This window comes from Impatiens glandulifera, chromosome 1 (assembly GCF_907164915.1).
Source record: "Impatiens glandulifera chromosome 1, dImpGla2.1, whole genome shotgun sequence".
Taxonomy (NCBI): Eukaryota; Viridiplantae; Streptophyta; class Magnoliopsida; order Ericales; family Balsaminaceae; genus Impatiens; species Impatiens glandulifera.
Window position 1 is genome coordinate 490,706 of NC_061862.1, and position 109,501 is coordinate 600,206.

General features: G+C 32.6%; 13 protein-coding genes, 3 non-coding genes and 1 pseudogene across 22 annotated transcripts; 13 read left to right on the plus strand and 4 right to left on the minus strand.

Moving 5' to 3' along the window:
* Positions 1 to 23,986: 23,986 nt before the first annotated feature.
* On the minus strand, positions 23,987 to 24,555 carry LOC124921926 (stress-induced protein KIN2-like). The gene is made up of 3 exons (XM_047462635.1): positions 24,499 to 24,555; positions 24,343 to 24,411; positions 23,987 to 24,250 (listed from the first exon to the last, which is right to left on the minus strand). The coding sequence occupies exons 1-3, from the start codon at positions 24,553 to 24,555 to the stop codon at positions 24,182 to 24,184; spliced, it is 195 nt and encodes a 64-aa protein (XP_047318591.1). The 3' UTR covers positions 23,987 to 24,181.
* Positions 24,556 to 24,946: 391 nt separating this feature from the next.
* On the minus strand, positions 24,947 to 26,601 carry LOC124921925 (proline dehydrogenase 2, mitochondrial-like). The gene is made up of 2 exons (XM_047462634.1): positions 26,066 to 26,601; positions 24,947 to 25,944 (listed from the first exon to the last, which is right to left on the minus strand). Exons 1-2 carry the CDS (start codon positions 26,576 to 26,578, stop codon positions 24,979 to 24,981), a joined length of 1,479 nt encoding a protein of 492 aa, XP_047318590.1. The 5' UTR covers positions 26,579 to 26,601; the 3' UTR covers positions 24,947 to 24,978.
* A 14,433-nt stretch (positions 26,602 to 41,034) lies between these two features.
* On the plus strand, positions 41,035 to 43,674 carry LOC124920954 (probable 2,3-bisphosphoglycerate-independent phosphoglycerate mutase). The gene is made up of 6 exons (XM_047461545.1): positions 41,035 to 41,269; positions 41,607 to 41,952; positions 42,065 to 42,210; positions 42,298 to 42,574; positions 42,645 to 42,917; positions 43,006 to 43,674. Exons 2-6 carry the CDS (start codon positions 41,647 to 41,649, stop codon positions 43,477 to 43,479), a joined length of 1,476 nt encoding a protein of 491 aa, XP_047317501.1. The 5' UTR covers positions 41,035 to 41,269; positions 41,607 to 41,646; the 3' UTR covers positions 43,480 to 43,674.
* Positions 43,675 to 44,655: 981 nt separating this feature from the next.
* LOC124921524 (tryptophan synthase beta chain 2) lies at positions 44,656 to 47,095 on the plus strand. The gene is made up of 6 exons (XM_047462195.1): positions 44,656 to 44,985; positions 45,098 to 45,458; positions 45,519 to 45,735; positions 45,843 to 46,380; positions 46,481 to 46,579; positions 46,656 to 47,095. Exons 1-6 carry the CDS (start codon positions 44,937 to 44,939, stop codon positions 46,907 to 46,909), a joined length of 1,518 nt encoding a protein of 505 aa, XP_047318151.1. The 5' UTR covers positions 44,656 to 44,936; the 3' UTR covers positions 46,910 to 47,095.
* A 6,363-nt stretch (positions 47,096 to 53,458) lies between these two features.
* LOC124921608 (protein trichome birefringence-like 19) lies at positions 53,459 to 54,572 on the plus strand. Its single transcript, XM_047462281.1, has one exon. The coding sequence runs from the start codon at positions 53,459 to 53,461 to the stop codon at positions 54,545 to 54,547; it is 1,089 nt and encodes a 362-aa protein (XP_047318237.1). The 3' UTR covers positions 54,548 to 54,572.
* Positions 54,573 to 55,882: 1,310 nt separating this feature from the next.
* Positions 55,883 to 56,651, plus strand: LOC124920935 (protein trichome birefringence-like 20). The gene has a single exon (XM_047461523.1). The coding sequence runs from the start codon at positions 55,902 to 55,904 to the stop codon at positions 56,649 to 56,651; it is 750 nt and encodes a 249-aa protein (XP_047317479.1). The 5' UTR covers positions 55,883 to 55,901.
* Positions 56,652 to 56,665: 14 nt separating this feature from the next.
* LOC124920944 (protein trichome birefringence-like 19) lies at positions 56,666 to 57,647 on the plus strand (the record flags this gene model as incomplete). The annotated part of the gene is made up of 1 exon (XM_047461534.1): positions 56,666 to 57,647. A coding segment is annotated over one exon (786 nt), but the record flags the coding sequence as incomplete, so codon positions are not given.
* A 1,191-nt stretch (positions 57,648 to 58,838) lies between these two features.
* Positions 58,839 to 61,512, minus strand: LOC124919664. Its single transcript, XM_047459970.1, has 6 exons — positions 61,168 to 61,512; positions 60,453 to 60,575; positions 59,861 to 60,040; positions 59,696 to 59,777; positions 59,343 to 59,407; positions 58,839 to 59,250 (listed from the first exon to the last, which is right to left on the minus strand). Exons 1-6 carry the CDS (start codon positions 61,450 to 61,452, stop codon positions 58,945 to 58,947), a joined length of 1,041 nt encoding a protein of 346 aa, XP_047315926.1. The 5' UTR covers positions 61,453 to 61,512; the 3' UTR covers positions 58,839 to 58,944.
* A 2,602-nt stretch (positions 61,513 to 64,114) lies between these two features.
* On the minus strand, positions 64,115 to 70,567 carry LOC124920949 (probable histone acetyltransferase HAC-like 1). Its single transcript, XM_047461541.1, has 11 exons — positions 70,394 to 70,567; positions 66,957 to 67,225; positions 66,651 to 66,861; positions 66,277 to 66,576; positions 65,864 to 66,196; positions 65,616 to 65,750; positions 65,326 to 65,529; positions 65,112 to 65,254; positions 64,754 to 65,045; positions 64,525 to 64,664; positions 64,115 to 64,421 (listed from the first exon to the last, which is right to left on the minus strand). The coding sequence occupies exons 1-11, from the start codon at positions 70,565 to 70,567 to the stop codon at positions 64,115 to 64,117; spliced, it is 2,508 nt and encodes an 835-aa protein (XP_047317497.1).
* A 2,306-nt stretch (positions 70,568 to 72,873) lies between these two features.
* LOC124920957 lies at positions 72,874 to 75,497 on the plus strand (annotated as a pseudogene).
* Positions 75,498 to 75,923: 426 nt separating this feature from the next.
* On the plus strand, positions 75,924 to 78,370 carry LOC124921040 (transmembrane protein 33 homolog). The gene is made up of 9 exons (XM_047461641.1): positions 75,924 to 76,231; positions 76,789 to 76,852; positions 76,935 to 77,029; positions 77,113 to 77,238; positions 77,320 to 77,440; positions 77,540 to 77,624; positions 77,719 to 77,832; positions 77,928 to 77,967; positions 78,039 to 78,370. The coding sequence occupies exons 1-9, from the start codon at positions 76,055 to 76,057 to the stop codon at positions 78,189 to 78,191; spliced, it is 975 nt and encodes a 324-aa protein (XP_047317597.1). The 5' UTR covers positions 75,924 to 76,054; the 3' UTR covers positions 78,192 to 78,370.
* Positions 78,371 to 79,801: 1,431 nt separating this feature from the next.
* On the plus strand, positions 79,802 to 82,348 carry LOC124920962 (the record flags this gene model as incomplete). Its single annotated transcript, XM_047461553.1, has 9 exons — positions 79,802 to 79,929; positions 80,020 to 80,095; positions 80,183 to 80,266; positions 80,353 to 80,495; positions 80,615 to 80,861; positions 80,952 to 81,015; positions 81,101 to 81,470; positions 81,681 to 81,869; positions 81,949 to 82,348. Coding segments are annotated over 9 exons (1,422 nt in total), but the record flags the coding sequence as incomplete, so codon positions are not given.
* An 11,460-nt stretch (positions 82,349 to 93,808) lies between these two features.
* On the plus strand, positions 93,809 to 102,003 carry LOC124920686 (histone acetyltransferase HAC12-like). Of its 7 annotated transcripts, none has more exons than XM_047461234.1 (17): positions 93,809 to 93,959; positions 94,429 to 94,487; positions 94,776 to 94,988; positions 95,075 to 95,168; positions 95,385 to 95,598; positions 95,679 to 95,888; positions 96,174 to 98,056; positions 98,609 to 98,908; positions 98,972 to 99,265; positions 99,341 to 99,469; positions 99,647 to 99,847; positions 99,930 to 100,072; positions 100,155 to 100,458; positions 100,541 to 100,680; positions 100,757 to 101,228; positions 101,311 to 101,549; positions 101,638 to 102,003. In XM_047461234.1, the coding sequence occupies exons 3-17, from the start codon at positions 94,795 to 94,797 to the stop codon at positions 101,708 to 101,710; spliced, it is 4,890 nt and encodes a 1,629-aa protein (XP_047317190.1). In that variant the 5' UTR covers positions 93,809 to 93,959; positions 94,429 to 94,487; positions 94,776 to 94,794; the 3' UTR covers positions 101,711 to 102,003. The 7 variants fall into 7 exon arrangements, with proteins under 7 accessions (XP_047317190.1, XP_047317195.1, XP_047317194.1 ...); XM_047461239.1 differs by lacking the exon at positions 94,429 to 94,487 and having other exon boundaries at positions 96,174 to 97,700; positions 97,791 to 98,056; XM_047461238.1 differs by lacking the exon at positions 94,429 to 94,487 and having other exon boundaries at positions 101,616 to 102,003.
* A 943-nt stretch (positions 102,004 to 102,946) lies between these two features.
* Positions 102,947 to 104,054, plus strand: LOC124920977 (transmembrane ascorbate ferrireductase 2-like). Its single transcript, XM_047461569.1, has 4 exons — positions 102,947 to 102,973; positions 103,101 to 103,266; positions 103,378 to 103,426; positions 103,509 to 104,054. Exons 2-4 carry the CDS (start codon positions 103,123 to 103,125, stop codon positions 104,006 to 104,008), a joined length of 693 nt encoding a protein of 230 aa, XP_047317525.1. The 5' UTR covers positions 102,947 to 102,973; positions 103,101 to 103,122; the 3' UTR covers positions 104,009 to 104,054.
* A 3,803-nt stretch (positions 104,055 to 107,857) lies between these two features.
* Positions 107,858 to 107,981, plus strand: LOC124922845. Its single transcript, XR_007097897.1, has one exon. It is a non-coding gene; the product is annotated as a small nucleolar RNA SNORD14 (small nucleolar RNA).
* A 77-nt stretch (positions 107,982 to 108,058) lies between these two features.
* LOC124922839 lies at positions 108,059 to 108,181 on the plus strand. The gene has a single exon (XR_007097891.1). It is a non-coding gene; the product is annotated as a small nucleolar RNA SNORD14 (small nucleolar RNA).
* Positions 108,182 to 108,234: 53 nt separating this feature from the next.
* Positions 108,235 to 108,358, plus strand: LOC124922840. The gene has a single exon (XR_007097892.1). It is a non-coding gene; the product is annotated as a small nucleolar RNA SNORD14 (small nucleolar RNA).
* The last annotated feature ends 1,143 nt before the right edge of the window (positions 108,359 to 109,501 follow it).

The window sequence follows — 109,501 nt, forward strand, 5'->3', positions numbered from 1 at the left end:
TCGGAAATGAAATTTTCAAAAAAGGCAAAACCGAAGGTTCTTCGAATAACCTTCGTAATTAAAAACCCAAGGGATTTCAAAACCGAAGGTTTTTACAAAAACCTTGGCAATTAACCCACATCCAACACTTAGAATTTTTTTGGGTTTTTTGGGAAGGTAAAAACCGAAAGTTCTTTGTAGAACTTTCGGTAATAATGAATAAACCCGAAGGTTTTACACCCCACTCGGAATCTATTTTTAATCCCGAAGAATTTGTTCCTCTCGGGAGTGTTTAGGAGAGGTTTACAAAACCTTCGGGAAAAATCGTCGGTAAAGGTCCTTTTTTTACTAGTGGATATTAATTTTATATAGGAAATATTTAGTTTAATATTTTAATTAGGATATATTTTATTATTATTATATATATAAATATTTAATTGATTATATATATTAATTTATTTACTAATATATTTAAATTTATTTATATTTTAGGAATAATTAAAATCCGGGTCAACTAGTGATTTAACCGGTTAGAGCGGTTAAATCGAAGTTCGCTCAAAAAACCGGGTTGATGACCGAAACGGTTTTCAAAACCACGGTTATATCATATCTCTACCGCCATTACATAGATCTGCCCCTAGTTCTATAGACTTTTAGTTTTGAATTTTGTCTTGGTTTATGTGGTTCGGACGGTGTTTTAATTGAAAAATTATCATAACAGTTGTTGTCGATTTTTCAAAATCTTTAATAATTTCAATTCAATTAGTTAAGTAGTTTAATCGTTAAAAAATTAAATATATATATATATATATATATATATATATATATATATATATATTACAATAAACTAATTGATCAATATTGTTATAAATAAAATTTTAATAAATTAAGAAATTACAATGAGTTAAAAAATATCAAATATCAAATATAAAAAATATGTGTCTTATCACTCATTTGATCACTACAATATTCTTTGTGAAATTCATGCCATTTGTGCCAAGATACACACCCTTGTTAAAATAATATATATATGGTTGGATAGTTAAACTTTATGTTGATTATTATTAACAAACCCAACTCGGTATCGATTGGTTTTTTTTTATTGATTCAGTTCAATTTTTTGATTTTGTTTACACTTTTACATCGAAGAACATTCACGAGTTTTTTAATTGAAATTTTACCCAAAATTTAATATTTTTTCTACTTTTATTTCATCTATTTTATTTCATCTATTTGATCACTCATTTTATTTATTTAAATACTAAAATAATTTTTATTTAATATTTTCACTCTTATCTTTCTATTTATAATTTTAAAATAATTCTTAATTGATAAACATATTTTTTAAAATTTATGTTTGAACTTAATTAAAATAAATAATTAATTTTGATACGTTATTGTATCAATTCAATTTCAAAATAATTAAAATTTGGAATATTAAAAAAATAAAAATATACAGATAAATAAATAGGCTAAATTAGATATGTTTATTATTTAATCCTTGTTGGGTTAGTTTTTAGAATTTTAAAAACAATGTTGACCGAGGTGGGTGACGACCACCATAAATGGATCTCTGCAAACCAGTGCAGCTCGGCCCATGTGGAGGCCGAGCTAAGACCCAACCTGTGTTGAAACTAGACCCCCAAGGCCGAGGCATGAGTATATAAGTAAATATATATATATATATATATTTAATTAAATAAGAAATAAATTAGTTAGCGATTCATACTAATCAAAACTAGTCTTATCGACAAATTAAAAAAACTTTAAGTTATATCTCGATTTTGTTCCACGTCTCGTTTCTGAAATTTGATAGGGAGGGAGGCATAGAGACATAAATCATCGTTTTTAGAGATGTCGATTATATAGGCGTACATGATTTTTTTTTATGTGAGAACGATGAGTTATGCTTCTCTTTCGAAGTTAAATCATGTTATATAAATTTTTTTGTTGACCACAACTTTTTTATAAATAATTTGTATTGATTTTTAAAAAATCATTAATGATGGAAAAATTTATCAGTATCCTAATCATGAATATAGACTATAATTATAACACAGCGGAAGCGTACCTGAAGATGAACCCATTGTAGATCCGGATTGATCCGTTCTTGAAAGGAACGGTTAGGTCTTCCAAAACTAAGTATTATCCGTTCTCCTCTGATATTGACGGGGGAAATCAAAGGACAAGAAAACGGAGGAGAGTTGAGAGAGAGAAGGCGTGAGAGTTCTTCTTTGAATCTCCCTCTCCTATTTCTTAAATAATACTTGTCTCAGGGACCTAACCCTAGTTGAAGCTCATATATTGTTAAAGCCCACAATATAAGAAGGTCCACCATATTATTAATACTTATTTTTGTCACGTCACCAAACAAACAAATACTAAACGGGTATCTACAATTATTCATTTCATAATCATTAAGCCCATGACTTTAATCTAATAATATGTTCTACATATATATTTAAATCCAAAATCCAACAATCTCCCACTGAATTTAATATGTATCCGAATGAACATATTATTCTTCAAGAGCTCAATTTATCAGTCAATAAAAAATAAAGGGCTTATAACAATCTGGTCCATCAATCATAACAACATAGGACTAAAAAAGCATTCGTCATATTTATGGCTAAACTAACAATAATCATTGATACTACTGCAATCAAACGACATAGATCAATTATGAAACATGTAGAGAGAAAATCACATTAATGTGACCTGAATATGTCAATTTTCTCTAGTCCAAACTTGATGAGATCGTTATCTTTGAATATAATGTACAAAAGTGTCAAAAAAAAACTTTATTTCTGATCAGAAAAGTGCTTTAGAAAACATCACGCAATTGACAAAAAAAAATAATTGTAGCATACTCTCCCACTATAATGAAGCTTCCTTAAATTGTAACAGACCCATACGTGCAGTATGCCCGTAAAATAACATAGGTGTTACACCTTTAGTTAGGGGTCTGCTAACATAGATTTTGTTCCTAAATGCTCAATGCAAATCTGACCACTTTATACCATTTCTTTCACACGTAGGAACTTAATGTCAATATGATTTGACTTCGACGAGCTCCTATTTTTATTGGAATACAAAACAGCTAAACTATTGTCACAAAAAATCTTAATAGGTCTTTCGACCCCCGGAATAATACGCAGCCTTGTGACAAAATTCTTTAACCAAATTCCCTAATGTGATGCTTCAAAACATGCCACAAATTCAGCCTCCATAGTAGAGCTGGTAACAAGTGTCTGTTTGGCACTACGCTAAAAAATGGCTCCTCCAGCCAATGTATAAACGCAGCCAGATGTAGATCTCCTACTGTCTAGGCAACCCGCAAAATCGGAGTCAGAATACCCAACGATCTCCAAATGGTCTGACCTCCTATATGTGAGCATATAATCCTTTGTTTTCTTTAGGTATCTCATCACCTTTTTAGCTGCTTTCTAGTGATCCATTCCAGGATTATTTAGATATCTGCCTAACACACCAACTATGAACGCAATATCCGGACGCGTACATACTTGTGCATACATAAGACTTCCAACTGCAAAAGCATATGGTTGTCTAAACTTGATTTTGGACATTTATTTAAACTGAATTTGTCTCCTTTGGCAACTGGGGTATTTCCTAGTTGCATGCCAAATCGTTCAAGCACTTTATCGATATAGCTCTTTTGCGATAACCCAAGAATATACTGAGATCTTTCACAGTATATTTGGACCCCTAATATAAAAGATGCTTCACCAAGATCTTTCATTTTAAAGTTATTCGAAAGAAATTTCTTAATTTCGTGCAAAAAGCTCATATCGTTTGTGGCAAGCAGAATGTCATCCACATACAAAACCAAAAAAATAAATTTACTCCCACTAAACTTTTGATAAACACAATCATCAACTACATTCATTTCAAAACCGTATGAAAGAATTATTTGATGTAATTTGTGATACCACTAGCGAGACGCTTGTTTTAGTCCATAGATAGATTTTCTTAATTTACAAACCATTTGTTTCAGGTAATCGACCTCAAAACTTTCAGGTTGTACCATATAGATTGTCTCATCAATGTCATCATTCTGAAACGTTGTCTTTACATCCATCTGATGAAGCTCCAAATCAAAATGTGTCACTAGAGCCATGATTGTCCTAAAAGAGTCTTTTGAAGAAACCATAGAGAAAGTCTCTTTATAGTCAATTCCCCTTTTCTGAGTATATCCTTTAGCTACAAGACGTGCTTTATACCTCTCCACATTACCATTAGCATCCCGTTTGGTTTTAAAAATTCATTTACAACCTACGGGTTTTGCACCTTCTAGCAATAGAACAAGTTCCCAAATCTTATTGTCTTGCATTGATTTATACTCATCATGCATTGCTTCGATCCATTTATCCGAATTAGGACCCTTCATGGCATAACAAAAGTTGATAGGATCATCCTCAGTCATGCCACCATTGTCCTCATTTTCTTGAAGAAATGTCACATAATCATTCAGAATGGCATTTCTCCGTTCTCTAGTGGATCTACGTAATAACGTTGGCTCTTGAACAATATGTTCTTGAGTTTCTTGAGTTTGTTCTTCAGCTACAACTTGGTGTTCCCGTTCAATTTGAATGGGTTCCTCAATTGTATCTTGAAACTGTATGGGAGTCGGAATGACTAATCCTTCTTGAGGTGTCAGGTCAATCACTTTGGTGATTTCTTGATCCTCTAAAGAAAAGTCTAAAACTGTATTTCTCCTCCCAAACTCAACATTTTCAAAGAACGTGACAGTACCTGTCTAAAAAATGTTTCTTGATGTGGGATCATAAAACTTATACCCCTTTGACCGTTTCGAGTAACCAATAAAGTGACTACTCACCGTACGAGATGCTAGCTTTGGTTCATTTGGCATATAACGCCTTGCCTCAGCTGGACATCCCCACACCCTAAAATGACGTAAGTTGGGTTTACGCCCAATCCAGAGTTCATAAGGTGTTTTGATTGTCGCCTTAGTCGGTACTTGATTAAGAATGTAGACTGCAGTTTTCAATGCTTCCCCCCAAAAAGATTTTGGCAAAGTAGTTTGACATATCATACTTCGAACCATATCTTTTAATGTGCGATTACGTCTCTCTGCAACACCATTAATGCTAGGAGAACCCGACATGGTGTATTGAGAGACTATTCCACACTCTATAAGGAAGTCAGCAAAAGGGCCTAGACGTTGTTCACCCGATCCATCATTTCTACCGTAATATTCACCTCCACGGTCAGATTTGATGATCTTAATGCGTTTGTTGAGTTGATTTTCAACTTCAACCTTAAATGCTTTGAACATGTCCACTGCCTCAGATTTTTCCCTTATGAGGTAAAGATAGTCATATCGAGAATAATCATTTGTGAATGATACAAAGTATTGTTGACCATTCCACGAAGGTGTGGAAAATTGCCCACAAATGTCTGTATGTATCAACTCTAAGACTTATGTAGCTCGATAAGCACATGTCCTCTTTAATTTGGTCTGTTTACCTTTAATGCAGTTAACACAAACCTCAATATCCGAAAAAACTATGAAATCAAGAATTCCATCCTTAATGAGTTTTTCAACTCGATTTTTCGAAATATGACATAAACGTTTGTGTCATAATAAACTTGAATTATTGAATTTTCGCTTAGTACCTCTCGTTTGCACATTTAGGGTTTCATGATATGAAGTTAAAGTGTCAAGCATGTATAAATTGTCATTCAACATAAAAGTACCAAAACCAACCAAATTTGAATTCAAAGACAATGTAACTTCATTGTTTCCACACGAACAATAATAACCGAATTTGTCCAAATAAGAAATAGAAACCAAATTTCGTCTAAATGACGGTATAATAAAAGTGTCTTTTAATTCAAGAAAATGCCCAGTACTTAGCAACAATTTAAAATTGTCAACTGCTTCCACTTCGACCGATTCCCCATTTCCAAAGTAAATGCGTCTTTCAGCATCAATTGGGCTCCGGTGGCTTAGGCAACCCTGTATTGAAACACTGATGTTAGTAGTTGAACTAGAGTCTAACCACCGAGTGTTTCGAGGCACTAAAGCTAGATTAACTTCAGAACAAACCAAAGTAAGAACAGTACCTTTCTTCACACACCAATTGTGATAGCTGGCACAATCCTTCTTTTCATGTCCAGTCTTCTTTCAAAAGAAGCAAGATTTCTTCATAGGACGAGCCTGAGGAGCTGGGACTGGAGCCTTAGAAGTCTCAATCTTCACGGCCTTAAACTTTCTTTTACTGTCGCCGACATATTTCGATGTTCCAATCATATGTACCTCCTTAGTCCTTTTGTGCTTCATTCTTTCTTCCTCTTCAACACAGTGAGAAATGAGTTCATTAAGAGTCTATTTCTCCTTTTGACAGTTATAACTAACTTTGAACTGATCGTATTGAGCAGGAAGTGAGAGTAGGACCAATAGGACTAACATGTCCTCTAAAAGGTCTAACTTGAGTGCTCTCAGTTTTGAAGCGACATTGGACATATTAAGGATGTACTCCCTTATATTCCCCTTCCAGAGATACCTCGTTGTAATGAGTGACTTAATAAAAGTATTCATTTCCGCCTTATCGCTTTTAGTAAAGCGTTTTTCTATCTCGATGAGAAATTCTTCAGCCTTAGTGATATCATCAGATATTGTACCCCGGAATATTTATGGAATGCTTTTCTTTATGATCATCAGACTTAAACGATTAGACCTTTCTCACTTCTCAAACATCTACCTTTGATCAGCAGTGCTTACGTTGGTCTATCCTTAATGCTAAGTCTAGATCCATACAGCCCAAATGAATCAAAATGGATTCTTTCCAATTCTTAAAGTTGTCCCCCGATAAAATGGGGACTGGATAGTTAGCAGATATCAAAGAACCAGATCCTGAAGTTAACAAAAAAATATAAACACTCACATTATTACAAATATTTAAATAATAAACAAATTATGGTTAACCCTATCGCAAGATACCAAACACAGCATTAAAACCAAATCTTTGGATAATAATTTTAATTGTAAGCGGTACTCTTGTTGCAAAACCAAATCTTTGGATAATAAATTCTGTAAAACTAATAAATTTATTTTTAAATAAAAGTATAATCCACATGAAAACTTTATAACTGTCACAGATTTATTACCACGAGTATGTTTATATTTCTGCCAAGTATTGATCAACCTTTGGGTTAATCAATAAACGCATGAAATAAAAAATATATATATAATCATCCTTAAGAATTTAAATAAAACAATTACGAAATAGAGGTCACTTTGGTGACATCTGAAATCTGAAGATGAAGTTATTTTATTTAAATGGAATAAATATTAGATTATTAATATTATTATCTAATTTAATAAAACAGATTCTAATAATTCATTTCTTAGCCGTTAATATTATTTAATATAATATAAATTCTTTATTAATGATGATAAAAATAAATATTATATTATTAATTCCTTATTTATTTAATGATAATAAAAAAAATATTATATTATCAATTCCTTATTTATTTAATAATAAAAAAAAATATTATATTATCAATTTCTTATTTATTTTTAATGATAATAGAGAATATCATTTCCTTTTTTATCTTATAGTTTATTAGTAATGATAATAAAAATAAAATAATATATTTTATTTATTATTAATTAATAAATAAATAAATAAATAAATAAATAAACCAATCCAGTCTCATACCAACTACTGATGGAAAAATTTATCAGTATCCTAATCATGAATATAGACTATAATTATAACTCAGCGGAAGTGTACCTGAAGATGATCTCATTGTAGATCCGGATTGATCTATTCTTGAAAGGAATGTCTTGGTCTTCAAAGACTAAGTATTATCCGTTCTCCTCTAATATTGACGGGAGAAATCATAAGACAAGAAAACGGAGGAGAATTGAGAGAGAAGGCGTGAGAGTTCTTTTTTGAATCTCCCTCTCCTGTTTCTTAAATAATATTTGTCTCAGAGACCTAACCCTAGTTGAAGCCCATATATTGTTAAAGCCCACAATATAAGAAGGCCCACCATATTATTAATACTTGTTTTTGTTACGTCACCAAACAAACAAATATTAAACGAGTATCTACAATTATTCATTTCATAATCATTAAGCCCATGACTTTAATCTAATAATATATTCTACAAATATATTTAAATTCAAAATCCAACAATTAAGGCTAATACATTTTTTAACTAGAAAATGAAGATGGTTGAACGCCGCAAGTAAAGAGAGAATTGTATATTTTCCATATATATAATTGTAATTTGTTTTGATACATTGAATGTATTGAAAGTAGTATGATATTGAAATATTTTGAAGAATTAATTGGAGAATCGAGTATCTCTAGATAGTTTGTATCAAAATATTATTTATGAAGAGTAAAATTGGAGTATAAAAGTTTTAAAATCTCCCTTTCCTGTTTCTTAAATAATATTTGTCTCAGGGACCTAACCCTAGTTGAAGCCCATATATTGTTAAAGCCCACAATATAAGAAGGCTCACCATATTATTAATACTTGTTTTTGTCACGTCACCAAACAAACAAATACTAAACGGGTATCTACAATTATTCATTTCATAATCATTAAGCCCATGATTTTAATCTAATAATATATTCTACATATATATTTAAATCCAAAATTCAACAATTAAGGCTAATACATTTTTTAACTAGAAAATGAAGATGGTTGAACGCCGCAAGTAAAGAGAGAATTGTATATTTTCCATATATATAATTGTAATTTGTTTTGATTTGATACATTGAATGTATTGAAAGTAGTATGATATTGAAATATTTTGAAGAATTAATTGGAGAATCGAGTATCTCTAGATAGTTTGTATCAAAAATATTATTTATGAAGAGTAAAATTGGAGTATAAAAGTTTTAAAATATGTTATTATCTATATATTAAGTAAAATTTATTAGAATAGTTTGAGATTAAAGTTAAATTCTCACTCAAACAAGTTAACGTGGAATGTGGACTATGAGTCCATGACTAAATAATCGTATTAAGTTTCATAGCTTATGACTATGAAGAATGATAACTTATTTTAGTGAAAAGACTCAGATTTAAAAAAAAAGTACTCTCTTGATCATGATAACCCTTTCTTATGTTCTTTTATGATAATGTCTATTATTATTAACTAGGAAAACTTTTGTGCGATACAAACGGATAAGGATAAAATTAAAATAAATTAAAAAAATTATAATAATATTTATTCAATGTTTAAAATTATTAAAATAAAAAATATAACGCTCTCATTTCACATTTTATTCACTTCGATAAAACAACTTATTTTCTCACATATTTTTTTCGAATGAATCTCTCATTTCGTGACTTTACACTTTCACTTTGTCAATCAAATATTTGATTCATATTTTTTAATAATTAGCATCGTGACCTCACACTTTGGTCAATTAAATATTTGATTCATATTTCTTTAATCACTTTCAAATGATACCGGTCTATTATCCCTCGACAAACCACATCTCAATCACATTTGGTTAAAGATTGTACTTGTTTTGTTAGGTTACAAGTTCGAAACCTACAAATAACATTTTTAAATTTATTTTTAACCGTTTTAAGTTTATGGGCGGGTCAACCCAAAATCCGACCCAAGTATCCATTTACTCTCACATAAATATCCAAATTAACCACAACTCTCGACCCGGTAATCCGGACATTTTAAAAAATAAGCATCATTATATATATATATATATATATATATATATAGATTAGTTAGTTAAAAATTTGAACTTTTATTGTTAAAATGTCTCGCGTTCATCAAATTTGGTGTTGAATCTTAAATATAAAGTGTTGTTAGCTTAGTTGGTTAAGGGTTGTACTTATTTTGTTAGGTTGCAAGTTTGAAATCTACAAATAATATTTTTAAACTTATTTTTAACCGTTTTAAGTTTATGGGCGGGTCAACTCACAATCCGACCCAAATATTCATTTACTCTCACATAAATATCCAAATTAACCACAACTATCGACCCGGCAATCCGGACACTTTAAAAATTAAGCATCATTATATATATAGAGATTAGTTAGTTAAAATTTTGAATTTTTATTGTTAAAATGTCTCGCGTTCATCAAATTTGGTGTTGAATTTTAAATATAAAGTGTTGTTAGCCTAGTTTGTTAAAAAGCTGTACTTGTTTTGTTAGGTTACAAGTTCGAAACCTACAAATAACATTTTTAAATTTATTTTTAACCGTTTTAAGTTTATGGGCGGGTCAACCCACAATCCGACCCAAGTATCCATTTACTTTCACATAAATATCCAAATTAACCACAACTCTCGACCCGGCAATCCGGACAATTTAAAAATTAAGCATCATTATATATATATATATATATATATATATTAGTTAGTTAAAAATTTGAACTTTTATTGTTAAAATGTCTCGCGTTCATCAAATTTGGTGTTGAATCTTAAATTTAAAGTGTTGTTAGTTTAGTTGGTTAAAGAGTTGTACTTGTTTTGTTAGGTTGAAAGTTCGAAACCTACAAATAACATTTTTAAATTTATTTTTAATCGTTTTAAGTTTATGGGTGGGTCAACCCATAATCCGACCCAAGTATCCGTTTACTCTCACATAAATATCCAAATTAACCACAGTTCTCGACCCGGCAATCCGGATACTTTAAAAATTAAGCATCATTATATATATATATTAGTTAGTTAAAAATTTGAACTTTTATTGTTAAAATGTCTCGTGTTCATCAAATTTGGTGTTGAATTTTAAATATAAAGTGTTAGCCTAGTTGGTTAAAGGGTTGTACTTGTTTTGTTAGGTTGCAAGTTCGAAACCTACAAATAACATTTTTAAATTTATTTTTAACCGTTTTAAGTTTATGGGCGGGTCAACCCACAATCCGACCCAAGTATCCATTTACTTTCACATAAATATCCAAATTAACCACAGTTCTCGACCTGGCAATTCGGACACTTTAAAAATTAAGCATCATTATATATATAGATTAGTTAGTTAAAAATTTGAACTTTTATTGTTAAAATGTCTCGCATTAATCAAATTTGGTGTTGAATCTTAAATATAAAGTGTTGTTATCCTAGTTGGTTAAAGGGTTGTACTTGTTTTTGTTAGGTTGCAAGTTTGAAACCTACAAATAACATTTTTAAATTTATTTTTAACCGTTTTAAGTTTATGGGCGGGTCAACCCACGATCCGACTCAAATATTCATTTACTCTTACATAAATATCCAAATTAACCACAACTCTCGACCCGACAATTCGAACACTTTAAAAATTAAGCATTATTATATATATATATATATATGGGATAAAGGGCAAATTTAGAACTCTGTTAGAAAGATTTTATTAAATTTAGAACTCTCCTAATTTGTTATCGTTTAAAGAACTCTAGTTACACTGTTTTCTTACGGTGTTAATTATTTACAACTATTAAATTATATTTATCATATCGTTTCATTTATTATTTAATATATTCTTTTAACATGACATTTGACTCATCTCCATCTACACCAACCCGTCACCTTCTCAATTCTATTCATTGTTCGGCTACAACTACAGTTTCCCCTCTACCATCTTTTATACTCTCTCCTCCTCCATCGACATCACAACCGTCACCTACCCTTCCCCATCTCTAAACCATCCAAACCCACAACCCTAAATTTAATCATCGCTAAATCAAAAAAGGCAACGACTCCGTCCAAATACTGGTCGTCTAATCTCCGGCGATACTTAGCTAGATACTTACGTCGTGGACGCATTCAAACGCAAAAATCATGGCGTTGATGTTTCTGGTGCACACCACGATCCTGTCGACTCTTCCATCCGTCATTTCAGCAATCACCTAATGCAATGCAACAAATTCAGTAAAGATCAACAATATGCAGAAGCAAAAATCAATTATACCTCTTGCACATATTTTCCACATTCTTTTGAGTTCACTAATTCTATTACTCCAAAATTCTTTACTATAACAATTAGATTTAACTTTCTTTACCATTGGTCCTCATCGGATATATAACTAACATTATTTATTCATTATCTACCTCAAATCTACTAAAGTATATGTCCACACCAATAACTCTTGAAGCTCCGACGATCCTTGCTACTTCCGTCACCTAAAGCATAATAAAATGAAGATGATAATCTAACAGGGATAGGTTGAGACTTTAGATTGGATTTTTTGGTGAGTTTGGATAGAGTTGTGTTTTTGTTCTTGCTGAGTAGTATGTTTGTGCTTTTGGTGTTGGAGATCGAAAAGTTATGTGATGGGTAAAATGAATTACATTATATTGGTTTCCATTTTGCTCTGTTGATCTTATATATTAATCTTATTGGTTTTCAAAGTTAGTCCATTATTATTATTATCAATTCATTGTCTTCTTCCTTATCCTCGTATATTCCACCAGTTCATGACGCCCATAAGGGAGTTGAAGGTGGCAATGATAATTGTGGGAAACGGACATGATGTGATTACGGGAGGAGAGAGAATCGGAGATGGAGAAAGTAAATTAGTAGCCGATGGTGGAGTGGATTGAGGGGTCGGGTGGGATTGATGAAGATATTAACGATGCGTAAAATTAAATAATATATTAAAAATAAAATAATATCACAAATAGTTTAACGGAGTTGGATATAAAATAACATCGTTAGTGAGTAGTATTAAATATAAGAAAATAGTGTAACTAGAGTTCTTTAAATGATATAAAATTAGGAGGGTTCTAAATTTGACAAAATCTTTCAACAATGATCCTAAATTTGTCATTTATCCCATATATATATATATATATATAGATCGGTTCTAAATGTATCTAGTGACACGAATTTTTGTGTTCTTTCAACTTATAGTTTATCTTTTTCAAATTAATCTAATTTTGATATATTTTTCATAATTCTCAAACTATATGTTTATAATATTTAAATTTAAGATTAACATGTTTTTTATTAGTCATATACATAATATTACCTTATTAGTTATTTATTTAATTAATAAATTTAGAATATGTCTTTTTATTTTAATATATTGCAAACAATAATAATATTTTTATTTTAAATTGAGATCAATATACAAAATAATTGTTGTTGATTTTGAGTTACTAACATATTCTAATTAAATATTTAAGGGTATATTCAAGTTATCACTCACAAATTAATTATTTATATATTTTTGCTTAATTTGTGATTCATATTAAAAAAACATAATTTAATCACAAGCATAACGTGTAGAGTTGAAATAGTTTTGTAATTTTTTATTTTAAAAGAATGTAAACTAATCTGTACAAAATTTCAAGATGTCCCATCACATTAGGACAATTTTGTGTATTGACTTTTTAATCATTTTATTATATTGTATTTAACCTTAAAATGCATATTAATTATTTTAATAATATTTATTTTATAATTTTAGGTTATAAACAAAGCATGATGGTAGCGTTAACTAGATTTTTCAATTTTAATTTAATTTATTATATAAACGATAACATATTTGATGTCTAATCATAACATAAAAATGTTAAATAATAAAATTGACATTATGAGAAAAACTATAGGCGGATAAATAATATGCTTTTATTTATATATATGGAACGATAAAAAATGAAATTGGAGGAGGTAATCGCATAAATAATTTTATTTTTATTTTTTTAGGCAATCAATCATAGTCACATTCCCTTTTCCAAATTATCTAATATATATTCAAATAGACGGAAATACGGTAGAGTAACAGAGTAACAGACAGTAGAACAACATTTCAAAGGCAACGTAGTTGGGAAGATCATGAATCTATCTGAGGGAAAAGCATACTAAAAATATAATAATAAATTTTAAAAAAATAATAATAATAAACAAAAAATTCCATAACATAATTATTTTCTTGAAACCTAATTTATTATATTTTAATTTTATTTATTTATCTCGCACATGTAACATTTTGGTCTTATTTTCGTTATATTTTCGTTATCTAATTATTAAATATATATATTAAAAAAAAACAGAAGAAAGAAATAGATGGTAGCAAGTATTTATATATAACTTAATATTGTTTTATAAGAAGAAAAAAATATATTAATATATTAAAAAAAACTTTAACATTATTAATATTATATTTAATATATATATATATATATATATATATATATATATATATATATATATTAATGAAATTAACATATACCGACAATATTAAGAAAATATGAAGAAAATAAACATATCTATATATATAAGGATCATAATAACATAGAACACTTTGTTTTTTCTTGTATGAGATGTGATGTTACATTGTTTGGAAACAGAAGTTATTCACACATATTTTCAAAACATTATTTTTAACCATCTATATTTGAGTTCAAATTCATACACAAACAAAATTTATTTTAGTTTTTATTAGAAATGTTTCCTTGAATTTTTCGAACCCACACTTCAAATTAAAAAGAGGTTGTAGATATCCAAATCTTGTTGGCACTCGGCTAGAAGATGGATTGTTTCTTTGATTAGTTTATATAAATTTCACTTACCCATAATTTCGAATATGAATTTGAATAAAAATAAATATATATAACTTTACTTGAAAATACTTTTTTTTTTTTTTTTGAAATTATATATATAATTAGATAATATTCTAAAACATTTATTAATATATTTATTAACGTTTTCAGTTCAAATTTAATTATAAATTCAATTTTATGTGTTTTAATAGTTTAATGTTTATATATGATATAGAAAAACTGCAGTTAAAAAGTTAAACCTCCTCAAGATAAAACTACACAATATCGGATTTTAAATATTGATCAAGTGGTCTGTGGTTCATATGATATGAGTTTGCCCATTTTAGATAATAAGACAATTGTATTGCTGACTTTTACAAATCCAAATACTTAATTTTAAAAAATGACATCTCACTTGGAAATATGTTTTACTAGATAACTATCGGATTATTATTAATTTTTAAAAATAAATAAGGTTGGTCTAAATTAACAAAAAAAAATAATAAAATTTAAGATAACAATAATTAAAATATAAAACAAGATGTTCAGTAACGAACAACATAAAAATCTAGTTCTGTTAAAGAGTACTTTATAAATTTTAAAGAATATCTAAGAGTTTGTTCATCGTTTTTATCATTCTTTCAAAGAAATTGTCAAGAACACATTAATCATACCTGATCTTAAACAGCATATTTATATATATTTATATAAAAAAAAGTTTTGTCCACTCAATGAATTGTGGGGATTTTAGAAAGAGAATTTTATTTTATTATATTTTGTTTAGATATTTAATGGTAATTGCTTGATTATGTTTTTTTAGTGAATAAAAACATAATAGTTATTTCCTGGTGTTCGTTTATATTGTTATTTGAGTACTCTTTTTATAATTAATAGTATTTTTTAATCTTTAAATTTTGTTTACTTTTTTATATTCAAATAATATTTTATATTTAATAAAATATTTTTAAATTAGTTGTCTAGTGGCTAGCTTAATGTAACAAATATTTATATTAGTTGTCTAGTGACTAGCTTAATATATGTAACAATATTTCTATATATTTTTTATGTCAATCCAAATTTTAATTTTCATTCTTTTTAGTCCAAGATAACTTTAATTTCTATACTCGTTTGTGTTTCTAGTCAAATGATCCACCAAGTCTTAAAGGATGTAGACTAAATGATTCAAAGTTGAAACCAACAGATCTCATTTCAATCCAAAATTTTCAATAATCAAAGATAACTCAATCACAACCCACTCAATAATATCAATATGTTTTTTCAAATATAAACATAGATAGATGGTGACATATATATATATATATATATATATATATATATGGATGGCAAATTGTTATAATTTTCCTATGGGTGAGATAGTGGTGGTTCCATGACATTTAAGTTGATCAACAACTACCATATTTTAAACATTAAATATTTATTTATGTAATTAATTTACCGAATCATATTCTAAGAATATGCTTTTGCTATTATATATTATGGTGGGAAAGAGCTTTTTACTGTTCAGAAATATATAGAAACAATTTCATCAGCCAATTGAATTACTAATTGTTATTTGAATTCATTCATATATATTATTGTAATTTGAAAGGTGGATTGCATGTGCTAGGGCCTATGGATGTAATCAACCAGTTGATTTTGTCTTTTTTATTTATTTATTTATTTATTTATTTATTTATTTAACCATATAAATAATAAATAAAAGAAAATGGTGAAATAAATATTATATATATATATATTATATATATACTTTGGGTTTTGACGAGAATATAAATATAATGTTTATGATAATATAAATAAGTGTAAATAATGATTTGAAACAAATAAAGAAATAACTAAGTAGTAATAATAATAATAATAATAATAAACGATGCATATGATTGAGTAAATTAAGATGTTATTTTATTATTTGAGTGGAAGTGCAACCGTTAGTAGTGAAGTTTTTACTATTTTATATAATAATAATAATAAAAGTAGTCACAGGTAGTTGTTGATGTTGTGGGAGGGAGAGAGAGAGGGACCACTTTTTCACGCTTTCTGATCGCCGCGTCACAGCTGCGCTACCAGACAATATAAAGTGGTTTGTTGGAAAAACGAGAATGCTGTTTATTTATATATAGAGAGAGAGTATTTAATAGTAATATATTATAAAATAATAGAAAAAAAATACTAATAATGGTCACATACTAAAATTGACAAAGTAAAAAAAGCAAAATTGTTTGAATCTAGTATTGGGATTCAAATTTGAAATATGGAAAATTGTGAAACTTATTAAACAAAAACATATTTAGTTTTGAAAATTTAATAATAAAAAAATGCTCAAATTATTTGATTTAACATGTATGCATATATATTAGTTTATTTGAAACCTTAAAAGTTTATATGGATATCAGCAATAAACAAAAAAAAAAAAAAAAAAAAGGTTATTTGACCTTCTTTCTTTATATAATAAATGTTTAACTATATACATTTTTTATTTAAATATAGATTCTCATTTATTTATATTAATAATATTGTAAATAAAAGAAGAGAATAGTAGTAGTAATTAATTAGAACAAAATTGTGATGATCAATCTATTTATATGGACAGATCTGGAGAAAGGAAAGAAAAAAAAATGAAGGTGAAATCTCTCATATCTTGTTACAACATTACTGGTGATACCGCCGCGCCGCGTTAGTTAATGGATGGATGGATCTAATTAATTAATTAATTAAATAATAATAATAAGTTTGGGCGCCGGAGTGGCGAGGAAGGTGGGGTTGTTGTCTCCGGCCATGATGACGAGAAATTTGGGAGTGACCGGCGATGTGGTGGTGTTGATGCCACCGAATGGGTTAGAAGAATTAGGATCATCTGCTGCGGCGGCGGAGGAGGAGGAGGCGGTCCGTGGTCGTTTTCTGTAGGAGCATGCGAGAACTATTAATGCCACGGAGATTAGAGCTAGTGCCAAACCCAACGTCACAAATACGTATGGAACCGGAGAATTCCATCTCCATATCTTTTCTCCTACTAATTTTGCTGCTGCTGCTGCTGCTGCTGCAGGTGCTATGGCGCCGCCTTCTGCTGCTGATGGGGTTTGTCTCATCTCTATCTCTCTTCCTTCCTTCTTTCCTTTTTTCTCTCTCTCTCTCTCAAATAGATCTTTAGATGCGGAGAAACGACGCCGATGGACCCTGTTATTTATACTCCACAAATTATTAATATATAAAAAAATGGATGCTTCTAAGAAACTGCTAATTTATTATTATTATTATTGGACAACTAAGATTGTTTTTTTTATTATTATATGGCATTCATTATATGCTCTCATTTTAAGCATATTCCGAGTCTCCTTCAAAAACTTACTTAATTCATTTCCTATATTATTTTTACCTTTTCATTCAACTTTTTATTAAAATATTTTAAAATTTTCATTTAAATAATCTACTTTTTCATTACAAATTTTTATTTTAAAATTCAAATTTTAATCAAACAACCCAAAATTAAATGAACAGCTCATAGCTAGTTCTTGTAAATTAACCTGTTATATATATATACATATATATATAATATAACTTGTAAAATTTCATTCAAAACAAATTTAAGTTAAAGAACAGAAGGCTAGATATATATGAATTTATATGTATATTTAATTAATTGTCTAATAATAAGAAAATAAAAAAGTAAAAGTAAAGGGCCTAATCCTCGCGGCCCAATAAATTAATTAACCTAGCACCAACATAACATAATAATATTAATTTTATCTTCTGGCGGCTGCAGCTACTAACCCACCCAATATAATGAATAAATAAATAATCTCTAAGACCTCACCCTTCTTCATCCAAAACGATACCGTATTAATCTACCCTACCCTACCCCTGTCTGAATGATATCTCTGTAGCCGGCCACTAGCTAAAATTTAGTTTGTTGCATTGCATTGCTTGATACATTTATATATATGTTTTGGAATCAAACAGCTCCTAATAAATAATAATATACACATTAATTAATTAATTAATTAATTGACTCATTTGACAATACAGCTGTACTACTCAACATTCTTACCTAGTTTAGTTTAATTCAGTGTTTAAAGTTAAACGTTTTGTTGGAACTCTACTTTTCTCCTTACGGTTTTTTTTTTATCACTTTTAAATAATTTTATTTATTTATTTTATTCTTTTTAATTATTTTATTTATTCTATCTTATATATCTAATTTCTTTTTAATTATTTTATTCATTCTCTCATCTATATAATATATTATTATATATTTATATAAAATTATTATTATAATAAAACACATTTATTTTTTATTTATAATATATATCTTAATATGAATAAGGATAGAAAGAAAGTCACATGTTAAAAAAATGAATTGAAAATTGAAATTGGGTTTAGGAAAATGTAAAAAGTGAAAAAAATTATAATAATAAATTATTATTTTTATTAAATAAATTATTTAAATATTTAAAAAATAATAATTAGAAATAAAAATGGAAATAGTGATGGAGAATTTTAAAATATTATTATATATATCTATATATATTTTATATCATATTTATATTAAAATATATTATTTTTTAATTTAAATTATTTATCAATATTTAAAATTATATATTAACAAAATTTTATAAAAATTAATATATTAATATAATTTATTTTCAAATATATTATTTTTTTAATTTAAATAATTAATTAATATTTAAAATTAAATTAATAAATATATATAACATTACATATAAATATATAATATTAATTATTAAATAATATTATAAATATAAAAAATAAATAAATTAAACATATAAGATGAATTAAATTATTAAGTTAATAAATTGATTGGAGTGAAATTATAGAATTTTCAAAAATATTGGGCTGTTAACTTTATATTATAGGTTGGATTTGGGAATTTGATTGTAGAGCTTGTTCCCTTTTTGAAATATCTCTCAAAAAAATTCATTAACTTTTTAACATTTGAATGATCTATTTTCTAACTATGGAAGGAAGGAAGGAACAGTTGTTGTTGTGTTTGTAAAAAGGAAATGACAATGCGTCAGCCAAGCACTACCGACCAAATTAATGGTGGCGTCAAATACATATTCATTATCTCACGTTTCTCAAAACTCACTAGCATTAGCATTTGTTTACGTCTCTTTATTTACTTAAATATTACCATTTCACAACTTCTTTTCTTTTTCTCTTTTTAATTTATTCTCTTTCACCAAAAGTTAATTTGAAAGAACTTATAAAAAATTAAAATTAAAAATTTAACTATTCAAACATTTCTTTAGATGGGCATTTAGTGACATTGTTTTTAAGTAATTTATTAATCTGTTAAATTATTTAGATTTAAAAAATTACTTAAACAAAACAACCTTTTAACTAAGAAAATAAACAAAAATGTATGATGGAGTAAACAAAACAAAAACAAACTCTTGAGAGGAGAGATGACATGATGTATGTCACCCAGCCAAGAGCATTTAAATATCTCAACTAACCCCTCTATATATATAATGTGCGCACATTGGGAAGTTTATTATTATTTTATACTAAGACCAATTTGATCATAATAGTTGTTTGATTGTAACATTTATTCCGTGTGAGTATTACGGTAAAATGTGATAATAGTTTTATTTTATTTTTAATCGTTTTAAGTGGTTTTAAGTTTATGGGCGTGTGAATCCACAATTCGATTCAAATATTCATTTAATCTCACATATATATCCAAATTAACCACAACTCTCGACCCGGCAATCTGAACAATTTAAAAATTAAGCTTCATTATATATATAAATTAGTTAGTTAAAATGTTGAACTTATATTGTTAAAATGTCCCGCGTTTATCAAATTTGGTGTTGAATTTAAAATATAAAGTGTTATTAGCTTAGTTGATTAAAGAGTTGTACTTGTTTTGTTAGGTTGTAAGCTCGAACCATACTTATAGATTTTTTAATTTTAATTTTAACCGTTTTAAGTTTATGGACGGGTCAATCCACAATTCGACCAAAGTATCAATTTACTCTCACATATATATCCAAATTAACCACAGCTCTCGACCCGACAATCCGGACACTTTAAAAGTTAAGCATCAATATATATATATATATTAGTTAGTTAAAAAGTTGAATTTATATTGTTAAAATGTCCCGGGTTCATCAAATTTGATAATTTGATGTTGAATTTAAAATATAAAGTGTTATTTGCCTAGTTGGTTAAAATGTTATACTTGTTTTGTTAGGTTGCAAGTTCGAACCATACTTATAGTTTTTTAAATTTTATTTTTAACCGTTTTAAGTTTATGGACGGGTCAACTCAAAATCTGACATAAATATACAAATTAACCACTCTCGATCCGACAATCCAAACACTTTAAAATTTAAGCATCATTTTATATATATATATATATATATATATATATATATATATATATATATATATATATATTTAAAAATAATATAGATTAGATCTATTGTTTGTAATGGAAGACAACCACCCACTAGAAATTCCATAAAAAATATCATTAATAAAGAAAACACAAATCACTAAGTAAAAAAATATTAATTGCAACATGAATAAATTACAATTATGTTAAGGGAATATTTAATTTTACTAAATTATGTTTTAATATATATTTACCATTTTCAAATATATATATATATATATATATATATATATATATATATATATTTAACAAAATCCATGTATATTAAAACTAAAAAAAATTAATCACAAAACATGACCATGAAAAACTAAAAATAAAAATGATAAACAAAAAACAATGTATTTATATTCTCGAGAATACGGTAAAAATAAAAATGAAATTTATCATCACGGGTTGACACATCATCTTCTCGTTGAGTATATGTGATTTGCCACATCATTTCCAAAATATATATATATATAATCATGCTTAATTTTGAAAGTGTTCGGATTGTCAGGTCGATAGTTGTGATTAATTTGGATATATATGTAAGAGTAATGGATATTTTGGTCGGATTCTGGGTTGATCTGCCCATAAACTTAAAACGGTTAAAAATAAAATTAAAAATACTATAAATATGTTTCGAACTCCAACCTAACAAAACAAGTATAACTCTTTAACCAACTAGGCTAATAACACATTATATTTTAAATTCAACAACAAATTTGATGAACGCGAGACATTTTTAACTAACTAATCTATATATATATATATATATATATATATATATATATATATATATATATATAATATTGATGCTTAATTTTGAAAGTATCTGAATTGTCGGGTTAAGAGTTGTGGTTAATTTGAATATATATGTAAGAGTAATGGATATTTGGGTTGGATTTTGAGTTGACCCGCCCATAAACTTAAAACGGTTAAAAATAAAATTAAAAATGGTATAGGTATGTTTCGAACTCACAACCTAACAAAACAAATACAACTCTGTAACCAACTAGGCTAATAATACATTATATTTTAAATTCAACAACAAATTTGATAAACACAGGACATTTTTAACTAACTACTATATATAATGATGCTTAATTTTGAAAATATCTGAATTGCCGAGTCGAGAGTTATGGTTAATTTGGATATATATGTAAGAGTAAATGAATATTTGGGTCGGATTCTGGGTTGACCCGCTCATAAACTTAAAATGGTTAAAAATAAAATTAAAAATGTTATAGGTATGTTTCGAACTCGTAACCTAACAAAAACAAGTACAACTCTTTAATCAACTAGGCTAATAACACATTATATTTTAAATTAACACCAAATTTGATGAACGCGGGACATTTTTAACTAACTAATCTATATATATATATATAATGATGCTTAATTTTGAAAAATGTCTGGATTGTCGGGTGAGAGTTATGATTAATTTGGATATATATGTAAAAGTAAATGGATATTTGGGTTGGATTCTGGGTTGACCTGTCCATAAACTTAAAACAGTTAAAAATAAAATTAAAACTCACAACCTAACAAAAACAAGTACAACTCTTTAACCAACTAAACTAATAACACATTATATTTTAAATTTAACACCAAATTTAATGAACACGGAACATTTTTAACTAATTAATATATATTTTTATCCACGTAAAATTATCCCTTGTAATATAATAGGGTAGTACCATACCCCATGTTTGCCAATGTTTGCCGGAATAACCGTTACGGACGGTGAAACCCAATAACTGTAAAGGTGGAAGCAGCGCTGCAACAACAAGAGCTGGAAAAATGTTGGACGGAGAGCGGTTCTTGGACATCAAATCTTTGGAAGAAACTCTCCAGAATTTGAGCCAAGACATCGAACGATTGGATCTAACTTCGGATGACCAGGATGATCGAGCAGATTCCTTGATGCTTTACAAGGATTTGGTAACTGCGATTACGGATGCTGTAACTTCAATGGCGGAAGAGAGTTTTGGTCTATTTGAGGTCATTGGACCTAAACTAGAACAGATACTTACTCAGATTTTATCATCCCAAGAGAGAATAATAATAGCACCTCCGAATCAGAAGACAAGGATAAAGCTTCCCGAATTTAATGCAGAGAATGACGACGCTCGTGACTGGATTTCGATATGCAACTCGTTCTTCAAGTTGCATCCCATGTTGTCGGAACGAGAAATGGTGTCTTATGCATCTTTCCACATGGTAGGGCATGCCTTTGTGTGGTTTGTGGGCTATAATAAGGATGATCATCTGGTTAGGTGGGATGATTTTGCTGCAGCTCTTATAAATAGATTTTCTGATATCAAGTATGCCGATTCAAATGCCCTTGTGAGTGAATATAGCAGCAGCAGCAGCAGCAGCAGGGGATTGAGACAGGAGGGAACTGTATTAGAGTATCAGAATAAGTTCATGCGTCTTATGATTGCAATGAATGATAAATATCCTGGTCTACCACAGAGCTATAATGTCAGCACTTTCATTGGCGGACTAAAAGAAGAGATCAAGATGAATGTGCAATTGCTTCAACCAGACACAATTTGGGATGCTTTTCATCAGGCCAGGAACTGTGAGGTGGCCTTCCTTAAACAAACACACTAGTTCTGGGTAACCACTCTTGAGTTTTAATTACCTGTGTTTTTTTGTTCTCTCTTTAGCAGAATCAAAGACTAGAGATGAGTAGTATTAGTAGTCTTCTCCTCTTGTTCATCATCATCGACAACAGGATATGTTGGTTGGCACACTCTTTCTTATATACTCCTAGCTAATCAATCCTTATCAATTGTTTTGAAAGAAACCCAAATGAGAGGTGAAAAAAATAGATTTCATCTAATCCTAAATAATATATATAATAGAATGTTGTAGGGGATCCTCCATAGTATATATCTATTTCTATTTGGACATATATGTCTAAAGGCAATAGAACTTTCAAATGGATAATAACCTAATAAGTTAAACATCATATATATATATATATATATATAGTTCATAGTTTAGTTAAACACGAACCTTGTGAAGAAAAAGAAAACCAACCACAAAACACCACTTAAATGAGAAGACTGCAATATCTGCTGCTGCTGCTGCTACTGCATGGTCTTATACATTAATTAATTAATTAATTAATTCTGATAGAGAATAATACATGAACTGATCGTGTTATTTATAATAATTAACTAGAAAGAGATCTCTTATTGAATACCATCCAGCCAAGCCAAGCCAAACCAAGCCAGCTTTCATTTAATTAGTTAGTTAATTAATTGATCTATTTATTTGTTGATAGAATCCTTCACTGCATCACATGCACCTTGAGCTTTGGCCTGGGCTTGCTGACCAGCCTATATAACATTAGCCAGTTAATTGAAATCATAAACATAACATTATTTTTTGTCAATTAAGATCAATAATGAATGAAAACATAGATAGATACCTCTTGCAGGCTTTCCTTTGCAGATTGGGCGCTGTCCTTGGCTTTTTCTAACATTTGGCTAGACTTTTCCTACATAATATATAATCATATATTAACAAACGGATGGCTGTTGCATGTATAGTATAGTATATGATGAATGACGATTATTATTATTACCTGAGCCTGGCCTTTTGCCTGGCCAGCTTGGAAGCTTGCTTTCTCAGAATTGTCCATGGTTGCAGATTGATTGGTTGATTAATTGATGATGTTGGTCAGTACTTGGCTAGTATAAATTATGTTGCGTCTAGTTATGCTGTCCAACTATATATTATGCTTTCATGGATTGATTAGCTGATTTACAATAGGAATACCATGTTGGGTTTCAAAGATGGATTGGATGGATGGATGGATGGAGCATATGTTCAATTCAAAGTTTGTTAGAGCTTTTTATGCCAAACCTTTAATAATAAAGCATATATATAGGCCTGATCATTATTTCTATATATTTTACTATTCAAACTGAAAATGTATTATCAGTTCACATAATAGAACAAACAACCATATATATATATACAACATCATACTTGTATATAAATTATTAACCATTTTCTTAATAGTTATATATAAAGATTAAAGATATTTATATATAATTGGGGATCAGAAGAAGAGAGAAGAAGTAAGTCTTCTCTTCAATTCCTTCCTGATTAGGTGACGGTCAAAGGATGAGGTGGAGAGGAGGCCTCTGTTCTCTTCGGCTCGGCGGAGAAGATACGGCATGATCAGATCCACCGGCCCAAATGGCATGTATTTAGACACCTGGAATCCTGCATTCCTCAGACTAAACGAAAGTCCATCCGCCATCCCATACAGCTGAGCAAATTGAACCCTTTTGTCTTCTCTCTCAATTCCCAATTCCGTTGCTTTCCTCGCTGCTCTCATCCCCGATTCAAGATTATGGCTCGCGATAACCACTGCGCCACCGCCGCCGCCTCCGGCTATCTTCTCGAGCATGAAAGAAGTGCAGTCGTTGAAGCACGCGTGAGTCTGGTCGATCGAGTTGTGAATCGGGGACTCGGCTCCAAGGCGAGAAGTCAGTTGCCCTTCACTCGACATGTAGGCCCCTCTAACCAGCTTAAACCCCATGGGTACCCCCATCTTCTCCGCGGCGGCTTGAGCAAGAACCAGCCTCTCTCTCGAGTCCTTGAGGTACGTTTGGATGGTATTGAAGAGGAGGATGGGAAACCGACCACCCTTTTCGTTGCTGGAAGAAGCAGCAGCAGCAGCAGCGCAACTGTAAGTCATGTAATCGATTGCCGGTTGGACGATTGTATCCTCGGCATCAACTATCAAAGGGACGTTGGCTTGGCGGCATGATAGGTAGAGTTTTTGGAGTCTTTGATGGGCTAATTCTAGATTTTGCTCCTCTTCTAGAGTCAAGGGGTGTGGGGCTATTTGGGTGTGGTATAAAGGGCTGGAGTCTGCAAAGATTGGGAGGGTATCGCGTTTCCATGGGAGTAGGTGTACATGAGATGGATCCCTGTGCTGCCATCTCAGGTGATCGCTCACTCTCTTCAGCAAGTCCATTGGGCATATTGCCGTGATCTTCACAACTACGAAGCTTACCTGATGGATATGGATGGAATAGATAGATAGAAAAGATTAGTGTTTATATAATTAATAATAATAATAAAAGGCTGCTGCTGTATTCTAAATAATAAAGCAAGGAACAGAGAGAGATAAGAACCGAAGATGGTGGAAGAGACTTGGCCGATTCGACCGTTTGCAAGAAACCCTGCAAATTCCGATCACACCATGGATTGTCTGTGGCGTGTTCTAGCCCGTAGACGAGCATACCTGTGATTCCGGTATCCTCCCAAAGCCTTGCTGCCGTGTTGCCGGCTTCTTGGGGGGTCTCCCCTGCGCAAAAGTGTTGGAAAACTGTGTGCTTGACAGCAGCCAAGGTGGCCTGCCGTAAAAGAGGGATTTCCAATAGGCTGGAGTTCATAACCCATGTGCCGACATCGACCATGGGGCCGATGGAAGAGGCGTGGAGGCTAAGGAAGGAACGGAGAAGCTTAGGCGTGGATACGGTTGAGAAAAGCGCGCGAACGTCATGGAGATGGATAAATTGTGGTTTTGGGTCGTCGAGATTGAGGAGGAGGTGGGGAGAAACGGCGGCTGAGGAGGAGGATGAGGAGGAGTTAAGGAAACGAGAGGAGAGGCTTTGAAGAATTGTGGAGGGAAGACGCTTTGCCATTGCAAAGCAAACAAGAAAGAAGTTAACACTTGTTTGCTTGTAAGAAGACTCTACACTTCTCGAATCCAATATATTTATTATTTACAGAGAAGATATCTATCACTATCAGGGTTAATGTAAGAAAAAGAAAAGTGTTCTTCTTATAAGGAAAATATAGGTCTGGCAATTTTCACAATTCTATCCTAAAAAGGTAAATGGAGGGGGAAGACGAACAGTTTCCCAAACTAACCTTGTTTGGTGTTCACTTTCCCAAACTAACATAGTTTGTTCATTTATTCCCAAACTAACCTAGTTTACTATTCAAACTCATTTTATATATTTTTTTTTATTTTTTTTATATTTCAAATTTATTATATATATATATATAATTATTATTTATATAAACTAAATTATTTATATTTTGATATATATTTTAAATTATTAATTTTATAAATTTAATTATTTATATTTTAATATAAATATTTAATGATTCATTAACTTAACACATATTTTTAGGAAAAAAACACAATAAAAATTGATAAAATTTTTATTGTGAAATTATATTATAATGAAAAGTTGTCAAAATTATTTTAATAAAAGACAACCCAATAAATATAAATAATAATTTTAATGAAAAATTGTCAAAATTATTTTAATAAAAGACAACCCAATAAATATAAATAATAATTTGAATAATAAAAAAAATAAATTTATAAAGATGAAAATTATACGGTCACATATATATATGTAAATATATATATATAATAAATTTGAAATGTAAATATATATATTAAAATATAAATAATTAAATTTATAAAAAAATAATTTAAATTATATATCAAAATATAAATAATCAAATTTATAAAAATAATAATTTAAAATATATATCAAAATATAAATAATTTAGTTTATATAAATAATAATTTAAATATATATATATCTATATATATATATATATAATAAATTTGAAATGTTAAAAAAAATAAAAATAAAAAATAAAAAATAAAAAAAACTGAGTTTGAATAGTAAACTAGGTTAGTTTGGGAATAAATGAACAAACTAGGTTAGTTTGGGAAAGTGAACGCCAAACAAGGTTAGTTTGGGAAACTGTTCGGGGGAAGACAGCTAAGTGAATCTTTTATATAAATCCACCTGACCTAGTGATGCGTCATCACCTCCCTCATGGGATAAAACATTAAAAATGAAAAGTGTTCTTGCAATTTTCACAATTCTATCCTAAAAAGGTCTTGGTCAATAAATAAATGGAGAGGAGGACAGCTTAAGTGGATCTTTTACATAAATCCACCTGCGTCATCACCAACTCACGCCGATCGCCAATAATAAAATATATATATATATATATATATATATATATTTCAAAACATCATATTATAGAATAAATTTAGTTTTTTTATTAGACTATACGGAGGGGAAATAGCATGTTAAAAGTTCATGTTTTTTATTTTACAAGGTCATTTTCTTTTTGCAACTGAAAAATAAATTGTAATAAATGAACAAAATATAGGTCTTTGATTTAGTTATAATTTTTTTCTATCATTTATCTATTTTAAAATATTATATTATGGAATAAATTTATGAGAAATGATAAAGGACAACACAAAAAAATCTCAAATTTGACGCGATCATAGACACATTTGTAGGAGAAAAAACCACAAATTTAATGCATATCTTTTTTCTTTATTTTCTTCTTTCTACATTTTTTACGCTTTCCTCAATTTCTATCTCTGATTATTTATGTGTGTTTACAATATAAGTTTTAACATCTAATTTTTTTCTCTTCTTTTTTTCTATATTTTTTTTTTGGTAAATTTCATTTACTCAAAATTTTAACTATTCCTTCATAAAAAAATTGTGTATTTTAAAATGAGTTTTATTTTTTTATTTTTTTATAATGTTTTATATTTTAGTTAAAATAAAATAAAATAAAATAAAATTTTAATTTAATTTTTTTCTTAATTGTTTTTTTATGTTCGGGCGTCAATGAACTACATGTTAAGACGTCAATAAACTGCCTTCTTAGTGCTCATGAATTTCATATTCAATCTATTTTTAGTTACAAAATAATAAATAAATATTTAGTTTTTTTTAAATCATTTTTTTCTCATGTACATGTAATTACATCTTCAGTTAAAAGAATACTTAATTTTTTTTCAATTAAGTTAAAGAAAATTAGTTTTTTTTCAAAAAAATCATTTCATGTTCTTTTAACATTTTAGTTTAATTTTTAAAAATATAAAATAAAAGAATAACCTATCTAAGTATGTTCTTTTAACTTTTCCGTTATTTAATTTTTTTACACAAGTTTATGTTCTTTTTTAAAAGAACATGGTCATGTTCTTTTCGCAAACGAAGAAATAAATTATCTCGTCGAAAGAAGAAATTTACTGAACTAGTCATTGGATAAAGGAACGAATAGAAGATATTTTCGCCGATTTTCGCCGAAGAGAGTTGAGAGAAAGATATGAAATGAAGTCGTTTCTCGCCGAAAGAGTTGAGAAAGGGAGATGAAATGTCTGATTTGAAAGAAATTTTTTTTTCTTGTATCTCTCCTACACATGTGAACGAATTCAGTTTCGTACATTGTTTTCGTTATAATTTGGTTTACCTATCATAACTTTAAATTTATTGTCAACCTATCATCATTTTAACCTGTTTTCATATTATGAGATAAAAAAATTAATTTGTTTTCATATCTATCCATAATTTATACACTGTTTTTCATTATTCTGAAAATCGTTTCAGTCATCAACCCGATTTTTGGAGCGAACTTTGGTTCGACCGGTCTAACCGGTTAAACCACTAGTTGGACCGAATTTTAATTAATTTTAAAATATAAATAAATTTATATATATTAGTACGTAAATTGTATATATATAATCACTCATATATATATATATATATAAATAATCAAATAAATATTAAATATTAATTAAATTAAATATTCTATCTATTAAATTAATATTACATAAAATATTCATACTTTAAAATATCAAAAATCATAAAAATATTCTAATATGCAGTTGATATGTAAAAACTTCGTAAGCTTTCATGTTTCTCTCACCGAACAACTTCGCAAATCTGATTTTCTCTCTTTCCTCGCAGATCTGATTTTCCCTCTGTAATGGATTCATTTTCAGTGAGAAGTGATAAAACATTCGTTTGCAGTTCAGAAGAGTTGGAGCAGAGCGAAAAAGAAGAGAAAATATAATAATAATAACGATGGACATTTGGAACCGGAAATTTTTTTGTTTTTTTTGTTTTCAGGTTGATCCCGTCCGGTTAACCGGATTTTGACCGGTTCGAAAAGTTACATTTCAGGTCAGATTCGTTGAACCGTGATCGAATAGATGTTTTTTTTCTGAATATATTCATCTCTTAATTTATTTTTTCAAAATATTACATTCCTTTTATAAACTATTTAAATAACCATTAATTATATATTTCTCTTTTTACACTCAATAATTATTTTATTTTATAATTCAATATATATATATATATAATTAAAATTAATAATACTAAATAATTAAAATAAATTTTAAATATTAAGATAAAGTAAATTATATAAATATTTAAATAAAACATAAATATTAAAATAAATTAATTTTTTATCTCTTTCCATGTTTCCATATACTTTTATTTTTCCTAAATATATTCATCTTCTAATTTAATTTTAAAATACCACAATTTACTTTTTAAACTTATTGATTAATCAATTAATTATATATTTCACACTCAATAATTATTTCATTTTATAAATATAATATAAATAATTAAAATTAATAATACTAAATTAATTAATTAAAAAAAATATAAATATTAAAATCAAACATAAATATTAAAATTACACACATATTTTATTTTTACTTTATTTTATAAATATAATTCAAATTAAATATTTTAAATTAAATAATTCAAATAAATATTATAAACTAAAATATATTATATAAATGTTATAAATAACAAATTAAATAAAATATATTATATTAAAATAATAAATATTAATAGTGATGGATGTTGTCAATTTCAATTTAAATACACAAATTTTAACAATTTTATTACTTTGTTTTTATGACTCTTTCAAAAATTAGAATAATATAGTTTCCCAATTATTTGTAAGTGATAACGTTCACTTGGTTATTGAGTTAAAATAATATTTTCAAATTGTACATAGTATTGATAAATTGTGGTAGGATTAAATATATATTATTTTAAATTTTTGTATTGAATTTTATTTTAATTTTTAATATTTATTTGAATTATTTAATTTAGTAGGTTTATTTTTATTGTATTTATATAATATATTTTAAATATTTAATTAATTATATATATTTATAAAACGAAATAATTAATAAGTTAAAAGATATAATGAATTTATGATATTTGGGAAAAGTAAGTGAGACTTTTGCTATTATTTATTTTGAAAGGCTAGCAACACTACTTTTCAAGTGCCGTAAGCTTCACTTCAACCTGACAAGGACGGTTACAAAACCCAACACGTCAATTCACATAATATTTAAAATTATTTTAATTAAGTATTATTAATTTTAATTATATATATTCATAATATTTAAAAATATATTAATTAAATATTATTAATTTTAATCAGATATATTTATATTTATTAAATAAAAAAATTAATTAATTTAGAAAAATAAATATATAATTAATTAATTAATTAATAAATTTAAAATGGAATATTTATTATTTAAAAAAAGTGAAATAAATATTGAAAAAAATAATAAACGTTGAGTAGACATGAAAGAAATTCCTAACTTACCCTTGAGTTTTTAAGTCTACAAATTAACATCCACTCTAGAGTTAATATAGAGTTAAGAGTCTTCAGGTCATACATTCTTAAAACTTAAAAGGAGAAAACAAATAATGATTGGTGATGATAAATAATTTTAATAAAAAAACTTAAAAATATTAATATATATAAATAAAATAAAAAACAATAATTTAAATTAGAGGAAATTAAAGCATGTATTTTGGTTAATGAAAAAAAACCCCATAAGAACACGCCATAAGACTATCTTTATTTTAAAATAATTTTGTTATTAAAAATTAAGTTATTTATTTGAGAATATATATATAATTTTAAAATAAATAAAAATAATTTAAATGATATAAGTTTATGAATTTTAGAAAATAATTATTTAAATTTAAAATTTATAATTTACTTAAAATAATAATCCAAATAATATTGTATGGGATTTGGTAGTCTAATTAATAGTGGGGGAATGTATTTCATAAGCAATATTGCAATTGGTCAATATCGTCTAACTAACCCTAAATGATTGTTTAGTTTGTTTATATTAAAATACAACTTATTTCATTTTTTTAAAAAATATTTTATTATTATATATTAGTATCAATTAATTCTTTTTATAAAATAATTATTCTCTTTAAAATTACCATAAATTAATATTTTTAAACAAATTAGAATTTATTTTAAAAAAAATAAACAGAAAACAACCTCTAACTTTTTTTTTATTCATAACATCACTTAACTCATATACTAAAATAAATTTATATGTATATTTAAAAAAAATTATATTATATATTAATACCTTTCAAATGAGATAGTTCATTTGAGGGTCAGAGAGTCGTTTTTTTTTTAAGGGAATACGGTTAAACCATTTTATTAAAGTCCTAAAAGTGGGAGGGTTAGAAATCAAAGATAGACAAATCCTAAAAAACTGATTAGTAACATTCATATATATATTCTAAGAAAACAGATATTACAAACATAAAATATTATATTCAAACCTAACTATCTCAACCTAGCATTTTCCCATGCCATCCGTTTTCATTGAGAGAGTCGCTTCTTGCGAAAGCTGCAAATGAGTCAAACTATTTGTGAATCGCTTGCGTGCCGCTCAGTGAAAGCTCGACTTGAGTTTCTAAGTTTAAGTCAATCTCGAGCTTATATAATACTTGCTCGATAGTTTGTCGAGTTTTTTCGAGTCTGATAATAAAAAATATATTTAATTATGCTAATATAAAATTTAGAATTTAAAATAAATATATTTTTTCACAAATATTTGGAAATTTAATTTTAATTCAAGTTTTTCAATTCGAGCCGAGTTTGTAGGTAAATAGTCGAGTCGAACTCGAACTCAAATTTATAAACTCGTTCAAAATCGAGTTCGAGTCGAGTTCGAGCTCAAGTTGACTTAAGCTCGGGTTGACTCGTTTGCAGCCCTACTTAGGACCACTATCCGTCACCCACCCTAAAATGCCCCTTTCTCCCCCATCCCATACAGACACACGACTTCTGGTTGTTTGAACAAGGAAACTGTGAGCTAAATACTACAAGTTGTGTCAGTTTAAAGACAATTATAATCTTGCAGCTGGGCTGGTACCAATCAAAGGCTCAAGTGATGAGACATCAAAGAATGGTTCCCCTTTCCCCCTTCACGGCTATATACCTTAATAAAAACCAAAACCTTGTGGTTGCATGTGAATCGTGGACCGGTAAGAGCCTATCTGCGGAAGATCTGAAAGATTGGGAGATGGAGGTTCTACACTTGGAAGGGTCGATTTAATTAAGATATCTCTTTCGTGCATACATACAACGAATGTTTTACGACCACATCATCTCTTTCCAAAGATGGAACTGTTAAGAAATATGTTAGTTTGTTTATTAGTTTAATATTGTATATGGAGAAGTATAACTCCTTGTTCTTATCTAGAAGTAGTTAGTTGTTCTTATCTTATCTAATAGTTAATGGTAGTTAATTGTTATTATTCTATTAGTAGTTTGTAGAAGTTAATAGTTAATTTATGGAAGTTATTTTACTTTTCAAATGTAAGATGATGACTATATATAGCCCTTTATTCCTTCAATAAATTCATCAAGTTCTCTCTTACAAAATTTATTTTCTATAATTCTTTAACTTAACTTGTCAATTTGTATCAGAGCAATGTCTTCTACGTCACAACGAAGAAGAAAGGTGAAATAATTCATGGCAACCGAAAATAATTTTGTTCAAGCTTACGAACATTGGTGTATGTTAATGAAGAACTTCCTTCGATCCAAAGAGTAGTGGGGGTTAATATAAGAAGGAATTCCGACAATTGCTAAAGGATTTGAACCAACAAATGCAGAACAAAAAGCCATTAATGAGGCAAAGCTAAAAGGTTTAAAGGTAAAAAAATTATCTCTTTCAAGCTATTGATAGAACGGTATTAAAAACCATTCTAAATAAGGATACATCAAAATATATTTGGGAATCTTTAAAACAGAAATATAAAAGATCTGTTAGAGTGGATCTGTTAGAGTGCAAAGAGCACAAAGACAAGCTCTTCGCAAAGAGTTTGAAATGTTAAACATGAAGATAGAAGAATCTGTGAGTGATTATTTTGCTAGAACTCTTGTTATTGCAAATAAAATGAGAGTCACTATGAAAAAATGGAAGATGTTGTAGTTATTGAGAAAATTTTGAGATCTATGACATCTAGATTTGATTATGTTGTATGTTCAGTTGAGGAATTAAATGATGTTAATACTCTATCAATTGATATGTTGCAAAATAGTTTGTTGGTTCATGAGCAGAGGATGAATGTACATGTTTTTGAACAAGAACATGCTCTAAAAGCTACATATGTTGATCAAAGAAAATGAAGAGGTCGAGAAAATGGTGGTAATAGAGGAAGAGGTAGAGGTCGAGGGAGGCAATCATTTGATAAATCTACTATTGAGTGTTACAATTGTCACAAACTTGGATACTTTTCTTATGAGTGTCCAACCAAAGAAAGTAAGATTTAAACACAATTTGTTGAAACTAATGAAGTTGTTCTATTAATGACCTATGAAGAAAACAATGTGAGTAATAAAGAAGAATAATGGTATATTGACTCTTGCTGTAGCATTCACATAGGTGGGAAGAAGGAAATGTTTGTAGACTCAATAAAAACAAACTAACATATTTCTTAACGGTAACCGTTTCAGCGGTTGTTGTTCGATGCCGAACTTGGTCAACTATATTTGGATCCGGATCGTGGGTCTGCCAGACACTATCAAAGATCGGAAATGTTTGTAGCGACTTCATTGAAATTGACAAACAGAGTGAAGCAAAATCCAACCTCCAATGGAAAAAAATCAGAATTTACGGCCTAGGTTCTATTGTTCTGTCAAGGATTCCCTTTGAGGACGGAGGTCTGATCTACAACATACTGATGTGGTCGGAGACTGGTTCATCGGTGTTTCTAAGAGATCCTGGGCCCTCTTTGGGAAGCTCCAGCTCAGCAACCACGTTTCATAGGAATTGTAGTACCCTTGTAAATATATATATTTCCTACAGATTTTGAGATCAAATCTTTTCTGCATTTTCTATTGTTCATGTCCCACCAATCCCTTATGTCCCACTTACCCCACCAAAGCCCTCTTTGTCCCACCTATCACCCGTTCCTTTTTATTATAAAAGGAGACAAAACACCTATCCCTTTTAATCCTCACAAAATTTTAATAACGTACACAACACACTTAACCAAATTTCATCAACCTTTCTATTACCATATGAATCATTTCTCCCCAGCCCAAAATAGTTTCCCTTATTTCCAACCCTCTCCCGTACACCAACCCAATCAATTTACCCAATCCACCATTCTAAATCGGATTACCTAACCCACTCAAATTATTCAGTCCACTCATTACACAACCTAACATAACACGATCCAACCCACCTTATCCCACTAACCCATATATTAACCATTTCCAACCCCAAATCTTTAAGTCCAAACCTAAACTTTCTCATTAACCTCTACCACAACATCACATTCCTCTGCACCTTCGTAATTCCCTCCTCCCCAAATTTAACCATTTCCCAAGTTAACTAGAGTATGTTAAACGTTTTAATCTATATCTTTTATTTTTTAAGTCTATACTTTTAATATTCTAGTCGATAAATTGATATAAATTATACTTGTAGAAATATTTTTGAATATGTAGTGAAGAACTTTCCATGAAGTCTTCATTCAGATCTTCCATGGATATTGAATCTCATAGTTTTGGATATGGATCTTTGATGAAAGAATATTGTTTGATATGGGTTGATGTCTTTCAACCTTTAATCGATAACCCTTAGTATTCTTGAGAGTGTATAAATATCTATGATTTAGTCTGATTAGTTAACATAATAGGTAAACTATCTATATAGGTTGAGACTAACCATAATATACCCATTATTGTTCAACTTATCAACAAAATAGTAATTGATGTTTTCACTTCTACATAAATATATCATCATATTTATTATAAATGTTATAAATGTTTAAATAATCTAATAATTTTTATATCACTTTATATAAACTGTGTAGACACATAATATTTATATACCCCAATTTAAATTAAAATATATATATAATAATAATAATTCTAGGTTATTTTTTAGGAATACATAAAACAAAGCAAAATCAAACAAGACTTTAGCCAATAATTGACCTAAGTCATTGATTTAACCCAAACCATAAGCTATAGCTCAACCTCAACATGTAGGTGGTTAGACATTCAAAGCCCGTCAACAGTAAGGCCCAAGCTCAACTAGTTTGGGATTGAATTAAATAAATGAAAAGGCAAAAGATCTCTTTAAATAAAGAGAAAGAGTTGAGGGCCTCCGCGTTTAGATAAAAGGGGAAGAGACCCCTCATTTCCCATAACCCTAAAATATATCTCCCTCTCTTGTCTCATAGTCGTCCACTTTCCCTCTCTTCTTCTCATCGACCTCCCATCCACACGATGAAGATGAGGAACGATGACCACCCTCCTTATAAAAGGATCTTCGGACAAGGAATAGAAAAAAAAACCGAAAAATTAGAATGGAGAAGGAGGATAAAGAGGAAGAACGAAGAAAAAGTTGTAAACATGTACAAATTCGATCAAACTCTATCTCCAGGTATGATTTAAATTAACCTTCAATAATTATTATTTAAATCAACCACAAATTAAAAGTATCAAACAATAATATTTTAAACTTGACAAAAAGAATTAAAGTAGATACCGTAGTTCTGACGAGCACAAGCCCTTTACGAGTGTAACTTTCAAACCGAAACTGAATCTCTAAAACGCGTTTAATTTCTCTAGAAAAATTAAGTAACGACTCTATAATTTAAAAAGTAAATTATCGATTTATTTAAAACATTTAAAATATTTTATAAATTAAATCATAGTCGTCCACTTTCCCTCTCTTCCTCTTGTCGACCTCCCATCCACCCGATGAAGAACGACGACCACCCTCCTTTCATCCCACCCATAAAATGATGTCATATCCGATCTTATCCATTCGGATAAAGTCGACAGCATCCTCCTTCGTCATATCCACAACATATCCACGTCTTCGACTTATCCATGCTATAAGGTCGATGACGTTGACTTGTCCTTTTCCTCAAAAGTCAAACCTCTAAAAGACCGGAGATGATAAGGATCTGACCATGCATTAAAGTTTTTAGTCAAAATAACTGACTTAATGAAGATCCAAATGCGGTTAGTCCGCCTATAAAAGGACCTTCGGACAAGGAGAGAAAAAAAAACTGAAGAAGGAGAACGGAGAAGGAGGACAAAGAGGAAGGACGAAGAAAAAATCTGTAAACATTTACAAATTCGATCAAACTCTATCTCTAGGTATGATTTATATTATGAAATTTCAATACCTTCAATAATAATGATGTAAATCATCCACAAATTAAAAGTATCAAACAATAAAATTTTAAAATTGACAAAAAAATTTAAAGTAGAGACCATAGTTCTGACGAGCATAGAGGAGTAAGCGCGATAGCCCTTTACGAGTGTAACCAAGCCCTGAATCGAAACAGAATCTATAAAATGCGTTTAATTACGCAAAACATTTTCTTAATGTTAAAAAAATTATGTGGCGACTCTATAATCTAAAAAGTCAATTCCCGATTTATTTAAAACATTTAAAATATTTTATAAATCAAATCATAGTCGCCCATTTTCCCTCTCTTCCTCTTGTTGACCTCCCATCCACCCGATGAAGATGAAGAAAGACGACCACCCTCCTTTCATCCCACCCACAAAACGACGCCATATCCGATCTTATCATATCAGATAAAATCGACAACATCCTCCTTTGTCATATCCACAACATATCCACGTCTCTGGCCTTATCCATGCCGATAAAGTCGATGACGTTAACTTGTCCTCTTCCTCAGAAGTCAAACCTCTAAAAGATCGGAGATGATAATGATCTGACCATGCATTAAAGTTTTCAGCCGAAATAACTGACTTCTTGAAAATTCAAAGGCGGTTAGTCCGCCAATAAATAGACCTTCGGACAAGGAACATAAAAAAAAGAAAAACCGGAGAAGGAGAATGGAGAAGGAGGACAAAGAGGAAGAACAGAGAAAAAATATGTAAACATGTACAAATTCGATCAAACCATATCTCCAGGTATGATTTAAATTATGAAATTTCAATACTTTCAATAATTATTATTTAAATCATCCACAAATTAAAAGTATCAAACAATAAAATTTTAAAATTGACAAAAAAATTTAAAGTAGAGACCGTAGTTTTGACGAGCACAGAGGAGTAAGCGCGAGAGCCCTTTACGAGTGTAACCAAGCCCCGAACCAAAATAGAATCTCTAAAATGCATTTAGTCACTTATTCATAAACGATCGATTCATTTCTTTATATCATTTTTTTCGTGAATCAATTAACTCTAGTTACTCAATCATCCCTTCATGCCGAAAGTGGAGTATTTTCTTGGAATGATTTCTTACAATTTACAGGTAAATTAAAATTTATTTTTACTTCTCATAACGCTATTGCTTTTGCTTTTAGATAACTTGAATGATCTCGTGAACGTAGAGTTTTATAGGTTATGATTTTCGTTTCAATGAAAAAAATATCAAATGTTTAGATTTAATATCTTTGTAACATCACAGTTAATAATCTATTTGACTACGTTTACTCTTTGGTAATTGTTGGTATGAAGTGTATTTAAGCTTGACTATTGGTATTTTTTTGCTTCATTTTGATCTGATTTTAAATTCTGAATTCTCTTGTTACTCTAATTTCTTTTTGTTTTAAGGAAATTTGGTGACGTAGGAAAATAATTCTTTTGTCAATTAACTAATCGATAAGTATTGTTCATGTATTATATAAGAAACTTATGCTTATATAACTTGACATGCATTTTATATAGCTACCCTCCAAAGTTAATAAACCTATTAATAGGGAACAGACTCTAAATAACACAAAATTATTTACAATTAGAGCACATCATCCAAATTTACCAATAAGAGTTAGAATAAAAAATACTAAAAAAGACTATATACTAACACATGTGCTTTATTAGTAGTTGACAGTAACATATATTGTTGACACTAAATATGTAAGAGTGTGAAAGAACTTAAGGTTTACTATTTTGGGTATAATTTTCTACTTCTATCTCCATTTAATTAATATTCAATGTCTGCTTCACATTCATGCTAAAGTTCTTTTGGTTTGGACCATTTTATTAACATCAAATATGTAAATGGAAGAGTATCTTTTTCACTTACCATAAATAGCGTCGTAATTGAATCTAATGAGGTTGGCATTGAAATCAATATGAAAACTAGAATCTCTAGTCCAAAAATACAAGAAAATGTTGCAGAAAAAGAGGAAAAGGGTTCCAAATAAGAAGAAGGAAAAAAAATTCAAAAATTTATCATGTTTTGAATGTTGAATAGATATGCAAGTTTGATACTTTTATTTTAAAAATAAATTTTGGTTTAAGTTCGAGCTCGAGTTTAAGAATTTAATTTTAGTTCAAGTTTTTCGATTCGAGTCGAGCTTATAAGTAAATAATCAAGTCGAGCTTCAATTTATAAACTCGTTCAAACTCGAGTTCGAGTCGAACTAATAAATATTGAATCAAGCCGAGCTCAAGCTAGCTGGAGCTCGACTGAGCTCATTCGCAACCTTAGTCTCCTCCATTTGGACTCTTCTTGAGAATGTTATCAATCATGCATAGGTCATGCTTTCTAATATTAACACTAGAGACTTTTGGTAATAATAGATCTTCATGTTCGAGAGAGAACAAAGACTCTGACTTTCAGGCAACTCAAACTGATAGAACAGATTTCTCTAAGGTCTGGAAGTGCATCACACTTATTATGTAGTATATAATGAAACATGAGAATTTTCAAATAAAGAGTTTGCAGTCTGTGAGCATTAAATATTTTCTTTTTTAAATTTTCGTATCAATCAAGAAGAATGGATGTGCATAGTGTATGGAATGTGACTATCTCTAGTTTATCTGAAGAATGCAAACTATTTAAGAATCTTCAAGCTTATCGGTTCCACCCTCATGTCAATAAAAAAAATGACATTTAAATAAAATAAAAATTAATACTTTTAAGTATTTAAAACAAACTCCACTTTCTTAAAATAATCCCCAAATTTTTTAAATATTACAAAAATTATTAAGTTTAAACTATTTTCAAATGGTAGGTTAACTTTTTCTCTTGCTTATATACCATTCCTTATTTATTTCACACACTCAATCTATCATATATTTATTTAAAAAAATTTGATTGGTGATAATTTGAAAAGTGTATTTTAAATTATTTATTTATTTATTAAATATATAATTGTAAAATATTAAAAAAAAAACTATTTTAATTAATAAATTTAATAATGTAATTTATAAGAGAGTTAATAAAATAATGTTTGATTATAATATTTTTGATATTTTATATAAATACTTAACACCGGACTAAATGCCATAATTACTTCAAATCATATGATTAGTTTGTAATTCCATAGTTGAAAATTTTGTATGGTTTGAGAGTATAAACTAATTTAAATATGAAAGAAATCTAACTTTTAAAATTGTTGCATGAATAAGTTATAAACGTAGGCTGTGTTGAATTGTGCAAGAGAACACGAATTGGGCGAAAATGGTATAAGATAAATATCTAATGAAATTTATGTTTTATTGATAAAGAAAATTAATATCCATAATAGTTTAATGAGATAACTAACAATTTTATTACAATTTTGTTCTCTTTTTAACTCGTGACTTGATATCCATGAATTAACTCGCAAACTCGAAAAAGACATGAATTAACTCGCAAACTCGAAAAAGACATGAATATCGCTTTCTTTTTAGAGTAAAATTGCAAACTTATAATACACGTTATTATCTAATAGAAGCTCATTTTGATGTATATATTTAGTAAAAGAGAGATGATTTTTTAACTTTCAAATCAAGCAACTTAAAAAATTGATGATTTATTTTGGAGAGAAATTAAATATTTATGAATTAATCTGCACTTTTTATTAATAATAATAAAATAAAAATATATGATAACTGTTTGATTATTTGATATTTTTTTAGTTTGATTATTTGATATAGTATTAATTATATATTAAAAAGGATTTTACTAATTTTATTTAAATAAATTGTTTACAACAAATAAGTTTGTGCTTTGGCAAAGGGCTCTAGAGAGACTCACAGCACAGGTCACACAACACAGCCTTCTTTCTTCTCAATCAAAGTTTCTTCTCCGTCAGTCAGTCCGTGTCGCTTCTCAACTACGAGCGAGCGAGAGAAAGACGCTAAGAGAGAGAACGGATCCTGAAGTGTTTGGCTGATCCGATCATCTACTCATACCACCGGCGATATCACTCGCTCTTAGCGTCACCAGTTGAAGAACATTGGTGTTTTCCCCACAACAAGTAAGGATCTGCTACTTTAATTCCAAGTTTAGATATAATAGCGCACTCACAGAGAAGTCGGCTCGCTCAAAGAGCCCTGATCTTTGTTTAGATTCTTCTATTCATCATCATCTGTTCACGATTGCATTTTTATGTCTAAATCAAATCTGTACAATTGTATCTCCATATCGAGGTTTCAGATCAACACTAAAGAATCCCATATAAAATTTTCTATATTTGCTTACTGTGTTCAATATTATCTACTGTGTTTATATGCCTAATTCAGGAGGACTTTGACATGTCTATTCTTTTCTTTACCATGCATACAATAATCTTTAATTCCCTGGCATTTGAACAGTAACTGTTGATTGAAGAAATTAGAAAAGAAAACTAGCATCATGGTGAGTTCTGAATCCAAAAGAAGAGTGGCATTTGTTTTGATTGACGGACTGGGTGATGTTTCCTTACCAATGCTCGGCTTTAAGACACCCCTTCAAGTTGCAAAAACTCCCAATTTGGATGCCATTGCTTCTGCTGGAGTTAATGGTTTGATGGACCCTGTTGAAGTAGGCCTTGCTTGTGGAAGTGATACTGCTCATCTTTCTTTGCTCGGTTATGATCCTCGAGTTTATTACAAAGGCCGAGGTGCATTTGAATCGATGGGTGCTGGATTAGCCATGTCTCCAGGAGATATCGCTTTCAAGGTAACCTCTTCTTTTAATTTCCTCAACAATCTATCTATTAATTATTTTGTTTGATTTTCAAAACCATGTCACTGATATTATTATCTTCATCCCTTATTTATCGACGTGACAGTCAAACTTTGCCACCCTAGATGAAAATACTGGAATAGTTATCAGTAGGAGGGCTGATCGTCACTTTGAAGAGGAAGGCCCTATTTTCTGTGCGGCTTTGGATGGAATGAAACTGCCGTCATTCCCCGAGTATGAAGTTAGAGTGAGGTATTCAATATATTTCTTGTTTCCATAAACGAGTACTGTATTCTGTATTGAATGCAAATACTTTATAAAGATTGTGTCTTTTTGCAGGTATGCCACAGAACACAGATGCGGAGTTGTTGTTAAAGGTCCGAAGCTAAGTGGAAACATATCTGGGACAGATCCACTCAAAGATAATCGCTTACTCCTGCAAGTTGAAGCCCTAGATGATACCGACGAAGCAAAGCATACAGCAACCGTCGTCAATGAGTTATCCAGAGAGATATCTAGAATCTTGATTTCTCATCCACTGAATGCAAAACGGGCAGCAGAGGGGAAGACTATCGCCAATGTTGTTCTCTTAAGGGGGTGTGGTATTAGAATTCAGGTCAGTTAGTTAATAATTAAACAAGAAGGCTTTAAAGTCTGTGTTTTTATATTACGATTTGATGTTACAGGTTCCTTCTTTTGAAAAGAAACACGGACTTTGGCCATGTATGGTTGCTCCAACAAAGATCATTGCTGGCCTAGGCTTATCTCTTGGCATAGACATTCTAGAGGCTCCTGGAGCAACAGGTGATTATAGGACACTACTAACTTCAAAGGCAACCGCCATTGCGAACGCACTTTCGGCTCCTCTTCAAACTTGCCCTTGCGTATTTGTACCTGGGAAAGATGAGTATAACGCAGGCAGACCTGACGGTTACGATTTTGGGTTTCTTCATATTAAGGTAGGTAGACAGACAGACAAACAGATTGTATTGGAAAGTTTGTGTCTTTCCTTATCTGTTTTGTTTTGTTTTGTTTTTAATGGTGCAGGCCATAGACGACGCAGGTCATGACAAAGCAAGCTTATTCAAGGTTAAAGGATTGGAGGCGGTTGATCGGGCTATAGGACAACTGGCAAAGCTCCTTTGGCAGGCTGAAAAGTGTGGTGGCTTTCAATACTCCCTTTGCATAACGGGAGATCACTCGACCCCGGTTGAGTATGGTGACCATAGCTTTGAACCGGTCCCATTTACACTCTGCCATTTAAAGGACTTTGTGGGAGCATTGGGTGGGGAGACTGCAATTATGGAGACTTCACTGGATCCATTCCCTCTTCCAACTGTTAAAGCTGGAGATGGTTTTGAGGTAGAGGATGAAGTGGATAGAAGCGAAAAGGTTAAAGCTTATGCTGGAGATTCAGTATTTGAGTTTGATGAGTTATCCGCGGCTAGAGGGTGCCTTGGCCGCTTTCCTGGTGGTGAGATGATGGGAACTATAAGGGCATTCCTTGAGCTTAGGCCATGACTGACTGACCCTTCCTTCATATGTATGTTCTCTTTTGGTGCTCCTTTCCTTAGATCAAACTATGTAATAAGAGTCTGACTGTTGTTTTGGTTTGGGTTGATCTAAGTTAGAGTTATAATAAAATAAAACAACAGGAGGCGGGCTGTTGTGCCATAATCCTAGGACAAAAGGGAAACATATTTGTTTCTCTTGTAACTTTATATAAAAAAAACAATGAAACAGTAAGTTCCCCCAAAAAAGAAAAAAAGTTTTTGGTTTTACTTACCATAGTCTTGGTTACTTGATCTCGTACTAAATTATGATCTACAAATGCACTTTGATAATTTGTGGAATAAATTCTATAAAAAAAATCATTTTTTTTTTAAAGCAATCATATTTTTTTTAAGTTATCAAAATGAGGGATTTTATCTAGTTAACAGAGTGCTTGAACTTTTCTGCTTATTTTCAATGAAATACAAAAACAAATGAAAATCAATTCTCTTTATGTAAATGAAAACCAAATCTCTTTATGTTTGGAGTGAAAATCAATTCTCTTTATGTTTATGTTGTAATGAAAATCAATTCTCTTTATGTTAATGAAAACCAAATCTCTTTATGTTTGGGTGAAAATCAATTCTCTTTATGTTGTGGTGAACGATCTGAAAAAAAGACTTTAAAGAGTCTTCAAATGTAAAAGTTATGGGACGATCATATCAAAATATTCATGTTACACGCGCTCGTTTCAATCCGAGAAAAATAGAATTTTACGGGAATATAATTTTTCGATCTTATTGACATTTAATACTTTTACGTTTGTTTTCTTATTTGTATTATTTTCACATTCCTAATATTTTAACTTAACTTTCGAAACATTTATGTAATGTTTGGTATGCGGTACTAGTTATGTAGGTATAACTTTCGAAACATTTATGTAATGTTTGGTATGCGGTATATAAAAAAATAAAAATAATCTGTGAAGTAAATATAAGGTGGTTGCATGCTCCCAAATCCTATCTCCTCTCCTCAATGTAGGGGCAAAAATAAGGATTCTATCCCCTTGCTGGACCTTATATATATATATATATATATATATATATATATATATATAGTACCCACCGACCAAACAAACAAGCAATGAAATTACGAAGGTTATGAGTGAACTTGGAGAACCCATCAAATTCATCTGATGTTCTTGTCGGGGATATAATTTTTAATAATAACATAAAAAAGAAGTAAAAGATTTAGAATTAAGTTGTGTTTAAAAGAAAAGAAAAGAAAAGAAAAACAGTACATGTGTTGACTGACGGACCATTATTAAGGCATCACCCACCACCGCTGTTGAAAAACGCACCTCATCTCTACCAGCTCCCTCTTATTTATAGGGAACTGAGCTAAGGGAAGGGAGTTGACTCACTCATATCCTTCTCAAAGAATCAAGATCAAGATCAAGCGGCGGCCGGCAACAACCAACAACCGAGATGACTCTTTCTCTCTCCCTTCAACTAAATGCTCGACTTACACTTACAGGTTCGGTCGGTCTGTCTTATGAATGGGAATGGGTTCTTTATTCAATTCAATTCAATTCATTTGTTTTAATCATGTCATATGCTGCTGTTGTTGTTGTTGTTTCAATCCTCAGGCAAGAAACAATATTATTGGAAACTACGGGGGGACGACTCTGTCTCTACTACAATATTGAAACCAAAGGCTACCCATCTGAGAATCTCATCTGGGTATGATGGAGGAAACAGATTCTCCTCTGTTGGAAATCCTAAAGCAATCGATATTCCTCGACAATGGTACAATCTAATCGCCGATCTTCCGAGTAAACCTCCACCACCTCTACACCCAAAAACATTTCAACCATTGAAGCCCGAGGATTTGTCTCATCTCTTTCCCGACGAATTAATCAAGCAGGAGACAACCCTTGAACGCTTCATTGATATCCCTCAAGAAGTGCTCGATATCTACTCCCTTTGGCGTCCAACCCCTCTTATAAGGTTTTTAATTTGTGCGTGTTCTACTATCTATATATACATGATCAATTCATCTCTTTCCAGGGCCAAGAGATTGGAGAAACTGCTGGATACGCCTGCCAGGATATATTTCAAGTATGAAGGTGTAAGTCCGGCTGGATCACACAAACCGAATACTGCAGTTCCACAAGTCTGGTACAATGCACAACAAGGAGTCAAGAGGATCGTCACGGAAACCGGCGCCGGCCAATGGGGATGTTCACTGGCCTTCGCTTGCAGCTTATTTGATATTGACTGCCAAGTAAGTAAGAGAATTAATTATAAACGAGAGCAGAGCAGAGCAGAATCAAACTATGAATTATTATTACTACTACTTATTGGGTGTTGTTGGTTCAATTGAACAAACAGGTTTGGCAGGTTCGAGCATCGTTTGATCAGAAACCGTACAGAAAAATGATGATGCAAACGTGGGGTGCCAAGGTTCATCCATCTCCCTCTGAAATCACCGAATGTGGAAGAAGAATTCTGGAAAAGGATCCGGACAGCCCAGGCAGCCTAGGAATTGCGATCTCAGAGGCGGTAGAAGTTGCAGCCATGGATGCGGGCACAAAATACTGTCTGGGCAGCGTTCTTAACCACGTTTTACTTCATCAGACAGTTATAGGCGAAGAGTGCATACAGCAGATGGAGATTATGGGGGAGACTCCTGACGTGATCATTGGATGCGCTGGAGGAGGGTCAAACTTTGGCGGGCTCTGTTTCCCCTTCATTCGCGAGAAGCTTAAGGGGAGAATGAATCCTGTCATCAGAGCGGTTGAACCCGCGGCATGCCCGTCGCTGACGAAAGGCGTCTATGCTTACGATTATGGCGATACTGCCGGAATGACGCCGCTCATGAAAATGCACACATTGGGACACGACTTCATTCCGGACCCTATTCACGCAGGTCCGTATTATTTATTATTGAATCGATCGAGAACAAAAACCCTTATTGAAGCTTAAGGGGATTTTGATTTGGGTCCCGGTTTGTTTTGTTTTTTTTTCAGGAGGTTTACGTTATCATGGAATGGCGCCATTGATATCGCACGTGTATGAATTGGGTTTCATGGAAGCCATTTCAATCCCTCAGAATGAATGCTTTCAAGGTATGTATGTAGGTACAATGAGTTTGATTGATTGATTGATGGGATGGGGGGTGTATTGAAGTTTAAAACTTTTCAGGGGCCATACAATTCGCTAGAACGGAAGGGTTGATTCCTGCGCCGGAGCCGACGCATGCGATAGCGGCGGCGATTAGAGAGGCGATCCGGTGTAGAGAGAGCGGGGAATCGAAAGTGATTCTGATGGCGATGTGTGGACATGGGCACTTTGATCTTCCAGCCTATGAAAAGTATTTGCAAGGAGGTTTGGTTGATCTTTCTTTTGATCAAAACAAGATCAACGCATCTCTTTCCAACATCCCAAATCTAGCTTAAAAATTACCAAACCCTAAACCCTAAACCATAAACCCTAAACCGATCATCATCATTTCTTAACTTAAGTCTCCTCTCTGTAATAATAATAATAATAATGTTGATGAAAACCAAGGATAATCTGCTTGGGTGAGAGAAGAGTCTGCCCATTTTTCTTTCTTTCTATGTTAGATTTTGATTTAAGCTTAACCCTTGTTGGTTGGTTGGTTGGTTGAACCTACAGAGTTTAAATGCATCAAGATCCATTAAAACTCACAAAAACTCAGATACTAATTACTTGTGTTTAGATTATTCAACAAAATGCAATTTTAACTAGATGACATGTACCCTAAATTAAACCAACATATACAAAAAATTCATTCTTTATGAATATTCTCTATTAATCTTCTTTATGCCAAGTGTTTTTATTTGATCCATCAGTAATTCATTTATCAGTATTTTATAAGTTCATTATAAACAAAGTCACTAATTATGACAAAGGTGTTAAATTTTGATTAACTAGTAATTTCTTTCTTCATTTGGATAAAAAAAAATATGATTGTATTGATTTTTTAAAAATATTTTTTTATTAATTAGGTGCTTGTAATTAGTAATAATCGTTAAATTAATTTGATAAGTAAATACATTTTTGTTTTGTAAAAATTTTGGGAAACATTTTATAGATCTAAATCCGGATTTATTAAAAATTGTCAATATTTTATTTTTTTTACATTTTTTCCCAATTAACTCATAGGAGTGTAGATCTGATTAAGTTTAAAAACAAAACTGAATTAGATATATGCTTAAAAAAATCTTTATAACTTTTTTTTAATACAAAGAGTCAAAAAGAGTGTTCTCAAATGGTCTAACATGTGGCTCACATTTTCATTTGACAAAAATAGGATTGTGGTGGTAGGGGATTCGAATGAAAAATACCAATTTGTTTTGATTGTTATTTTTGTGTATGGATGGATAAATTAATGTTTTTTTCCTTACATCAAAATTTATTCCAAAGACATTAAAGTTTATACTATGGTTATATGTTTGGATGGATGGTAGTCTTTAATAAAAATAATTTATATTATTTTGTAAGTTCTTAAATTGTTATTTTTTTTATATATATATATATATATATATATATATATATATATATATATATATATATATATAAATTTGATCATTATTTTTTTCAACAATTATTCATTCAAAACTTGGTATACAACTATAAATATTCTTCTAATATAATTATGAATATAATTATAATAAACTTTGAGTGTATTATGAATACAAATTTAACATTTCAAGTTAATTATAATATCATTATTTTATAATATTATAAATATAATTTTCATAATAAAAATGATTTAATTTATATTCATTGATAAAATTAGATATAATTTGTATAAACATATAAGTTATAAGATATTGACGAGGTTTACATATTTTAGAAAATAGTATAAGAATGTTACAAGGATACAATATTATTTTCTCTTTTAATTAGACAATATTATGAAATAATTTTATACTTTTTTTTTAAAATTTTAAAGGCCATATTTTTATTAATAATAATATAAGTGATAATACAACCTATCTAATTTTCACTATAATTTTTCTTTTCTAAAATTAAAAAATTATTTTTTCAGAAGATATCTTGTTTCTCTTTCCATCGATTATATTTTTTAGTTGACAGTGTGTTTTGTTTGTTTCGGCATCATGTTTAGTAGAATTGGACTTTTTGTCTAGAATTTTTTAATTCGAATAATACTTTAAGTTGTTAGTGGATTATCTGTTTATCATTTTTAATTGTGTTGATGATCATTTCTCGAGTTTTTGTCCGTCCAATATTAACACCAAATAAGACGAAATTATCACATCTAGAGTTATTTTTTTATTTTTTTCCCCGATAAAAGTTATTAAAATTGATCTTATAAATATCCTCTCATAATTTATACGAGTTTATCACTAATTTTTTTTTATCTTCTTTAACTCCTGGTGCTGCTATTCTATTCCCATTCCAATTTCTACCATCATCGTCGCAACTTGCGAGTTTGAGGAGGATAAGGTCGATTTAATGGAGGTGCAGCAATCCCTCGGTTCCATTTCTAAGCCACTACCACTAGCTCAGGATCTCCAAAATGCTCGACCAGGATTTGGGGCTCCTTGGTATAGGGAATCCATTTTTTGAGTAATATATATGAATAGAAAGATAAATTGGATAGGATAGATGAATGTATTTCTCTTTTAATACTAACCTTTGACCAATGACAATTTTAAGTGTTGCTTATAATATTAAAAAAAAATCCGACACCGTTTCATTGGTTTGTTCGTATTATTTTACTTTAATAATTATCGTTTAAAAACTCAATTGAGTTTGTCTTTGGACTAGACGATCGTTTGAATCTTTTACATTAAGAATTTTATTTTTGTAAATTGTTTATACAATTTAACATATAAATTATAAATTATTTATTTTAATTATATATATGTTTTTTTGGTATTATTTACTAATTAATTTTGTTTGAATATATTTTCTTATAGATAATTTTGGCAGACATATTTTAAAGTTATTTATCTCTTTATTAATATCTTCTTTATTGTATTGTTTTAAGACTTTCTTTTTTATTTTATTATTGAGAAGATCATTAATTTTACTAATTAAGTTAGATGAATTTGTTAAATTTTTTTAAGTATCAAAATTATATTTATATATATGAACTTGATAAAAAAATGTTAAATTTATTGAAAATGATAAAATCTCAAAAGGACGTTAAAATTTTACTACGTTATATCCACATATTTCCTTTTAATTTTGAATTACTCTAAGCAATTGACTTTCAAACAAGACATAAGAAAAAGAAAAGTAATAAGTAACCCATTCCATCTTCTTTTAAACTTTTACCTTTTACCTTTCATCTCTTTAACCCCATCTCCTCTCCCTTTCACCTTTTTACTTTCATCTCTCACCATCTTAATTTGGGAAATCAAAATCTCTCCAGGCAGAACTTTAAACCATTGGTGCTCAAAGCCTCCCAACCGAACTCTAAAATGTCGATGTGGCCGAAGCCTTATCTAGACGAACTCTAATTGTCTCAAATTCAATTTAAAATAGAATGTCCCAAATTCAATTTAAAACATTCTACTCAAATTCTTTTTTTAAGTGAAATGCTTAAAACTTTCAACTTGGCAAAAACTTTAGCTAATAGGCTAAAAGTTTTTTTACCCTAACTCATTTCTCTTAATTAGATAATGTTCGTACAAGATAGACAGATCATCGACACTTCTCTCATTACAAATGAGTGCATTGAATCTATTACTAGAAGAAAGAGGACGTGAGCTTTTTATACGTTAGTTGGAATTTTCTCTTTTCTCTTTTTGAGAATATGAGTTTTGGAGTGAAATGGAGCTCAAAGGGTTTTTTTTAAGAGTTCGAGGGGTCAACGATACAGTATTTTTTTAAAAGCTCGAAAGGCTTAGACAAGGGGATCTTTTATCACCCCTAATTTTAAAGTGGTTATAGAAGAATTTTCAAAACTATTCGAAAAAGCCATCAATGTTAGTCTTTTCACAGTGATTAATATGGGAACGATGAGAATACCCAACTACATATTTCACTTACCTTTTGTTGATGATACTCTTTGTCATACTGAACCTACTACAAAAAACCTTCATTTTTTCCGAAAGATTCTTATTCTTTTTGATTTTTTCATCGGTAACATTCCTAACACCTAATCATTTGCCGACATTCTAGAGTTTAGAATCAGTTCCCTCCCATCAAAATAGCACGGCTTCCCTCTCGGTACTAAATTCAGTTACAAAGAGATTTGGATCCTATCATTAAGAAAATGAGAATCAGGTTGGCTCTTTGGAAGAGAAAATTTCTCTCTAAATGCGACAAGTTAATCCTCATTTAGAACTCCCTCGGCACAATCTCAACATTCACTATCTCATTCTTCTCTATCCTTACATTGTTGGCCAACATAATGAACACAATCATTAGGAATTTCCTTTGGGGCAACTCCAACTCTTCTAAAACCACTCACTTTGTGAGATGAGACACAACAAAACTTGACGTTGTTGACGGCGGACTCGGAATCAAGGACTTCTCCTTTTTCAACACTTTGCTCCTCTGTAAATGGTGGTGGAGATTTTCAACGACAACGCAAGCCTCTGAGAGAAAGAAATTATCGCTAAGTATGGATTTTGAGATAACGAATAGATGCAATTTTTTGAGAGAATGTTTATAGGTTGGGGCTATATCACTAAAAATGGGAGAAGCTCCACCCACTTCTCATTTTTACTATTGATAATGGTAAAAAAATTGATTTTTGGAATGATCTGTGACCCCCTAACGGAAAACTGTTAGACTCTTATCAAGACATTTTTGAGATATCTAGTAAAAAATTGGCTAAAATGATAGACTGTTTTCGTCTCACATCTAATCAAATTATTTGAAAATTTTCTTTAAATAGACGAATTTCCATCGAAAAGATGCTCTTACCCATGTTTCAATTGACCTAGAGACTGATGATAAGCTTTTTCTGACCGGCTCACTCGATTTTAAAACTAGCGACATTTACTACGCGTCTCTCCAAAGAACTTCATCCTAGTTTCATTGGAAAAGTTGTGGAAATAAAAAAATTCATCAAAATTTTGTTTTTTGATTGAGAAGCTATCAATGAAAGAGTTTTGACATCTAACAAACTAGAAAAAAAATATATCATCTTACTTGTAGATGTAACATTTATTTGAAGAGTGAAGAATTCATTGATTATATCTTCTTTATTGTGATCTTGTCAAGAGCATGTGAGCTCTTCTGTAGAACCTCTTTCAATTTTATTGGGATACACCAACAAAAGTCGTGACTTCTAAGTCAAATGGATTGAATGTTGTTTTAGCAACAACATCGCGAACGACTGAAACCAATTCTCCTCATTATGTGGTGGATGATCTGGAAAGAAATAAATAGAGAGTTTTCAAAAGGAAAATTTATGAATATGAGCATCTCGAAGGATTTATGTTACACGCGTTCGCTTCAATCCGAAATTAGGACCGGTACAACATGATAATTTTTCGATTTTATTGACATTTAAAATTCTTACGTTGTCTTATGTATTGTTTTTGAACCATCTTGTGCTCTTTTAAATAAAAGTTGACATTTAAAAAAAAAGAATATTTTAATTGAAAATTTTATTTTATAAATTTGTTAATATTATACTCATAATTATTTTTCTTATAATTTAATTAGCGTGTAATAAATTATATAATAACAACCAATATTGTAATTATAAATTTGCTGTCAAATAACCTGAAATAGAATTATTATTACAATGTTAATAATGATAAAAATCTAACTAGTAATAAATTTTTGTTATACTATTGAAGTAGTAGTTTTTACCTTATTATTATAGGTATAGTTTTATTAAGTTAATTTACTTATTATATGACAGGTAGATTATAAAGTAAATATTGAGGAGAATTTGCTTGAATTATATATGTATATATATAATAGGTAGATTGATTATAAAGTAAATACTGAGGAGGAGAATTGCTTGAAATTATATATAAGGATTAAGGAGGATCTCAACCCTTGGTTGTTGTTATTGTTTGATGGTCCGTACTAGGCGCTTCATGCCTTGTTCTCATTCTTACAGTTTCATTTCATTCTCTATCTTCACTCTCAAACCGGCCCCTGCTTTGTTCTGTTTTTGTTTGTTCTTCTGCAATCTCGTACTACTACTAACTAGCTAACTAATAACTGGTTACTAATTAATTAATTCATTCATTTCAATGAATAACCAGCAATCACCACCACCACCACCTTCAAGCAGAAAGATCAAACTCAGCTCCAGAAAGATTGTCCCTTTGATAGCTCTTTCGCTTTTTCTCATAGCCATCATCCCTGTTTACTACCCTTTCCTCAACAATATTTACTCTCCAAAAGCTTCCGACGATTCTCAATCCTCCTCGTCTATTTCCCTCATCTCCAATCCTCAACAATATGCCCCGTTAATCCAACTCCAGCTAATCGATAAAGAGAGTATTAATGGTGCTGCTGCCACTGCTGATAATGATCGGGATCAATTAAGCCCGGCTGCTGCTGCTGCTGCCGCCGAGAAAGATGATCAGGACAACGTTAATGTCGTAGAAGTCGAAGAGAAGGCAGTACTACCGATACAGGGTGAGTTAGAAACAGTAAATCGTGACGAGGAGGCGGCTGCAGCACCCATAAATAATAATATTAAGACTGATGATGTTGACGTCGTGGTCAAGGATGATCAAAAGGAAAGGCCCAGTAGTAAGAGCACAGGAAGACGGAGTCGGAGAAACAGGGGAGGCGGGCGGAAAAGGAAGAAGGGTGCGGCCAAGAACAGAGATCGGCGGTCAACCGGGAGGAGGACGGATGTATCGAAGGTGATGAGAAAAAAGGATGTGGAGGAGGAAGATGGGTCGAGGATTATTAACGAGGTGATGAGAAAAAAGGAGGAGGAGGAAGGGTCGACGGTAACGGAGGCGGCGGTGAGGATTAAGGAGGAGGAGGAGGAGGCGGCGGTGAAGATGGACAAGAAGGCGGAGATGAGAAAGGAGGAGGCGTGCGATATATCTTTGGGGGAATGGGTGTCTAATCCGGATGGGCCTTACTATACAAATGCATCGTGTTCAACAATTCAAGAACATCAGAATTGCATGAAATTTGGGAGGCCGGACACGGGCTTTCTCAAATGGAGGTGGAAACCGCAAGGGTGCGACCTCCCCATTTTTGATCCACTTCAGTTTTTGGAGATCATGTCAGGGAAGAAGATGGCCTTCGTTGGGGATTCTGTATCAAGGAATCACATGCAGTCTTTGATCTGCCTCTTATCTACGGTGGAAGAGGCTGTAGATGTATCAGAAATACCATACTGGTCTCAGTTCAAGCGATACGAGTTTAGAAAATACAAGTTGAGCATCGCCATCTTCTGGTCCCCGTACCTGGTTCGGACCAGCCAAGAAGACCCAGCCGATAAGAATTCCGAGAGCCGGCCCTTCAACCTCTTCCTTGACGAGCCTGACCCCAAATGGACACAAGAGATTCCAGGCTTCGACTACCTTATCATCTCCGCCGGCCACTGGTTCTTCCGCCCCACCATGTTCTACATTCAAGGCCGACTAGCCGGCTGCCTCTACTGCCCCCAATCCAATATCACCCACCTGACCTCCTACTTCAGCTACCGCCGGGCGTTTCGTACAGCCTTTCGGGCCATCATCCAGCAGGCAAATTTTACTGGAATAACCTTTCTGAGGAGTTTTGCGCCATCCCATTTTGAAAACGGGTATTGGGACAAGGGTGGGGATTGTGTGAGGCAGAGGCCATACAGGGCTGAGGAAACTCGGTTGGAGGGGTATAATATGGAGCATTATAGGATCCAGTTAGAGGAGCTGAAGATAGCTCAACGGATGGGTCGGGGGAGAGGCTTGAAATTCAGGATGATGGATGTGACCCGGGCCATGTTGATGAGACCTGATGGGCATCCAAGCAAATACGGGCACTGGCCAAAGCCAAATGTGACATTGATCAGTGACTGTGTCCATTGGTGCTTGCCTGGTCCTGTCGATTCTTGGAATGATTTTCTCATCGAACTGTTGAGAAGAGAAGAAGAATTAGGTAGAGTTCAATCCATTTAATTGCAGGCATCAAACATATATATATATATATTATTATATAGAGACTAGAGAGAGTTACTTAGAAAGAAGAAAGGGAACACCTTGTGCTTGTAAAATGCATGCAGCATACAAGTAGTAAGTTGTTAAACTTGCAGTTGCTTCACTCACTCATCCAGTGAAGAAGAAGACCAAGATAATGAATGTAATATGCTAAGATCGATATAAACAACAATGGATTGGCTGGTGCTCCTCGGTGAGAACAACTTTTCAAGCAAGAAAAGCGAATTGGACATGATAAAGAGGATCCAAGCATTTTTCCTCCAAAAGTTCGCTTGCATGGCATAGGAAATGGATGGGAGACATGATAGGAATCTATTTAACTTAAAATGTATTAAATTTTAAAGATTCATTTGACTAGTGAAGAATGATAACGAGATTCCGCAACATAAATCCAATTGTTCACTTTCCAGAAGCATGAATGAATGAATGGATCGATCCTGAATATGAACTAAGAAATTGAGCAGCAGCGTACGAGTACCTGTTCTCGAGTGAGTGTTCAAGTACTGGAGGCTGGAGCGCCAAAGCAGCGTTAATGGAAGGATGCAATGGAGGAGATAAGTCTTAGCCGGAGATCTTGGATCGAACGTACGGGTGAGGGCGGAAGCTTTCCTTCCAATTCATGCTAGTACTGTTGTTGCTCTGGAGTGAAAATCATCGTTGTTGTTGTTGTTTCCTTGTCCTCCTCCTCCACCAACTACATCAGCGGTCACATCTCTTTCTCTCTCTCTTCATCTCTCCTAGACTCGCGGGGCGCGGCGGCGGCCGTGTATATAATCAATCAATCAATCGGCCATTAATCCGGCCGGGTGTAGAGTATGTTGTTATAAAGTTTAATAAAAATATACCTGTTTTTCTAGAACAATTATACAACGTGGTTGACACTACTACTTGAGATGATGCATTAATATATATATATATATATATATATATATATATATATATATATATATATATACTCTAATACATATGTTGAAGTAAATAAACAAATATATATGTTTCTTGGTTTTCAAGTTTCTTCACTTTCTAACTAATAACGTGAACGTGCAGGGGTGGTGTCTACACCTTATAGTCAACTCCTGATAATTAATTGGTCATTAATTGGCATGATTTCAATCAGCTTAATTAATTTGGAAAATCTTTAAATCTAGATTAGATTAGATTAGATAGATTGATCCCTGTTGTATATAACGATGAAATGAAAGGTGTTAATTTCTCGAGATCCCTCTTCTCCTTCTCCTTCTCCTCCTCCTCCTCTTCCGATCCATATCCATTCCCCAAATGCCATTGCTAGCTAGCAAGCTAGCTAACTGCATTAATGAATAAGCAGCAATCATTATTAACCTTCAGAAAGATGAAAGGCAGCAGCTCCCGAAAGATTGTCCCTTTGATGGCCCTTTCTTGGCTTTTCATCATTGCAATCATCATCCCTGTCTACTACTACCTTTTCCACAACATCAATTACTCTTCAAAACCAGAAGCAGAAGCAGCAGCTTATCATTCTAATTCTCAAATATCTATTAACTCCCTCCTCTTCAATCCCCACCACCACCACCACCATGGCAACAGCAGCAGCTCCATAATTAATAAGACTACTACCCCAGCCTCCTCTAGTGCTTCATCAATCCAATTGGACAACATTATTAATAACAATAATAATAATGGTGATCAGGAGGAATCAATAGGTCACAATATCACGGCTGCTGCATCCAAGAACGGGCAGGCGATGACAAAGGAGAAGGAGTCGTGCGATCTATCTATGGGGGAATGGGTGCCTAATCCGGAAGGGCCTTATTATACAAACACAACCTGCTCAGCAATTCAAGAGCATCAGAATTGCATGAGATTTGGGAGGCCGGACACAGACTTTCAGAAATGGAGGTGGAAACCGGAAGGGTGCGAGCTGCCCATTTTTGATCCACTTGAGTTTTTGGAGATGATGAGAGGGAAGAAGCTCGCATTCGTAGGAGATTCTGTCGCTAGGAATCACATGCAGTCTTTGATCTGTCTCTTATCTAGGGTCGGTGGTTCTGGTGGTCACTACTCACTATATTTTTACTACAATTAATTAACAAATAATAATATAATCATTTGTTTCAGGTGGAAGAGGCTATTGATGTGTCAGAAACACCGTCTTCATCGTACTGGTCTCAATTCAGGCGATACGAGTACAGAAAACACAACTTCACCATGGCCATATTCTGGTCCCCTTACCTGGTGCGGACCACCCAACTACAGGAACCACCCTTCAACCTCTTCCTTGACGAGCCTGACCCCAACTGGACACAGCAGATTTCCGGCTTCGACTATGTTATCATCTCCGCCGGCCACTGGTTCTCCCGCCCCAGCATCTTCTACATACAAAACCAACTAGCCGGCTGCCTCTACTGCCCCCAATCCAATATCACCCACCACACCACCAGCTTCAGTTACCGTCATGCATTTCGTACAGCTTTTCGGGCCATTGTCCAGCAGACAAATTTTACTGGAATCACCTTTCTCAGGAGCTTTGCGCCATCACATTTTGAAAACGGGTATTGGGACCAGGGTGGTGATTGTGTGAGGCAGAGGCCCTACAGGCCTCAGGAGACTCAGTCGGACGACTACACTATGGAGCTTTATCAGATCCAGTTAGAGCAGCTGAAGATAGCACAACGGGAGGGTAGGGGGAGAGCCTTGAAATTCAGGATGATGGATGTGACCCGGGCCATGTTGATGAGACCTGACGGCCATCCGAGCAAATACGGCCACTTGCCAAACGCAAATGTCGTCTTGTACAATGACTGCGTCCATTGGTGCTTGCCTGGTCCTGTTGATTCTTGGAATGACTTTTTGATCCAACTATTGAGAAGAGAAAAGGCTAGCTAGAGATATCAATCCATTTCATAATAGACTTCATCAAATTAGCTAGTGCAATTCTTTCCTTTTCTCTCATGGTATACACACACATATCTAGCTAGTTACTTGAAAGGTATACAAACACACACACAGTTGTATTTGTCAATTGAACTTGCAGTTGCCTGCTCCTAAATTTATTTCCATATTGATCCAACAGTTGTCAATCGTCAGTCAAAATCATATTGGTGTATCAAGCACAACCCATATGATCCCACTATCTAATAACTATATATTACTTTGGTCTAATCAATTTCGCTTAATCAAGTAAAGTTTCCACTCTAGGACAAAACCATAAAGAATCACTTAATCTCCTCTATAAGGTACATGATGACATTATTATTAATTAAATCGGAACTGGGATTCTTCCACTATTACTCTCACATGAAGACAAATGCTAGCTGTTGAGCTCCCTCCTCTTCTTCGGCCAAAGAGCACCCTTTCCGGCGATAACTAGTGCAAGGTCCCCTTCTCTCCGGTCCTAACCTTTAGCTTGTCATGACAATAATGTCTCTCTATTATCTACATGTACAATTCCTTCCATCTTTCCTCATCGGTCCCTTACAAGATCAGTCTAGCTAATGTGACACTGAGGATTAATCCTTCTGGGACCAATGAATCATTAATATGAGCTACCAGAAGAACAAAATCAATTCATTAATTATCCTTACTGGCACATAACAGTTCAGAATTCTATGTTGGACGGATACTCCAAAAAAAAAAAATTGGAGTATCGGAAACAATACGGAAAAAGAAGTATCGTTGACTTTTTATGGAGATGACCAATCCGATATGGATACGGCTTAGATACGTTTTGGGTAATTTTTAAAAAATAAAAATTTTAAGAGGACTTAAATGTTTAAGATAAACTAACCCTAAACTAATATTTCCTCCTCGGCTAAAGCCTCCCTCATCTTAATTTGTCTTTCAGATGTGCTTTTTAGATAAACAAGATTTCTTAGGGGGACTGGATTCAATATGCTATTATAAGGGTATCATATCTGCAACATGATGAACTTCATCAAAGAGTTGTTGACAGCATATATAATGGTCCGGACAGCCTTCAGAATTCTCACCAGCACGTTATGAGAATTGGGCTTGGATTAATGGAGGAGACGACTGTACTAGGATAAGTCCTTATAACAAGAAAGTGAAGAAGCTGGACTGGTTCTACTTCAAGTTTTACAAGATCCAGATGGAGGATATCAAAACAGCAGAAAAGAGAAGGAGGAGAATGAATGGGTTGAAGTTTAAGATTTTGGATACTAATGCAGCTATGGCACCAAGAATAAATAAATCAATACTTACGTTACATATATTTAAAGAAGTAACTCAATTCATTATTCACAGGACCACGTAATAAGGACAACTGTAGATTTGAAAAGACAAAAACTTAATGATACATTTCAACACATCATATACGGGTATGTGAGATTAAAGACCAGTAGGAATACTAAGAAACAACATTAGAATGATAACTTGATGAAGACCAAGATATGTAATGCTAAGATATAAACAACAAAAGCCGACCTGAGTAGCATAATCCTCTCTTGGCTCTCAGTGCGGCCTCCAGTGTGATAGGGAAGTCTTTGGTAAGGATCAATATTATAATCACTTGCAAATGGCCCCTTGTCTGAGTTGCTCCTTCCGAAACGATTCCGGGCCGTATTTACATCTATAGTGCTAGTTTCAAGTCTTCTCCATAGTCCATTTACTCGCTCCAGTTCCACCTCCTTCATATGGATCTCACTGACTAGCCCCTCTGCTTGCGCCTGGAAGGAGGTAACTTAATGATATACATACAAAGAAAATTTCCAAACATGCACAATTTGTATGATACAAGGGAGCAAGTTAGATAATAAACCTGTTTTGCAGCTAATTGTTCCATCAGGCTGTGCAATTGTTTGTCCAAATTTTTTTCTCGTTGAGCTGAAGGAAATGGAAAATATGTTTAAATAATTGAGTACATCAATAATTAGATATTCTAATGGTAACAAGAATTAAGGAGCGTATATCCCTCTCAATTGTACATTAATGACAATTAAACAGTCTGTTATCATGACCAAGCAATGAGGGAGAGTGGAGATATTTCACAAGAATATCATCTTCATAAGATAAGCTTCTCTTTATGAGACATATGTAAGGACTTTGAGGTTACTCAAAAACAAAAGTAAGGAAAAAAATGGGCTCTCTAGTTCAAGCTAATTTCTGAAGTACCTGGAGAGGGCTGTTTCATTGCATGTTCTTGAACCTTTGCCCACCTTTTCTCTAAATCTTGCACCATCCCTTCAAGTGAAAACTGAGAGAAATAAAATATTCAACTATGTTACCATGATGGAACAATAAGAAATTGAATGTACGGATGACATCTATAAAACAAACCAATTCTTTTCTCTTGTTCTCTAGCTTCTCTAGCAGGTCAGATTTTGACATTTCAGCGTCATCTTGATCTTCTGCTTTGGTAGTGGAATCATACAACAATTCACCAGATTGACTAGCATTGAATGCAGCTAATGCACTTTCTAGCTCTCCTACAAGGCTTTTCTCAATCAAGTCCAACTCCTGCAAACAATTTTTTTTTTTTTTTTGAGCTGTTACTAAATTTCAATGCAAATGAGCACAAAAGGGAATAAAAGAGGAAATATTAAAAATATATATCAGCATCGTCTGGAGATGAACTCCAGTTCCAATTGACTGTTCATGCATTCAATTAAGTGGGATATGGCCCAATTATTTAGTTGTTAATAGCTTTGAATGGCAAACATAATTACCACAATTCTGTGAAATGGGCAGTTTGATGCACGGTCCCATGAACAACCTCAAGAAGAAAATATCAGTTGAAAATAAGTTGATGATTCATGTACAGCAAAGAAAGGAAAAAACTTCCAAGAAAGAATGGTTCAAGACAAAATACATTTCATATAGACAGATATCATGAGAGATGCATTATGCATGCAAGGAAGTAGCTACATACCTGTAACCTACTCTGAAGGCTCTCGGCTTCGTGCAGCTTTTCCCCAATCTTATTCTCACAATCCAATATTGCCTTTTCATAAGCAGTATTTTCTTTTTGCAATGTAACTTCTCTTATTTGTGCCTTGGAAGGAAATGTTAGCAATAAGAAGGTCAGATCTATAGCAACTTAGCTGGATTTGTAACCTCAATGGCATTTATGCTATGATGTTCAAGACATGTGTAGTTCCCTCAGCTCCCTTGATGTTTCTCATGCTTGGGATGTCAAGCATATTTTACTTTTCTCAATTTCAGTTAGCATTCACTAGACTAAAGAGTCTGATATTTCTCGATTTCATTGTCAAAGAATGAAAAGGAAGAAGCTTCTATCAAATCCCCTCTTTCTAAAAAAAATGTATAAAAAAAGGTTGCCAGAGGGACGGCACTTGAAACTATCGGAGGCATCTAAAAGGTTAAACTGGCAAGGATGGCCTGCGAATGATATTGATAAAAAAAATCCTCCTCACAATGAAGGCAAATTAAAAAAATAAAAATGACATTCCCAGCTAAGAGAGTCAGAATTCAATGCTAATAGATTTGAACTCGTGAAGAATAACGATTCCACAGCTTAAATCCAAGTATCGAAGGGTTATTCCTCTCCTAATAAGCTCCAAATCACTTTCCCGAAGCATGAATGAATCGATCCTGAATAGGAATTAAGAAATTGAGCGGCGTACCTGTTCTCTTGTGGCAGAGTGAGCGTTCAACTGGAGCGCCAAAGCAGCATTGGAAGCAATGGAGTGAGCGTGGAGGTGAGGGAGGCGTTGGGAGATATCTTGAGGTGGAAGTCTTAGCCGGAGATCTTGGATCGAACGGGTGAGGGCGGAAGCTTTCCGATCCAACTCTCGCACGTACTGCTGTTGCTCCGGAGTGATAACCAGTGGGATTGAACTGTCGCCCTCGTCGTTGCTGTGCCCTCCGCCACCAACTACATCGGCGGCCCATGCCAGCAATCCCGACATATCTCGGACCCTCTTCTTGTCTCCCAGACCAGACTCGCCGGGCAGCCGTATAATAGCTTTATATTTTTTCTTGGATAATTTATTTATTTATTCGGCTTACCAAGTATTTTACTTTATTATAAACTAGCATGGATTCATTTAATACAGTTTATTTTCCTACTTATTCCGCTTATTATTTTTGTATTATGCACTTCAGCTTTCAATTTATTTATTTTTTTAAAAAGATTAATAAATATTAAAAATAATAAAAAATTATTACTCAATAAGTTATCGAGTTTGTAAGGGCTCGATAAAACGATTAACTCTCTGACTGACTCTACTGACTTTTCAAAATAAATCTCAGAAAGCGTCATAATAATAACATTATGAATGATACGTATCGGACGACTATAACCATTGAAAGTTCGACGATTTTTCTCAAAATAGTTAGTTCACAAAAAAAATAATTAGAATTTTAACCCAAATATATAAGTTTGTCATATTAGCTACATCAATTAATTATAGACTTGAAAATCACCCAATGAATCTCAGTAGTACTTCACAAAAGACCTCAGATACTAGTCACCCTCGACAATACAAAAATAAGTGAGTTGTCGATTCAACCAACTCATGACACATACTACAATATTTTTTTATGCACATATCATCCGTAAAATTCCACCGTAAATAACGCTCCATCCAAAGAACGAGATTTTTGGATGAAATTTTTGACTCTCAAAGTTTCTCCCAACAAAAATTATATAAAATTATCTTAGTGAACAATTTGTAGCAATGCTCTACATTAAAATTATTCATGTCTTGTTAACGTCTTGTTAAGACGGGGACATTTGTTTGCGTCCTACAAAAAGTAAAACTCTATTATGGGACGAAGTCCATAATGTTTAATTTACTTCTATATCTATTTCGGCTAGCGAAGCTAATAGACTAGTGATCAAACATGTCATTAACTATGTCATTTCTCATTATACCGTCGTAGCTAGACTTTTGACACTACATCAAATGTCGTCCCCAAAACTGATTGTAGAATCATCCACACAATTAATCTAGATTGTTCATAAAAAATTCCACATAAAATAAATTCTCCTCTAAATGCTACAACCCGCTAGATAACTAGATATTTGGGTAAATCAATCAGACGAAGACTATTCGACTCCGTTGCAAATATATTACACCATTTTAATATAAAAGCCTTATTGAAGGAAATAAGATTTCGAATATCTAGACATTCTTGATCTTTAAAACATTTAACCTTATCTCAACAATTAGATGACAAAACAATGAGTTAGAAGATCCCCATAGAAATTTACACATTATTATCTCAATTTTTACCGCCACACTCTTGGGGAGAATGAATAAATACAACTTGCATATAACTCAACGATAGATCATTTAGCTTATTCAGCTGACAATGTTGATAAGTTTTTTGATGAAGAAGAGCTTGAGTGGAAAGTATACGGGAGGGGTAGAATCTCATGTACATAGGGCCACACTTTAGTCTTTAATTCTAGAACCTCCTTCATGAGAAATTTGTTTTCATTCATCGTCATATTATGTGTTGAGAATTCTACTTGGATATTCTCGTTGACATCATAATTGGCTTAGAAACCACTAATTACTCATTTGACGCATAATGAATAAAATTGGTGATTCGAGAACATTAATTTCTAATAGGATTGACTTGGATTATATCGTTTACATGTGACCATCATTTATTTTCTACCTCGTCAATAGTTTCTTTCTCGAACAACAAATTTGAAATAGGACGAGAGTTGATTAACTCAGCTCTTGATATACCACCACTTGTTACTCTCCCTTTTTTCGACATTTGGGAAGACATCGCAACTCAAGGGGTGTGAAGACGGATACTCTATCTCAGTCTCACGAGAAACTATTGACTAATTTAATCCAGCTTCATCCGGCTCAACCACCCTCCCGACCATATCAAATCCCCCTGAAATTTTCATCTCAACAACTAGCCTTTCAAAATCTGCAAGGCTAGACATACGGATTCGATCGACATAAAATGGCCAAAAACAAAATAAACGTAATGAAATAAGTGTAAAATATTTTGATAAATTGCCAAAATATTAAAGTTAGAGACCGTTTCTAACGGGCACGTGAAATATATGCCCTTTTTTCATGTGTAACTAAGTACTAAATCCCTAAGGAATCTCTTTTTCGAAGGCGTTATTGTTTAACACGCCAAAATATTTTTTGGCTAAATTGTTGGAAATAATTAGGCGACGACTCTTAGGTCACAAACATGTTTTAATCAATGTCCTTATTTGATTTAATTTAATTATTTCAAAATATTTGAAGAGAGATTTATATTTTATATTTATTTCTAAAATTCGAAAACCACATTTTTAAGGGATTTTTAAGAGCGAACATTTTAAACGTGAACATATATATATTGTCATTATATATTACTACCAATTTCTTAAACAATCTAAGTTTTATTCAAATAAACTTATATCAAAACAGTGAGTTTATGCTACTATTCAATATAATTAAAGATACAAGTAATAAAAAAAAATATATGTAAATAACACAATATATACTGAAAACCCAAAGACGGAAAAAACCACGGACAAAGTCCATAGAAGATTACAAAGAATATTGATAGGGTTCATTGGAGTCTAGCTAAAAGTTTGGATAAGAGTTATTGATGTTCAATTTGCCGTTGAGGATTGTGAAGATGGTAGAGGATCATCATTGAGGAATGCTTAGCTCGACGTAATGTATCGAATTGATAATGTTTCTGTTGACAGAAGTTCAAAAATGTCTGTCTATTCTGGAAATAATTATTATTTTCTATGGTAACATCGTTATGCTCTTCTTCTTCTTCTTCTTCGGTATCAACGGGCAAATCTTCTTCTTCTCCGCCATTAACCTCTAAAAATATATGTGTCTCCCCATGGATGTCTATATGTCTTTTAGTGGCGGGATATGACGTGTCATCGTGGCATCTGAAAGACAACATAATAGTAATAATAATTAGTAATTAAATTAATTAATTAGGTATTGAATTAAGACAAAAAGTTTGTTGAAATTAAACAAATAACTTCTTACTTTCCACAAAGGTAAAAGTTTTTGCATTGATTGCACGCCCATCTTTTTCCATTAAGTATCGTTTCGTTGCAGTTCATGCAAGCAAAGTGCAGGTCGACTACAATAAAGTTTTCTTTCCAAGGTAAGATAGTTTCGCCGAGCTGTGATAGCATGCATGCAGAAGAATTCATTAATTAATTAATTAATATGAAATTAATTAAGATGAGAAGATGTACTCGTAATGTTTTACTTTTTGCATAATGAGGATGTCTTTGGTTGAATTAGATGGATGATCTGCAGTGTGACCCATTGATCTAGAGATTCTTTTCAACGGTGCAGATCTTCCATTTCCATTTCCATTTTCCAAATTTTTCATTAAGTCCACGGCAGATCTCGACCAAAAGTCACCATCAAAACACGGCAGACGGGCAGCAGTTATCTTCAGATTTTGGTCTCTTTTAAGTACAAAGAAACGGTCATATAAGGTTGTGCATTGCACTGCTATATTCTCTTCCATTGCTTTCCTTAGCATTAATTTGTACCTGCAAATTAAATTAAATTAAAGATTAGATTAATTAATTAATTTGATTATAAGTACTTATAATTACCAGGCGCGGAGTTTATGAGGTTTTGGTGTTTTCTGATCTTCTGGATGACAATAGAGAATATAATCTTCTCCCTTTGTAGGTGGGCAGGCCCATATATAGCAAGTTGCAAAGCCTCGTTTCTTGCAATAATCTAGATAGCCAATCTGAAACCCAGAAATAAGTGTAATTAATTAATTAACAACATGCTAATTAATTAAGCTAATTAATTAATTACCAGTATTTCATGATAAACAAGGGTACGAAGAGGGTCGCCAGAAACGGTTCTAATATTGTCGGGTCTGAAGTACTTGACAGAATCAATGTAAGAGATGTAAACACTTCGTTTGTTTGGTAAACCACATTCTGAACCAAACTCCTGTACGTACATTACAAACACACAAACATCTATCCCGTCCATTTGCTGGAATAACAGAATCACCTATAAAAACCAACATTATATTATCAATATAAAATATGTCAATCAAGATTATAATTCAAATCCAAATTGTTTTTAATTTAATTTACCTTTGACTTGTAAGGAAATTCTGTTGGGTAACTTCCATAATTACCATTAAATATATCCAGAAATGGTTGTGCTACTTTAACTAATTTGTTGTCATTTAATACGACTCTAATAGTAAGATCATTTACTCCAGGCACCTATAAAATATTAAATTAAATTAAATTAAATTGGTTTTATTACTCATATCATATCATATATATAGAGAGAGCATTAACTAAGTAACAAATTATGTACGTAGCTAGGTACCTACCTCATTGACATTCTTTTGTTGAGCACGTGCCCTGTCTTTCCTTTCTTTCTTAAGACTTTTAAAAAGTCTCTTTTCCATGTGGTTACTGAGAAAGGTGGTTGGCAAATCCTTAGCTGCATACATAGCCGCGGGGGCGGCAGCAGCAGTACTACTACTCTTTCGCAAAGCCACACCACCTTCTCCGACTCCGAATCCGACTCCGAGCTCCATTCTCTTAATTAAGAGACATCGTGGACAAGCATACGGTGCTTTTCCCTTACAATCTTTTAATTCTTTATTGTAAAGGGCACAAATTTGATGTTGCCAACGCTCACAATTGTCGCATTGTACCCACTGCAAATTAATAAATTAATTAATTAAAGATCATCATGTTAATTAATTATATAAAACTATTAAACTTAATTGGGGCTTACATCTTCTTCGTCTTCTGGAGCATTCTTTGACTTTCTTAGCTCTGCTTTGGGAATGGAATACCCAAGATATCGGATCTTAACTCCATGTGATCCCTTAACACAGCCATTACAAATCCAATGATTTGGTTCTTTTTTATCATATATCCAATAAAGTGAATTTGTCTTTATACGGGCACTGCACGATGAACAATAAATTGGTATAGATGCAAACATTTGTTTGTCTAATTTGCCACACATCTGACATCCATTCTTAGCAAGATCCGGTACTGTCATCATGCTCTCATCCATGTCCTTGTTAATCTATATATATTATAAGTTCATGCATGAAGAACAATCAGAAACAATAAATAAAATAAATAATTAATATTTAATACCTGGCCGACTGCATTCTCTATGAGACTTGATAGATGTTCCTTTATTTGTTTTACGGTGAAGAAGTCAATTAAAGACACACTTAGAAGAGGCTGATCCATTTGTGGAGCAATTAAATCCCAATTATTTGCTGCTAATTCTGATTCATGTTTTGCTAGTACTCGACTGCTAAGGCATTTCAACTTATTACTCTTTAGATTCATAAATGTAAATCTGCTTATCAAAAACAGAAAGTAATTAGTAATTGTGAAATACATTGAACTAAAATGAAGATGAATTATATATATATAAAAGAAACTTGAAAATACCTAGCCTTCTTCTGATCCTTTTTGTCATCTTTAAGAATTCTTTGGGATATCTTTGTGTTGGTCGACCCAGGTGTAGAAGAAGGACCTTCTTCTTCTTCTTTTTCTTCTTCTTCTTCAGAAGGTGTATCATATTTCTGTATTTTATTAGACCCATGGAATGTAACCGTTGAAGACTCTCCTAGTTGTCTTTTAAAGCCAGTTGATACCCTTAGACTGCAACCTTCATTTGCTGCATCATGTTCATGTGGCTGTGGGTGTTCTTCACCTTCCTATACATATACATAATATGTGTTATAATATAAAAGCATGTAACTATTTGTGTAGATATTAATAGAATGTGGACCTAACAACAATCATATATAATAATTATCCATAAAATCAAAATGAACTTTGAATTAATTATTCATATGTTGCACATTAAAATACATTATCAATAAAACAAAATGAACTTTGAATTAATTATTTATATGTTGTACATTAAAGTACATAAATATCCTTCATTTTTTTTAAAAATAATCTATATTTATTAATAAAAGAATGGTGAGATTACACAACTACATAAAAACGATGTGCATACCAACATAAACATGATATTAGAGAAAAACATGAGTTGAAAACGTACCTTAACATTAGTATATATTTTCAATTCAACATTACTAGTTTGTTGCATATGATTCTCATAACTAGACCTGTATAGAGGAGTTTTATGTTACCTAAATAATGCTAAACTAAAATAAATAACAATTGAAAACAAACTTGTGCCCTTACATGTGGTTTTCATTGACAATAATAATATTATTTTTATTGTTAGCTCTTCTTGATGAGTTATTATTTTGTCCAAGTTGTTGTTGGTACGCATCATTTTGATCCATTCTCGTGTTTTAAAACTACAACAAAAAATCAAAATATACAAATTATCAAAAACATGTGGAAACCTTTTTTTTAGTTAACTAACTGTCAAAATTTTGTCAATTTTTAAATTTGTTTTCAAGATAATATATATTTTTTAAATAAAAAAAATATAATAAATTTTTTAGCTCTAAATTTGAGCAGAATTACAACTAAAATCCTAAAAAAATGGAACTTCAAAATTTTCCTGAAATCTTATCAAAAATAAATAAATTCCAATTCCTATAATTTTTAGAATTAAAACCCCTCCAAAATTTGTGTACCTAAATATATAATTTCATTGTAAATTATATTATTAATATTTATTTCCTTAGAATAATAACTATTTTTTATTCTTAAGGAATGATATTAAACTACTTGAAATGATATTAAACTACTTGTTGTGAGATTGTAGCTAAAATCAATAGAAATGAGATGAAAATAATTTTACTTTGGTTCTTGAGTGACTTACAAATCTTGTTAATGGTAACAAAAAGGTCAATTTTTTTTATAAAAAAAAAACTAATAATCTGGATAAAAAATAAATCAGGATATTTAGTTTTCTACTCTTTCATGATTTTCTTCTTCTTTGTAGGGTCATTTATTTATAAATATAAAAGATTTTTATATACAAATAATTTGTAACAAATATTATTTTTCTAAGATTTTTTTTTTTTGAAAAATGTCAATGTATATTAAAAATTAAGCTTAACAAAAACTAAGCATAAGAAAAAACAAAAATAAAAAACAATACTTTTTATTTTGATTCACAAGTTTCTACGTACCTTTTTTCTTGGTAGAGTTCAAGGTTGAGTCAAGAGTAATAAAAAACCGACCAAGAAATCAAATCTTAGTAAGCATTAAATAAATATTTAATGAAAGATGAATGTTTATGAATAATGATAGGGAGTAAGAGTGGTTAACGATGGAAGAACAAGATTGATAAGAATGTTTATGAATAAGGACATAAAGTAAGAGTTATTAATGAAAGAAAAACAAGGTTTTTAGAAGAAGAAGGTTTAAGACCGGGTCTATGAATATGAAAGAGAAGGAAATAAGAAGAGAGAAAGAATAACAAAAGAAATAGTAATTATGAATATGAAGTTAGTTTATACTTTATACCACCAGAAGAATAGCATGTTATTAAGTCACTAATGTCCATAAAAGGGATAGGAGACTTAGCCAATGATATAATCAGTAAAATCATAAGTAGTTTAAATTAAGATAAATATTTTAATTAATCATTTGTAAATCATTAATTGTTTTAAAATAAGATAATTGTATATTTTTTTTATTAAGCATTATCTTATTCATATTGTATATATGGTAATGGTTAAAATACTAATTGAGTAGGTGAATATTTATTATATTAAAAAAATGTTAATTTAAAAAAATTTGAACAAAATTAATAGTTTTAAAACTCCAAAAATATTGGGATGATGTGTAATTTATTATAAAAGTGGTTGGTTCAAATAAAGGAATGAAAATGAGAATGAAAATGTGATTGGTTCAAATAAAGGAATGAGAATGAGAATGAAAATGTGATTGATAGATGTGTAAAATGAAAAAAAAAATGTAGTATTTAGTTAATAATATTTTATTTGTACAGTAATTAATTTTTATATTTAATTTTTATATAATTATAATTTAATATATTTATAAATTTTATTAATTTTATTTATTCTCTTCCTACTATTACTCAATTAAAAAATATATAGATTAATTAGAAATAATTAATCAAAGTAAAAAAATTATTAATAAATTTTATGTTTAATATTTTATTCTCTTTATATATATATATATATATATATATATATATATATATATATATATATATTTATTAATTAATAATGTAATTTGGTTTGTTTATATTAAAGTTTTTAACATGTTTATTATTTGAATTTGATAATTATTAATTTATGTTAATATATTATTTTATTTTATTTTGATATAAAAAAAATTATTGTCTTATACTAAAATTAATTAAATAATGAAAAATGAAATGAGGAATGAAAAGAGAATTATACGGAGAAGAGAGACTTTAATGTGTTTTATGATTCCCCAAATTTTGAGGGATTTGATTATTCCCGTTTACATATTTAATTTGCAGTAAAAAACCACATATCAAACACTCCCTTGTAGTAGATTTCTTATTTTGGGATTATGTCCTCCCATTATTTATTTGGCTCAATTACCATTTGAGGTTCGAAACTTGAGTCGTTTTGACCATACGAGGCTCTAACTTTGATTTGAGCCATATGAGGCTCGAACTATCAAACTTTTGGCCATTTGAGGCTTTTTACTAAATGTCTGTCTGCTTCGTTAATTTTATTTGATATGACATTTTTTTCAGATTTTTTTTTTATAGTTGGCATTTTTTTTTTAAATGATACAGGTGTAAAAAAATAAATTTACACGCATCCCTCTTTTCATCTCCTCTTCTCGCCGACTAACCATGTTGAGTCATTTCTTTTATGAATTTGAAGAATGATTATGAGATAGAAATGTAAGAAATGAGGTAAAAACTTTGTCATCAAGCAGAATGTTACAGCAGTGACTCCGAACAAGCAAATTGCTCTGATTCCATTTAAGCTCCGTTTCCATATGTTCAATCCTCCAAATCCAATATCGTTATCATCGTCTTTTGCCTTGTCGTGATAATCGTCGATGACTTTTACACCGTTGTTCTTATCATTTTTCATCTCAAACTGGAAGGAATCCATATCAATATGTGGTTACGGAGACCAACTTCTATATAGTCTATTTTCATTTCAAAAAAATCATTTCCCTCGTTATCTTCTTGAAGGAAATTTGAGAAATTATATATCATGTTCGGATTCGAATTTTGGCGCTTCCACCATCTGATCAAAGACGATCTTTCTCGCTGAATATGAAGACGACTCGATTTGAACTAGGAGATGAATTACCTATTTTGGCGGTCCGGTAACCTCCCTCGCATCGGAAAACTTGTGCGATGATTTCAGAGACGAACAGGATTAAGCAAGTCACTACACAAATTATTTCTAAATCGGTCGAGAATAGGTTTGGGCGAGAAGAATGAGAAGATAAAGAGAGAGGGTGCTTCTAAATTTTTTTTCTTTTTTACACATATTTTTTTAAAAATAATAACTGTAGCTTAAATTAAAAAAGAAAATGAAATGTTAAATAAAATTAACGGAATAGACAGACGTAAGTAAAAAAGCCCCAAAGGGCCATAAGTTTGATAGTTGGAGCCTCATATGGCTCAAATCAAAGTTGGCGTCCCATATAGTAAAAATGCTCAAAGTTCGAACCCCAAATAGTAATTGGGCCTTATTTATTTGGGAAAATTTGACGAAATGACCCTAAAAAGAGGCTATATTTCAAAAATAACCTAGCCACAAAGTATTTTTTAAAAATAACCTTTTCCCCTGAAAAAATATCCTTTTGCCCTTAGTTAATTTTTTTATTACTTTTTTTCCTTTTGTTTTCTTCATTTCTTCTTCCTCCAACGCTTCATCTACTTTCTCTCTTCTCCCTGCATTCTTATTACGCCAATGTGTACATTGCGTCTATGAAACAGATCTTCCTCCTCCCTGCATTCTTATTTCCCATTGGCGTTTGTCGGTGCTCAATCAGGGGGAAGATCGCCTTGAATGCGTTGCTTGGGTAGTCGCGGGCAGGGGAAAGCGTCCAGCGTTGAGTCGGGGATAGTCGCAGGGAGCGTCGCAGGAGCATCCGGTTGCTTGTTTGCTATGGGAGTCGGGTATGCGGGGAGGAGGAAGAAGAGAGAAAGCAAGATGAAGCGTTGGGAAGAAAAGAAATAATGAAAACAAAAGGGGAAAACAAGTAATAAGAAAATTTATTAAGGGCAAAAGGGTATTTTTTTCATGGGAAAAGGTTATTTTTGAAAAACACTTTGTGGCTATGTTATTTTTAAAATATAGTCTCTTTTTAGGGTTATTTCGTCAAATTTCCCATTTATTTGTAGGTTTTATTTTTTATGTACATAACTTAATTTTGTTATTATTTTTGTAATGAAAAGAAGTCTCTTAAGTAAAATTATTTAAGAATAATAATTGGTTCTAAGATATTATATAATTTGTTATTGTTTGATTTAAAATATAGAAGATTATTATAGTGAGTTAATATTATTTTATATTTAAAAAATATTTTTTTATAATAATAAAATAATAATATTTTAATATTTGTTAATAATTTAAGTGGCTGTATAATTGAAATAAATATAATGCCTCAAATAAGTTTAAAAAAAAAAATTCAAAACCCGATATTACCTATTAGTTTATGGGATTGGTAAAGATTTTAACAATAGGGATAAGCATATCTAGTAATTAACTAAATCAAACTAACCCTAGCTAATAAATCTACAAATGATCATAATTGTTTGTCTCCCATGCATCCACTATTTGTCATCAATTTGTATGAAAACTGATATTAACACACACACACACGCACACATAAAGATAAGTAGTGTTTGGAGCTAGCTAGCACTCTCCTCTTAATTAGCTATAATTTACTATGAATAATAATTTTCTAAAAATGGTAAAAAAGAAAATAGTGTTTTTATTTGAGGAAAACAAGAGAAAAAGTTGAAGGATAATGTGATATATAATCGGTAATCTCCAACGTGGTTCACATGATTAGCTAGGGTTCTCCAACGTGCAATGCATAGTGGATATAAAGTATAATTAATTAAAGAATTAAAATATGTGTTTTATAATTAATTTGTTTCCAATTAAGTGAGTTAGTTAACAAAACAGTTGTTGGACGCACGTTATTGTTATTGTTGCTGGGTAATTTATCCTCTAATTAATCTAGCTATCCATTTGCATAAATTATTAATAATAATTTCCTTATTGGAAAATCTTTATGTTTATACCGGCAGCCTATAACAGTATTACTAAGTAGTACTAATTAATGCATCATCATCTCATAATATTAATATTAATAGCTACATTTGAATGCAGCATGCCATTAATTTCTAGCTTCTAATTAATTAGCCGGCCGGCCGGTCCTTGAATGATATCATATGGGTTCATTATTGCCTCCTACAACTCCTAGTAAAAATTCTTCTTCATCTCCTCCTCCTGCCTCCATTCTCCCGCCGCTTCCGCCATTATTATCGCCGCCGCCTTCTTCAAATTCTTCCTCACCACCTCCTCCTCCTCCTCCCCCAAACGCTTCGCCACCGCCTCTCTCGCCGCCACCATCGCCTCCCGCCAACAACCCGCCACCACCCCAAACCGGAGGAGCTCCCCCGCCCCCTGCGCCTATTCTATCATCTCCTCCGCCTCCCGAAAAGAACAAATCACCACCGCCTTTAAATTCACCTCCACCGCCACAACCTGCTCTAACTCCACCGCCTTCAAATTCACCTCCACCGCCACCAGCTGCTGCAACTCCACCGCCTTCAAATTCACTTCCACCGCCACCAGCTGCTGCAGCTCCACCGCCTTCAAATTCACCTCCACCTCCACCAGCTGCTGCAACTCCACCGCTAAATTCACCACCACCACCGCCTGCTGCAACTCCACCACTGAATTCACCTCCACCGCCTCCTTCCATTCCACCCCTTGCTCATCCGACAAGTAATAATTCATCAACCAACATTAATAAAACTTCTTCTCCTCCTCCTCCTCCCATATCTCCATTAATAGCCCCCATTTCCAAACCTACAACAAGGACATCTACAACTCATTCTCCACCACCACCTTCAACTGCAACAACAACTGCTGGTAACGGCGAAGACAGACTTAACGTAGGTGCGGTGGCTGTCGGTAGCATTTTTGGATTTATTACGATTATAAGTTTCGTATTGGTACGTGTATGGATCTCGAGGAGGAAAAAGAACAGAACCAATAATAGTAATAATGCTAAATCTGTTGGCGGATATGCCATGCATAATTCTCCATTCAATTCTTCCCACTATTCATCAGATTCCATGTTCCTTAGAAGTCAAAATTATCAGTCTGCTCCTAATATTAATAATTCTGGAAGCAACTTGAATACGTGCTCATCGGACCAAGCTGCAGCAGGTAATTCTAACATGGGCAGCGGCGGCGGCGGCAAGACATGGTTCAGTTATGAAGAACTTAGTGATGCGACAAATGGATATGCAAGGGAGAACATTCTAGGGGAAGGTGGATTTGGGTATGTTTACAAAGGGACTATTGCTGCTGACGGAAGAGAAGTTGCATGCGGTGAAACAGTTAAAGAAGGGCAGTGGACAGGGTGAGAGGGAATTCAGGGCAGAGGTTGAGATTATCAGCCGAGTTCATCATCGACATTTGGTGTCCTTGGTTGGTTACTGCATATCCGACGACGAAAGGCTTCTTGTTTATGAATATATCGCAAATGACACCCTTCATCACCATCTTCATGGTACGTATACGTAGCTTCGATGGAATATTGTTAGGTTTCAATTAATTTATTAATTAATGTTACTTAATTAATTTGGCAGGTAAAGATAGCCCAGGTATGGAATGGGACCAACGAGTGAAAGTGGCGGCTGGTTCAGCCCGCGGAATAGCTTACCTTCACGAAGACTGTAACATATAAACTCCTAAACTCTACCTACCTACCTACCTAGTTATTATATTGATCAAATTAATTAAGATATTAATTAACAGGTCATCCACGAATTATTCATAGGGATATCAAGACATGCAACATTCTCATAGACAATGATTTTGAGGCCAAGGTTAATAAATTTCTTACAATAAATAAATAATTAAACTAGCTAGCCACAGTCTGAAATGATCTCATGGTTATGAATATATAAATAGGTTGCCGATTTTGGGTTGGCCAAGCTAGCAAACGACACCCATACCCATATCAGCACTCGTGTGATGGGAACTTTCGGGTAACTATTAAGTCATGATTAATTAATATAATTAATTGATCATCATCAAGTTTAGTATTAGTATTAGTATTAATATATAATATTGGTGAATGAATGAATGGATTATATATAATTAGATACTTGGCTCCGGAGTATGCAGCTACGGGAAAGCTGACAGAAAAATCGGACGTATTTTCTTTTGGAGTGGTACTTTTAGAGCTCATCACAGGCCGCAAGCCAGTGGATGGTTCTCAACCCATTGGGGATGAGAGTCTAGTAGAGTGGGTACGTATATATATATAATGGATCGCGCGAACGCGATACACTCACGTTTGATTGATTACGACATTAATTAATTAATTTTAATTCACACGTACACAGGCTCGACCTTTACTAGCTGAAGCGCTTGAAACTGAAAAGTTGGATGAACTGGTGGATCCAAAACTCCAGAAAAAATACGTGGCCAGCGAGATGTTCCGCATGATCGAAGCAGCCGCAGCTTGTATACGTCATATGGCACCAAAGAGGCCTAGAATGAGCCAGGTAATTAATTAATTAATTAATTACTAATAATGAATGAATGCAGATAGTGAGGGCCCTGGATTCAATGGGAGATGTAACGGACCTAAGCAACGGAATGAAACTGGGACAGAGCGGAGTTTTCAACTCCAGATAGAGAACAGTCTGCTCAAATTCGGATGTTCCAAAGAATGGCCTTCGGAAGTGATCAAGAATATTATACCTCCTCCTCCTCCGATCGTCCCACCCGTTCCCAAACCAGTAGTACTTGGTCCCAATCTGGCAACTACTAATTCTAATTAATTACATGACCATATCTCGGTTTTATCGAAGTCACATATATGCTCTTTTTTCAACTGATAATTTGATTGGTTGATGACATGGTTTTGGAACGTGATATGTGACTTACTCTTTTTGGGCATATATATATATATATATATAATAAAACATAAAAATATTGACAATTTTTCATTGTTGAATTGTGGATTTCACATGTCACAAAAGTTTAGATCTACAATTGACGTAAATATTAGTTTCATGCTTAATTTGAATATACAGTATAAGTTGAAGGTTGAAGGGGACAATTTATTTTCAGCTACAAACAAACAAAAAAGAACAAATACGTACGATTGAAGAAATGAGAATTAATTAATTAATTAATTCAAAGAGTTGACTCGGTTCTTCTAAGTATTTGTTTGGTTGAGGAAGGAATGAATGAAAAGAACCCGTTCTTGTTTCCAGACAGAGTGAGTTGAGCTGAGCTCCATAATTATTATTTTAGCATCTCATCCTTCAAGTGAGTGAACGACACGAACTGTAAGCGTAGTAGAGAGTACGTCCTAAAGAAGCGATGGGAGAAGAAGAGGATCATCGGCAGATGTCGAAGAGAATTGCGGCGGCGGCGTACGATTACGAGAGAGACCCAAGATGGGCGGATTACTGGTCAAACATTCTCATCCCTCCACAAATGGCCTCTCTTCCCAACGTTGTCGATCATTTTAAGCACAAGTTTTACCAGCGTTTCATCGTCCGTTCATTTCCATATCTTTCACTTAATCATATATAATCATGCTTCTATGCAGATTTCCACAAATGGATTATGGATGTTTTTTTATTAGATAGTCACATGTTGATGATGGGTTTAATTAATTAATTAGGGATTTCTCTTACTAACCTGATTCCTTATACTAGTTCGTGAATCACTACTGCGAAAATTACTGCGCTAGCTAGGGTTCTTTCTGAAATTCACATGTTAATTAATTACCTCTTTTACGTACCTTAAAAAATTAACCTGAAATGCGATTTAATTAGGATTCCTAGTGTTAGAATCAGGATACTAAAACCAACAAATCTTATTTAGAAATCAAGCCTGACATATCTTAATATATATATAGTCCAAAACTTTCCACTTTCATTACGAATCATTTTGTTTCAAGATTCATGAACTATATGATCTACTGTCACTAATTAAGCAAAGCCCTTTAGAAGATTTCATTTTCCTTTTTCTACTGTTTTAGTTATCCCTTCGTTCATTTCATTCATTATTAGCCGAGTTAGAATTAATACATGTATATGGATGACCAGGATCCAGATCTTGTTGTGGAGGCAATGACTCCAAGTACAATCAACGTACAGTCACGCAGCTCAGGTAGCTTCTGATCGATTCCACAATAAACTTTTAAACTTGATGTTGATTTAACCCTAAATACTTGTTAATGATGTATGATCAGCTACTAGAGTGTCAGGGCCGTCAACAACCCATGTCCCAAATCCAACTTCATTACGCTGGGACCAACCAACTATTCAATTTTCTGTCAATGCTTGGGTAATTTAATGTTTATAATGTATTGGATTAATATATGTTTTGTTGAGACAACTGTCAAATGTTGTTACTTTATATTTTTCCAGGTTTTTATTGTTGCTGTTCTGGCTATACTTCCTGTTGTGCCTATAAATCTTTCAAACAGGGCATACAAGCTGTCTTTCATGGGGACAACATGCTCTTCACTCTATTCCTTGTACACTTTATATGGGGTATTGTTCCTTGCAAGTTTCTTTTCTTGATTTATTTTCGATTGATTTTCTTCCAAGTTATAAATCTCCTACTTCTTGTAGAAACCCAGGGCGTGGAATTTACAGGCGGTGCAAGTATGGTTTCAATCTGTGGTGGCCTCCAAGGATTTCATTTACTCCACTTATTGTGTCACTTTCCTCGCTTCTCATCTTTCTCTCAAATGTTGGTACTTTATTATTATTGTCTTCACATTCTTAAATGTGGTGATTGTCAATTTAATTTTTTTTTATAATCGTGTGGAGGCTTTCATGTTTTCTTTAGTTGCGTTGATTCCCATCATATGTCGAGCTCTTGAGCATGCTGCGAAGTTTCTTAGAAGAAATTTCAGAGGTTCTTCGCTGTACAGGTAACAATTACAAGTATTGGTTTCATGATATTAAATGTTTGTTTTCGTCTATCTATTTGAACTTAAAAAAGTTATATTTCTTATGGTTTTGCAGGAGATACTTGGACAAGTCATGTGTATGGGTAGAAGCCAACACGACTAATCTTAGCGTATTGTCTTCGCATGCAGAAATAGGACTTGGATTTCTCCTAATAATATCTTTGTTCTCGTGAGTATCCTGAAAAAGTTGTATGCTTTTTTTTATTGTCTTTTGTGTAAAATCGTTAAATATGAAATATTGAATTCATAGAAATACATATGCAGGTGGCAACGTAACATAATACAAACTTTCATGTACTGGAAGGTCCGTTAACAGTATTTCATTTGTTTTGTTTGATATTTTGTTCTTGTGTGCTGAATGGTGGTGTTTGGCAGCTGTTGAAGCTGATGTATCATGCCCCAGTAACAGCTGGTCATCATCAAAGTGTATGGGCAAAGATAGGGAGGACCTTAAATCCATCGATTCAGCGTTACGCCCCATTCTTGACCTCTCTTATTTCTGCTGTACAGAGATGGTGGTTCAGGTAGAACTAAGACAGATAGACTTGACCGAAATGATGCTTTAGCTTTCCTGTATACTGCATTGCATGCATATGGAAAGAGTAGCAGTAGTAGTAGTAGTAGAGCCTTACATCTGTTCAATGTTGTCAATCTTTATAGCTTGGTTCTAGCCTCTTTTGAACCTCAAAGTTCATAAATGTGGTTCATAATGTGTTCACAGTGTCACTCTTTTTTATTATTATTGAAGTTTATGATCGGCTATGTTTGGTTTTTGTTAAATTTGTTGTATGTTTATATAATATACTTTTGAACCATATGTATGTTTTTTTTTTGTAATTATATTTCATTAGTTAGATTGTGTAATCTATTAATTAATGTATAAGATAATAAGGGAATGTTTTTAATTAAATATATTATAATTAATTATTATTTATTATAATTTGAATCATTTTTATTATTAAAATCATTTTTTTAATTTGTTTAATAAATATGAGAGAATAAATTATTGAAGCATAAAAATAAAAATAATATATATATATATATATATATACTTTTTATATATATTAATATTTTTGTAATTATAAAAAATAAATAACAAACTTTATATATAATTAATAATAATTTTAAAAAATATTAAATTTCCTTTTAATAATATAAAATTGAAAATGCTACATGATTTTTACTTCATTCAATATAAAAAATTTGAAAAATAATAAATGAATAAATATTTTTACAATAGATATGCATAATCTAAAATTGAACATATAATGCCACATCATTTTTACTTCATTTAATATAAATATCTCTTATCATTACTTTATATATATATATATATTAATATTAGTGAAAATAAATAAAAATGAATAAATTTATTAGAATTTTATTAATTTAAATGCTAAATACTGGCATAACTTTCTTTTAAGTTTTTGTAAAAAAAGAAAGATTATATAATTGATGATAATAGATTATGATTTAAGTCTGAAACCAAACAGGCCTAAATCTAATTGCGTCCGATCGTATATACCCCACACGAACACAAGAACGTACAATCCTCCTCCCCCGGTCTGGTCTGGTCTGCCTCTTGTTCAAGATTTTCCCTCCAACCCTCTTTCTCTCTTCCGCAGCAAGCAGCAGGCAGCAGGCAGCAGCTTCGAATTGGAAGCTAAAACCCAGCAAAAGCAACAGCTTCCGGCTATATGATCTTTGTTTGGCTTCAAGGTCAGATCCTTATTCTGAAAAAGCCCTATTTAGCGCTGGTACATCCATCATACCCATTTCCAATTTATTCGCTTGTTTTATAAAAGACAATCATTTATGTGCTTCTCTACGTAGACAGACTTGTTTCGAACTACTCGCCGTTAACCATGGAAACGGATATGGAGATTGACATGGAGATTGAGGATTTATCCGACATTCGTAACTCCAATTATAAGTCTATCCAGTTATTTTATAACGATACCTCAACTACTCAGTTGAAGGAAACCCTTGTAGTAGTTGCCCAAAATGGTTCTTCTATTGCTGCTGCTGCTGCTGCTGATTCTTCTGAAGAAAAACAAGATGAAGAAGAAAAATGTATCCTTTGCTATCTTCACCCCTACCCATAACCTTTTGTAATTAAATACTCGTTTATTTAGCCAACATCAAGCCTGGTTGTTTTCCATAATCTTCTATTGCTAGCCATATCAGGTGTCAAGAGAGCCCGGGTTGCAATTGACGACGACGAAGAACAACCATCAGTCCATGTGGTTTATTCTTCTTTAACAAGGTAATTAAGGGGAATACACGATGACTATTGTGATCTTTCACATGAAGACTTCTTCTTCTTTCCATTAACCAAATTACTTATCTTTATTAGAGAGAGCAAACAAAAGCTTGGGGAGCTACTCCAGCAGTGGACAGAATGGCATGCTAAACATTCTCCTCCTTGTTATGTAAGCTGATTTAGTATTCTATACATGTCATTGCAACTTAAAAATGAATTGAAAAATAAAATGTCAATTGCATCTTAATCTTTTCAGGATACAAAGAAGGTGCTCGAATCTGGTGAAGAGATGTATCTTCCTGCTCTTTGTGTTGATCGAGATAATAAGCCTTCTGCAGTGGTATGCTGGTATTTGTTGCCTCAGTTAATCTATTCATTCTTCTTATTATGTTAAAAGTCTTTGCTTATTCTATGCTATTTATGTAGTTTTTTTGGATGGACAACCAACAGAGAAGCCAACCGGACAATGAATCCACTCAATTGGATTTGAATAGCACTTCTGTTCCACTCTATGATCGTGCATACACTTTTGGTTTGACTTCACCTGATGGTTTTAGTGATATGGACAGGTTAATTTTCTGATGGAGCAAAATTCTTCTCCTTTTGACAATGAATAAAGTTGTCAAGTACTCTCCTGCCCATTACTCACTGTGCCACTTTTCTTTGTACGCTATTTTGTTATTGTCAGGCATTCTGAAATATCCAATTTTCGGTGTTTCAATTGTGCTTCATACAACCATTCCTTGAAGGATTGCCCAAAGCCTCGTGACAGTGTTGCAGTAAACACTGCTCGTGAAAAGCACAATGGCCAGCGAAGTAAAAATGCAAGTTCACGTAGCCTAACCCGTTACTATCAGGACTCTCCTAGAGGAAAATATGACGGTTTAAAGCCTGGAATCCTTAATGCTGAAACACAGAAACTTCTTGGCCTTGGGGTGAGATTAATTGTTGTTTTTGTGGGTGGTAATTGCTGTTTTCATCAAGTTCTTTGAGCAACTTGTTTTTTCCTTCTGTTGTTTATGCAGGAGCTTGATCCGCCTCCTTGGCTTAACAGAATGCGAGAATTAGGATATCCACCTGGTTATTTAGGTAATTTTGCATGTTTACTTCAAAAAAAATATATATAAATTCCATCTTTTGTCTAAAGTCTAACTTGTTCCAAATTTCATTAAAGATGAAGAGTTAGAGGACAAGCCTTCGGGGATTACAATTTTTGATGAGAATGAAATCGACAAAGAAGGGGAAGGAGGAGAAATCAGGGGATCTTCAGCCAATTCAGAGCAGTCAAGGAAAAAGAGTGTTGGATTCCCAGGAATAAATGCACCATTACCGGAAAATGCTGACCTAAATAGATGGGCTGCTGGAGGGACTTCCAGATTTGATTCAGCGGGACTTCAGCAGGCAGACATGAGGCATAATAACTCATTTGAAGCCGCCATTAAAAGAGATTTTTACCATGAAGAAAGACGTCCTAGGGAGGATGAAGGGCCTCCTGGTTGTGAGTCGACGGCACTTAACCCCGATTTGTTTGGCTATCCACATAGGTATTTCAGCTGCATTATATTCAAATTTAAAATCCAACAAAACAAAATGATTCCATTTGCACCACTGATCCTACAATAATCTGAATAGTTATTGTTTCAATAAATATAAAAACAAAAAATTAATGCATCATACGTGCCTTAAGGGTAGGGTCTGTCTATATATATCTAGGTTGGAAGTTTGAGTTCCATTTTTGGTTTATATGCATGCAGTATGTTGTACCATAGACATGAATACTTGGCCCCGGAATCCATTAGTAGGGCCCATTACCTTGAAGAAAGATTGTCAAGGAGGAGGGATATAAGAGACGTGGGACTGCCACCTCCGCCTGGCTGTGAACCCACCAGATACTTTGTTGGTGGTGGCTATGATTTGAATCATACACCTGAGGAGCCCAGGAGGTAAACATTTCCTCTGTTATTTGTTGATTGTAGAATGAATGCTCGACAGAATTACTAATTGTCTGAATCCATTTTGCAGAGACAGTCGTCATGGAGGATTATGGTTTAGGGATTTAAGAGATGAAGAAGGTCCTCCTGGAGGGTGCGAGCCAGGTTTTAGCCCGAGCCTATCTGGGAGGTATTTGTTCAATTACAGGTAAAGAAGAAGTTGGGTAATGTAGAAAACGTCAAGTCTGTTGGCAGTGATGAGAAAAGCTTCTTGCCAAGAAATTGTGAAGATGATGATGATGATGATGATATGGTTTGGTTTGGGGGCTTAACAGTGGACTGGGGGGGAGGGGCATTGATGATGATTTTAGTCAGTTTTATCAATTGTTTTAGGCTGAAATATTTGCATTAATTTTTTTATTGTTATTAGTTCAAATGGCATAATTATTGGAACTAAAACTAGCAAGAATCTGAAAGTTCTAGAATAAGTCAATAGTTTAGTTGAGTATGTTCTTTCCATGTTTAATAAATTAATTAATTAATATTATAATTGACTTGTTATTTATATTTAAAATAAAAATGTGATATAAAAACAAAAGAATAAAAGATCTTTATTTATGCACGTTTTATATTCTTTCTTGATCCACAATTTTTGGAGGGGTTTAGATTCTAAAATATTTAAGAATTTAAATTTTATTTTGACAAGTTTTAAAGATTTTGAATTTCAAATTCTCATTTTTCTGGATTTAATTTCTTTTCAAAATGTTAAGAGTAAAAATATTTATTATATAATTTTTATTTTAAAATATATATATATATATTTAAAATTACAATATATTTTAAATTTATAGGTTTAATAATAATTATTTACTTTATGATTACTAACTATTAACTTTTAATTTTAAAATGAATTATATTATATGTTAGAAATGATTGGGAATGAGAATTTGGTGAGGGCATGACGTGACTGACTGGCGGCAATATGATTGGCTAAAAAAATCAAATAATTTCTCTCTTTCCTCCTACTTTACCTTTTTCCAACCAATGAGGTGATGCCAAAATCATTCTCTCTCATTCCTTCCATCAAATTCCCTCTCTTATCCCTCCTCATTTTACTAATTTAAAAAATCATAATTACTTTTTTTTTTTTTTTTTCATTATCTCTTATTATTTCTTTCATTTTCAAAGCTCACAAACATTAATCTTCTATCATTATTAACTCTTACTCTCTATCCTTATTCATAAACATTTTTACCAACCTTTTCCATTTTTAACAACTCTTACTCTTTATCTTTTATCTTTATTCATAAACATTCTATTTTTCATTAAATTGTTTACACTTATTTTATTACTTTATCAATTTCAACGAGTTAAATAGACATTTAACTACAATTTGATTTCTTAGAGATTTTTTTTACTCTTTACCTAGCTTTGAACTCTACCAAGAAAAAAGTAAAAAACTTTTGAATGAAAGACTAAAGCCTTAGTAAAATAATATTTGTCACAAAACTTGAAATCCTGATTTATTTTTTATCAAGATTATCCTTTTCATGGAAATTTTGACCTTCTTCTTTTACCATTAACAAGATGTCTAAGCCACTCAACAAACAGTAAAATTATTTCCATTACTACTGATTTTAGTGACAATCTCACGACAAGTAGTTTACATCATTATTTGAATAATAAAAAGTACTTATTATTATAAGGAAATAAATATTAATTATATATTTAAGTACACGAATTTTTGGAGGGTTTTCATTCTAAGAATTATAATTTATTTATTTTTATAAGACTTCAAAAAAATTTTGAATTTCCATTTTTTTTAGGATTTTAGTTATCACACAGGCATACATACTAATGCACCCAACGATCGGGCCTACTACTCACCTCTGACTAAGGATGATAAATTGAAACCGCACCGCAAAAATCGAACCGAATTGTCTCGTGGGACGGGTTTTTCTCGAAACTGAACGGGGATGAGGCGGGGATGATACTTGTGTCCCCCACCCCGACTCGCCCCGATTTTACCCCGATTCTGCCCTGAACACCAAAAACATAATTACATATATTAAATCACCAATATATTTATTTATTCTCTATATTTTATAAGAGTAGTAAGGTTATTTCTTTATAATAATATAAAATTATAATATATATTACTATATATATTATATTAAAAAAATCGTTTATATAATTTTATTGTATAATTTTTATTTATTTTTTAAAAAAATATTAACGGTGCCCCACGGAATTCTCTGAAACCGAAAAAAAACGAACGGCGGGGATGATATTAAAAAAATCCCCGAAATTAAAATAGGGCGGATAGTAAATGCATTTCCCGCCCCGAACCGTCCCATTGTCATCTCTACCTCTAACTAATGCTTCAAATTAAGCGGAGCAGCCGGCCGGAGGGACAAGAGAGATTTAACCTCCGTACAATCAATCTATTCCCAAGCCGATGCTTTGGGTTACTTGCCCTGCTTTCGGGGTGGTCAACTGCCATACTTGTTTCCCTGCTTTTGGTTGCCTACTAGCTCCGTACACCATTTTATCCTTCCATTACGGGAAGCTATCCCAGCTCTTTCAGTTCAGGTGCAACGAAGGAAGAAGTGGAATACCTGTAGTGAGTATACAAAGAAGTGAGATAGAGAACTATCCGCCTTACTTAAGCCATGATGCCCTTACTCATTTCTGAGACAGCTAAATCTATGTCACTTTTTCTCTTAGCAGCTGGGGTGATTCTGATAGAAAGAAATCCTCTTTTCTTGGCCTACTTTTACTAGGCATTGATTTCCATCTTGGTCAATCAATCGGCCCTATAGGCGAGGAGGAGCAGCTAAACACTAATATGTTCAGTAGAGAGGGAGAAAGCCTTTAGCAAGTACTAATCGAATGTGATCCTTGCCTTTTCCCTTAGCCTAGCAGTAGGAGGACTCTCTATTGCCGCTTTCATGTGACCACGAATGGAATGGCTCTTGTTCTCAGACCGGGAATCCTATCTTCCTAAATCAAATGGCGAAAATCCTTATCACTCTTTTTTTCAAGTCAAGAATGTGTAAACCGATGCCATAGCCTTAGAACATCGAAATAGGAGTAGCAGTTAGCTCAAACGGGGGGGGGCAGTGGGTAGGCAACTCAATAGGCATTTAGTGTGGGGAGGTAGCCGTTCACTCGTCTTTCAGTTCAGAGGCGTAGGATTCTCAATTTATCTTTTTTTATACTGGCTCCAGAGAAAAATATTTTAGTAAGAAGCAGGGGATAACAAAATAAAAGAGAGAAGATGGGCCAGGAACGTTCATTTCATTAAGGCTTTTAGCTCGACTATCTTGAAAGAAAGGAGTATCCAATCAAACTAAATGTCTAAAAGAAAGTGTCTATATCCCAGAAATGGAATTGAATCAGAAAGAGAGATTCTCCTTTCTATAATTTATATAATAGGGGTAGGCTGCATAACCGGTCTTGCCGGAATGGAATAAAATTCCCCACACCAGGTGATGCGGCATTCCCGATTTTAGCTTAGTTCCTGTTAATTGTTGATTCGGAAAAAGCGCTAACTGCTGCTAGAGTATGCCAAGTCTTTGCTTTGCTGTGTCGGAATCAGCGAAAGTTTGAGGCTCATTCTCTTTCTTGAGGGATTGAATCATAGCCAGCCCACCAAGTTTCGAGAAAGAGCATAGGGAGAAGGAAGAATTTTCTCAACTTATCGAAAATTTGCCCAAGACTTATCCTGAGCTCGATTGAGTTGGTCTGAAACTTGAACTAGAATACCATGAGGGAAGAAGGAAAGAGGAATGCATTGTGTAAGGCCAAATTGCCTAGCGAATTGATTTGGGCTCGAAAAAAGAGTGTGAATACTGTAAAATATCTTTCCACTAGTATGGCCTTAGAATGGTCCTGAAATTCTGCATCAGATTCTCCCATATCAAACCTGAGCCCTTTCTACCCATCAATACCATAATTCCCAAAAAGGGTGTCCACACATGTGACATCCCTTCTGTTAACTGGATAAGTAAGAAAAAGAGTCAATAAATGTTTGTTTGCTTCGGGTAAACCATGAGCATTTTAGTGACTTTAGGAAGTAAACTCCTGGTCCTTCACAAGACTCAAGCATAGACGCGAGGGAAAAAGGCTTGAGCTAAGAGTTGCATAGAGGGGACCACTTATACTATCACTAAATTAAGTGTGACGGACCGAGACACATGTATACAAGTCCCAACAGAAATGGGGCAAGTGCCACATGACCATCTACAGCATAAAGGGTTGGAGCGATGGAAATGAAACTCTTTAGCCCCTACACAGATTGGTTGCAAACAAGACATTTGCAAATCCAATAAAGGTAAAAATTCTTCTCGCGGGCTTCTTCTCTATCCTTCTCTTTGTAGCTAAATCTAATACTTTATTAGATCTAAAATATCGTGATTTTTCTGGGCTCAATATATGGTTATGTTCATGGTGTACACCATTTATTACAAAGTTTGTATCACCTTGAATAACTACATTGATCTTAATTTTACCATTTGTCTTAATCGAAGGTCTATGATTTAGTACATTTTTTGACCTATATTTTTTTGTTGCTACTCTTAGAAAAATATTTTTGTTTTCCATCGACTCCATTTTTATCACTTAATTTAAAAATGTCAAATCTAATATTCTCCAAATAAGATTTATAAAAATCACGCACTTCATCTTCGAATAAAAATGTCATTCTAAATTCAGGTGGATTTACCTCTTTTAAACTTGGCGATGAATTTTAACGTCCATTGTTATTGTTCTTAATTAACTCATTTGTATTATTTTTTTCCCTTTTCCATAATAGCTTCTTCATCTAAATTTATTTAAAAAATATATGCAATTATTTAAACAATACATATAATTATTAACCATGACTAAAATAAAAAAAAGTATATCACTACTAATATGTTATGTTGATAATAATCTACTTTTGTTAAAGGATTAGAAGATGATGAAAAATATTAGATAAACCTTTATAAGTAATAAAAAATTAAAAAAATTTAATAAGTCAAAATAAAAAATAAAAAAAAAGAAAAAGAAAGAGAAAAATAGGGAAAAAAATAGATGATAAATATTTAATAAATAAAGTAATTGAAAAGAGAAAAAATTAATTAATAAATATAACAAATTATTTTTATTCAAATATATTATTAAGATATTTAGAGATTGTTATAAATTTTTTAGTTATTTTAATTGAAAAGTTAGATAGGTGATAATAAATATGAAAGAAAAAAAAAAGAGAAAGTGGAGTGAAAAAAATCAATAATAAGAGAAGATAAATTAATTAGTTATAGAGAAGGGAGATAAATTAATCATTCGTGAAAGAAAATGTATAAATTAATTAGTTAGAGATAGAAATTAAGTATAAATTAATTAGTTAGAGATAGAAATTAATTAATAAGAGGAGACAATATTTTTTTTAGTACTTCCGCCTGTCTCTTATCAGGATGCAAGCTCATCTTGGACGGCCAAATGAGCTTGCATCCTGATCTTCCAGTCATCATAACCTTATTTTGAGTACATTGAATTTTTTTTAGAAAAGACCTTATTTAGATATCTGCTTTGCTTGAGAATAGAAAACCTGAATCTGATACCACTTGTTAAGATCGACTTCAACAATAGAATGGGGGTTGAATATTGTTGAGCTAATTTTCACTTTCAGTGCGATTTTAATCCAGTTAGAGATTAAAATTTGTTTCTATTCTTCAACAAATTGTCACAAACTTTTGAAAGGATTCAAGTGCGGAAATTTTTGCTAGATTTGAAGTTATAGACTACGGATAAGAGATGCAGTAAGGAAATAACACAAGAGTTCTATGGATATTCGGAGATAAACTTCTACGTCACCCTTATTCTGTTTCCAGAAAGATTTCACTAGAAGACTTTGGTTTGTATAGCGTCTACATAAACCCAGTAAGAACTCAGGACTTAACAATTGTTTGTTCTAAACTCCTAGCTATCACTCACTGTTGAACAGACAACGTTCTGTTCAACTTACAATACTGATAATACTCTCAGGTAATACAGTAAATTATTTCTCTACTTATATAATGTATGCTTAATAGCTAGAGAGAGTAAGCGAGATAATCAAGATCGTGAGTTCAGAGGAATTCTAATTATAGAATAAAATTTACAAATGATAGAAAAAAAATATATTTTCTATTCATTATATTTTTATGATTTAGAAATGCAGAATCTAGTGCGAACTAAAAACTCAAAAAAAAACTTGATTTGATGTTGTGCTCTGCTGCTCTTTTATATTGAAGCGTAGCAACGGTCGAATCTGATTCTTGTATACGTGAATTGACCGGGAGGATTCGCCATACCAAAAATTCAAATATTCAGGGATAGTGAATAGACCGGGAGGATTCGCCGTACCTAGAATTCAGATATTCAGGGATCGTGAATTGACTGAGAGAATTCGTCGTTGTACTATACTACTTTTTTATATTGAAATGTAGAAACAGTTGAATCTGATACATGTCAGCTTTCTGATGGTTGTACATGACAGTTGTACACTTTGGCGTCTTAAGCTTATGAATCAGTCTATTGAAAGCGAGTGTTGCTGATAAACTATGTTGATACGAAAGTGCTTCTTCAAACGGCTGTTAGCGCTAGGCTGTTGTCAGTGCTCTTTCAGACTACTGTGAAGCAAAATTGTTGTTAGTTCTTTAGACTATTGCTGAAGTAAGGCTATTGTTAGCGTTTTTTCAGACTGCTGCTGAATCAAGGCTGCTACGAGCATTTCTTCAGACTTCTGCTGAAGCAAGACTGTGTTGTTAACGCTTCTTCAGAGTGCTGCTGAAGCACGGTTGCTGTCAGCGCTTCTTCAGACTGCTGTTAAAGCAAGGCTGCTATTAGTACTTCTTCAGACTACTATTGAAGCAAGGTTGTTGTTAGCGTTTTTCAGACTTCTGTTGAAGGAAGGATACTGTCAGCGCTTCTTCAGACTACTACTGAAGCAAGGCTGCTGATAGCACTTTTCAGACTACTACTGAAGCAAGGCGGTTGTTAGCGTTTCTTTAGATTGCTGCTAAAGCAAGCTTGTTGACAGCGTGCTGAAACAAGCCTGATGTCAGCGTGCTGAAGACAACTCTGTTGTTGGCAACCCTGCTGCCAATGCCTCTTCAGCTCTACTTACGTCAGCTTAGTTGTCAACGCCTCATGAGCTGTATCTACGCATTAAACAATTTCATAACTTAGTTTTATTCATTTTATAACACATCATCAAAACAATATCGTATTGATTAAAGTTAGTTTTATTGTCCTAAGTTCATTTTAATCAATTGAAGCGTTTTTCTTAACTGAACTTAATTAATTATTTCTCTTTTAATTAATTTCCCCTTTTTCTTTATTTAATTTAATATAACACATGACAAAGTAGTTTAATGTATTGCATACCAAACGCGCAGTTTATCAGGTTTGGGTGTTTTCTGATCTTCTGGATGACAATAGAGAATATATTCTTCACCCTTTGTAGGTGGGCATGCCCATATATATAGTAATCCAAATAGCCAATCTAAAACCCAAAATATTTTTTATCAATAAAAGGTAAGCAAATAAATTAAGTAACGTGAAAAATAAAAGCTAACCAGTATTTCATGGTAAACAAAGGTACGAAGAGCCTTATCTATTCTGGTTGTAGTGCTTACTGAAGTCCCTACTAAGGGATCAATTGAAACACCAGTTGCTGCATCAGCTGGTATTATTGTTGAAAGACCTGCGGGCAATATTGTTGTTACCCCTAATGTTGTGACTGCTAGCCAGATTGCTGAAACTCTAGTTGTTAAAATAGTTGTTGGCCCTATTGCAACACAACCGAAAGAAACAACTCCTAAAGTTGTTGTCCCCATATTAGCCATCTCTCTAACGACAACAAAAGAAATGTCCAAGTAGCTAGAGGAATCGCGTTCAGGGAACTTGTCCCTGATGCTGAACAGACTGCCGAAGTTGTAGGAAAGGGTAAAGATTCAGTCAGTTCTCCATGGTGCCGATCTGAGTCAGAGGAGGTGCACTACACTCGATCCTTAAACGAAGACAGGCCAACTACAATCCTCTAGAGAGGACTACATGGCTGGACGTCAGGGTCAATATCCGCCTGCAACAGATCCTGGACTCCTTCAGCTCGATTGTCTTGTCGTTTATTCTCAAGTAATGCTGAACAACAAAAGGGGAAGTCCTTGGTTGTGTTGAATAGTTCAGATGCCGAAGAGCAACTGTTCTTCGTTAAGAAGTTGCAGACCTCTATAGAAGCACATCAGTGTCTCCCTTTTGTAAAGCGGCTGCCTATCCAATTTAAGCAAAGATAGGTCAACTACAATCCTTTGGAGAGGACTGCATGGCTGGACGTCAGGGTCAATATTCGTCTGCAACAGATCCTGGACTCCTTCAGCTCGATTGCCTTTTCGTTTATTCTTTAGTAATGCTGAACAGCAAAAGGAGAAGTCCTTGGCTGTGTTGAACAGTTCAGATACCGAAGAGCAACTGTTCTTCGTTGAGAAGATGCGGACCTCTATAGAATCAACATCAGTGTCTCCCTTCTGTAAAGCGGTTGTCTATCCAATTACAGATCAGTTGCCTCTATAAGCAACTGGGCAAAAACATTTTCATTCTACTACTGAGCAGTAAGTATCCCAAATTACTAAGCAACATCCATCTCCTACTCATGAGAAGGAGCCCTCTGCAGCTGCTGAGCAGTCATCTTCTTATGCTGCTGAGCATAACTCCTCAAACGCTTTTGAGAAGAGATCTCAGAAGCAGCTGAACACCACTCCTCCCCTGCTCATGAGAAGGAGCACTCCTCTGAAAAGTTTTTCTCCCCTGACTCAGAGAAGGAGCGATTTAAAGCTGCTAAGCAACATTCCTCCCTTGCTCTTGAGAGAAGGAACTGTCTTAGGGTATTGTGCTGATATCTTCAGATTCTGAGCCGGAACCCAGTTCGGCTGCCAAGAAGACTCCTTCCGCACCCAAGCAGCAATCCCTCCCGACTGCATCTAGTCACTCTGAAGAAGTGACTGGATTTCTCAAGGACCTTTGTGTAGAAATTCAAGGGGTCGACGACGAGTCTCGAGCGCTAGTTCAAGTTCCCACTCCTCGAGTCTCTTCTTCCTCCAAAGAGCCATAGCTATCTACCATTGAGGTAAGTATTCAAGTCTCCCATCTTCGCATTCTCCAAGCCAGTTCCCATCTGGAACGGTCATCTCCCTCTTCTCCAGAGGAGTCATCTCGAGGAACGGTGGATCTTCAAAGTCTAATTGAAGACGTCATGGCGCTATCTTTGGTGTATTGGAATTTTTGAAGGAGCAGTCCGCTGCTACATCAACTACAACGTCCTCAGTAGTTTCGGCACAAGATGATATCCGTAACCAAGTTTCGAGGAGTACTATTGAGGTGACGATCATAAAGGAGGCAATGACTAGACTAAAATCCATTCTAATCAAAACCGCATTCGATCATCACAAAGATCTCTCCACGAAAATTGATACTCTCGTCTTTCATCTTGTCGAGTAACAAACCATCTCAAGAATATAGCAGACAAACATATAGAAGATGATGATGTTGTTAAAAAGGGGAAAGCAGTCGAGGTGGAAGATCAGGCAAGGAGAAGCCTGGATGAGGAGGAAGGGGACTCTTACTCTAAAGGAAAATAGAGAGGAAGCCAGTTGAAGACTCGAGCTAAAAAGGAGGATATCTAAACTCTGTATATTTTGTATTTTTGTAAATATATAATTTATCTTTGATTTCCTGATTTAGTTTTAGGAGAAATTGTTGGAATAAATTAAATAAAGAAAAATGGGGAATTAATTAAAAGAGAAATAATTAATTAAGTTCAATTAAGATAAACGCTTCAATTCATTAAAATGAACTTAAGACAATAAAACTAAGTTTAATCAATACGTCATTCTTTTGATGATGCGTTATTAAATGAATAAAACTAAGTTATGCGATTGTTTAATGCGCAGGTACATCTCATGAGACGCTGGCAACTAATCTGACATCAGTAATGCTGAAGAGGCATTGACAACAGAGTTGTCAGCAGTAGAGTTTTCTTCAGCACGCTAATATCAGGCTTGCTTCAACATCAATCTGAAAAAGCACTAACAACAACCTTGTTTCAGCAGCAGTCTTGTTTCAGCAGCAGTCTGAAGAAGCGCTAGCAGCAGCCTTGCTTCAACAGCAGTCTGAAGAGCTAACATCAGTTTTGCTTCATCAACAGTCTGAAGAAACGCTGACAACAGTCTAGCGCTAACAACCGTCTGAAAAAGCGCTTTCTTATCAGCATATTTTGATTAGGACCTATTTGAGATTTATTTTTAGATCCTAATACCCTAAAATTGATATTTTCCAGGTATATTTCTCACCAATCGTCGATAACAACCCCATGTATACCAGCATTTAAATATTGTTGTTATAATTTTAAATACACGAAAAACATATGCATGTCTAGGACCTGAAGAATAATTGATCAAACAAAACATAATAAAACCAATTTTTCAAAAAGTTAAGACTTTACATAGTAGAGACAATTTTAAATGAGTACGGGGATATAGCGTGAAAGCTCTTTCCCTAGTATCACCAATCATCGAACCAAAAAGAAACTCTAGTCAAAAATACGTTTGTAAACGTATACTTTCATTGATTTAAAAAATCAATTCACTACTTTTATCAAATAAATAATCACTTAAATTAATTATCTTAAATTCATTTAAATACATATTTCTTTAATCAAATTTTAATTTGAGTATTTTAAATCTAAAAAATTATTTAAAATTCGATCAAAATTAATTATTGTTATAATTAATTTCAAAATATTAGAACATATTTTTCTAAAAAAAAAAATTAATTATGAAGAACTAGCATGACACCCCATAACTATGGTTCCCCACTTCAACTCAAAACGTTTTCAGATAAAATCGAATCCGTGACATTTTGGTCTCTTAAACTATATTTCTCTAAATTTTTTAAAAATAATATTTTATTAAAAAGATTTCTAACACGCAAACCGATCTCGAACTTTTTCCGGGACAAGGGTTTTCCGACTATCTTATTTTTATTTTATAATCCGAAATTAATTATTTTCAGAAGTTGTAAACACTACGATGTCTCAAAATATAAATATTTATTTAATAATCAGTGAAATAAGCCTGGATTTTATAAAATAATAGAAACGAGATCTATTAAAAGTATATTAATTTAAAGAATTAAAAAATATTATAATCCATACCTCCTCAATAAATAAATTACTTCTATTGTATAAATATTAAATTATACATATAAAAAATAATAATAGTATTATCATATTATTCGACTTATTTAATAATGTTGGGATAATAATATCTGTATATTACTATATATATTAACATAATTAATTTAGTGACTTTATAATAGTAATTAAGCTACTTAAAGTAAAAAATACATAAAAACATACATCCTATAACACTAACTTATCACAATCAACACATTAACAAGTTATTAAAGTGATTTAAATATAAGAGCTCTAAAGATTATATAACAAATGTTTTAAAACGGTTAGGTTAATTTGTATTATTTTATAGCTTGTTTGTTTTTATGTGCTAGGACATATATTTATCAATTAGAATAACTTAGATCTAGTTTGTTCTTGGGAGATATTGAATCTTTTTAAAATTTAATATTTGGTCAAAGTAAGAAATGAAAGTTATTTTATTTTGATTTGATATTAAATATTTATTAATTTAAATAAAACTTTTTAGATAAAAAGTAGGAAAAAGTATAATATTTTAAATAAAGATGTAGAATTTTGTTTTTGATATTTGACTTACAAAATAAATAAATCAGATATGAAGCTAAAATATCTGAATCATATTAACAAACTAGACCCTAGTCTCTTTCTTATTCTGACGGCGGCCGAGATATATATATATTTTTATATAATTTATATTAATATTTGTAGGTTTTGAGTTTGGAGGGAAGAGGGACATCGTACGTAACATTGGGTTTGTCGATAAGATCTCGGATTGCGCTAGGTTTTGTTTAGAAGTCTGCATGCCACCGTTTTTTTGTTGATAGTCAAGGAATTGCTTGGATTGCGACCAATGTGCTTTCTCTCAGGTTTTGTTTTCGCCTCTCTTCTCCATCTATCTCTTAATCGAACGTATCTGTTGTTATGCCGCATTGTGATCGATGTTCTCTACCCAGAATTTTACCTTTTTCTTCTCTTTCTCGGGCCTACAATCCCGACCCGACCTTGATTATCTGTGGGGACGAGTTAGGTATTCGGGAATTTCGCCCTTCTTCCAGAACTACGATTTACATAACCATGTCATGCATTTACTTACATTATTCCTATCTTTAATTATGCCCAGACTTGGCAAGGCGGTCTGGAATTGATGTTTGTAGTTTCACATTCAATTTTTCTTTCATGCGATTCACCCATTATGCAGTAACTACGGAATTAGATAATGTAAATCCACATTAATGTTTTAACTATAAAAAGCTCTTCCTTTTACATGCTTATGACATTGTTCTCATGGGATTGATTAACTGGGTTAAAAGTTTTATAATTCACTGTTGTTTGTAGGAAGCTGATGCTTTAATTGAACTTTTATTGGAAGTGAAACTTTTACTTTGGTTCCCCAGGTTACTTCTGTTTCTACTCCATACCCTTTAACAGGAGGATAACAATCAAAATGTTTTTCTTAGAACTTGCATTTAGTAGTAGTAGTAGTAGTAGTAGTAGTAACCTGCTATTTCCTGAAATGTCACTGTAGTCACATGTTTTAGAGTTATAAATTTCACATTTTGTCTGCTGCTGTATCTGCTTTTAACCAGACACGAGTCTTGTTTTCTACTCTTAAGTTTTAAGTGTTCAGTTGAGATGAACACAATTTGCAAGGCTTGACAATTGCTTGATTTTTCACTTTGCAGAACAAACTCGTAAGACACAATGGACCGGAATACATATGAACATGGGATTTCATTCAATCGCATAGAAAATCAAGTTACGCATATTGCTTCACAAACCTCCCAGCTGCATCAAAGTGGTTTAAATTATTGTCCTACCGGAGAAGGAAAATCTCAAACTGATCAAAACAAGAACTCGAGAGCTAACAATGTCAATAGTTTGAGTGAAAATAACAGGTAAGCTTGCCTTGTTAGCATTAAGATTGTTAAACGTAAGATTTACTTTTATCACTGTTTCCATAACATCCATGCTCTTTATGCAGGTCTGAGAATCATATTCAACAAAGTGAAGTTATCTGGGGAGTATGTATGCCACCTTGTCAGCAAGTATTGGAACATGTTAATGTTTCTTCTAATGTATGTACTGCATAAATAATTCAAAGTTAATTCTGTTTTGTTCCGATGGTTAGGTCAGCTGATGAAATGGTTTCCCTATTGATTATCCCAGTATTAATAATAAATACACTGCCAGTTCCTTTTCATGATATATAAAAGTCAAATTGGGATATAGATTTTGGTTGCTGCACAAATTATTACATGACTTGAGATAATATATTGTTTATTTGACTATAGGAAGGTGCAGACCCACAAGTGCAACCAAGTATGATAAAACATGATCCACTTGATGTTGTTCCATCTAGTCAACAATGTTATATGCCTTTGCTCGGTAAATCATCTTCATTTTTTCCTCCAGCTACTGTTCCTACAAGTTTCAGTGGGCAATGTGGTGCATACAGAACAAATGGCCCCGTCCTCTTTAAAAATGGATCACTTTGTTCTTCCAAGGGTAACCTGGCTACCTTTTTCCTATTTTTCCCATTATATACAACATACAAGTCATCCCATGGTTTTACTTCGGTTTTGCAGTTCCCCCCCTGTCTACTGATTGTTACCAGGGAGTTGCAAGGATTCCTTTGGATTCAGTGAAGTCCAGCCGCTTTTCACTTGAGGGCATGAGACATGTTTCAGCTGCCGCTTCTCCTTCTCCTGATCAATCATCATCTGTCACGTCTTGTTTTGAAATAGACACTGTAGCTTTTGACAGCCGACCTACTTTTCCTGGTAAACCTAATGCATGTATGGATTCTTTGTTCTTCCTAGAAACCTCAAGATTTTTAATAGTTTAAAATATTTAATGCATAACTTAGGTTTCAACTGATTTGTCCATTGACACAACTGTTGTCTTTTGCAACAAAAATATTATTGTTATCAGTACATATATAAATTCTCCTACAATGTATATTGACAGAAAAATATACCCCCCCAAAAAATGTCGTAACCAAACCACATTTACTCTCTTTGATGGCTTGGTTTATCGTTTTCTTTCTCACAGTACTTATTTATTGTCTGAATTTTTATCAGATGAATTAAGATTGAAAAGATATGGAGGGCTTTCCAAAGACAATCAAAATTTATACAATAAGAAGTTCCCCTCAGTGCCAGTGGAAAGCCATGTCTTACCGCCTTCAACTTGCCCAAATTTCTACCCGGAACAAAGGAAGTCCTCCGATATTGCCCCAAATGCATATTTGGATAACTTAGTTCCATTTTCCAATGAAGGAGTATTAAGTTGCAATGTAGTTGTACCTGGGTTTAAAAGACAACAAGAGGCATTTGTGCAATTAGACAAGTCACCAACCGCTGAATACCAACAGCTGAATAAGAAGCATAAATATATCTTTGAACAACAACCATCTGTGTTGCATGATACTCTATCAAACGGTGTTCATTATGCACCATCAGAAAGTTCTGCTCTCATTTCACAGCCGACATTAGTTTCCAGACCTGTGACCAATGTGATGTTATCCAAAGTTCTTATGTGTTACATTAAACACAAATTAGAGCATCCGGGGCATTCACAAGCTTCTTTTTTAACTTATTTGCATTCAGCTATATGCAGACAAGGCAAATGTAACTGCGACCTATATCTCAAAGCTACATCTCATTTTGATATTTGCCGTAGCTGGGATTGCGTCTTATGCAGCTCTGCCAGAAAATCGCGTGTCAAAGGCCGATCTACTTGGGGATCAAGAAAGCTGGAGAGTAACAAGTTAAGCCACACCATTGCTCGTGATACTGAAGATTTCCCTCCATCTAAACATGTGAAAATGGGCAATATATGTCATGTTGATCCATCAGAAAATGAATCTCATGATGATGTACATGTTATGAATATACAGAAAGGAGCAGAAAAGCCCGTAACAGAAAAATTGCAGGAAGTGCATCTTATTGTGGAAAGATCGATTTGTGTCAGACCACCAGTAGCAAGCAGTGCAGTAATGATCAATAATACGACTGGGATTATAGAGACCCTGAATCCTCATGTCGTAGCAACCAGTGCTCATGATACTGAAGATTTCCCTCCATCTAAACGTGTGAAAATGGGCAATATATGTCATGTTGGTCCATCAGAAAATGAATCTCATGATGATGTACATGTTATGAATATGCAGAAAGGAGCAGAAAAGCCTGTAACAGAAAAATTGCAGGAAGTGCATCTTATTGTGGAAAGATCGACTTGTGTCAGACCACCAGTAGCAAGCAGTGCAGTAATGATCAATAATATGACTGGGATTATAGAGACCCTGAACCCTCATGTCGTATGCACTCATCCTGAAGTTCTGAGTGATTGCTCTAAAGTAGTGGAGAAAGTCGGTGAGCCCTGTAAAGCCGTTACGCATGATGTCACAGATAATTCCTTAATAGTAAGATCTGGTATTGTTACTGATAAAATTCTTGACATGACTCACAAAAGATGGGAAGCTGTGTCTGCTTCTATTCACGATACTGAAAATGTTGGCTCAGATAATTTGTCTGCTTCTATTCATCAAACTGAAAATGTTGGCTCAGATAATCTGTCTGCTTCTATTCATAATACTGAAAATGTTGGTTCAGATAATTTATCTGCTTCTATTCATCAAACTGAAAATGTTGACTCAGATAATCTGTCTTCTTCTATTCATAATACTGAAAATGTTGGCTCAGATAATCTTTCGGTCACAAATCCTGTTAGTATATCTTCACTTGCTGAAGCATCCTTCGTCTCTCTAAGAGAGGAGGAGAAGCAAGTCACAGTCATGCCTACTCTAACAGAACATGCAGCAAATTGTGATCTAGTTGCTCCAGAATCTGCTCAAGAGTTAAAGTCAATGGAGTCAAAGACTTTGGGTGTGTCTTTAATTGACTTCTTCACGGCAAAGCAAATAAAGGAACATCTATCAAGTCTCGCACAGAATGTTGGCCAGGTCTGTATAAGTAGACCATCTCAATTGTTTGCAGTTCACTATTGTTATTTCTGATCATTCTTTCCAAATTGTTGCAAACCATTATATCTTGCTATTAAAATCATAAGAAATTTGAGTATTCTTGAAAGATTTCCTTAGCTAGTTCTCTAAGAGCTTGTTTGATGTTGGTTATTTGAGGGTTTTAATGGATTTTTACCAAAAATCTTGTTTGATGAAAAAGTAGGTTATTTGAATTTTTAATTGGTTACATTACTATAATGTCCTTTTGCATTTAATATTTAAATTTTATAAAACTAAATTAAGAGTATTTTAGTATTTTGGTTGATGAATTGAGTGATTTAGTGGTTGAAAATAAATGTTATGGGATTGTTGGATTTTGGATAGAAATCCCAAAAATACCCACACCAAACAAGCTCTAAAGGTTCACTTTAGATGCATCAAGTGCTATACGACACACCTTCATTTTGTTCATACCTTGCATTTATATTATTTTCTAGACATGGATGCAATCTGAAGAATTCTGATAATTTGTATTTCCATGAACTTACATAGAAAGTCAGGAAGGACATGGATCAGAGCACCATGTCACCCGCTGTTGCTGCAAACTTATGCCAGATGTGTTCCTGGAACAGGTTTGTTTTTGCATCTGCACCAATGTATTGCTCATCGTGCTGTGCCCGTATTAAGCCGAATTCAGTCTACTATTGGGGGACGGATGAAACGGAAACAAGACACTGGTTTTGTACTGGATGCTTTAAGGGGTCACATGGCGATAATATAACATTTCATGGGATTTCGATTTCCAAGGCAAAGCTTACCAAGACAAAGAATACTCAAGAAGATGAAGAATTTGTAAGCCAAGTGATTTGAAATTAATTTGTATAGTTTACTAAAGGTAGTTTATATCATGATCGGATACCACCTTTGCAGTGGGTCCAATGCGATAAATGTGAGGGTTGGCAACACCAGATATGTGCTCTTTACAATGACAAAAGAGATTGCGGAGGAAATGCATCATATATTTGTCCAGGATGCCTCTTAAGGAGAATGGAAATGGGAGAACATGTACCTTTGCCAAAGACTGCTGCTTGTGGAGCGAAAGATTTGCCAATCACCAAGCTCAGTGATCATATTGAGCATAGACTCTTTAAACGTCTCAAGCAAGAAAGGGAAGATAGGGCACGTGCTCAACATAAGAATGTCGATGAGGTAAGTACAATTTGTCTTCTTTCTTGGAATGCTGTTGTGCTTAGCACTTTTGAAAACCATTTTAACATTTTCTAGGTGCCTGGAGCAGAGGATCTTGCAGTTAGAGTGGTATTATCTGTCAACAAACTGCTTAAAGTAAATCAGCAGTTTCTGGATATATTTAATGGTAAAGATTACCCAACAGAGTTCCCTTACAAGTCAAAGGTAAATGAATGGTTTTTGATAATTTGAATCTTGATTCTACATTAGTCTTTCATACTGAATAAATATATATACTTTTTTTTAAAAAGGTAAACTTTTATTAAAAAGCGCGCAAGATGCGTTCAAACGTTACAACTGAATAAATATATATACTGATAATATGTTTTACCTTATTATCAGGTCATTCTCTTATTTCAGAAAATTGAAGGGGTAGATGTGTGCTTATTTGGGATGTATGTTCAGGAGTTTGGTTCTGAATGTGGTCTACCAAATAATCGTTGTGTTTACATATCTTACCTTGATTCTGTAAAGTACTTCAGGCCTGACATTAAAACTGTTGCCGGCGAAGCTCTTCGTACCCTTGTTTACCATGAAATACTGGTTCGCCTTTTTCTGTTTTATTTGTTACTCCCTTTCTTTGTTTTCTATTGAGGGCTATTACTGATTTGTTGGTTTCTTTCAGATTGGCTATATGGAATATTGCAAGAAACGAGGCTTTGTTACAGGTTATATATGGGCTTGCCCACCTGTGAAAGGAGAAGATTATATTCTGTACTGTCATCCAGGAGCTCAGAAAACACCAAGATCTGATAAGCTGCGCAACTGGTATGCACATACTTATCCCCCTTGTCAAGTTTGGAATTTAGTTCCGTAATGGACAAATGTGGTGTTTTCTTGTCTTTTGCAGGTACAAATCAATGCTTAGGAAAGCAACAGAAGAGAATATAGTGGTGCAATGCACAAACTTATACGATCATTTCTTTGTGCTTAAAAGAGAACAAAATGTAAAGATAACTGTCGCCCGCTTGCCTTGTTTTGACGGTGACTATTGGTCTGGCTATGCTGTGGAAATGATGAAAAATTTTGATAAAGGAAATGGAGGATCTTCAAGTAACACGATCAAGAAAGCTCCAACGAAGAGAATCTTTAAATCAATGGGTCACACCAATCCATCTGACGACTCAACTAAAGATATTCTAATTATGCAAAAAGTAAAAATCTCAATCTTTTGTACGTCCTGCTCTCTTCCTATCCTATTTGATTATTATTTTCTAACATTTAATCCCCTGACAGCTAGGGCAAACCATCTTACCCGTGAAGGAAGACTTTATTGTAGTCAGCCTACAGTTTCCTTGTACAAATTGCAATGGAGCAATACTACATGGAAGAAGATGGTCTTGCAGTCAATGCAAGAGCTTTCACATTTGTGGAAAGTAAGTTATTCTCTTGGAAGAAAAAAAAATGGTTAATTTTTTGGAGAAAATGACTAATTATTATATTGTGTTTCAGATGCCATGACGACATACCGCATCTCACTGAAGGGGGCACACATACTACCACCAGTGGGGAGAAACATGTAATATCCGAGGTTGATGTTGACGATTTGCCTGTGGATACAGAGGATAGTGATGTTACCATAGAAAATAGCTATTTCGAGAATCGACATTCTTTCTTGAGCTTCTGCCAAGTGAACCATTATCAATTCGATACACTTCGTCGAGCTAAGCATTCCTCAATGATGATCCTCTATAACCTTCACTGTCTAACGACCACCACCAACAACTGCAGCATCTGCAATATCGGTATAACTGCAGCAGCCAATGGATGGCACTGTGACACCTGTCCCAAATTTAACGTCTGCGATTCATGTTATCAACAAAAAGGTGATAGCTGTCATGTTCATAAGTTGAGTGGACGCACATCCAGTTCCGATGATTGTTTAAAAGTTAAGCAGCTTGTGCAGAAGAAACAAAAAAGTGTTGTAAGTAGGCTAAAACATGCTTCAAACAGTGGATCTAATGTTTTCCTAAAGACTGGCTAACGATGTGTGTGTTTTGATGCAGGAGAAAGAAGCATTGGATCTAATGTTCCATATCTCTAAGTGCACACCGAACAATGAAGGTAGAAATGGAAGCACCTGCTCTTATCCAAACTGCCTTAAGGTAAGAGAGCTCTTCCGCCATGCAACCAGATGCAGTCAACGGGCATCTGGGGGATGTAATCACTGTAAAAAAGTGGGCTCGATGTTGAAATTGCATTCCATGAAGTGTGTAGACATGGATTGCATAATCCCGCATTGCTTGTAAGTTCTTCTAGTAAACATCTTTTTCTTCTTTTTTCTTTATTTTCTGATATTGATGCCCGACAGAACACAACAAAACATGGTGCAGGAGTATAAGGAATCATAAGAAGATGATGATCTTGCAGTCTGAGAAGCGGAGAAGGGCTGCTGTAGTCCCTTAGTAAACCTGAATCATGGCTGCAATTGTACAGCTATACCAAATTAGAATAAATTAGCTCATTAAGGGGGGGGGGGGACCTAACTGTCACTGTGAATATCTATATCTATATCATATACTTGAGTTAGATCAAAGGGGATGGATGATGCCAAATTTGGTTACTTTTGTAGAGAAAAGTAACAGTGTTTTTTGATAGATAGATAGAATAAGGACATATTTGCAGACAAAATAAACAAAATTTATTTGTTGGATATCCATTCTTCTCGTCTATGAAAATTAATTAGTAATTACATTTGATTTGATCAACTGTAATCTTATTTAACAATTCTTTAAAGAAATTTTGATTGGGACAAAATACACTTTGTTTGTTCAATGTTCATTTTGGAAACAAAATCAACTAAAATATTTTTTCTTTTACTTTTCAAAATGATATTTTTTTTTAAAAATTTATACAATTCTTTTAAGTTTAGTGATTTAAAACAATACAATAATAAGATTGAATACATGAGAATTATCTACTAATAAAATTTATTAACTCACAAATTTATTTTTGTTAATAAGGATGTGAGGAGTTGATAAATTTTATGTCTTATTGTGTTTTGTGTTAATTGGGATAATTATTATTATTAATTTGTTATTTAATTTTGAATATAGAAACTATTATTACATTTGTAATAACTTTTCAATCTAATTTAAGACATTTTTTATGTGAAAAATCTGTGAATATATAATTTTTTAAAAGCTTAATTATATGTTTCAATTTGAGTCTTTTATATTAAATATTGTCGGAACTTTAAATTGTTTCATATGAAATTGGTTAAATTTTAGTTATTTGAAGCTTTTCTTCCATTAACAAAAACGTGTGCATGTTATCTTATTTTAGTTTTTTTTAATTAATTTATTACGTTTTTTAAATGAAATAATATATATAGAAAAATCTTAAACTTATATATTAAGATTTATGCTTCCAATTTGTTAAGGTTGATTTAGATAACTACAAAAATTTATAATCTTATAGAAGATTTGAGAAATTTAAAAAAAGATAAATTTTGTATTTATTTTTAAATTACTATATAATTAATAACAATAACATTTATTTCGAATTAAATATTTTTTCTAATTAAAACATGTTATTTTAAATTAAATTAAATAAATAATTTGATATAATTGGAAGTTATATATTGAGGCCGGCTCGGTTCTGTTTGTGTATAGATAGATACTTGTTCTGACCCGCAAGTGAAGGATTGCATCTTCCTCGAACTATATAGGTCTCTCTCTCTCTCTAGCATAGCAATGAATGGATTTCTTCTTACTTCTTAGAAACCCTAATATATGAATCTTTGAAGAAATTCTCTCTATCTAAAACTTGGTTTTCCTTCCCATCTCAACACATCGATAGATAGATAGATATTCTCAATGGCGGTTCCAGCGGTCGACTTTCCGATCGTATTCGTAGTGAGAGTCATCGGGACCATAGTCACCGCCCTGGTTCTTATTTGGACAGTGCATTTCAGAGGAGGATTAGCTCTCGTATCCGATAACAAGGATCTCATTTTCAATGTAATTTCTACCTTCTTTTTCATCTGTTTCTAGAAGATCAGTTGATCAAAAAAAAAGTTGTCTCTTTTTCACCAATTCTGATTGGGTATCATCCAAATTTCCTCCTCGCAGGTACATCCTGTTCTAATGGTTTTTGGGCTTGTTATATTGAACGGCGAAGGTATTATTTTCTTAAATTTTTGTTGAATATGGTATTATGATATGATCCTAATATTTTGGTAAATATATTAATGGTGCAACAGCCATTCTAGCATACAAATCAGTTTCAGGAACAAGGAGCTTTAAAAAACTAGTACATCTCGTATTACAGATGATTGCATTCTGCTTGAGCCTAATTGGTGGATGGGCTGCTCTGAAATTTCACAATGACAAGGGAATCGACAACTTCTACAGCCTTCACTCATGGCTAGGTCTTGCTTGTCTTTTCTTATTTGGTCTTCAATGGGCAGCTGGCTTTGTAACATTTTGGTATCCTGGTGGGTCTGGAAAGACCAGATCCAGCCTCTTGCCCTGGCATGTCTTTCTTGGTGGTTTTATTTATGTATTGGCTGTGGTTACTTGCATAACGGGTATTCTTGAAAAGGCTACCTTCCTACAGGGAAGCAAGGTCATATCTCGCTATTCCAACGAGGCTATTCTACTCAACTGTCTTGGAGTGTTGATTTTTGTTCTTGGAGGGTTTGTTATTCTTGCACTTATTGCTCCTTTAACAGCTAGTAAACGACTCCCTCTGAAAGAATAGTAGTAAGTAGTTTAAGTTGGTCAGATCAACAATATCATATCACTAGTAGTATACTTCCATTCTTAAATTATGTAATGGACAACATTTCAAATAAGGCACCATCAATGCCAAACAAAAAACAGTCTTCAGTAATTAAGAGACACTCTACTGCTATTCAATCAATGCAAAGTGAATTTACCCAAAATGTATCTCCAGCCATTGATACCTCTTTAAACCCCGAAGTAACTAGTCTTATAATAACAAATGTTTGTTTAAACCCAAAGTAACTATTCTTATTCTTTTTATAACAATGTTTGTTTAAACCCCCAAAGTAACAAATGTTTGTTTAAACTCCAAAGTAGATCAAGATGGAATAATTTTGATTTCAGATTGTTTTCATATTCATACTTGGGGAGTTTGTTTGTTTGTTTTTTTTCTTTTCTCCAACAAAGTTGTCAGATTTAGTGAATAGATAACCATTCTTAATTATGTTTGTATAAAATATTAGAGGAGTAATATTGGGGATGGAATTTGATAACATTATCTTATTCCTTAAAAATAATAAAAAGTGTGAGAAAAAGAGAAAGAAATTGTTTTAACTACGTCATTCAAAATTATATTGTAACTTATATTTTGCACCCATAATCTTTTATATATATATATATATATAATATATATATATATATATAAATATAAATATAATTATAATTATAATGTTAAAGTCAATTTTCTCTCATACTCTTTATTTCTTAATTAAATTTAAGATTTTAAATATTATAAATATTTTATTTTATATTTTTTTATTTCTAATTATTTTATCCCTTATTTATTATATATATATACTCTCACTAATCATAAAATATATATTTTATTATTAATAATTTATATATATATATATATTATTTTATTTTTCATCATTAACTTTATATAAATACATTTTATCTTTTATTATACATTTTTTTTATCATTATATATATATATATAATATTTTATTTATTAACATAAATAATTTTTTGATTAATATAAAAATTAACTAATTGGTAATAAATATTAAATACAAAATATATATACATACATAAAATAATAAAATTATTTTAACAATTTCAAGTACTCTAGCGGTTAAAATGTTCACATTTTATGCTTGAGACCATGGGTGACACAACTTTTAAACAAATGATACGAGACATCTAAAAGTGTGATGTCGGAATTAGTAGTTGGTTTGATGAGCATTTGAATGTGCGTGGTGGGTGAGTTGTCGTGTGTGAAGTCGGAATTATTGGTTGGTTTGGAGAGCATTTGAAAGTGTGAGGTCACGAAATGAAAGTCGAGTAAGGGTGGTTTGTCGAGTGTGAGTTCAGAATTAGTTGTTGGTTTATAGAGCATTTGAAAGTGTGAGGTCACGACATTAAAGTCGGGTGGTGGGTGGTTTGTCGAGTGTGAGGTCAGAATTAGTTGTTAGGGGTGATGGGTGGTTTATCGAGTGTGAGATCAGAATTAGTGGTTGGTTTGGCGAGCATTTGAAAATGTGAGGTTAGATGGAGGTTAGGGGTGGGTGGTTTATCGAGTGTGAGGTCGAAATTAGTGGTTGGTTTGGCAAGCATTTGAAAGTGTGAGGTCACGAGATGGAGGACGGGTGGTGGATAGTTTGTCGAGTGTGAGGTCGGAATTAGTTGTTGGTTTGACGAGTATTTGAAAGTGTGAGGTCATAAGATGGAGGTCGGTGGTGGGTGGTTTGTCGAGTGTGAGGTCGGAATTAGTGGTTGGTTTGACGAGCATTTAAAAGTGTGAGGTCACTAGATGGAGGTCAGGTGGTGGGTAATTTATCGAGTGTGAGGTCAGAATTATTGGTTGGTTTGGCGAGTATTTGAAAGTGTGAGGTCACGAGATGGAGATCGGGTGGTATGTGGTTTGTCGAGTGTGAGGTCGAAATTAAGATTGGATGTTGAGTTTGACGAAATATAAGAGATCAATTGAAGTCGACTAAGATTGGTGGGTGGTTCCCCGATGGGATAAAAAAGATATATGAAAAAATGTGAGTCACAAGATGATGGTCAATTGATGGATTAAGTGGGGTGTCGAAGGATAAAATATATGTTAATATTAAGTTTAAGATTAAACTTAAATTTTACCAACTAAAACCAATTTTAAATTAATTATTTTTGTATAATATTAATTTTATCTAAAAAATTTAGATAAATAATATTTTAAATATATTTTTGTTCGTGCCTATATTTTAATTAAATTGTGTTAATTTTGTAGAAAAAGATGAAGATATACATTGCATATCAAACAAGGCTTAGGTACAATTAGAAATCAAACCCCAAAACAATAATCCAAACAGATCTTAAAGGGATCGCTTCGTTGCCCCTATGTGATTAAGAAACCTAGCATTTTACTAGTTGTAACTTCGAAGGTACATTTTTTTGGGTTAAGTCGTAGTTGATATTTCTTGATTCATTGCAGGAATTTCTCGAGGTTTAGGACATGTCCTTCTCGATCATTATATTTAAAAATCATGTCATCGACATATATTTCTACTTCCTTGTGGATCATACATATCACGAAGAATCATGATTGCCCTTTGATAGGTGGCTCCCATATTTTTAAGACCGAAAGACATGGTCCTATAACAGAAGGTTCATACTTCTATTATAAACGTGGTCTTTTCTTTGTCTTGCGGGGCCATCGGGATTTGATTGTATCATAAAAATACATCCATGAATAATAATAGTTCATGACCGAGAGGATGGTCGATATATATGTCGATGTGTGGTAGCGAAAAGTGATCTTTAGGACTTGCCTTATTTAGATCCCGATAATGTACGCACACATGTATCTTTTTGTCTTTCTTCAAGACGGGAACTACGTTACCTATCTATGTAGGATATTCCACTACTCGAGAAATTCAGGTTCGAGTTGCTTTCGGACTTCTTCTCAGATTTTGTTCGCAATGTTCTCTTTCATTCGTTTGAGTTTTTGTTTTATGAGCTTAGCATGAGGATATAGAGAAATGTGATGTCGTGTGATACTTGGATCAATGCATGACATGTCCTTGTATGAACAGACAAAAACGTCTTTGTTGGCACTCAACTAACTCTAGACGTTCTCGTGAGTTTAAACTTTGGCCAATTAGTATGATTTGAGGATCGATGACCGTGTTTAAATTGATTTCGATTGTCTTTTCTGCTGTGGAGACAATCTCAACCTCGGTTTCTAAGAAGTGTTTGGTTTCGAAGTTTAAGTCAGAGTAAAAGGAATTATTATTTTTACTCATAGATTCGAAGTCAACTTCTTGTGTTACATCGATATCTTTTGAGGCGATTGTTTGTGCCTAACCGTGGTTTCCTAATGTATTTCTGTCTTGAGAAAACGACTTGAAAGTGCTGTAACTTTAACTTTCTCGATAGCTTCATCGATGTTATTTCCAATTTTTAACAATTTCTTCGTATTTTGTTGGACATTTCCAACACTATTAAGTTGAAAATTTCAGCCATTATTTTGTTCTAATTTCAAAATCATTCTATTTATTTTTATTTGATTATTTATATTAAATTTAAATGATTAAAATTGAATAGGCCTTAGAAGAGGCCCACTCAAGCCCGGCTCAATTCGGCCCGCCCCCAGCCCTATAAGATAATTATTTCTCTATTTCTTAACAAAAATGGGAAAAAAAAAGTTAGTCTTCTTCAACGACCGCCGATCCAGAAACCCTAAAAACGTCCCTCGCTATTCTTTATAATCCTTCTTTTTTTCGGTGTTCATCAAAAATATCATTCAACTCTAGCCGCCTCGGTCCTCTCTCTCTTTCTCTCTCTTTGAGTTCTTCAATTTCTGTCTTTTAGAGTTTTTCAACAATTCTGTTTAATAACGTGTCAATGATGATATATCTAAAGGCTTGTTTCTCAAAACATTCGCAGTGGCCGCCTAACATCTTTCGCCTTCGCCGGGCTCGAGAGATAATGCAGCTATTATCCTTCCTTGGATGTCTGAGTCCTGTTTATTAACTATCTATTGCTTCTTTATGATTTTCCTTGTTTTTGTTTATTTAAATCTGTTTTGAGTTTAAACTGTTGATGATGATGATAATCCGAAGGCTTGTTTCTCAAAACATTCGCAGTGGCCGCCTAATATCTTTCGCCTTCGCCTGGCTTGAGAGATAATGCAGCTATTATCCTTCCTTGGATGTCTGAGCCATGTTTAACTTTTATTCCTTTAATTATGCAATTTGATCTGTTTTAAGTTTGAAAGGTTGATGATGATAAATCCAAAGGCTTGTTTCTCAAAACATTCGCAGTGGCCGCCTAATATCTTTCGCCTTCGCCAGGCTTGAGAGATAATGCAGCTATTATCCTTCCTTGGATGTCTGAACCATGTTATGTTTTGATTTGATTCAATATATATGTTTTTTTTATTTTATCTTCTTATTCTTTCCTGTCCCCAATTGACAATATTTTGTTTTCCTTATATATTGTTACTCTCTGCTTGTAAAAAGTATCTTGTATTGTGATTATGCACTCAGATAATCAACGTTTCATCAACGTATGGATTGACCTGGAAATAACTTTGATTTGCCCATCTTTTGAGAGTGGATCAGACAGATGTAATTGAAGCTCGGTGCCTTGTTTGTGACTGTCGTGATTGGTTTGTTTTGTTACAGCACCCCAGCATGATATGCTCTAGAATTGGGACTGTCTTAAGTTATTCCTGTTGAGACAGTTACACGGCCGCCTTTGATTATGTCTTTTGATAAAATGCTTATCAGAAATGGGTTTGTAGAGATCTCCCTCCATCTCGGCGGGTTCACGTTCCATCTTTTGGCTCTAAGTTACAGCAGTAACATGCTTACCGGATTTTCGGAGTCTTTCTCCAATAATTGTTTTAGTTGAGCAAAATATCGAGAGTTTGCAGGCATCATTTTCGATAGATGTATATGGATTGGTGTGTATGTCTTGTTTGATGCCAAGATATGAAATGTGACAAATAAAATCTTTAAATTCTACTCGCCGTCCAGATTTCCCTAAAGTAAAAAAGCAGAATAAGAGTGACTCACTCATGTGATCAGTCGTGAATTCTCCAAAATGTGAACAATAAAAACTCCAATCTTGCCAACTGAACTAGTACGTGGATTATAGCTTATTGCTGAGTTTCTGAATTATCTTAAAAGGTCCTTAAATATTTGGCTTTCTTTTTAAGATTCTTCTCTGCAAATATCAATTTTCAAATTCACAATCAACTTTATGCTTACAAATTGATTAATTCAATTTCGTGTATCTTTCTGTGTCCGCCACATTTTTGTCCCAACAGGTATAGATGTTGACTTATATCCATACTACTTTAAAATGTGTTATTCTGATTGTACTATGATATGATGTGTTATACCACCAGCATACCAACATTTCCATAGCCTTGGTTGTTCGCATATTTGCGATTCCAAACACTAGTTCAATTGTTAACATCGGTCTTTGGATAAACACATTTTTCATGTATAATACTGTCACTTATGAACAGAGAACA

Excerpts from the sequence above, each read along its gene's own strand:
- LOC124921524 (XM_047462195.1), top strand. The coding sequence starts at position 44,937 with ATGACTCTTTCTCTCTCCCTTCAACTAAATGCTCGACTTACACTTACA. Across the intron at positions 46,381-46,480 it reads TCCGGACCCTATTCACGCAG|GAGGTTTACGTTATCATGGA; the intron begins GTCCGTATTATT and ends TTTTTTTTTCAG. Across the intron at positions 46,580-46,655 it reads TCAGAATGAATGCTTTCAAG|GGGCCATACAATTCGCTAGA; the intron begins GTATGTATGTAG and ends AAAACTTTTCAG.
- LOC124921040 (XM_047461641.1), top strand. The coding sequence starts at position 76,055 with ATGGGAGAAGAAGAGGATCATCGGCAGATGTCGAAGAGAATTGCGGCG. Across the intron at positions 77,030-77,112 it reads AATTTTCTGTCAATGCTTGG|GTTTTTATTGTTGCTGTTCT; the intron begins GTAATTTAATGT and ends ATATTTTTCCAG. Across the intron at positions 77,833-77,927 it reads CTAATAATATCTTTGTTCTC|GTGGCAACGTAACATAATAC; the intron begins GTGAGTATCCTG and ends ATACATATGCAG.
- LOC124920949 (XM_047461541.1), bottom strand. The coding sequence starts at position 70,567 with ATGGATTCCTTCCAGTTTGAGATGAAAAATGATAAGAACAACGGTGTA. Across the intron at positions 65,751-65,863 it reads AACAAAAGAATGTCAATGAG|GTGCCTGGAGTAAATGATCT; the intron begins GTAGGTACCTAG and ends AATATTTTATAG. Across the intron at positions 65,046-65,111 it reads CCTCATAAACTCCGCGCCTG|GTACAAATTAATGCTAAGGA; the intron begins GTAATTATAAGT and ends TTTAATTTGCAG.
- LOC124921925 (XM_047462634.1), bottom strand. The coding sequence starts at position 26,578 with ATGGCAAAGCGTCTTCCCTCCACAATTCTTCAAAGCCTCTCCTCTCGT. Across the intron at positions 25,945-26,065 it reads AGTCTCTTCCACCATCTTCG|GTAAGCTTCGTAGTTGTGAA; the intron begins GTTCTTATCTCT and ends CATATCCATCAG.
- LOC124920686 (XM_047461234.1), top strand. The coding sequence starts at position 94,795 with ATGGACCGGAATACATATGAACATGGGATTTCATTCAATCGCATAGAA. Across the intron at positions 98,909-98,971 it reads CTCAAGAAGATGAAGAATTT|ATACCACCTTTGCAGTGGGT; the intron begins GTAAGCCAAGTG and ends TATCATGATCGG. Across the intron at positions 100,681-100,756 it reads AGCTTTCACATTTGTGGAAA|ATGCCATGACGACATACCGC; the intron begins GTAAGTTATTCT and ends ATTGTGTTTCAG.
- LOC124920935 (XM_047461523.1), top strand. The coding sequence starts at position 55,902 with ATGAATAAGCAGCAATCATTATTAACCTTCAGAAAGATGAAAGGCAGC.
- LOC124920954 (XM_047461545.1), top strand. The coding sequence starts at position 41,647 with ATGGTGAGTTCTGAATCCAAAAGAAGAGTGGCATTTGTTTTGATTGAC. Across the intron at positions 42,211-42,297 it reads GAGTATGAAGTTAGAGTGAG|GTATGCCACAGAACACAGAT; the intron begins GTATTCAATATA and ends GTCTTTTTGCAG. Across the intron at positions 42,575-42,644 it reads GGTGTGGTATTAGAATTCAG|GTTCCTTCTTTTGAAAAGAA; the intron begins GTCAGTTAGTTA and ends TTGATGTTACAG.
- LOC124921926 (XM_047462635.1), bottom strand. The coding sequence starts at position 24,555 with ATGGACAATTCTGAGAAAGCAAGCTTCCAAGCTGGCCAGGCAAAAGGC. Across the intron at positions 24,412-24,498 it reads AGGCAAAAGGCCAGGCTCAG|GAAAAGTCTAGCCAAATGTT; the intron begins GTAATAATAATA and ends TATATTATGTAG. Across the intron at positions 24,251-24,342 it reads CAAAGGAAAGCCTGCAAGAG|GCTGGTCAGCAAGCCCAGGC; the intron begins GTATCTATCTAT and ends AATGTTATATAG.
- LOC124920977 (XM_047461569.1), top strand. The coding sequence starts at position 103,123 with ATGGCGGTTCCAGCGGTCGACTTTCCGATCGTATTCGTAGTGAGAGTC. Across the intron at positions 103,267-103,377 it reads ACAAGGATCTCATTTTCAAT|GTACATCCTGTTCTAATGGT; the intron begins GTAATTTCTACC and ends TCCTCCTCGCAG. Across the intron at positions 103,427-103,508 it reads TGTTATATTGAACGGCGAAG|CCATTCTAGCATACAAATCA; the intron begins GTATTATTTTCT and ends ATGGTGCAACAG.
- LOC124921608 (XM_047462281.1), top strand. The coding sequence starts at position 53,459 with ATGAGAAAGGAGGAGGCGTGCGATATATCTTTGGGGGAATGGGTGTCT.
- LOC124919664 (XM_047459970.1), bottom strand. The coding sequence starts at position 61,452 with ATGTCGGGATTGCTGGCATGGGCCGCCGATGTAGTTGGTGGCGGAGGG. Across the intron at positions 60,041-60,452 it reads GCCTTCAGAGTAGGTTACAG|GAGTTGGACTTGATTGAGAA; the intron begins GTATGTAGCTAC and ends AATTGTTTGCAG. Across the intron at positions 59,778-59,860 it reads AGAACAAGAGAAAAGAATTG|TTTTCACTTGAAGGGATGGT; the intron begins GTTTGTTTTATA and ends TATTTCTCTCAG.